General features: G+C 35.3%; 1 protein-coding gene and 1 long non-coding RNA gene across 7 annotated transcripts; both read right to left on the bottom strand.

Annotated features, from left to right (window-relative positions):
• Positions 1 to 8,807: 8,807 nt before the first annotated feature.
• Positions 8,808 to 76,155, bottom strand: Tfpi (tissue factor pathway inhibitor). 6 transcript variants are annotated; one of them, XM_004872312.4, is made up of 8 exons: positions 75,875 to 76,151; positions 47,001 to 47,123; positions 35,101 to 35,301; positions 31,990 to 32,025; positions 28,275 to 28,451; positions 27,666 to 27,770; positions 11,426 to 11,605; positions 8,808 to 10,760 (listed from the first exon to the last, which is right to left on the bottom strand). In XM_004872312.4, the coding sequence occupies exons 2-8, from the start codon at positions 47,107 to 47,109 to the stop codon at positions 10,657 to 10,659; spliced, it is 912 nt and encodes a 303-aa protein (XP_004872369.1). In that variant the 5' UTR covers positions 47,110 to 47,123; positions 75,875 to 76,151; the 3' UTR covers positions 8,808 to 10,656. The 6 variants fall into 6 exon arrangements, with proteins under 6 accessions (XP_004872369.1, XP_087065755.1, XP_087065758.1 ...); XM_087209629.1 differs by lacking the exon at positions 27,666 to 27,770; XM_087209632.1 differs by lacking the exons at positions 8,808 to 10,760; positions 11,426 to 11,605 and adding an exon at positions 15,119 to 15,162 and having other exon boundaries at positions 75,875 to 76,153.
• A 17,094-nt stretch (positions 76,156 to 93,249) lies between these two features.
• On the bottom strand, positions 93,250 to 101,369 carry LOC110347178 (uncharacterized). Its single transcript, XR_002391618.2, has 4 exons — positions 101,126 to 101,369; positions 100,856 to 100,972; positions 99,275 to 99,365; positions 93,250 to 94,839 (listed from the first exon to the last, which is right to left on the bottom strand). It is a non-coding gene; the product is annotated as an uncharacterized LOC110347178 (long non-coding RNA).
• Positions 101,370 to 130,246: the final 28,877 nt, after the last annotated feature.

Raw genomic sequence — 130,246 nt, 5'->3', positions numbered from 1 at the left:
ATTCTTATAGGGGTTGGAGCCTAACAGAACATTCTTGAAGGGGTGGGGCCTAACAAAACATTCTTGGAGGGGTGGAGCCTAACAACATTCTTGTAAGGGGGTGGAGCTTAACAGAACATTCTTGTAAGGGGGTGGAGCTTAACAGAACATTCTTGTGAGGGGGTGGAGCCTAACAGAACATTCTTGTAAAGGGGTGGAGCCTAACAGAACATTCTTATGAGGGGGTGAAGCCTAACAGAACATTCTTGTGAGGGGGTGGAGCCTAACAGAACATTACTGAAAGGTCACACAGTTCAAACAGTCACAAAATATTTTGATGCATTGGGCAGGAGCGCTGCCCTGCAGCACAAACTGTTACATTTCTGGAACAAAACATTCTGTGGGGAAAAATATACCATGGAGGCAAGGCAAGAGTCTGTCTTTCTGTCTTACTGTATAGTATCGCTCTATCAGTACCTCTGGATTGCCCTGTCCTGGTGGTGTCTCCAGTGGCCCCTTGCCTTGCCTGGTATAGTAGGAGGCTGCACCTTGGATGGGAAGTTAAAGCAGACTCTTGGGATTAGTTACATAAACGGATGGGAGGGATTTTCATCTGCTGTTGTCTCTGATGTAGCTTATGGGAAGTAATCGCAGTTTTGTTAACTGAATGCTACTCTGGAACTGCAAAGGGAAGTTTCAGCCATTTTGTTGATAGTCTGAATGTTTCTAAGTACATATAATTTTTGTTAATAAAAATGTCATAACAGAGCGATAAATGTCTCTCACATCTGATAAACAAGATCTCCATTATGTCCAGGAATGAAAAATATTTGTTCTACTATAGTCTATTAGAAATTCAATCATTAATTTTCTCTAATCTTGTGCTGACTTAACACAGCTGACATTTTAGACAAACAGTATTTTGTGCATAGCAGCTATCTCCAAGATTTATCTCTATAAACTTTTTCATCACCAGAATGCAAACTTTCTGAAGCATAGTCATTCTTAAATACAAACTATTTCATCATCTACCATGTGCTATGCATTTGGATAGAAACTGAGATTATAAAATTTAGTAATAGGGATACATTCCTTGCACTCAAAGAATTTACTTTTTTAACTCAGGTAGAAAACTGTACTCACTTTTGTTCACATGGCTTCATACTCATACTGTAATATGTTTACTAACTGAAGCAGATTAGTACTGAGTAGAAAGGAAAGTAGGACCTAGGGAGAACTAATTTCCTGCAGAAAAGCCCTGTCTTTAAAGGTACACAAAGGGCAAGAAATAGATAAGGAATTTAAATCTGTTCTTGGAAGCTTTCTCAGAAGCAGAGCTTGATGGAAGGGCTTTATATGGCTGTGTTCTTCAAATTTTAGAAAAATTCAGACAAGGAAGGAATGAAACAGGATTGGGAGGAAGAATAAAGTGAGCAAGCACGGGGTTGCAGATAACATGTAGACTGACATAATCCACTTTGACTCTGCAGCATAAGCTGCAGTCCCTTCATGCAATGGACTCTATTAGTCATGCCACAGATGGGGAAAATACCTGCCAGGGGAAATGGACGATTGTGGGCAGGAAGAGGCAGTTGGAAGCTCTTAGCAGCTAATTCTCCCAGAATACTGGTTCGTGTGTGTGTGTGTGTGTGTGTGTGTGTGTGTGTGTGTGTATGTATGTATGCGTGTGTGTGAGTGTACATAAGTGAGAGGGCACCAAGCATCTCCCACAGAGACTGTTCAAGTGCCGTTCCTGGACTTTTCCTGGATCTTGGATGGAAGGAGCAAGGTGAGAATTCAAGCAAATACAAGAGGATGTGGAAAATTGGGCCATGGATGTTGTGGTAAAGAATTTATATTTTCCTCTGTGTCCAGTGGATCATGTAATGTTAAGAGTATGCTTTAACAGTATGCTTGGTTCTGGCTGGGCTAGGTGGGACTGGGGTAAAGAAACAAGTACAAACGCTTTTCTTGGGGAATATTTTTATATCTTTCTTACAAAATATTAGATAGGATTTAATATCTACAGCATTAACTGTAATCCCTTAGAAGTAAGACCCTTAAAAATTCATTTCTCATGGTATTCCTGAGTATTCAGAAAATAAAAGTACCACACTTTTTTTCATTTGGATTCAATTTTTTGTTTTACCAATTAGTGCATTTTAAGGCCCTGATAATGTCTAGTGGTGCTGCTGGGACTCTTATTTTAGAAGAAGTTGAGACAGAAAAGTAACTTTGTTTACTGGCATTTGTTTATGGAAATGTGCTATATGAGGTAGACACTGGCTTTATTTAACTCTGTGTAAGTTTTATTTCCACTTTTCAAATCAGGGAACAGATTCTTGGTAAGTTTATAAAACTGGAAATTGATATAACTGGAACTTGAAACTGAAATTATTGAATTACAATGCTTGCCCCCTCTTTTGTTTCTGGTATCAGGATTGAACTCTGGTCCTTGCGCTTGCGAGGTAGGCAGTGGAACCACTGAGCTAAATCCCCGTCCCCACCCTCCCCCCTCTTTTACAATATGCTGTCACCCATGTCCCATTTTTTATAAAATACTTAACCTGACAAACCATTTCAGATATTTTTGGAAGAAAACTGTATAAATGATTAACTGGATAATAAGGATTATTGGGGATTTGGTTAGCTGAGTCCATGTGGAGAAAAAAAGTAGAAAAGATTAGCAAATAAGGCAACAGAACACAATGTCTTAGGAAGGTTATGTTAGCATCATCACTTTGTTTGTATGTTTCTATGTTATATTCTGGTTTCTGGGCAAATCACACATTTCCAGTGCATATTTTTCATACATGCATGGTAATTTAAGTTTCTGAACATCTAGGATGATAACAGAAGAAATAATGGTTATTTCTGAAAATTTTTAAATTTCTTACAAACATAAGAATTTAAATACTTTAAAATAGACAGAATATTTTAAAATAGACAAAAAGAACAGTTCACTGACTTTTTATTCTTTTTTATAGAAGCTTCAGAAATTATAGAAGTTTCCATATTAGAAATCTTCTTAATACTTATTTGGCAATTACCACAAATACATATTAACAGTTTTAAATTCTCCTATGTACATATTTACATTTTCTTCAGTTAATCTTATTAACAGCAAAATAACTTCACATATATAATCATTTCTCACTTTATAAAACTATCGTAGGAAACAAAATTTGCCTTAAATTCCTACTTTAACTTTTAATTGCTTCACTTATTTAGTAATGTTTATAGTTTGGAGAGACTCTATTCTAAAACTCTGAACAAAGAAATAACAATAGCTACCATTTCAGTGAATGTTTAAAATGTAGCAAACAGTATGTGAAATCCTTCTATATGGGCTCCCATTTTCCCTCATAATCGTTTCCGTCAGAATTGTTTTAATAGAGAATTAAAGACTATGAACGAAACACAAGAAATCTGAATCCAAACCCTATGGGCTTGGTTATTATACTAGATATAGTTTTTTTTCTTTCTCAATCTTTCAAATATTTTTCGTTGTATTTGATAGTTTACTGTCAGCTAGTAAAGACAGGGTAGCTCTGGGGTGTGTGTGTGTGTGTGTGTGTGTGTGTGTGTGTGTGCGCGCGCGTGTGTGCAGGTTGTGAAAAAAATAAAGGAGATATGTAAACAGTTAAATAAAAAGTTTCCCAACATGTATTAAGCTTTATAATTTTAAAGACTTTCTTACTGAACACTGGCAGATATTTTGAGTAAAAGATGTCAATTGTTTAATTCTTCATCTCTGGAGGAGCAACTTCTTGGCAAGATGAATCATTTAGGTGTTCTCATTTTGAGTCTCTCAACATTTCCCTGAAGTGATCTGCAAATTTTGCAAAACATTCTGTTAAGGGTTGGGCTATGTTGAAAATAAAGACTATGGGAATGTCTAAGTTCTTGCTTTCTGAATTTAAAAACTAACTAAGAAGAAAGTAGCAGTTTCCTTTGTCTTCAGATTTGGAAGGAGAGTTCAGTAAATTAGAATTCTGCCCTTTGTGAAAACACAGATCAAAAATGAATAATAACCTCAAGGACATTATTTTGGCTGATGTTGTCTAGCAATGATGAACAGCAAATTATCAGAAATGCTGACAAGAGCTCATCAATTTTGGCTGCAGGTAAAACTTAAAACTGACCAGGATAAATTGTAGATGGAAATAAAATATTTTGCTACTAGCAAACTCTAGTTTTAGTCAATGTATCCTTAACTAAATTTGATTAGCCCCTTTAAGAATGAATTAAAAAGAGAATGAATACTTTCAAAATCCTTTCAATATTTGATGTTTTCATATTTCTCTTTTTGGGTATATGTTTACAGAATACCTACATGTATCTTGGAGAAGTGATACATAAACATATCAGATCTTAATCACTTCACTGCTCCTCCCTCATCCTCCCAACTTCAGATCCCCATCTGATCACAATAAAGGCTCCCTACTGTTTCCCATCATCTTATATTTTGTTCTTGAAATTATAGTTCAAGTTTCTTACATAAGAAATCATGCAACAGTCAACCTTCTGTGTCTGATTTGTTTCACTTAGCATGATGGTTTCAGAATCACCCATTTTCCTACAGATGACTGCAGTGTATCCTTCCTTCTGTTATTTGCAAACCAAAGCATTTGGCAAAATTTTGTTTTTGTTTGCAAACTGTGTTGCATGACAAACATGACCATAACATCTTTCTCACATGAACATAAACGTGGCCATATTTTCCAAAATAGTGGAAAGAATGAAGTTTCTGAACCAAGGTACTACTATATATATTATATATATTATATATTATATATGTATTATATATATCACAGTTTATCTATTCGTCTGGGTGGATTCAGCTTGGTGGTCATATAGGCTGTTTTCTAAATTTAGCTAATATTAATTGTACTGCTATAAACATGGATGTGCATGTATCAGTGAATATATCTTTTTTTCAAAAATCATGATTTATTGAATTTATGGTTAGGTACATTCATTTCATTTATTTCTATTGTAGCTAGTTCATATTTTTCAGTTTTTTCATACTAATGTATAGAAATACTATTGATTTTCTATGTTTAACTCACATATAACAATCTCACTGAACTCTAGGCTTATTTTTAGTTATTTTCCTAAAAGAGTCAACAATATCCTATTACATGTGGCAGACTATCTTGTATTTTTAATTATGAGAAGTGCATTATAAATATGACACAATAATATTTGTACCTGATTTATGTATCTTTTCTTTACCTTGGCTGTAGAATGGAGACTGTTGGGATATGTTGACCAGAAAAGACAATGGAAAGCATCTTAGTTCTGTTCTTCCCTTTAGTAGAAATTTTTTTTTTTTTTGCTTTAATTCTTTTGTTGGTACATTTTAGGTATACAGTATGTTTACATTTATCATTGGGTGCTTGTACCTGTACATGATGTATCTTGGTTCTTATTTTTTTTCCCATTACCTGTGTGCCCTCCACCCCCTCCACCCTTCCCTATTTACATAGACTTCGTTTCCATTTTTTCCTTCTCTCATAATCTTTCCTTCCCCTTCTTTCCTTTCCCCTTCCCCTCCCATTACCTCTATACTTTTGGACCTTTTCTTCCTATTTCAAATTATCAATTATTCATTTTAATCCTTTTAATCCTCATTTACACTTTCAGTTTCTCACACTAGGGAAACTATTCGGTATTTACACATGTGTGTCCTATTTATTTCACTTAAGAGGATGCCCTCGATGTGCATCCATTTAGCTATAAATGTCTCTAGTTTCTCATTCTTTATGGCTGAGTAATACTCCATTTTATTAAAAAACCCACATCTTCTTTATGCAGTTTCCAGTTGATGGGCACTTGGGCTGTTTCCAGGCTTTAGCTATTAAGAACTGTACTGCTATATACATGGGTGCACATATATCACTGTGGTATAATTCTTTTGATTCTTTTGGGAAGATACCCAGCAGGGGAATAGCTGGGTCAAATGGGACCTCCAGCCCTAGTTGTTTGAGGTATCTCCATACTGATTTCCATAGTGGTTGCACCAGTCTTCACTCCCACCAACAATGGAGAAGGGTTCCTGTCTCCCCACACCCCTGCCAGCATTTGTTATTGGTTGATTTCTTGATAGCAGCCATTCTGGGGTGAGGTGGAATCGAATCACTCAGTTGTTTTCATCTGCATCTCTCGAATGACCAGTGATGTTGAACATTTTTTCAAATATTTATTTGCTGCTTTTACTTCTTTGTCTGAGAAATGTCTGTTCATTTCAGATGCCCATTTTTGAATTGGATCCTTGAATTTGGGGAGCCTGATTTTCTTCAATTCTTTGTATATTCTAGATAGTAAACCTTTGTCTGAGGTACAGCTGCTAAAAGTTTTTTCCCACATTGTAGGTTGTCTCTTAGCTCTGTTGCTGGTTTCTGTTGCAGTGCAGAAGCTTTTTAATAAGATGAGATCCCAGTTGTTGATTCTTTGTGCTAGTTCCTGTGCCACTGAGGTTTTGTTCATAAAGTCTTTTCCTATCCCAATGTCTTCAAGAGTTCTACCTAACTTATCTTCCAGCAAGTTTAGTGTTTCTGTCTTAATATTTAGATCTTTAATCCACTTTGATCTTAGTTTAGTGCATGGTGATAAGTATGGCTCTAGTTTTAATCTTTGGCAGGTTGAAATCCAGTTTTTCTATCACCATTTATTAAATAGACTATCTTTCCTCCAATGATGGTGGTTGGCTCCTTTGTCAAAGATGAGGTGGCTGAGTATGTCTGCAGTTGTTTCTACATCTTTTAATCTATTGCACTGATCCTCGGGTCTGTTTCTTTGCCAGTACCATGCTGTTTTTTATCACAGTAGCTTTGTAGTATAGTTTCAAGTTGGGGATTGTGATACCCCCAGCTATGTCTCTGTTGCCTAGAATTGCTTTTGCTATTCTAGGTCTCTTCTAGTTCCAATGAATTTTTGGATTGTTTTCTCTAGTTCTGTGAAGTATATTGTTGGAATTTCAGTCGGCATTGCATTAAATCTATATAGTAGTTTTGGAAGTATGGCCATTTTCACTTTATCGGTTCTTCAGTAGTAGAAATATTTTAAACATCTAACCACCCAGTATCATTGTGGTTTCAGTAGATACCTTATCATCAGACTCACAGGTATCTTCTCTAGTTTGCTGAAGAGTTACTCATGAAACAAATGTTTAAGAAATAATTTCTCTTCACCTATTGGAATGGTGATTTATCCTTTAATTTTTATATTAGCATTTTTCTTATATTGAGCAATGATCATATTTGAAATACCTTTGCATTTCTTAATATACCATTTGTATTACTAGTTTTTCCTTTTGCCTCAGATTCCAGATGCATTTACTTATCCTGTCTCTCTACAAATTTTCATATTTTCTTCATGGACTGTTGCTCTAATTTTTGGTTTTAAATTTAATTTTGTTTTTTTAAAAAATAGCACATTGAAGTATTATTTATTATTTATTTATTTATTTCAGTTACTGACTTGTTTTAGAGTTTCTTTAAATATTTCTGAGCTGATCACCTCACTTGCCTCATTCTAGTCCTAGGATTTCCAGTCAGATCACAAAAGAGGTTATCAGATAACCAAACAGGTTATCTGGGAGTGGGTCTGCCCATCAAACTGGGCCAGGGAGAAAGTCTTATTTCTCTCAGGGTGGTGTCTGTGTCAGTGCTGGCAGTAAGACCCGAGGGTCGAGGGTCGATGAGCATGATAACAAGACTTTAATACAGTTTTTTAAAGTGAGAGAATTCAAAGTGTTTTACAGGACAACCTTGAAAGCATATGGGCTTTAAATTTTGGAAGTCATCTTGAAACACTATGAAATTAGGAAATAAAGGTTAAAAAATGTTGGTAGCAGAATCAAGAGGTAAGATAAGAGTGAGTTTGGATAAAGGCAGCAAATCTATCCATCGGAAGTCAGCTACCTCTAGTCCTTTCTTTCTGTGATTCAAAGTTATCATCCATGAGCAATTGATGAGGGAATTATATTCATTATCAAATTGTCTGCTTTACTTATTGCACATCATATGTTTAAAATGTATCACTTTCTCTCCCAAGCCATTCTTTCCTTCCTCCCTCTCTGTCCTCTCCTCAGCTCCTTTCCCTGTTCCTCCTCTTGTAAAAAAAAATTATTCTGCAGCACTATTACCAAAATCCTCCATTTAAAAAGGCTCTGAGTAATTCTAGCTCTGACACTAGCTCTGTGATTGGAACAGCTCAAAGGCTGAGCCCTAGGAACTGCCCGATTGGAATGCAGAAAATCCAACCCTGAGGTGCCCAAGATAAAGTCCCTAGGAAAGAAAGGACCAAAAGTCAACAGTTGGTAAAACCAAACTCGAATGCTGGTTTCCTAAAAACAGGAGAAGAGCAGGAACAGCTGATGAAAGAATTAACCCTTCTAAGTGTCTGGCTACTTGTGTGTCATTTTCTCCCTTCTTGTTATGGAGATGAGCTTGAGTGACCACAATAGTCAGGACTGGAAGCCAATTATACACTGTACGGTTATTTATATGACAGATGTTTAAATAATCTGTTTATATTCATGTAATTAGATAAATACAATTATCTAAAATGACTGCTGTAAATATAACTGTACCAAAGTAAACATAGAAGGTATGGATTGTTAAGGCCTAGCGTCTTGTTTCTTTGACAAATAAGAAGTCACAGCATATGAATGTGCTCTTGCAATTAAAAGGAGATAATTAGCAAATTCCAGTTCAGTAAGTAAAAGAAGAGTCAAAGTGGGAGAACAATTTATGTTTTGTTTTCAGACTCTGTATCTGTATGATGAAGAACATCAAATTCTTTATTAAATACTAAAAATGTCAAGAGAACAAATCAAGTTTATTACTCATGATAAAGAAATTTTACTGGCTACAATATAAAAAATAAAATCATTGAGCAATTTTCAGCACAACCTGTCAATTTTTAATACAGATAACAAAATACATAAATACATGTGTATGCTGTATAATGAAATTCTGTATAAAATTCACAGTTAGATGCATCTGATTATGCAAAATACAGGAAGACCACATCATCAAAGAATTCTTATTTAAAACAAGGTAAAATAATATTCTCCTGTAAGGGAAAGGAAAGAACGGAAAAGAAAAAATATGAGAAAAGGGAAAAATGGAAACAAAGTCTTTGTAAATAGGGAAGGGTGGAAGGGGTGAAGGGAGGACAAGGGAATGGGGAAAAACAAGATATATCATGTAAAGGTACAAGATCCCAATGATGAATGTAATTCTATTGTATACCTAAAATGTACCAATAAACTTAGTAGAAAAAAATAATATTCACCTGCAGGAAACACTGCAAACCATCTCTGTGTATCTGTTTATTGACTATGAGTCAGCAGATATTTATTTTTGGTGGGCTGAGATGCAGTACAGAGTGAAAAACATGGGTGGTGGACAAATCTCATGGAAAAGAAAGAGAATTCGGAGACTGATTTGATGAGCATGGTATTTGAACAACAACAAAATATCAAAAGTGAGTTCAAAGAAATCATGATACTAAACCAAAAGATGAGGTGGTCATTTTTTCTAGATGTCAAATTCAGATTATGTATAAACTGAACATTAAGTAAACTCAATGTCCAGGAGGCTGCTGAGTTGAGAGACTGCATGTGGTCATTGGAGAAGGAAAGATAAACACCAGAGAAATGCTAATGAAAACCCCAAGTGAACCAAACACAGACTTTCTAGTAGAATCTTCCACCTGGGTAATAGCCCTTCTACAGGAATAAGAGTGTTTTTTGAGCATTAATTACTGGTTATGTTTTGTGAAAAATGTAAGGATAAATGTAGATTCAGAAGGTTTTTAATATTCTTATTATCTTTGGTCAGAGGAAATTTTCTCAAAAAGTAAAATTAGGAAAGACATACAATAAATTTCCTTTTAACATGTTTCCATGTTTCTTCCTATCATGAGCTGGATTTAACACAGCTGTTCACCATCTTGACTAACATACTGGGTCATAATCAGCCCCCTCCAAAGTAAAGCCAATCAAAATCAGGCAGACACATAATGCAAAGTTCACTACTCTTTGTTTGAGGAGAGTTTGGCTCAATATTCATGGAGGTATTGGTTGGTACAAAGAGAGAAAACAAAACGTAACTAGGGAGGGAAGCACTGAAGTGCATTGTATTGTTGCCTGTTTTCTCTAAATGCAAAATTGAGTGATAGTCATCAGAAGCAGGTGTTTGTCACCATTTTAGATGTGAAATCCAAAATCGCTTGTTTGTAGAGTTACATTTCTTAACCTGGTCATGGGCTATAAAAGATGTTATTACAGGCATGATGGTTGGCCAGTAAGTGACAACATATTCCCAAATACATGGTCACCAAATGGAGAAAAAATGACTCCATATGGCTAGGAGTATGACAATTTATATTAAAATGGCAAATAGTTAGAAAGGATCAAGAAAAAAATGAATTCACAGCAGACAGTTAATAAACTATACCTAGAACAAGCAATTAGGCCAGGTTAGAAAAGGATTTCTGATGTATATGTATTACTAGCTAGTACTTGAGAAATAGCAGAACCGTAGAGACTTACATCGTGAACATGGGCATTCAAAGTATTTTAGCAAAGGAAAAATACAAGTTATATTGAAATACTTCATGTAAAATGTTTAATAGAGTTAATATTCTAATAGTATAACAGATTTATATTTTTCTAACATAATAGTCATATACTATGTTCACTCTCGGCCTCTTTCTCTTCTTTTTGGTTTTAATTAGCCCTTCTTTTGATTTTCTTTTGATGAAACCTACAACAGGAAAAGCAAAAAAATTATAAATGATGAGGAAACACACTATACCTAAAATTTCCTCCAATTATCTTCTGCTAAAGTTTAGTGTTACAATTGGTTTAAAAGCCTCTAATTTGTCTTTTCGTAGAAAAACTTGTGTCTATAAAGTCACTTTGCATATATGATTTAGCAAAAATACAATATGATTGTTGTTTTTCAGTTAGAAATCCATGCTTATTTTATTTCAAAAAGCAGAAGTATGGTTATGTATGGTTGCTGGAATTACAGATGATTTTTATTTACATTTTCATGATCTTTCCATTTGATTATAACCATTTTTATATTCAGAAGAAAATACATATGTTAAAATTTGCTAATTTGGAAGAAAGTTTAAGAAAAATTTTGGTGTATTCCTTTAAAACAATTCTTCATATTTAAATGTTTAATAAAATGTTGAACGTGCCTTGATTTTTGTCTATGATAACATGAAAGGAACAATTACAGTTGGTATGTTCTGCAATATATATTCTCTAAATCCAGTTGAACAGATATTTATTAACCAAATCATTATACTTTGTTTATATAATAAAGGAAATTAATATTTTACAGATTAAAATCATTTACATTTTAAGGCAATTATTATCCTAAACAGTATTAAATTAATAGGAAGATTGTCTTCATACCTTTTTTACATGCCCTAACACATGCTCTTTTAGAGGCAAAATTGTTTTCGTTTCCCCCACATCCAGTGTACTTAAACGGACGGCACTTTGCAGTGACTGCATCGTAGAAGAATCTGGTTTCATTCGCTCGACACAATCCTTTGTCTGCTGAGGTGAGACACCATGAAGGGCCATGAAATTCTGAAACATATATGATAATGTGATATGTGATAATCCATATATGATAATGGATACTGTGTTACTGTGTTAGTCCCATGGTATGTCTTTATAAAGTATAATCTTAATGCATATTAAAAATTAGTACATATTAAAAATTATGTATTTCATTTCCCAGAAATGCTTAAATATACTCCAACCTCCACTGTACTGAGATCTTTCTCTAATGAATAAAAATAAACACATTTGTTAAAGGGAAGTATTAGGATCACTCTTCATAGGAACAAACTATGTACATAATCAAAATAGTCACTATTCAACAATTCAACTTCTGAATGATATAGTACAATCACAATTTAATGTATAGGAACTCAGGAACTGGAAGTTTTAAATTTCAGGGAAGGAGCCCAGGAGCTGTTTGACTTAGTAGTAACATTTTTCTTGTGAGTTGACCCATCAGTTAAATAATTCAATGCTTTGGCAAAGGAAGAAACACTACCAAGCTAGTAAAATAAAACAATGGTTTGGACCAAACTGGCAGGAGGTCTGTTCATAGGACCAATGACTTTCAAGATAAGAAGAGAAAATGCAACAACCAGTAAAAGAAACACTCATTACTTGAAGGGAAGAGAGAGAATCAGTTTCAGCTTAATGGCACTTTGTGAGAGGCAGCTGGTATTCTTCAGTAGCCCAGGTAAACTCCTTGATGTTAGAAAGCAATTCTGCAGGTAAATTGTTGTGTGGCACAGAATCTACATAAGAAAACTTTAGCAGCTTTTCCAGACAGTCAGATGTGTTACTGCACATGCAGATGAAGATTTCTTAAATAGTCAACATTGGCAAAAAATAAAACCTTGAGGAATCTAGTAGACAACAAAGGCAGATAAGAGGGGAAGCAAGAAGCTGTTTTGGCAAATTAGCCCCAGATGAAGACACTGTAAAAGAGAAGAAATAAAATGAGGGGGGAAATCTTACTTTGATAAACACATTCTTACTATCTCCTCTTTCTAAATGTTTAAGTAGAGATTAGTGTATTAAGAAAATAATGATGTAATAGAGAAAAACAATTGGAAAACATTAGAGGGAGTGACTATTATAGGAACAATGTATGAAATTTCATTCACAAGTGAGAAGGGGACCAATCGAAAAAGGGCAGGAGAAGGGGCGGTATGGAAGGGAACGTAAAAAGATTTAAGATGCTTCCGGTACATGTACCAACTACTCAAGATGAATGCAGTCGTTATACGTCCCAAACATGAACTATAAAAAAAACAGTGATAATAAAAATGAGACAAAAGAATCTGGACACAGGGAGGGAAGTGGGTAGGGAGGGGAAAGGGAATAAAAAGAAAGAAGGTATATTAAGTGCATGTACCCACTCCCTAAGATTAATGTAAACGTCAGGTATTGCAAACATATAGTAATAAAATCAAATAAAATAATGTCAGTAAAGCAAAAAAAATTTAGAAAGGTGATATTTTGTGGTCCAAATTCAAGAACCAAAATCACATAAAGAATTTGAGGCTTTATGTAGGTCTTTGACAAGGTCTAGAAAATCTGCTCTTAAAGAAACTCCTAGGAGTTTCTGCAAAATTAAAACTTTCAAAATCATATAATTTAGATTTATTCATCTCGCTTTGTATCCTTGGACACAATTATATGCCATAATAATTCAAAATTAAGATGCATTTAGGCAGAATGTGTCTTAAAGGTTCTGTAAAATATTGATGTTTCCTTTCTCTAAGAACAGTTTATGGGACAGAATACTAAGGGTCCAGGAGAGGTATGGGGAACTGTGTCCCAGTATTCTACAAAGCATTGTAGTGAGAATCCTGTGCGTGGATTCTCATCATTCCACAGCTTGGAGTATGAAATGGTCACAGCTGCTCCCACCTTTATCTCATGAGCCTTTAAAGTCATCACCTGTGTTCAAAAACAAAGCAGACTAGAAGCAACTGCCCTAATTCAAGAAACAAAGGAAACTGATTTTCTCTTTATTTTGTTTTCAGCAAGCATTCGCAAACACTTCATAATAGATGTGAATGATGAAATAGGACTCATGCATCAGTTTCACTCTAGGATTTTGTACATGAGCTGGAATGGCCCACAGTAAGCTACAGATAATATATGTGAGTGTACTTGTGAATTATACTTTTCTTAAGAAATGTTATTGTGTATGTCTCAATAGCAGACCCCTCCCTACAGCACCTTATTCCAGGACACAGATAATTTTCAGTTAATGGAGCAAATACCTTCTTTTTCCCTCAATACACAGCCTGTAGTAAACCTGGCCTCATAATAAAAATTAAACAATTTCCAAGTGAGGACAAATTAGCCCGGTCCACATGGATTGACAGTTCCTAGACCGGAAGTGGAAGGAAGGAAACTGTCACCAGAGACCAAGAGCCTGGATGCAGGTGAAATGGGACCATCACACCTCCAGTGGAGCTGAAACCACTAAGGGCGTGTGTCAGGTGTCCCAGGGACAGGCACACTCACTCATCCTTTCCCATCCTGCCGTCCAGCAAGGTCTGCTGCTGACCAGCCTACTCAGAGACCACACTTCCCATGGCGCCTCCCAGGGCAGCGGGGAGGCAGGGCTGCGGTGTGAGAGCAGATGCAGAGGTGACTTAGCAGGAAGCTGCATGATCCCTTACATTCCTGAGAAATCCCACTGCCTCTGTCTGCTACTCAGTGACTTCAGAGTCAGAGCGCCTGGCCCGTTCCTTCTGACAGCGGGAGCTGGTGTGCCCAGGGGCGGTGGCCTGGTGGCAGTTTCTCAGGGAGCTCTCCAGGACTGACCCACTGGATGGCACCTGACTGTTCATCTCTCTGCTTACATAGCCATCAAACACAACACAGCTGTGACACAGGCTCCTCACATCAGAAACAATATTTCCATAGTGTGCTAAAAGTTGAAATTAATCACTAAGGATATTGTATGATACATAGTTCATTTTTACAGTTATTTATGAATGCAATAAATTTACAGTTTGGGAATCTATTGAGGAAAACTACTCTTCAGAATGTGGATTGCACCTAAATTGTCAACTACTTCAGTTCTTTAACTATCATTTTTTAACATTTTTTTTTGTTTTGTGTTGTTTGTTGCTATGGACTGAACCTAGGGCCTTTGCCCTGAGCTGAATCTTCATCTTGTTTTTATTTTGTGAGACAGGGTATTGCTAACTTGTTACGGTCCCCAGAGTGGCCTTAAATTTGTGATTTTCCTGCCTCAGCCTTCGAGAATGCTAGCATTGCAGATGTGCCCCACTATGCCTAAATTATTGGATGACTGTGGCATAGATCACAGTAGATTACAATAGTAAGGGTAGTAGTTTCCTAAAGACATATTGGAATGAGGACTTTTTGAGTCTTCCATTAGCATCCTCTTTTTTTTTGTATTAAATTCTTTTATTTGTACATTAAGAACCATTAGCAACATCTTAAATCTCCAAAACTCTAAGAAAGTTCAACTTTTTTTGGCACCCTGTGGGGAAACAAGCTTGACCCTTTTCAATTAACATATTTATTCTATTCAGAGATAGGAACTCACCTATTCAAAATCCAGACTTTAATATCTAAAAGGAAAGGAAATATAAAGGTTTTGAAGTAATTACATAATGTGATTTGTTTGGTCTAGATTGTAAGTATTCACAGAAATTTAAAATGAAATAAAAAGACACTAACCTGACTTTTGTTCATTTTCCAGAGGGAATAAGGAATGTATTCTCTCTTCATCCTACCATTAACAAGTTGAGAGGCTTCCATCTAGGAGGCTTTGAGAGGTTTCCGAACTCAAGAGCTCCTTGGTTTTTCTTTCAGGAACTACCACAACCTAGTGAGACTGCTGTAATGGCAGGGAGAGCTCGGAGCGTTTCACAGGTAGAGTGGTTTACGTGAAATTGCTTTGAAATTTTTCCTGTAAACTTTGAATCTTGTCCTCACTCTGAACAAAGTGCTATCTTTCTTTCTATTCACCTGTACATGCCTTTTAGGCTTTCATGTTACTGAACAAATCAGGATTTATGAACCAACTCACGATTTGTTGATTAATTTACTCTGCTTCTGAAACGTTTAAGAAATTGAATAGCAAGTTGTTCTTTTTTTGTTTCTTTCCCTCTAGAATTTTGTAGTAAAGAGAAGTATTTTTAAATGTATTACAAATCAACTGTGTAAAATTTTTTAAAATTTAGAAGTATGATAAATATAAAACAAAAGTTTTTCATTTTTGGATTTTGGGCCTTAAATCACTCTTAATGGTTTGGTAAATATCTTTCCCCAAATTGTTTTCATTTGCAGTTATGTTCTACTTTACTTATTGTGATACTTGATAATAATTTATGGTTATATTGCATGTTTTATGTGGTTATAACTCATTTTTAATATATGCACAATAACTCATTTTATGAATTAATTGCAGTATAGTCTATGATGTAGATACATAAATCATTTCAATTAATCTTTTAATTCCACAAGACTTATGAATGTCTTTGGTTCAGAGGGTTCTGGAGATATTTCTTTTTTTTTTTTTTGGTACTGGGGATCAAACTTGGGTCCTTGCGCTTGCGAGGCAGGCGGTGGCACCACTGAGCTAAATCTCCGGCCCATGGAGATATTTCTAAAATTAGTATAGGATCAAAACTATATTCAATTTATAATATGGTAGATGTCACTGAATTTTCTGCAAAATTTAATGTGTTTATGTGCATACAATGATGTTTTAAAAGAACATAAACATTAGTCTACAAATCAAAGACCTTACTGCATTGTGTTTATTTACTGCTGATCACTTTTTCTTCCTTGCCACACCAATGAGCAGTAGAAAGGTATTATATAGGACAAGTAACTGGCTATAGTTTCTCCAATATTTTGTAAAATTATTTACATAAAATCTAAGGTGCCATTAATTGTAAGGCGCATTATTTTATGTAGCATTTATAAAGAAAGAAAAACATAATTACACTAGTATACACTATGTTACAAGCTTCATTATGCTTATAACCATGTTAAAGTGTTGAGAAATATACATCTTAGAATCAGTAAAAGATACTACTATTTTTCTATAAACATGGAAAATTCACACACACACACAGAACCACACATACATAAGACTGGAAAACGATCTGGATATTATTCATTGCTCAAAAAGCTAAGAAGATGAGCAATGAGTGGAAAAATGGATTATTACAGTGATAGTTTTATCAGGTAATAAGACTAGAAGTTTTCTAGGTTACAATTCTACATAAACAGATTGATTTATATTGAGCTCATTATATATTGTTGGAGCTTCTCCAGCAGCTACTTCCAGTTTTTTACTTTAAGCGCTATACAATGAGTTTTCAAAAGCAAAAAATTGAAATAGTAAAATAAAGCATATTAGAATACTGACAATGACTGCTTCTGTGCACTATGAATAGTGTACTATGAATACTGCTGAGTTTTCTTCTTTTCTGTTTTTTTTTTGTTTCTGTTTTTTGTGGGGTTTTTTGGTACCAGGGATCGAACTCAGGACCTTGTGCTTGTGAGGCAATGTTTTGTTTTGTTTTTGATACAGAGTCTCACTATGTAGTTCAGGCTGGCCTTGAACTCAAGGCGATCCTCCTGCCTCAGCCTCCCAAGTGCTGGGATTACAGGTGTATGCTACCATGCCCAGCTTCTTTTTTTCCTCTTTGTTTATTTTTGAGTTGAAATTACAATGCTCAAGTTATATAATAAAAACCATTTCCTAGAGTCAGTCTGTGTCTGAAGTTATCAATATAAGGCTAGAGACTAAAATCTTTTTTGATTAGGAACCAACTCCTGTCATCCTCTGTACTACAGAAAAGTATGTATCAGCATTCATTAGAAGAGAAATGGTATTAAACTGGCAGAAACTGACATTCCACACAGTGTTTTTAAAAAAAGGGAAGGATTGAGAAAACAACCACTTTAGGGATTTTTTTCTGCATATAATGGGCCACCTAACTGAGACCCAATTGTAGAAAGTGGGCTGCCAGGATATTTGACACTGGAGATCATAGGGAATAAACTATAAAAAAATCTAGCTAGGACAGGAAAGCCTCCACAGAATAAAAAGGAAGAAGATAAGTGAGGAGATATTTGCTGAGTTGGCTTCCTTCACCTAAACATTGCCTACCCCAGGGACAGAGTTCACAGACTCAACATCATTCAGGAAGTTTTCTAAACAGAAAGGAAAAAAAGCCACAATAAATGACAAATTATGAAACTGTTAAGAATCTAAGTTTTTAAAGATAATTACATCTTAAAATACATTAGAAAAAAACTTTTCTTTATGACATATGTTCAAAGTAGAATCTCTACAAGATGTCAGTGAAAGGTAAAAATTAATGTTTTTTTGGTTCATTAGCTTCCAAGGGAGAATGGGAGTATAATAAGCAGAGGCGACGAGTGCACAGCTGAAGGAGAAGAAGAGATGGAAGTTTAGAATATTTCTATTTATTTGGTGCTGCGAAAACCCCAGGCTACCTTCAAAACAGAATGCATAGAAGAGCACAGTGGGTTAAAAGACTGGAAACACAGATTGAGAGCATTCTCGAATGTTGAAATATTTGGACTCCGTAATGTAGATTAACGAACCCCTGGGAGTCCTGAAGGATGGAAAGGTCCAGTTCTGATCTTGCTCAATACACGAAGGGAGCTGAGCCAGGTACGTGAGGGTTGAATCCCGAGGTTTTCACAGAGGAGACCATGGACTGGCCCTTCTTAAGGCAGCTTCAGTGAGAATGGCTGAATAAGCACCAGATCGGGTGTGAGTTGAGAGCTAGAGAGATACCTAATGTTTCTGGACTGGCTGAGAGAGAAGACGAAATATTTTTCTTTTTGAATTACTACTATGGAACAAACTAGAGTAGTTTCATAATTTATCATTTTATTGTAGCCTTTTAAAATGTGTCTTTACTTAGAAAACTCTGAATAAAAATGGAATTAACTAGGACCTCCTCAGATTAGCCAGCATCCAGGCAAACAAATCCGGGGCTGGGGGCAGACAGAAGACAGAGCTCAGGTTTTGAGGAAACAGAAAGTTCTGCCTTAGGCGTGGAGGCGCAGGCGTCTGTGACTGTTGGCTCTTGCGTGACATCACTTAGAGGTCCAAGTCCTCCCCTTTGCAGACGGGCCTGCGACGCACAAAACCTCCCTCACGTTTACTGCGCTTCTGCTTCCAGCGCTCCCTACAAACCCCACCCTGCGGAGAAGCCAGTCACTTCTCGAGGAACTGAATCTCTACCTCAAGTCATAAAGTTGGCGAGGTAGGTTTACAAATCCCCTAACTAGAGGTACAACCCAAAGACAGAAGTATACTTGTACTTCATAGTTACGTCTGGACTTTACAAGTTCTATGTTATTTCAGATAATTATCATATAAAATAAAATACTTCAAAGTTGCAGATTTTAGTTGTATTAAATTTGTAGTGAAATGTATACACAAAACACTCCTGATTATGTTATTTCTTTTTCTTGTTATAAACCCGATGAAACTGGGTTATTGCCATCAATGTCATTAAAAAACCCATAAATATTAATATTTTTGAGCTAAAATGCTAAGCACTGGATTAAAAAGTTATTGATTAGCAATTTTGTGCTATTATGATATTCACCAATATTTTATGCTATGTTACTCTCCACTTGTAACAAATGAAGCAATTGAGATGAAGAGGACCTGTGTGATTTTTTGCCAAGGCCACAGACCAAGCCAGGAAATAGTATAACTAGAATTTAAATTCTTATCTTTCTTGCCATAAAGCCAATGTTCTTAACTACTGTGCTATATTATTCTGTAAACTAACTGAAAGTTTTAAAAAATAACCGGGCAAAGATATTGTGATAATTTTTTTCAGATAACACTGTCAAAAAGTCTCCATTTTATCTCACCTCGAAATGCCCTGTTCCCTAAAGCTCAAGTTCAGAATGTGCCAGATGTGTCTCATCCACCACAGCTACAGGCATGGGACTGGCATTCCCCAAGTTTGCACAGGAGAAAGATATCTCCTCGAAATACTCCCCAAACAAGGAGGCTGGAACTGAGTGTTGGGGGGCATCGGGCTGAGCCAGAGAGTGGGGACATTGGATGGTGAGAATCCTTAGGTTGATGTGTTCAGCCCGGACTGATTCTAGACAAGAGACCACAGTTCTAGGCTTTGTGTAGTCTGCAATCAAAGCTGTGGCAGTCAGTGGTATTAGGATTGAAAACCAGAAGTAGCACTCTACCATGCCCCTCTGAAAAGTACAATTGGGACCTCTCTAAACAACACACTTTGTGTCAGTATTTCTCAAATATATTCCTGCAAAGACTGGCCAGCATTCAAACAGAAAATGAGGTTCCAAGAATGACACACAGTGTAGCCAGGACAGTCTTTTTTTTTTGGTACCGGGGATCGAACTTGGAGCCTTGCACTTTTGAGGCAGGCACCAGAACCACTGAGCTAAATCCCTGCCCCAGGACAGTCTTTCTAAACTGCTGCCACCTCATGCCTACCCTGCTCTACTACTGTCAAGGCCAAGTTTATATTGGAATAGAGATTTTGCTCTTTTTTTAAAAAAACAAAAAGTGTTTTCAAATTAGTAGTATTAGTGTATTGGTAGTTTGATTGGATTGTTCTGATTGTAAGTTTTTATAGTTTTATAATGGTCACAAACAAAATAATGATTCCTATTTTATCTGTTAATAAAAATGGATGTCATTTAAAATAATTTGGTTCATGCTTTGAGAGTCTGTGAATTTTTCCATTTTAAAGGTCTGTGCATGGTAAAGTTTTAGAAAATTTTCTTTGGAGGACTCCTGTGACTGGGGCAGAAGCTTCCCTCGGTTTGCTTCGAGATATACCAGGAAGAGAGGGATTAGGAGACAGGCAGTGGTCACCTCGGGTGACTGCTTTTGGATGCCTGCGACTTTGGCAGAGATGAAGTGCCACATTTTTGTCTCTCACTAGCTCCCTGCCAGGAAGTGGAAGTCCACATGGATGCTCTCCAAAAGTTATCTATTTTTGGAAAGCTAGCTTGTCAGAAAATCAGCATAAGGGGTCAGATTTACTATGCTGGCATGTGTTGATTATGGAGGGGTGTTCCTGAGCTTCATGATATGAGAAGACAGATTACTTCCTTGGAATTGTGGGTTGGTTGTGAATGAAAGGAGGCTTTTCAGAGCTACCCACAGTGCTCGTGACTTGTGAGGGAATGGATGTGAGGTCTCTATTTGACGCAGGATATTTTCTCCTCAGAGGTGACCATGTCTTTATCGAGAGGCAAAAGCCCTGATAGTGTTCTGTGGCAGATCTGTAAACTGATTATCTCAGGATGGTATTGGGCAGATTTAATCCTTTGTCAGCATAACGCCTCTTTCAGAAGGCCAAGATAGCCAATGTTTACATATCAGTGTTTTTATTTTCTTTCCCCTTTTTTCCATACACATATGGAATCTGGCCCCTTGGTCATACATTGAGTGCAATTGAGAGGGAGAGAGAGACGGGAAGGGGGGATAGTGACAGAGAGAGAGAGAGAGAGAGAGACAGAGAGAAAGGAGAGAGATAGAGACAGAGACACAGAGAGAGAGACAGAGAGACACAGAAACAGAAACAGAGAGAATGAGAGAGAGAGAGGGAGGGAGAGAGAGAGGGAGAGAGAGGGAGGGAGGGAGGGAGGGTGGAAGGGGGAGAGAGAGAGAGAGAGAGACAGATTCAAGTAGCCAAACAGTCTTCAACATGACATCCAATGAGTTTCCCAGGCCCTGGAGCCGGAGGTAGTAATGATGAACCAGATCAAATACGAAGGTGTCCTTTGCTCAGTATGACAGCAAGTGCTGGAGACTGGAGAAGCAGTAGGCTTTTGAAGTTTACCCAAAGATGATTTTTTTCAAATTACCATAAAGCAATTCCAGGGTAGCTGTTAGGAGTTCATGTGTAGGAAGCAAAAAGGTCTATGAGAATGAAGAACATAAGTCATTTTTTTCTTTGAATGGTCACATCTACCCACAAGACCTAGAAGCAGTATGAATACTTGAGAACATTAGTTTTTCTTTGCTAGTTAGAAATTTTCCAGCAAGACATATTGAGAGGACTATATGATTATGCATGTAAATATGAAAATTTATTAATGGTATACTGTCATAGGTATCACATATACTATATAAATATTAAGGAAATTCCAAAAGCAAAGATAATAACATATATATAAAATGCTATCAAATCCTTAAAAGTAATATGAATACATGAATGCAGAAGGTACTTAGAAAGACTGGGTAAGTATGATCAGCTTTCTTGCAACCATCATTTGTTCTTTCTTTTGTAACTGTGGATCACAAAATTAGTGAATTAAAAAGTGTAAGTCATTGGTACTGTGCTTAATACTAGGCTAAATGCTGGAGGAGGATGCTAATATATTTTATATATCTATAAAATAGGTATCATCTCTTCCTTAAAAACTTATACTATAGTCAGAGCATCAAAGAAAACACACTCTCAAATATCACAAGCATTCAATGAATCATATTCAGAAGCCAGTAGAAAAATGAAGAAGGTTTCTTTATGGTAGTGAAAAAGCAGCTGAGATATGTATGATGAAGAGGGGCAGAGAATGTTAGGCTGTAGAAACCACATAAAATATCATGTGGAAGGAGAGTGAATAATTTGTGTTTAATTATAATGAAGAGAAGAACTTTAATGAACTGAGCATTTTTACATTAAAGGCAGAGTAAGAAAATCTGGAATAGGTAAAGAGCTAACAGATAATGCAGGCAAATTTAAACGAAGAGGATGAAGTTAAAATAACACAGAAAAAGAAGGGATCCATTAAGGGTTCTTTTGGAAAATTTTCCCATAAACCTAGTTTGATTAAAAATTACTTTATAACATAATGGCTGCATATAAATAGAACTGTGATGTCAAAAGGTCACATATAATTCATGTTATATATTTCCTCCATATGTGTAGATGTGAGTAATTTAGTTGATGTGTATCAGGTTTCTGATCACACATGTGGTATATATACTTACAGTGTGTCTGAGGTGTATGAACTTTGTAATAGCTGTCTGTCTGTCTCATGTCTACATTGCCAGCTTTGCCTAAGCCAGTATTAACTTAGGCTTGGGTTTTAGAGATAGCATCCTCAACATATATACAATTTAAGAAAATTTAACTACCTTTAAGTATAAAATTATTTCACTGATATATCAAAATGACAATTCTAATTTTCTTCCAATATCTATATATTTAAAATAAATATGTGACTAAATGTTTCTAGCATCCCATTTTTGCCCTCATTAATGACCTTTGAATGATCGATGATAGTTTTAATAATCTAAACAGGAGAAGCTGATGATCTGAACAAAACAGACAGGACCACAAATTTGAGAGATGGAAACATATCTCTTCAGAAAATCCAACAGAATTTAATGAATGACTAGAAGAGAAGCAATTAATAGAAATTTCTCTGTGTTCTGACTGGAATACTGAAAAAATAATGGTGAACTCTAGATGTTTCGCAAGTGGGAAGTGTTGAAAAAATAAGTTATACAAATCTACTTTTTTTGGCTTCAAAGCCCCATGACATTTGTTCATAGCAATACGGCCAACTTGTTTTTAAGAAACACATGTAAACTATTTGAGTTTGCTTATGTAGATAAATTTAGTTCAGGTGTGAATTCGTTTTTAAAATTAGTTGTGATTTTGATACCGTATATTTATTTTTTTCTTATCCAAAAATAGATACTATTTTTTTCTTTTCATTATTATTTTTTATCAATACATGGCTGCAGCACCTAATGATCACAAGTGCTGTGGCGAGCTTGTACGTGCATCTTACATAATGCATCTGAATTCTTTTTTCGTCTCCTTTCCCTGCCATCCTTCCCGGCTACTTCCAATTTTTGTGCCCCTAATTTTAATAATTAGAAAATTTGTAAATGCTGAAATATTTATTTCTTCCAAAAGTGGGGACTTACAGAGCTGTTTTACAGATGAGAAGCTAATGGCTGAGCAGTTAGCGTGTTGTTGTGAATCTTGCAGAGGACAGGAAGTAACACCACACAGCGCCCAGCAGGTGCCAGGCCTGTCCTCCAGACACTGTCCGGCTGACTGTCTCTCCTCCCCAGCAAAGCTGGTCATAGTAGCACTACAGCACTGCCATACCCATTTTGCAGAAGAACAGTAAGACTCAGAGAGGTGAAGAAGTATCTTAAGTCCAAGAGCTGGGATTTGAACCCATGTCTTTGTGCTCAAGGGTCTTTTATTTATTATAGCATATTGTCAGTCACAGGGGAGAGGTCAGGAGACAAGTGTTTTCATTCTGAAGATTATGCATAAAACTGACTAGCTGGAGAAATTGCTTTGGAATTAGTTCTCTCACACATGTAAGGCGAACATGTTCACTGTAGGTAATGTGAGATCCTCTTAATTCAGCAGATCAATAAGAAATGATAATCTCATTTAAGGATATGCTTAAAATGATTTTTTCAAAATTTCTTTAGGGAAGAATAAAGCTCAGTCTTTGAAATTACACAAATAGACTTAAAATTGAAACATAAAAATAAAAAGAATTAAACCTCCATTGGATTTAATAAGTATTCAAGCATCTTGAGTCTAGAAACATCACTGGGAAAATATATTCTTAAATCCATTTATAATGTGAGCACTTGAGAATAAATAAAAACTAAAAAAAATTTATAAGATATTTTCTAGCAGCTGGTAAACATTAAGCAAAATTTCTAAGTTACTTTTCTAATATCATCATGCAGAGAACATTAAAATTATGTCTTCCATTTAGTGAACAATAATTAAATTTTAGACCACACAAATACTCTACTTAAGGATTTTTATTTAAGAGCAAGAGTTTTAAAGAAATGCTATTTCATTTATGTGGTGATTCATGCACACTGAATGAAACCTTAAAGGATTTGCATGTTTTTAAGTAGAAATTGATTGCCACAGAGAGCCTTGCACTTTTGATGAAACCCTTGAATAACAAGGTTCTACGTAAACTAGGAACCAAATATAATGTATTACTGTAATTGCATGCAGTGATAGATATCATCTTTTGAACTGGGAAATGAGGCACTTTTTCTAGATTTTAGCACACCCCTTGGACAAAGCAGGGCAAAGAGTTAGATGGGACAGAGGGACATGTGCCTCCAACCTCTGTGTCCCAGACAAGGCAGCTCCAGGGTTGTGTCAGGACAAATCGGCAGGGATTCAATGCCCACCTCTATGTGGTAAGTAGTATTGAACTCCTTGTAGCCATTTTACAATATTTTTTCATGTCTTAGTTTAGGAAGCTTACAAAAGAAAAAAGAAAGAATGCATTATGTTCCTAGGAAATGATTGGCCATACAAATGTAGGTTTTGAGGCAAATACATATAATAAAAATGAAAATGCTTTTTGAACAAAAATAAATGTTTTTTTAAAATTTTAAATGCATTTACTGTGAAAACTTTCAAATGCTTACTCTTTTACATAAAAATGCTTATTAATGCTTTCTTTTAAATTCATATGGTCAGAGTTTTACCTCTTTCTTAGTATTTTGGTTTTGTGGGTTTTTTGTTTGGTTTTTTTTGAGTCAGGGTCTCACTATGTAGCTCAGGCTGGCCTGGAACTCATAGCCATCTTCCTACATCAACCTCCTGAGTTCTGAGATTACAGGCATGCACCACCACACCCGCCAGTATTTTGTTTTATAACTTTATTTAGCACACTTTTCCATTGGTATCTTTCATAAAAACCTAGAATGGACATAAACCAAGGACTATTTAAAACGTATGCATATTACTTTCTCACACTTATTTTCCTCATTTCCTCTTTCTTATCTCAGAGTATGTCTGCAGAACAATAATGCATTTTTTTCATTAAATTTATTGGTACATGTTAGGTATATGATATGACGACATTCATCATTGGGAATTTGTACCTTTACATGATATATATTGGTTCTTTTTTGGTTCTATATCTTTTTTCCCCTTCCCCTGCTCTCCCTTCAACCCCTGCATCCCTCCCTATTTACAAAGACGTTGTTTCTGTTTTTTCCTTTTCTCATATTTATTCCTTTCCCCTACCCCTCCCACTTTCCCTTCCGCTTTGGACCCTTTCTTCCTATTTCACATTATCTATTATACCTTTTAATCAAAAGGTATAATAATGAATTTTATACTTCTTAAAACTTCAAGGTAAAAGTATCCCCAAACTAATCTACTCTACTCATTTTAAAGATAAATGACTGAAAATCTCTGCTTGAATTGGTACTGAATTCAAACAAAAATCCTGAAACATATTGAAATGCAGTTTTATACATTTATTTGTAGATGTGTGTCATTAAATTCTGTCCTAAACTCTCATGTCTTTTTTTTTTTTTTGGTACTGGGGATCAAACTCGGGTCCTTGTGCTTGCGAGGCAGGTGGTGGAACCACTGAGCTAAATCTCCAGCCACTCTCACATCTTTTACAGCAATAATACTTAACATGCTTTTGAACATGTGCTATTTAATAAAACAAAAGTTATACAGCTGAAAGTTATAAAGCTGGAAAGAAAGAAAAGCGCAATTCAATGAAACCATTTTCTATATAAATCCCCCAACAGGGACACTTATTCCAAACAAAGCAATGTTAAGACTTAAATTCACCTGCCACAGAATTAGGTGCTCTAATTATAGAACCCAAGGACCCGAAGGGATTTTTGAGGACATATTGTTCATATTGTTCCACCCCCATTGCAAATCTGCATTCCTTTGATGCTATCTTATGCTATTAGGACACTGCTTGAGTATCTGCAATTTAAGTTATTTACTAATTTGTGAAATGAGATGGTCATCATTTTCGGAGATCTCAAATCAAAAAATATTATATAGAAAGATGTTCATACTTTAGACCTCACGCTTCATCCTGGGGCCGAGGCTGGGTCGGGGGAGCTGTGGGGTGGGCATGGGGCCGAAGTGGGATGGGCGGACTGAAGGGTGATGCGGTTATACCCAGGACTTAGTCCTCCTCCCTCTTGGATTTCAGGGCTCCTCACACTTTCCAGCCCTTCTACAAGCGTGTTGTGAATTCTCTGGGGGCTAGGGGCTGAAGCAAGTCCCACGAGTGACCCGTTCCCTGTACGACAAAGCTCAGCCCCATTCTAGGCCTGTTCCTGTCAGCATTCGCGGTAGTTCAATCCATCCGGGCAGACGTTCTCTTTGTTTCCTGTTGCTCGCTGCTAGTTTCTTTCATTGCGCTTCTGAATCTCATCTGATTCTGATATATGGCCAGGGTGAACACCTCCTGCGCCAAACTAGTGTTTCTTACTACTATGTTTTTAATTTTAATAGTTACAAGAACTCCTTAATCTCATGCCAAGTTTGTATTTGACGTATTTCCACAGACTGCTTCTAAGCGAAAGCTCCAATTTCCGAATGAATACATGTGATTTTTGCAATTGAGGTCAACCTTTCTATTTTTTCTGTTTAATTTTCAGCATTTTAAATTCTTTCTAATCTTCCAGATATTAATGTTTTCTGGTTATGTTTTCCAGTATTTGCACTATTTCCTCAGGTTTGCACTTTTCAGGGAGTATTTCTGTATCCTTGCCTAAATCTGATAAATATGCCAACAAGGTAGAATCCAGAAAGGAATTCTGCAGAAGCCCAAGAGAAAATTCTCTCTGCAGTGACAGGCCTTTTGGGGACGGACGCTCAAGTACTTTGAAATCTGCCCTTTAACACCGGAGACCCGGCCCAGCTCCTGGCTCAATTTAAAAGCACTTTAGACTGCTTTGGCATGTGGCTTCCAGGAAAATGATTTATCACCATCCACTGAGGCTGGTAATTCCTAGTATTATTTTATAAGATAAATTTAGCATTGAGTTAAATGCCATATGAAAGTTTTTCATGTGATTCATAAACAAAATTCTGTTTCAAAGCATACTTTAAAACGATTAGAAAAAGTATTTCTTTTATGAGATCATATGTCTTCAACATGTGTATCAACACATGTATTATTAAATAGCAAATTGACTGTTTTAAAGGGACACTTCCAATATGTAATATGCTTCATTTGCAATCATGATAATAGTTTTCAGGAATGAATTAAAACATGAGATTCTTACCCCAAATGCTGGATGCTTTGGTAGGTTGGGGAGTCAAAGACTTAGTATTTTTGGTAACAAGTGGAACAGGTGTGGTTTTATAACCATCTGCCTGGAGATCATTCACTGAAAAAAACAAAATGTGGCCAACTGAAACAGGAGACCATTGTCACCATTTTGTATTTGTATACATGAAACGAAGCAAAATAGGTGGTTGAAGAAGAGTAGAGTTCTAGAAATTTCAGTCACATTGCTACATTAAATTTGCCGGTAGTGAATTTTAAATATATATGTATATTATAAAATAATAATTTCAGGAGGAACTTTGGAGTTCATGGTCAATAATGTCCAGCTGTTAATATTTAAAGGGCCCTGTTACATTATATGTGCAGGTAAACCAGGTGGATTTCAAGCGGTTGTTTCCACATAACTATTTGCCCTCAAATTTTCATAAGAATAGGGATTTCAGAAATCCAACCACTAGGCCAGAATTATACTACAGTATTCTGAGGAGGTCAGATGAAATATGTAAAAGTAATTACATGGCTGAAACAAAACCTGCATCATTCTGATCATCCTCTAAGATGCCTGATTTGTAAAAGGAGGCTTATGACATGGACAATGAATTACCTGGGCTGTCACAGGTGTTCTTGCATTCTTCCAGTGATTCAAAGTTGTTTAGGTTGCCTAGGCATCCACCATATGCGAAAGGCTCACATTGTCTTGTCTGATTGTTATAAAAATATCTGGTAATATAAGCTCGACAGATTCCAACATCATTTTCCAAAAAGCATAAATCTGGTTTTCCTAAAAGTGATCACAGTGTCAGAAGGCAATATTCTCTTTTTTTGGTAAATACTTTAGTTATTTAATTAGATATATAGTTATTTAATGGGTAAATATGACAAATTAAGAAGTAAAAGCATGACTTTACTGGAAATTATACAATGTTACAATCATCTATCATTTGATTTTGGTGTTTACAAAATGAAGACATTATTGTCACACAAATTTTTGTAATTGACATTTCAAGTTCTACATTGCTCATAGTGAATAGAGAATTAGCTATCAGGTTTTTTTTCATGAACTGAATAAATAAAATATATTATTTTGTCATGTGCTACCCATGCTTTGGAAGTACAAAATAATATGGCAAATTTTGGTTTAATTAGTAATATTGAGCTTATGTGCTCAATATTAAAGCAAGATTTATGAATAATTTGTTATTGAAGTATGAGGATTATTGGAGAAATCAGTGCTGTATGTTCCTCATTAAGAATGGTTTAAACTTTAAAATTTGGAAAAGATTGGAGAAGTACGGAAGCTTTTGTGGCTATTCTTGGAAGTTCCTGGATTCTTTTTTTATGCTAGAATTAATATCTGTACTAGCTATGACATCCTCCCCTACTGTGACTTTTTTTTCCTTCCAAGTATTGGAATGATTCCAGCAGCACAGAGGCAGAAAGGAAATACATGTTCAGGGACTGAAGAGGCTTTTGCAAAAGTCCAATAGCCCTTCTAGATAATGTTCCAAAGCACGCTAAACGCAGCTGTCACCAAAGTTGTGATATTCTGATCTACATTTAAGCTTGGTGTGCACGCATATTATCTAAGGAGAAGTGACCTAATTATCACATGTGCTGTACTCACAAGACTTATTGGAGTTGAATATTTTGGACAAAGCTCCAATTTCTGTATTTTTCCCTCCATGTATATACACCACATCTTCTTGTCCATTTATCTGTTGGTGAACACCTAAGTCTCATTCCATATCTTGGCTATTGTATAATGCTTCTGTAAATGTGGGAATGAAGATACCTTCTCAGGGTATTAAGTTCACTTCCCTTTGACATATATCAAGTATATATCAGGTTACAGGATCATATAGTAGTTCTCTCCTTAATTTAAGTGTTTGAAAAACCTCCTTACTGTTTTCCATAAGGAAAGAAAAAAATTTAGATTCCTACCAACAGTGCTATCTTTTGTTTTTTGATAATAGCCATTCTAACAGGAGTGAAATGTGATCTCATTTTAGGTTTGTTTTGAACTTCCTTAATTAGTGCTATTGGGCATTCTTCATGTCATATAGCTGTTTTTCAAAGTGAATGACACTCTTATTTGTGGTAACTTGTAACAAGCAGGAAATGATAAAAAAAATTCTTTAAATTTTCATAATCCCTTTTCATAAAAGAAACAAAAATATATTGAATTAGTCATTTCTATTTGTTTTAGTTACCACGCATTTTTAATTAAAATTTAAATAATTTTAACACAGGAATTTTATGTTTAACAAAAGTGAGAGAATAAAAACATTGCACAAAAAGAGCAAAAGAAATGATAAAATTTATGCTGATTTGTATAATTAATAAATTGGAAGTTGTTATTATTTAAATAAGGCCCCGGTAAAGGACGTAATTTATTTTAGGAAAAAGCAACACATCAAATAATTCTTCCTAGGACCACAATTAAAAATATTGTTAAGAAACAAGAAATTAATTTTCTCTATCTTTAGATAAATAAAAGTGCCATACTTCTGAATTTGCATACACACTGTTTCTCTAAATTGATGTTTAAAGTTGAGTAACACCAAATGAAGACTGTATATACCAGATACCAACTTTCACAGGCCATGAAATTTTTAATGTTAGTTTTTATGTGGGCCTGAGTACTTGGAATTTGCCTGTGAGTAAATTTTCTTTCCGAAGGACTACAATGAATGTCCACCGTCCTTACCACCATTGTATCATATCACTAAAAGTAACTTCAAGTTGACAGAAGGGTTTTTATGGATTTGTTTGAGCATATAAATTTCTAACAAGTGTGACTAAAGCTTTATTTTCTAACTTTCATGTGTAATAGCAATTAAGAATGATTTTTGAATTATTATAACCATCTATTGCTCTTTCTCTATCATTTCTACCTCTGTCATTTGTATATCCATCTCTATCACCTGTTTTTTCTATCATCCATCTGTCTATCTGTCTATCCCTCCATCCATCTATCTTCTGTGTTTGGTATTGAACACTTTGCTCGGAGCTACATCTCCAGCCTTTTCCTTATTTTGTATTTTGAAACCAGGTCTCGCTGAGTTGCTCAGGCTGGCCTCAAACTTGAGACCCACTGATCTTCCAATTCAGCCTCCCGGAGTGCTGGGATTATAGGTGGGCACCACCACACCTGGCTTAGATATATACTTTATAACATAATTTACAGCAAAATTTTAGTTTACAAATTTTTCTAATTCTATGTTTTTGGAAAAAGACCTTAATACCTATACCTTAATACCTAATACCTAGTCTTAATGCCTATATTGGTATTTCCTTTCCTGAAAATATCTTCTTTTACTTAGTGGACAGAACCTCCTTTATAAAAATGCTATATTCTTTGATAATATTTCATTTAATTCATATAATGAACATTTTTGTCAAGATTAATTCAATACCTACAAAAAGCTACTTTTAAAATAGTATGTAATTATGTATATTTGTGTGCATTGTCTGTAAAAACTTAGACACTGGATTTGCTTTTTACATTTTGACTCACATTCTGATAATTAAATTAAGCCTCAAAATTAAACTGAGTAAAGAAAATTTTGAACTTCTTCCCACATGATTAAATCAAAATAAGTGAAACCATTCTGAATTCTGTAATCTCTCATGTCTTGAGTTAAATAACTTGATGTCTCTGTTTAGTATTTTCTCATTTAAATTTAAATGCCATAGATGATAATGGAATTAAGACCTTTATTGAAACATGATTAGTTTACTTGGTCTGTTGTTAGCCTTTGGGCTGATATATTCACTAAAACATAATTATTTCTTGTTATAAATAATAAATAAAGCAATTTAAATCACAAAATCAAAGATGTACCCACCCAGTAAGTGATGTCAACAAAGGCAATTATTTGTCACTATTTCCAGTGATGTTCGAATATAGAACTGTTGATAAGTCAAAGACATACCTCCATTTGGGGAAATGTTGGATATAATTTCCTAAGCCACACAGTGCTCACATTAACACAGGGTTAGAGAACAGAGAATGGAAACAAGACTAGCAACATCTCCATAACTACCTGGAAGCTGTTAAATAGCAAGTGTACCTTTGGACAGAACGTCTAACACTGAATATTGTGCTGTGTTAAGATGCGAGGAAAAATAGTGTGTGGAAGGTCCTCTGGCTAATCTCATGTATATGGTTTCTTATTGCTCACTATACCCACGGAAACAAAACATCATTTCAGATATCATATGGCTTGTGAGCAACCCTATAACAGAAAAGCCTAAAAATTTTGATAATATCTAGGTGCTTTTAAGTTCTACTAACATGCACATAAATGAATATTTACCATTTTCCAATGTTGACTTCTTCAGTGGTGAAAATTCTGCAAGAAAAACAAACTATGTGTATCAATTGCCAGAATTTATAATATAATATCAGTATCATTGAAAACTCATTAGCATTGAAAATTATTTGTATAATATCTTAAAAGCAATTAAAGTTCTTATCTTCTCCAAAGATTGTTTAGTTCTTATAACTAAAACACTACTTTACCTATAGCAATACATTTATTTTTTAACTTACACAAAAAACAAGGTGTGCATATTAATGGGGTATGATACCATGTTTTGACACATTGTATGATGTTAAATGAGGTTAAGCGTATCCACCTCTCCGGATGTGTATCATGGCTCTCTGTATCACTGTGCAGTGCCTAACAAACTGCGTTTCACTGATCTGCCACTTCCTCTCCTAGCTGCTTCCTCAGCCTCACCACTGCGCCCAGCCTCTCAGACCCACCATTGTCCTCTCAGCTTCTAGAAGATCAGCGTTTCCCGATTTCACGTGTGACTGAGTCCGCACTGTCTTTGGCGTACTGTGCCTAGCTTATTTCACATAATATAATTATCTCTAGTTTTATCCATGTTGCTACAAATGATAGAATTTCATCTTTTACATTTTTGAGGGGAATCGCTGGTGTGCTTCATTTTAAACACTATGTTGTGTTGTCTTTAAGTTTATTGATCTTTTCTTCTGCAGTTTCTAACCTACTCTTCATACATCTGCTAAATTTCTTATTTCATATGTTTTATGTCTCCAGTTTAGAATTTTCATTTAGTTCTCCTTTATAGATTGCATTTTCTCCATATTCACAATTTCTTTAAATTCTTTAGTACAGTAGTAATAGTTCTTTTAAAGTTCTAGTCTGCTAATTTTATCACCTTTATTAGTTTTGCCTGTTTGAATTGAGTTGCTTTTCTCCTAGTTGAGAATCACAATTTGCATTTTCTTTAAATGTTTCATATTTTAGAGGTGGACAGATTATAGATGTTTTTAATATAGTTTTAGTCAATAGATTTTGTTGTCTTCCTTTGAAGTATGCTGAAGTGCCTTTTGGCAGGTAGTTATCTGTGGATCACTGGGTCATTTAAAGTTTGTTTTTAAGCACTCTTAGGGGGAGTCCAAGGTAGCCTTTACTCTAGGGCCAATGTCATCCTAGCATTAAGTCAAATATTAAATTCTTCTCAAAAATGTTTCACTTAAAGTTATTTGATTATTATCATCAAAATTCATGTAATTTTACCAAGTAAATGCAGATTTTTTTATTCAGTGAAAAATCAAAGATGCTATCTAGATTTCTGAGGGTTTTTTCTCTGCATGAGTTCATTTTCTCTCACACATTGTTCTAAAAACACCAGCTATGTTCCTTTACTCATCCTGTAGCAGTGCTATTCAGGGAATCCCCTTCCTTCACCGGTCCAGAGTGCTTTCATGCAGAATGCAGTGACGGGAGGACTCATCTTTTGTATTTCTCTTCTTTCAGATATTACAATCCTGCGCTAACTTTTAACTAATGTCTGAAAATAGTTGATTGATATATTTTGTTCAGATTCTCTTTAGATACTTATGTTAGGAGAGACAGTCCAGTTCTATTTACTCCATCATGGCTAAAAAGTGAATTTTTCCTTTCAGTGATTTTTTCAAAGGTCTAGCAGTTTTTTTCTATATGCCTACTGTATCCTTACCAGTACCTTATTAAAAACCGCAGATGTTCACACAATAATATTAAATAGAATTTGAAAAGATAATGAGGAGAGGGAGATGAGGGCCAGGGATTTACATTTATTTGTATGCTTCCAGTAAAGATGTTTAAAAGATAAAAGTGGGCTGGGCTGCCAGTAATGGACCAAATGATTATATATTGCTAGATTTTAAGGAAAATAATTTTTTTGCACACTGTTGAAATAGGAGTTGTTGAGGTATTAAAGAAAGAAGAAGGAACAGGTATAAATTTCAGAGAAGTAACGAGTTGATGAAAAAAAGTAGACTGCTAAGTAACAGAGCAAGGATTACAAAGACTGAGCCAACCAGGACTCAGCCAAGGCACTGAAGACTAAGAGCGGTCTTTCATTCTACACTAAAGGACAGTTGTCCCAATATGCATGGAAGGAAGCAGGGTACAGAAATCATGTTGAGTGGACAATGACCAGCCAATCACAAGCGACAATGGCTCCACCAGTGGCCACCGAGCTGCCTGATGAGTGTCGGTAATTTTCCTAGAGCATCTACTACAGAGAGCGAAGAGAAGGAAGTGCTCTGAAGTTCAATATATTCCTTCAGTTCTCCTCTGTCAGCTCAGGAGTACACAACAAAGCATCTCACAGAGTCACAGAGCCCAGAGGGTCCCTGTTTTCACTACATTGAGACTTTCCTTGTAGGCCAAGAGCACCACAACGCCAAGTCTGTTTAGAAAACCTAAACAGTTTTGGAAAGACTGAGAAAGGACAGCTGCTTGCTTTGCAAAAGCAGAAATAACAATAAAAAATAACAAAGAAGCCAAGATATCTAGTGTTGCACATTAAAGATGTCATCTCTAGTGTACTACAATTGGATTTGACCAGCATTGAGAACATACTGTGGGGGGATATCTGGTTAGAAACTGGGGAGTTAAAGTGACTCAGAGTTTTCTCTCTTAACTCACAATTCAGAAAAATAAAGTGAGATAAGAACATTTAAAATTTTGACCAATATTTTCCAATTAGTAGCTAGAGAGCCTCAAAGTGAATTCTCAGTTTCTTTGTCTGTAGAGCAGGCAGCCCTGAGGTCACTGTGTTGACCAAGGTGGGACTAAGTCATCCTGACAGTCCTTTCCCTGCCAGCTAACAGCTTCCGGGGGGCTGACTCACACTTGGTCATTGCAAGTGCAAAACTGTCTTGGGGACTTGAGAGCTTTTCTTTCTTCTTTGTTATGAAAGGTGGAGGACAATAAACAAGGCTTAAAAATTGTATAACAACTTACATGAAACAGAGAAAAATAGTATATAAGCATGATAGCTAAAATTGTGGAGCAAAAAGATTCCTTGGTAACATTAAATTAGTATTTCATTACTATTTTCTAAAAGCATCAAACTTGTGATTAGACCCAATACACGCAAAGGCTGTTGGGTTGGAAACCCACCTTCTATACATGTTGTTTTGCACTCCTCCATACTGTCAAATCGATTCTCATTTCCATGACATCCTCCATATATAAATTCTTCACACTCATGAGTTAAAATATTGAAATAAAATCTCTTCATCAGTGCTTTGCATGGCCCGTCATCTGCCCTCATGGCACAAAATGTGAACACTGGTTTCCGTCCTGCCACTTTAGGATCCACTGGAGGGAAAAACCAAGAAGATAATCTTCCAACAATGCTACAATAATGTTCTCTCCCTTTCATTTCTTTTTGTTTAAATTAACTTTATTGGTACATTTTAGGTATACGTTATGATCACATTCATCATTGAGAATTTGTACCTGCACATGATATATCTTAGCTCTTGTTTTTTCCCATTCTGCTGCCCTCCCTTCTACCCCTTCACCCCTCCCTATTTACAAAAGTTTTGGTTCCATTTTTTCCTTCTTGTCTCATATTTTTTTCTTTCCTTTATCTCCCCTCCCCCATTTCTCCTTTCCCTATGAATGTTTGCTTCCTGTTTCAAACTAACTGTTACAAATTTTGGTCCTCATTTATACTTTTGGTTTCTCACACCAGAGAGACAATTCAGTATTTATACATGTGTGTCCTATTAATTTCACTTAGGAATATGGCCTCAATATGCACCCATATAGCTATAAATGTCTCTAATTTATCATTGTTTATGGCTCAGTAGTACTCCATTTCTTTCCTATATGTCCTGATTTTAAGAAAAGTATAACAACAACAAAATGGCTCATAAGAAACCATGGAAAGCTATTTGGTTATCAAAAAAGATCTGTTTAATAAATTCACAAGTTAAACATATCACTATTTTTTTATCAACTATTAAAGGTTAGTATCAGTCAATTATGAGAGAAAAATAATTTTTCTAGACTCTTTAATAGTTATTACTTAAATCTGATCAACTGTTAGAGCTGGAATCAAATTTTTGTTGCAAGGCATCCCCACTCAAATGGCTATATCGATATTACAATTAAATAGAGAACTAATCTTTTAATCCAGCAGTTTTAGAGGTATATGCTGATGAACAATTTTTGGACCTTCTCCCTGATCCAAAGTTGTTTTTTTACACATGAGCATCTTTAAAAGCAATAATATATTTGCAATCACACACATACACATAGGGAGCTCACATACATAAACACAAGAGCTGGCTGTGCTGTCGCGGAGCTGTAACCCCAGACACTTGGGAGGCTGAGGGAGGCAAACTGCGAGTTAGAGACCAGCCTGGGCTGCTTGGTGATGCCCTGTCTCAAAATAAAAATTAAAAGGGGCTGAAAATATAGCTCAGTGATAGAGTGCTTGCCTAGCACATGAAAGTCCTGGGTTCATCTCCCACAACAAAAAAATTTCTAATATTTAAAAATGAACATAATTAGCCTGCTGCAGACAGGCAGGTCTGTGCATGCCCTACCGAGGTCCTGAGTCACGTGGAAGACATTGAATCACCCCGCTGCAGACAGGCAGCCACCTGGTTCCACACTACAAAGACGCAAAGGACACCAGACCACCAGACCAAGGTACTGAGTCCTGCTGCTCCAGGCCCAGAGGTAGGGGCTTCTGAGCCACAGTCCCACTGCTCCTGCTCCAGAGGAAGGGGCTTCCCAGCCACCATCCCTCTGGCTGCTCCCAGCCCACAGGAAAGGGCTTTTGGGTCACCATCCCTACCACTGCTCCCAGCCCCTGTCCCACCTTTCCCAGCTCAGAGAAGGTAATCTGTGCAGGCAGTAACAGCCTCCCACCCCAGTCAAAATGAGAAAACACATAAATAAGTCTCAAAACCAGACTTCCAGATCACCTACAGCAACCCCAAAGGGAAATGAGATGGAACACTCTGATACTCAACCACCTGGACCCACTGAACTGGCAACAAAAGGGGATCTGGAAAAAATGAAATCAGAAATAATTTCTCAAATAACAGGAGAAATTGTGCTCCTAGTGCAAGACATGATTAATAAATCTAGAGAGGAGCTCAGGAACATGATGGAATCCCAACATAAGAAACAAATGGAATCCATAAAACAGATACAAATAGATTTCCAGGACATGAAAAACTCCACTGAAAGTGTACACAGCAGAATGAGCCAATGTGAGGTCAGAATTTCAGATACAGAAGATAAGATTGCAATTAGTGACCAGGAAAAGAAAAATTGCTTCAAAAATATAAGGGAACATGAGAAATCAACCCAGCAGCTGCTAGATGATGCAAAGAAGAATAACATAAGACTGATTGGAGTCAATGAAGAAACAGGACAGAGTGCAGATGACATAAAAAATCTCTTCACAGAAATAATGGCAGAAAACTTCCCAAGCAGGGGGAAAGAGCTTGACATACGGATAAGTGAGGCATATAGGACTCCAAATAGCCTTGATCAAAAAAAATCTACACATAGGCATATAATTGTTAAGATTCCAGAAACACAACTGAAGAAGAAAGTTCTACAACCAGTCAGAGAAAAGAAACAAATCACATACAAAGGAAAGCCCATCAGAATCACAGCAGACTTCTCAACACAAACCCTCAAGGCAAGAAGAGCTTGGAGTGACATATTCCAAGCCCTAAAAGAAAACAGCCTCCAACCCAGATTGATGTACCCTGCAAAACTATCTTTCAAAATGGATGGAGAAATAAGATACTTTCATGACAAAGAGCACCTTAGGAACTTCGTGAATACCAAACCAGCACTCCAAAGAATTTTACACAATAGCCTAGGAACAGACATTGAGGATCACAACCCCAAGAAGCAAAGCAGAATGAACCCATCTGGCATGACAAGAAATTAAATGTAAAGGGGGAGAACCCAACAAAAAGAAAAAGTCATGGCAAGGACAAGTCAATATGTTTCAGTTATAACCATCAATGTTAATGGTCTCAATTCACCAATCAAAAGAAATAGACTGGCAGAATGGGTCAAGAAGCAAAATCCAACAATATGCTGCATACAAGAAACACACTTCATTCAAAAGGAAACTTATAGACTGAAAGTTAAAGGGTGGAAAACAATACTGCATGCAACAGGAACCTGAAAAAAAGCAGCAGTAGCTATCTTCTTTGCAGATCAAGTAGATCTCAAACCAACACTGATTAAGAGAGATGAAGAAGGACACTACATCCTTGTAAAGGGAAGAATCCAAGAGGAAGAGATGACAATCATAAATATCTATGCACTAAACACTAGTGCACCCAACTATATAAAACAAATACTAACAGACATGAAAAGTCATATATGCACTAATACAGTTGTAGTGGGGGACCTCAACACCCCACTGTCACAAATAGATAGATCAACTAGACTAAAAATAAGTAATGAAATACTAGAACTCAATCGAACTCTTGAACAAATGAACTTAACATATGTTTACAGAGTATTCCACCCCACAAAATCAGAATACACATTCTTCTCAGCTGCACATGGGTCATTCTCCAAGATAGACCACATACTCACACACAGAACATGTTTAAGTAAGTGCAAAGGAATTGAACTTATCCTCTGTATATTATCAGACCATAGTGCAATGAAATTGGAGATCCAAAGCAAAAGAAACTCAAAAAATTTCATAAACATGTGGAAATTGAACAACACACTTCTGAATAACCAATGGGTCACAGAGGAAATTAAAGAAGAAATCAGACAATTCCTTCAATTAAATGACAATGACAATACAACATATCAGAATCTATGGAACACAATGAAAGCAGTCTTATGAGGGAAATTCATAGCAGTGAATATGCATATTAGGAAAACAGAACGAGCCCAATCAAACAACCTGATGCTGAACCTCAAGCTTCTAGAAAAAGAAGAACAGGACAACCTCAAAGCTCATACAAGGGAGGAAATTATAAAGATTAGAGGAGAAATCAATGCAATGGAGACTAAGAGAATGATACAAAAAAATCAATGAAGCCAAGAGTTGGTTCTTTGAAAGAATCAACAAAATTGACAAACCTTTAACCAAACTTGTCAGAAAAAAGAAAGAAAAGGCCCAAATCCATGCAATTAGGAAAGAAAAGGGTGAAATTACAACAGACCCAGCAGAAATCCAGAGGATCATCAATACCTACTTCCAGAACCTATACACCAATAAGATGGACAACACAGAAGAAATGGACAGATTCCTAGATACATATGAATTACCAAAGTTGAACGAAGAAGACCTAAAAATTCTGAACAACCCAATATCAACCAATGAAATTGAAAACATAATTAAAAACTTATCAACTAAGAAAAGCCCAGGCCCTGATGGCTTCACTGCTGAATTCTACAAGACATTTAGAGAGGAACTGCTGCCACTACTGTTTAAACTCTTCAATGAAATTGAAAGGGAAGCAATACTCCCAAATTCATTCCTGGAAGCAGGCATCACCTTGATCCCCAAAGCAGAGAAAGACCCAACTGAAAAAGAGAACTATAGGCCAATCTCACTAATGAACATAGATGCAAAAATCCTTAATAAGATCACGGCAAACAGAATGCAGAAGATCATCAAGAAGATCATACACCCCGATCAAGTGGGATTCATCCCAGGGGTGCAGGGATGGTTCAATATACGAAAATCAATCAATGTAATACACTATATCAATAGAGCCAAGGACAAAAACCATATGATTATCCCCATAGATGCAGAAAAAGCATTTGACAAAATCCAACATGCATTTATGATAAAAACCTTGCAAAAAATTGGAATAGATGGTCTCTACCTCAAACTGATAGAAGCCATCCGTGAAAAACCAACATCCAATATCAAACTAAATGGTGAAAAACTGAAACCCTTCACACTAAAATCAGGAACAAGGCAAGGATGTCCACTATCACCACTCTTGTTCAATATAGTTCTGGAAACATTAGCCATGGCAATTAGACAAGAGAAAGAAATAAAAGGAATAAAGATAGAGAATGAAGAAGTCAAATTGTCACTATTTGCAGATGACATGATACTCTATTTAGAAGACCCCAAGAACTCCACCAAAAGTCTTCTAGACTTAATAACCAAATTCAGTCAAGTAGCTGGTTACAAGGTCAACTCACTGAGAGAGAAATAGGGCAAATAATTCCTTTCACAATAGCATCCAAAAAACTGAAATACCTAGGAATCATCCTAACGAAAGAAATAAAAGACCTCTTCTCTGAAAACTATGGCACTCTGAAAAGAGAGATTGAAGATGATATCAGAAAATGGACAGACATCCCTTGCTCCTGGGTAAGAAGGATTAATATAGTGAAAATGGCCACACTTCCAAAACTGCTATATAGATTTAATGCAATTCCAATTGAGATTCCAGCAGCATACTTCATAGACCTTGAGAAAACAATCCAAAAATTCATTTGGAACAAGAAGAGACCCAGAATAGCAAAAGCAATTCTAGGTAACAGAGACATGGCAGGGGGTATCACAATCTTCAACCTGCAACTCTACTACAAAGCTACTGTGATAAAAACAGCATGGTACTGGCAAAGAAACAGACTTGAGGACCAGTGGAACAGATTAGAAGATGCACAAACAATGCCAGACACACTAAGCCATCTCATCTTTGATAAAGGAGCCAAACACCCTCACTGCAGGAAAGATAGCCTCTTTAATAAATGGTGCTGGAAAAATTGGGCTTCAACTTGCCAAAGATTAGAACTAGACCTGTATCTCTCACCATGCACTAAACTAAAATCAAAATGGATTAAAGATCTAAATATTAAAATAGAAACTCTGAACCAGTTGGAACAGAGGTTAGGTAGAACCCTTGAAGACATCGGTGTAGGAAAAGATTTTATGAACAAAACCTCAGTTGCCCATGAGCTAGCACAAACAATCAACAAATGGGATCTCTTCCTATTAAAAAGCTTCTGCACAGCAAGAGAAACCACCAGCAGTGTGAAGAGACAACCCACAATGTGGGAAAAAATCTTCACCTGCTCTTCCTCAGACCAAGGTCTACTATCTCGAATCTATAAAGAACTTAAAAAGATCAGACCTCCCAAATTTAAAGACCCAATCCAAAAATGGGCATCTGAAATGAACAGACATTTCTCACACAAAGAAGTAGAAATAGCAAATAAATACATGAAAAAATGTACAACATCACTGGTCATTCAAGAGATGCAAATGAAAACAACGCTGAGATTCCACTTCACTCCAGAGAGAATGGCTGCTATCATGAAATCAACCAATAACAAATGCTGGCGGGGCTGTGGGAAAAGAGGAACACAGCTCTGCAGCTGGTGGGAGTGTAGACTGGTGCAAGCACTGTGGAAATCAGTATGGAGATACCTCAAAGAACTAGGACTGGAAGTCCCATTTGACCCCAGTATTCCACTGCTGGGGATCTTCCCCAAAGAATTTAAAGAATCATACCACAGTGATATACGTGTGCCCATGTTCATAGCAGCACAGTTTGTAATAGCTAAAACTTGGAAACAGCCCAAATGCCCATCAACTGGAGACTGGATAAAGAAAATGTGGTTTTTTTAAATAAAATGGAGTACTACTCAGCCATAAAAAATGAGAAATTAGAGACATTTATAGCTAAGTGGATGCACATTGAGGCGATACTCTTAAGTGAAATAAATAGGACACACATGTATAAATACCAAATAGTTTCTCTGGTGTGAGAAAATGAAAGTGTAAACAAGGACTAAAACATATAATAAGTAATGTGAAATAGGAAGAAAAGGGGCAAAGGGAAAGGAAGTGGGAGGGGCAGGGGAAAGGAAAGAAGGGAATGGAATTAATATGAGAAAATGGAAAAATAGGACCAAAATCTTTGTAAATAGGGAGGAATGGAGGGTTGAAGGGAGGGCTGGGCAAGGGTGAAAAATAAGAACCAAGAGAGATTATGTAAAGGTGCAAATTTCCACTGATGAATGTCATTATATTTTATACCTAAAATGTATCAATGATTAGAATGAATAATTGAAAATGCAAAATAAGAAGAAAATGTCCAAAGGGTAGTGGTAGTGGGAGGGGCAGGGGAAAGGAAAGAAGGGAAAGGAAAAATGCTGAGAAATGGAAAAAATGGAAATAAAGTCTTTGTATATAGGGAAGGGTGGAGGCAGTGAAGGGAGGGCTAGGAATGGAGAAAAAAAAAAGAACCAAGATGCATCACGAAAAGGTACAAGTTCCCAAAGAGAAATGTAAATGTGTTGTATACCTAAAATGTACCAATAAAGAATTTTTAAAAAAGAACATAATTTTAAGTGTTTATGTTACAGAATGAATATGTTGTATTCTTTTACTTATAATTTGTTTAATAGTACCAAAAAACCTTAATGCTGTTTTCAATAGAATGAGACAAGTCTTTTCACTTTATGTTATACATTTTTAATCTAAATATTCAGTGACCTTTTTTATTTGCAGAATTATGTCCTTACATGGGAAGGGATATGCACATTGAGGAACTGTAATCATACTTTTAATGTCAATTTTAGTAAGTCTAGTGATAGTAATAAAGGCCTAATTTTTAAAATGTTGCATTTATTTACAGAAAGTACCACTAAGATGGATTGAAAATTATACTTGTTGATGGGGAGGGTGGAAGGAGATTGTGGTTAAACCATATAAAATTTCATTTGGATATTAGGAATTGATGAAGGAGCTCTGTGTACAACTTGGTGACTACAGCTAATAATATATCTTATCCATGAAAAATGCTAAGACTGGATATAAAGTGTTCTCATAAAAAAGTGATAGGGCCGGGGATTTAGCTCAGTGGTTCTGGCATCTGCCTCGAAAGCGCAAGGTTCTGAGTTCGATCTCCGGTACCAAAAAGAAAAAGTGATAACTGTGTGATATAATACATGTGTTAATGAACTAGATTTAGTCACTCCACATTACATATATATTTAAAAACCTATCACATGTGGTAAGCACACAGAATCTTCTCTGTCAGTTAAAAAAGAACTAAAAATAAAAAAGAAAGAAAAAATGTGATCGATGTAGCCAAAATAATAACTAAAGAGTGCCGCGATAATTCTTTACCTGTGGCATAGCTCGCAAGCATTCGATAGATGTAATTATTGAATTAGATTATTGAATTAATGTACATAATACATGTAAATAATTTTTACACAGAGTTAATAGTTATTAATATGAACACATTTAAATGTCACTTATTTCTCTAACATTTTGTGCTATGAGCTTGTCTGAAGCACAGCTTTAATAGCTCTCTCAAACACATCAGGATTTTTTGTAACCCACAAATATGGATACAAATATAATTCAGGATATAGTTTTAAAAAATGGTTTTAGACTTGATTTTTTATACTTTTCTCAAATTATGTACTGATGTGATTTTAATATATACCTAACATTAATATCATTATGTCTTAGTAGGCTGCTGAAAGTACTTTCCACAGATAAGGATCTGTATGTAAATAAAAGTAACGTGATTTTTCCCTTCATCATTGACATTATAATTGTCAATTTGAATTCAAAGTCATTGAAAACTTTTTCTGAAATGGCACACTTATATAAATAATTACAAATATTGTTCACATTCTTGGCCTTAAGAATTTCAGAATGTTCTGAGTGATATTTTGAGTGGTTCAGTTATGAGAACCTAGTGCTTTGCATAGAGATCTTAGGTGCTACATCTGATATGGAGAAGACTGGCAGTTGCTACTGTAGATTCACCACTGTAAGTGTCTATGCTCTGGACATTCTTGGGGGAAGTGATAAAAATTTGACCTATAGATTTGATAAATATCTGATCCTAGACCTCAGAATTTACTTAAATAATTTCACGAAATGAATCAGAAATAAAAATATTCTGGCACTTTGAATATTAAGCTGTACAGCTTTAGCTAAGAAATTTATACAGCTCTTCTCATATATTATGATGCTCTTCATTTCCCTGGTAATGTTACTTTAGACTTTAAAAACAAGTAACCAAACCAGTGTTCCAGCAGACAGCTTTAGTATAGCTCTTTAGACTTGTAGAACACAGGAAACTACCTAATACCTGAGCTGCCAAATATATTCAGGAAAACTTCATCTTATAAATCAATAATTATCGTAAGATTCTCTCTCACTGATGATTCCCCTATTGTTTTATTCAATATATTTGTTAGTCTTTATCATTAGGCTAAATCTTACATTTTTTTCTATTCACGAGCTGCTCCAAGTTCAGCATGCTTTTTAACAATGTTGCCACAAGGTGGTGGGAGTGTACCACAAAAGCAAAAGGTTGAAAAGCAAAGCTGTGTATTTACAATAATAATGACAGTTAATTTTACTAAGTAATGACTGGGCTCCAGAACTTTTGCCATTATATCATTTAGTGATCACAATGTTTTGAGACAGACATTATCTCCATTGTACAAATTATAAAGTGACACTGCAGAAATTAAGTAAATTGCTCGGCCATGGTAGGCTTGCAATCGGACACAAAGCTCTGTAATGGTTGTAAGCAAATTCCTCACACACGTTCTTAATAACTGAGTGTCCTGTCACAGGCTGCATGGCCCAGATTCCCAAAGTGACGTTTGGATTAAGCGTATATATTTACTTCTAAAATTTATACTCAGTGACATTTTTCCTAAAATGTATAAAACTAAAAGTAACTTCATGATGAAAGATAAGTTTCCAGCAGTTGTTATCAAATTTAACTATATTTTATTAATGATTAGCGGATTCTTCTTTGCCCTCCACAGCTTAGTGCATTTCTCTCGGAAACCTGTGTTGGAGCATTCAGGTACGCAGTGAGCCTGCGCCTCACACCTGAGCACGGAAGCCTGGGGAGGGGCGTGTCCAGGTGCACTGCCTGACACAGGGCGACAGCCTCTCCACTGGCGGCGGGTGAGCTCACGTTCTCAATGCTAGTAACCAGGTGCTGACCGGAGGATGCTGGGTACAAGGCTCAGTCAGTCTATGGGGTGTAAGGACCTGTCAGGCCTTGATGGCATCGAACTCGTTTGTGAACTCATGACCCTCAAGGAACCTAGGAAGGATGAGTCCACAAGCTACCAGACTAAGGATTTGCTTACTTTGGAACAAAAGAATACAGATGTGTACTTTGTGCATTGTGCTGGAAAAATGTGCCAGGTGCTTTTATGTAACTACAGGTCTGGTTCTAAACCTCCAAAAAAGGTATCTACCTTTACCTAAATGCTTCCTGCTAATCTCATCTGTCCTACTCCAGAGGAGGCTTTGAAAAATGGGGCTTTCTGTTTTTATTATCATGCGTTTTATTCTGTATCATCCTCCTTGCTAGTTGGACTAGTTTTTGGTTTTTTGTTTTTGTTTTTAAAGATGTCTACCAATGACACAAGAGAAGCTGTAAAATTCTGTAATTTTTCTATAAAAGATAGTGCCATATTTCAGTGCACTGATGTATTTCTATGAAATGATGGCTTGATCTTGGATCGTGTGACAAGTTGATTCAGATGTGGGATTATGACAGTGAAAGATTAATCATAGAAAAAGCAGTGGCAAAAGAAAAACTAGGTATGGCTGTGTAGCTGGTTAGCTAAGAGGCCTTCAAGTCTACATTAAGATCAAAGTTCTCATCCATCTCAGTCTCAAGCAGCCTTATAGTGACTGTAAGCTTTGGCTTAATCACTGTTGAGTTTGTCCTGGTTCCCGGCTGCTGATAGTGCAGCAGCAATAGTTCAGAAGCCTCTGGATTAAGGGCAGGGACTTTCCCAGTCAGTGGAGGGAGACACAACTGGCAGAACACTGGGAGCACTTGGCTCATTCTGCTCACTCATCCTGAGAAGAGAATGTCTGCTTTTATCCAGATGGGACATCCTCCTCCACGCCCCCTTTCTTCCCTGGAACTGGGGATTGAACTCAAGACCTCACACACGTAAGTCAAGTGTGAACTTGCATGGAAACCACATGTCCATTCCATCCCATCCCATCCCATCCTATCCCATCCTATCCCACTCTTTTGATTTTGAGACAAAATCTCACTAAGTTGCTCAGGCTGGCCTGGTTTCTGCAGCCCTCCTGCTTCAGCCTCTAGAGTAACTAGGATTCAGGCATGCACCATCATGTGTCTTCCTTTCCTGCATTATGCTGAAATAGTCTGTCTACCCTTCAGCTTTCTCCACGAAACTGTGAGATTCTTAGAAACCCAGTCTCGCCTAGGCTACCACTGTTCCCTGGCACCAAACATGCAGTTGCAGGCACAACACAAGCATTTATTTAATCTTTATGAAAGGGAAAAACCCTGAACACAATCACTTTAAAGAGCTTCTAGACACGTGAAATAAAAGTGTACTTGTGGAAACCAATTGCACACTGTTTTATATAAATACCAGAAGCTATCACAACATTAGTGCTCTCTCACAATTACTAACATTTTGACATTTCTATCAGCGATCTACTAACTCGCTACACAATTTTACTTTAACAAAAGTTTATTCTTTTTGCCAAAATAACAATGTAAGTCTTCTCCTTGTCCTATTTTCACTGTAAGTGTTTTCACTTTTAGACTCAGAGTTTTATGGGCTGGAATTGATTACTCACTCCTCTGTTATCCTGCTTGACTTGATAGAATAGACTCATCTGAGAAATCCTCACTGAGGAATATGGGCAAGAAGGAGAGAATGGCTGCCAGCTTGGCTGTCTCCAGTCCCTTTCCCTTCTCATGGCTGGAGACAGGGACTGGTCTCTTCAGCATGTTGCTTCTTGCTAGCGTTCAGAACTACTCCAGTGTTTAACAGTGCCAAGAAAGCCTTCTCACTAAAGTAACCTGATTTGGAACTGAGTGTAAAAATAGACATAGAAGCCAGGCATGCCTATAATTCCAGTGCATGGGAAACTAAGGCAGGAGGATCACTGAGAGTTCCAGGCCAGCCTGGGGTACAAAGTGAGTTCAAGGCCAGCCTGAACTTCATGGTGAGAGCCTGTCACACAAAAAACAAACACACAAACACTTTACCTGTCGGATCTATGTAATCTTCATCTTCCTCAGAGTCAGAAGTTACAGCAGCAGGGATCAGAGTAAGCAGCAGACATACAGAAGCCAGAAAAATGTGTCCTTTCTTCATTTTATAAATCACCTCTGAAATACAGAACATGTGTAATGTAAGTGTTAGTGGGCACTTATCGCTAGATTCTTATGGGCACTTCCAAATGCAAATTTCTATGACATTCGTTATGTGCTCCCATAGATCTCTCTTCACAGTTCCATGAGTCATATTTAAAATATATTTACAGAGCATTCAAACTTACAGACAAATTCTCAGTTCATACACTTAACAATATTCAAGTATACAGATCATATTTCAAAAATCAAATTAAAAGGGCAACATGACTAAAGTATGTTTTAAGGTTCATTTCATGTACAATTGTACTTTCCACATCAGTCTCAGCTATTCTTCATTTTCAGTTAGTTACATTTTAATTTTTGTACATTCTTAATACAACTTTCTCTTTCTGATTTCTCTGTTGCTCTACTCTCATCCCATTTTTAACAAGAAATAACATTTTGAGAAACTCCAACCTTGTTTCTTTTCAGATGTGTATGTTTTATAACTAATTTCCTAAACAGGTTTTCAGTGGGATAGCATGCAGATCTGAAGATAAGAGAAATGTCTAATATGGCTGCCAGTCCTTTTCCCACTACATCCTCCTCTAACTTCTGGAGTTACTTGTTTCAAGAGTTCCACAAGAAAAGGAGTTTAAGCGAGAAGCCAACACACACTCTAAGGGAAGCAGACCAGTAGGAGAGGGAGAATTTTCTTGTTTCAAAATGATTTAAAAATTCATAGCAAAGTTAATAATAATAATAATGGAAAAACACAAACAACTCTTTTAAAAAAAGGATTTCTCCTTTGGTTCCAAAGATAAAAGGAAGTGTACGATGTTCATGCAGCAGGGGAAGAAGGAGGGGAAGAAACACATGCTTCTGCCCAGCCACTGCTGCAAGCTGAGTTAGCAAAGAAGGAAGATCTCAGCAGTCAACACTGCAGATGCAGGAGAGATACTGCATCAGGCACAGCTCCGAGAAGTCTTTGGTTCTGTCTGTCTGTAGTCACAGATGCAACATGGACCATTATACAGACGCAAGCTACACCATTGACGTAGGTAGCCTTTAAACTAAATAATCACCAAAAAAGCCACATTTTACTTTAAACATCATTAACAGTACTTGTGCAATGTCTAATATATTCCTTGTGACATATTGGAACTGTTAACATGTTTGTTTTTAGTCAGTAGCAGTGATAGAAACTTTGTAAAGCAAACCATATACTATGTGAATTCATAAATATTTATGTTGCATATATATATATATATGCAGGCATATACATATACACAAATGATTTTAAATAATCTTTCCACCAAACTTCTAGTCTTTATCCTAATTTTGAAATCATTTTTGGTAGACTTCTATTTCCACTTGAGTCTGTGATATGCACAATCCCTTTATAGTTTGAGGAGAATATATAGCATATTTTTTTAGATCACCTGGGTTAGGAAGCAGGTTAGGGTGCTCACTAAAGAACTTGAGAACTGGGACTCTGAATCCATCAAATTTCTTTCTTAGAAAGTGGCATCCTAAACATTGCCTAACTTAGTCATTCAGTCTTTTCTTTGGTCTGGTTGTAAGATTCAATGCCAGTTTGGGCAAATTTAGTTTGAAAGGTTATTAACCATTCATTCTAGAAAATGTGAAACTATCTAGAATTAGAACAGGTTTATGTTGGATCTCAGAAACCCTAGGGCCAAGGTGTCTATTACTTCTTTCTGTCCCTTCCTTTACAAAAGTTTTATTTCATTCGCTGCAACCCAACTTTCTCAACACAGTGTGAAACAGCCACTTTCCATTCCTGGATTTTAAATCATAAAGCTCCTTCCATCCACATGGAATGACTGCTCTCTTATCCAACAGGTTCAAACAGCTTAAGAGTAACACTGAACAGTTTGATTCTGCAGCGTGCCATCCTTCCTGACAGTAGCTTTGAAGTGGAGAACTGTGGGAGACTTGTATAGATTCAATGGACCCTAAACCAGATTTAGTGGACCCAAAACCAGGCAGAGGTCTGGAATAAGAAAATGGAATAACGCTGAAAGTCTTAATGGAATTACATGGTTCTGGAGGTGATGTGAATAAGTGTGGCTTCTAGAAGGAGGGGGTTGTTGCTTCCAGAGTAGGGGAAGGAGTGTTGGACTACATACATCAGCTAGCCACAGGTAACATGATTTTTGAATATAATGCTACAGGTAATTTTTTCTGATCCCAGCATCCATTTACATAGGGAGTTAAGAAAACTACTTTGGGTTTATTGTTGCAAAGACCATGTACTTGGGGAATTATTTTGAAAAGTGTGCATCTCCAGTTATAAAGAGACAATTTGTCCAAATTTCAATTGCGGGATAGTTTTTTGAAAAATAGACTTTTCTACATTTACAGAAAAATTGAGCAGAGCTGGACGAGAAGCTGGAAGGCAGGGGGTTGCTTTTCCACAACACTGGTTCTAGGTTCTCTGGGTCCAACTGCGACATGCCAGGGAAGCATATGTAAAAGGAGTCTAACAGACCAACAGTTTCACAGCTTCTGGCTAAATTTAAGAACTAAATAAATGAAAAAATCACCCCATGTTCATGGATTGGAATATTTAATAGTAAGATGGCAGTATTCCCCAGTTTGATCTACAGATTTAGCACAATCTATATCAAATCCTCAAGTTATTTTTGCTGCTGTTACTGTTATCCTTGTTGCAAAATAATGAGATTGGACCCCTTTCTTGTTTCGTGTACAAAAATTAACTCTACATAGAACAATGAGCCAAATTTGAGAAATAAACCTTCCAACATGCTTATAAAACAGGAATACATTCTTGTTATTTTGTGATCAGAAAAGCCTCTTAGACGTGATACCAAAAGTACAAGCAACTTAAGAGTATGGCCTCAATGCAACTTAAAAAAGTAATAAATTAGACTCAATAAGATTGTAAAATTGTCCTACAAAGTGGTGCATGAAGAAAATGAATGGAGAGCCTATAAAATGAGAGAAGACATTTCCAAAGAAAATATCTGATGAGGGGCTTACAACTACAACAGACCCTCTGCATCCTTGAATCCAACTAACTACAAATGGAAAATATTCCAGAAAAAGTGTTCACACACAGATTTTATTTCTTGCCATTATTTCTTAAGCAATACAGTATAAGAGTGGTTTACATAATATTTACATTGAATCAGGTATTGTAAATTATCTGGAAATTGAAGTATGTGAGAGGACGTGTGTAAGCAGTATTTTGTCATTGTATATAGGGAATTGCAGAATTTGCAAATTTTGGCATCCTTAAAAGTCATTGAACCTATCTCCCCAATATAGAGTGATGACTATGCATTAGAAACTCTTACAAATCAATGAGAAAATAATAAATATCCCAGTTACATACTGGGTAAAATGCTGGGCATGGTGGTACAGCCCTATACTTGCAGGTACTTGGGAGTTGAATTAGGAGGCTTGCAAGTTTGAAGACATCTGGGGAAGACACAGATCCTGTCTCAAAATTTAAAAATTGGCATACTGTCAGTAGTCACTGGGTTCAAAGCCTGGTAGCAGAAAAAAGTAAAGGATATGAATAATTTCCCTAAATAATATATTCAAATGAACAATAAGAATATGAAAAGATGCTTGGCATGGTTAATCATTATGGCAATGAAAAATAAAAAACTCAGGATGTTGCTTCACACACATGAGGATGGTTATAATCAAAAAGTCAGATAACAAGCTATGCAAGGAGTCTATTACAAAGTACATACCGATGGGAAGTGCAAACGTGTCCACACAAAAACATATACGCAGATTTCATGGCAATATTATTCATTAAAGTCAAAAACTGGAAACAATCCGAATGTCTGATGATGGATTAGTAAAAGTGGTAGATCCATACAATGGAATGCAAAAAGGGTAAATACTGATAACTCTAACACATGGACAAATCTTGCAAGTACTGTAAAAGAAGTCCATTATAAAAGTCCAACTCTTGTGTGGTCCCATTTGTATGAAATACCTGGAATGGGCAAATCTATGGAGGCAAACAATAGACTTATAATTGCCTAGGGCTGTTGGAGTTGTAGGAGGAATGGGGAAAATGTTAATTTATCTGGAGTTTCTATTGGAGGTCATAAAAATACTCTCAAATTGGGTAGTGGTAATAGTTGCATAAATGTGATTAGAGTACTAAAATTCATTAATTGTACACTTTTAATAGTGAATTGTATAGTATGTACATTGTACCTCAATAAGGCTGTTTAAAAATCAAAAAAGGAAAATTTAGAGAGAAAGCAATTCGCTCATTTCACAGCTTCTCTTTCTGCTGATGTTTTCCTTTGCTACACAGAAATTTTTCAGTTTTATGTAGTTCCACTTATCTATTTTTGCTTTTGTTTCACATGTTTTTGGTCTCATATCCAACAAATCGTTGCCAAGATCAATGTCAAATGATTTTTCCTTTAGTTTTTCTTCCAAAAGTTTTATGGTTCCAGGTATTATCTATTTCATCAAACTTGTAAAGGCACAGAGTACAATAGTGGTTTTCAGGGCCCAAGGGGTGAGAAAAACAGGAAGTTGTTCAGTGGCTATTGAGCTTTAGTTGCAACAGATAACTTTTAGAGATCTGCTGTGAAACACAGTGCTTATTGTTAATGCTGTTCAGTGCGGCAACACCTAAGAGAGTAAGGCTCATGCTAAGTGTTCTTACAATGACAAGAAAAACATAAAAACAAAACCAAAGAGACAGAAGAAAGCTTTGAGAAGTGTGGGACATGTCTGTTACCTGGATTGTAGCAATGATGTCACAAGTGTTTGCATGCATCCAAACTCATCAACTTGCATACATTAATACGTACACATATTAGTCTGTTAGTTATATATCAATAAGGTTGTTTGAAACACAATAAAATGTATAAATAAGTCAATAAATCTGAATGGAAACACCTGTATCTATATTAAACCAAACACGAGTTCTTATGCGTGTGTTCAACTCTGTAGCCACAGAAATCACTCTAGCTTTCTGTTCACTGTCTAAACTCCGACAATGAGAAGCCCGACTCCAAACGTTACCAACCATTTGATTAATTGTTCCATCCCAATGTGCATGTTCAGTACTATTAACATTGTGAATCCGTAACTTCATGGATGCAGCTTTATCATCTAAGCTGCAGTGGACCCATGCAGTTCCTTTTCCCTGTAGACTTGGAGCCTCCCTCATTTCTAACGTCACTTAGCTCAGCATCCCTCCCACCAGCTCCCTCTAAGTGACTGTTTCATACATTCACAATACACTGAGGTTCTCTTGTCACAGTCTGTCTCATTCCTGGCATTCCTTACCCAGGAATGCATAACGCCTGTCACATGTTCAGCAGTGTAATATTATAAAATCATTGTAGTTTCTTTACTCATTCACCGCCCCCATCCCTCTGCTTTCCTGATCATTACTGTTCTTTTTATTTTTCTGTACCTTTGCCTTTTTCAAAATGTCATGCACTTGCAATCCGACACAATGAAATCTGTTTAGCTTGTCTTCCTGCACTTAGTAATATGTATTTAAGATTTCTCCATGTCTTTTCATGGCTTGATAGTACCTTCTTACTTTTTCATGTCATTAAATAATATTCTATTGTTTGGGCCGACCATGGATTGTTTATTCACATATTGAAGGACGTCTTGGTTGCTTCCAATTTTTGCTGACTGTGAATAGTCGTAGGGTGTATAGAAGTCTTCAAATCAATTTGAAAAATATTTAACAGAACGATTTCTAGATCATATGTTAAAATTATGCTTACTTTTTAAAAAATGGACAACTGTCTTAAAAATAGATACATTATTTTGTACTTCCACCTGCACAAAGGAAGCTTCTGTTACCTACTTCCTGCCTGCCAGCATTTGGACTGTCGATTTCTTTGGTGTTAGCTGTTCTAGTTAATACAAAATTTAAATTCTCAAGTCCCTGATAACAATGGAACACATCTTTCCAATAACTTCTTTGGACAGGTGTCTTTTTAAATTTGATTATTTCTTTTCTTATTGTTCAGTTTGAAGAACTTTTTGTATATTTGGATATACATTTATTAAATGAGTTTTATTAAATATGAGTTTTGTGAATATTTTTAGTGTGTAGTCCTATTTTTTATTTTGTTTTCAATGACTGTCAGGGTGCTACTGTAGTTAGTATTTGATTTTTTTTTTTTTGGTCTTGTATCACATTGCATTGATCTGCTTGGAAATATTCTGCTTTTGAAAAGCACTATTTAGGTGTCACAAATAGTTTAATATATCAGAGTTTATCAGTTTAAAAGTAAAATTGGAATATTTCCTTTGATATTTTTCTAGTACTCTGTTTTAAAATTTATTTACCATGTTTTTTTCTGACAATTCATAGTAGTTATTTTATTTTCATTTGGTTGATATATCATTGTTAAGACAACAGTAGCATCATTTTAAAGGTATGGTCTGTCACTGTGCATTGCTTTTACTAAACCGGCATCTGTTAAATAATCCAATATTTACTATTTATTTGAATTTGCACAGTATAGAAGTCAGTTTCATGGTGTCTATGAATAAGACAAAGACAGATAATGACTTAGTGGCAGGCTATATTCACAACAACAGGCCTCTAATACAGATAAACCTATCATAGATTCAATCTTGCTCCTAGTTTATTTTGAACAACTTTAAATAGCATTCCTTATGTGTGATTTATCAAGATATATTGTGACAGTTTAATCATGAATGCTTTAGGCATTCAAATTTATTCATTGTAGAGAACTAATTGGTTTCAAAGAAAATTTAACCAATGAAAGTTCATTTAATATATTTTAAAAATTGAATCAAATACATATTTTTTTCATAACTTATAAAAATCAAATATATTTTTAACACCATCATATTTAGTCAGTAAACTGATTCTGAGGCTGAGTACCTCTTTCTGATCAATTGGCTTCAGAGACTGTTACTAAATCTCCTTTGAATTCTGATTTGATCTCAGAAGTTTTTTGGTTTTTTTAACAAGGTTAGACCTTGTGTGTCTATAATTAGATTTGTCTAGTAAATATAGGCAAAGCCTGGATCCTTATGGAACTTATATTCAACATTCCATGTGGGATAATTTTACAAATGAGAAAATGTTACTAGATTTTATAAACCAGAAAAATACAATGTCACATGTGTAAAAAATAATGTCATATGTACTCTGATAAAATCCAGGATATATGGAAAGACATTGAAAAAACAGTATTATAAATAGGAATAATAGCTCGAATACTACAAAGCATCAGATTAAAATGACAAACAGAGGGTTATCAGTGGAACTACACAAAAATGATGGAGAAATTTTTTCAGTTACACATTGATAAAATTGAAAAATCAAGAAGATAAAGCATATAAAGGGCAGAGGAGTCAAGAATACTCTGCATTGTTGTGTTAGAAATCCAACTACTGAAGTAAATAAGTATTGATTCATGTGCACCTCAGGGACACATGTGGCTCTGGACAGACAGCACAGTGACCGCTTCTCAGGTGGACCCGTGTGAGAGCCGCGAGCACCTGAGGCGGGAGCTGGGAGATCAGCAGCACCAGCAGAGGCAGAACCACTGCACCAGGGATGGGTGTGCGGTAGTCATTCCCAGCATCCCTTCATCTTATGCTTTCAGCTCTGCTTGCAATCACATGGCTTTCTGAACACTGCAAATCACTTCTCTGGCTCCACTTAAACTTCTGATTTCTAAATAAGCCACACACATTCTAGGTTTAGTACTTTGCAATTGTTATTTCCTGTTCAGAACACACTCTTCTACAATATTCTGTAATGTCAAACTCCCTTCTTTTGTTTAGGGCCCTGGTCAGATATCCTCTTCCCCAAAAGATCTCCAAGGACCATATTTAAAATGTATGCTAACCTGTATGGTACCCCTGGCAAAGGAATGCAAACCAATTCTGTAAAGTTCAAATATTAGCTCTGTGATTTATAAATTATGTGAATTTGTCAATGTATTTATTCTGTCCCCATTAACTAATTTATAAAATGGATGTTTTGCTAGAAATTTGCTCCTAGTATTCTGTGAAGGCTAAGTGGAATTAATTAAATTAGCTGTTATAATTGTTGTTTGCTTGTATTTTATTGTTTGGTTTCAGTTTGGGGGACATTGTGCTGGGGATTGAACCCAGGGCTTTACATGTGCTATACACACACTCAGACATGACTTGCATTTCCAGTTGTCCTGTAATATCTGATACCATTTGAGTACACTGCTTTGAGTATGCAGCTTATTCAGTGATGAGAATATCATCTCAGATTGTTCAAGGTCTAAAAACAATTGAAAAATAGCACTGAGTTGGAAAGTTTTTATGGCTGTACTAGAATTTTTCTTCTTAGTTGCTTTACCTGGGAACCAAGAATTGCTAGACGATAAGGTGAAGCTGTATATGCCTTAGCATAAAATGTAGTCTTCTATGGATCTAACTCTATTGAAGTTAAAATATTTTGGCTATTTGGCATTAATAGCCAGAAGAGAAAAGCTGAAAGGTAATGGCAATAAATACTGATATAGATGATAATTTATGGGATGATAAATTCTATGTATGAAGCTCACAGAATGAAGCTGTTTAACAGTAGATTGGGATTATAGCATTAGATTTCTCACACATTATTTTGGGAAAGAGGATACAACCAGTAGGCAATTATTAACCTATCATTAGTTCTAGGGATTATTTCTCATCTTCAATCTAGAAAATCACATATTATCTTTACACAGAATTATAAATATGACATTAATATAATCTTTTTAGTTCAAAATTTCTTTATCAAATATTACTGAACACTAAAGTTTTGTGATTAACCTAGAAATTGAGTAAATATTTTGGTATGTCTGATAGATGTTATTTTGGTTGCTCTGCTTTTTATAGTCTACCAATGAAAGACATGACAGACAAAACCTGACAACTGAAAAAGGAGAAAAAAGTACCTTGGAATAAATGAGGAGTCATTCAATTTTCTCAGCAGCAGGAATGCTGTCATGTTCTTTGTGTTTATTGCTTCCATCCACTCACTCTAGGTGAGCCCAGGGTGCAAAGCCTTCTGCCCACTTGAACCTGGCACTCACTTTTTATCTTTAACCTATGTGTCTTTTTCTCCCAATCCCTCCCTTCCTTCCTTCCTTCCTTCCTTCCTTCCTTCCTTCCTTCCTTCCTTCCTTCCTTTCTGTTTCTCATTTGGGGTGACAATACATTAATCCCAAAGAAAATGAATGAAGAAAGGAAACAAAATACAACTACACTATGGAGAGGGAAACAGCAAGTATATAGCATTTCAAATAGTTTTTCATTTTACTTTTATGGTTTGAAGTTTGCCTTTTATAAGTAGTACTCTCAGATGAAAATTCCAACATATCCGTGATAACTAGGGTCTGGAAATGAACTTTTGTTAAAAATATTTCTTACAAGGCTTCCATGGCACTCGGATAATCTCAGCAGGCCCGAGAGTCAAATTTTTCTCAGAAAAAGAGTATTTTCTGAAAAACATACATTGTGGAAATATAAATGTTTGGGCAGCTTCCCAAGGGAACTCAATGTCTTGAGACTACATGGACCACATACCAAAATCTCCCAAGTCCCCGTGGAGCCTTATTTATCTTCTCCCTAGGCCCACATTCCTGGGGAAATTAGCCATCACTGTCACCATTATTTTGTCTTTTAGTTTATTTATCTATGAATAAAAACATTAGAATAAATTATTATGAGGTTCTGGCTATAAGATATATGTATACATATATCACATTTCTTTTTGGAAAATTTTATTAAGGATATAATTATGCATCATTATAAACAATATGTAATGTAATTACAGTAATTATTTACTATTTTTTTAAAGTGGCTTTTTATCTACTATTTTACTGTTTTTTTAAAAATGATAATTCTGCGCAACCAACTGGATAGGTGTACTAAATTTATGTTACAGATGCATAATTTACTTTCAGCATCATTTGCCTCAATGACTAGTAAGATTCTGGATTATATTATCACACAGCATCCCTAAAATAAAAAAAAAAAGATTTCTGGAATAGAGACCAAAGTCTAATTCAGGGAAATATAATTCACAAATATATTACTTATTTCTTACTACTTACTTCTCTTGAAGTAGTATTTTAACTGTGGTTTTAAATAAAGATGTTGGGCAATATCACCAAGAGAAATACAGGATAAAAATTAATTTATCTCATTTTCTATCCTACAGATGTGATTGACAACTAATATGTTTTTACTGTGATTATTATTAAGTTTTAATTCAGTGAGTTGCTTAGCTTTGTTTCTTAATTTAAACTCTATTTCATTAGTGATGATAATATTGATAGAAGTGATGATACTATTGTAAAATATTTTCACATCACTCCATACACATATTATATATATATATATATATAAAAAATATATGTATGGCTCAAATCTGAACTAACCACATTTGTGAAGAGTATAGGTCACAAACCTTAGAAAACCCGGGGATTTTCCACTTACCCTTGGGAAAAGGGCACAAAAGTTCACTGAACAGTCAAAACCTAGCATGAGCCTAAACAAAGGACTGTCTAAATGACAGACTTGAAAATCTGTCAGGTATTATTTTTTCTTTTTTCCCCCTCAATCTTTAGATGAAATCAAAACCACATATAGAGATATTTAAAAAATCTTGGCTAAAACAACATTGGAAAAGAATAAATCCTACTTCATTTGAAGCCCTTTTTGAGCATGTAATTATAGTAAACTCTTAAATTATCCAGAATTGATTTTCATGTTGTATAATAAAACTATGTTTAGATTTCATATTTAGATGTCATTTTGTTATCACTCCACAGTTTCAAATTAACTTTAACAGTCCTAATAGAATAACATTTTCTATTGTTGAATATTTATTATTGTTTTTTTATCCTCATTTTATAAAGGCCAACATTGTGGTTCAAAATGATAAAATAAATTGCCCCAAACAAGGAAAAGACAAACTTGTAAATGACAGTGCAGTTATATCTAATTTTGAAAAAATATCTTTAATTTTTTCTTTATACTATCAGATATTTGAAGAATGTTGATAAAATTAAATATTATTAAAATTATATTTACAAAATGTGATTAAAATAAAACTGTCAAGTAATAATTTGAAAAAGACAGTAAAGATTTGATAAAAGCAATCATTATTTTACAGTGGAATCATATTTAAAAGTGTTTTTAGGAACTCTGAACATACCATGTTGTAGTTGCAATTTGAGTTGATAGGTAAGCTTGTAAGAAATGAATAAAAAATCCTTAATACTTCAGGGAGGCAGCCCTTAATGAACTATTCCGGGGCAGAGGCCTGACGAAAATGCTGAAGACACAGTCTAAGATGGCTTTCCTGTCCTATCATTTCTATACCAGCTAAGAAGGCTTGAAACGGATCTTCACTTGGTACTGACATGAACAGTTTTGTGGCTAAAGCTCACAGAAGCTGTCTTAGTTTACCAGAAACAACATAACAAAATATTATAGACTGGATACCTTAAACAACAGAATTTTATTTCTCACAGTCTGAAGACTAGCAAGTCCTAGAGCAAGGTGTGGACTAACATGATTCCTTGAGGGATCTCTTCCTGAATTGCAAATGATGGCTGCTTTCTCTGGAAGTCCTGGCATGACCTCTCCTCTCAATGTGCACAGAAAGCACAAGAGAAATACATCTCTCCCCTTTCCTTCTTAAAGGGACCATCAATCTCACTGGATTAGAACGAAAACCTTATGATCTCTTTTAATGTTAATTACTTTCAAAAAGCCTTATTTCCAAATACAGGCACAATGAGGATTAGGGCTCCAACATACAGAATTTTATCGAACACAATTCAGTTCAGAGCAAGACTCTGCCTAGTCTTTCTGATATGGAAGCCAGTACTTCCCTTTCTGCAAGGGTACAGGCTGCCATGTTCTATTCCTTGCTGCATTATGAAGCTCGAGGCAAGATTGGCCATGACCTAGCACATTCCTATACAAATGTAGAAGCCACCAATGGAAAAAGTATACCTTCTAACTAGTTTGCCCAAATTGTATTTATTTGTTTTGTGGTTGTTTCATAACAAGGAAGAACTGTCCTGAGAAAATAACTTGTTTAATATCTTCTAATAAGAAAGTATCTTTTAAAAAAATTCACCACAAGAAGAAAAGATGTAGTAGGAAAATCAGAACCTCGATGGTTAAGTCTTTCTCTGCCTTCATTCTTAAATTCTAATTGCAAATCATGTGGTAAAGAGCAGTAAGTGCTGCTCTCAAAGTCAATATTTATAAGCTAAAATTGAGATTTTTTTCCTCAATCAGTTAGTTGGGTGAGCTAATTATGTAATTATAGAAAATTTTATTTTGAAGTTAGAGATTTTTCATAATAAAGGTTGTATAATAAATATTCTGAGTCCAGAAGACATTTTCAGCTGCAGCCAAGAGAAATTTTGTGATAAATCCCTTCCCGTGGGCTTCTCCTCATCTCTCGACTTCATCACGAGTGCAAGGGAAATTCTGCTGCTGCGTCAACTCTCTGCTCAGATAGCTCCATGGTTATGTTCTAGTTTCTCTTTTGCTTTTTAATTCACTGCATCTGTCCCTATGATTCACAGTCCAAACTTACTTACACATTGTCTTTTCTCTCAAATACATACTCATTACCTGCCTAAATTATGTCTGTTCTTCTGGTACCTAACAAGCTCCATGAATATGAAACAAATCAATGCATTGAAAGTTCTGTAAAAGGCTGGGAATTTAGCTCAGTGGCGCCACGCCTGCCTCTCAAGCTCAAAGTCCTGCATTAGATTCCCGGTACAAAAACAAACAAACAAATAAGTAAATAAATGAAAGAAAAGAAAAAAATGTTCAGTAAAAAGTTTTTCTCATGACACATAATTAAATAGTGATGAATTTTATCAGCACCTTAAGGGACACAGTAATCAGTTTCTTTTTGTACTTATTATAAAATCCCTTGATAATAGAGTAATAAATATATTCAGGATTTTTCTATGTGTATTTTACAATCTTTTGATTAAAAGCAGTATCCAAAATGCCAGCCTATTTTTTTTTTAGCAAAAAACCCTACATTACATTCCTCTTTTGATACAGTAATTTTGTGATTTTAATAAGCTCGTAAGTGCTAGGGACAATCAGAAACTTAATATTTTTCCATCTCTGGTAATGGTAAATAATTAAAAATTCTTCTGAATGGAGATATCTGAAATTGTCTATTTCATTTTTGTTTGATGCCATTTAGAAAAATGTGGTTTTTAGTATAATTTATGTAGCTATAAACATCCAAATCAAATGTTCTACTTGCTATTGTCAAGAGTATTTATTCTAATTTAGTAAAATTCTACTATTACCATCTATTTATAATTTTAATATACTAAAATACATACTTTCATGCAGCAGTAGAAAGATTGAGGATAAAGATTTTCTTATTGCTTTTCTAAAAACTTGGCTTTCAAAGAGGCTTTATTTCATTTATTTCTTAGCTATATATTTAACTGCTCTATTCTTTTTTTTAACTGCTCTGTTATTTTCATATTTAAAAGTTAAATGTGTTTTTAAATTGGAAAAATATTATGTTCCTATTCAAAAAATATAAAATAGAATCTATAAAATACTGAGTAGCGATGAACATAGGCATTCAGAGGCAATCAGGGTTGCATATGACTGCATATGTATAGAATATGAATACGTATAATTGAGCATATTGTGTACTTACATATATGTGCATACATGAATGATCACTACATATGTGTTCTTATAACTTCCTTTGTCACTGAACATGATGACATTAATATCTCTCTAAACTGATTGGCATAATGTCATTTATGACTACATAGTATCTTTGTTGGATAATTAGAAATTTATTTTGTCATTCCCATGTTTTGGGGCAATTAAATAATTTCTATTTTGGCAATTGCAAACATCAACATAATAAGTATATTTGTAGTTCAATATTTCAAAATGCCCTTAATTGTTTCTTTATGGCAAATTCACAATAAAGGACTTATTGGACCTAAAGATTGTTTTGTTTTGTTTTTGGTACTGGAGAATCAAACTCAGGACCTTGTGCTTGTGAGGCAGGCATGGTGCCACTGAACTAAATCCCTGGCCCTAGTTTGTGTATTTTTAAGTATATTAATTTTTATAAAATTAATACTCAGAGTATAATGCCAATACTTTGTTCAGGAGTGTATCAAAATGTTTATTTCTTTGTATTTGCCTAATGGTGAGAAAGTGTGTGTTGCTTTAAGATTTTATCAATTATTGATTTGGATTTCAGCAAATATCTTTACGGGCAACACAATGTAAGCAAATTGGAGAAACGTTTTACAGAGTATGGGGATGCAAAGTAAAAACTGGGAATGCTAAAGTTCTGTTTGCTCTTGCATGCTCTTTTTTCTTTTAAAGTAACTTAAGGATTAAAAAGAGGTGAAACAGAGCAAATATAAGTGTTGTTGTTATTTCATGTATAGAGCAAGCCCATATGACAAAATGATGTGAAAAGAATCGGCTTAAGAAATAAATAAGAGCCAGGCTTGTAATCCCAGCACTCGGGAGGCTGAGGCAGGAGGATCACAATGAGTTTGAGGCCAGCCTGGGATACATAGTGAGACTTTTTCAACACCCCCCGAAGAAATAAATAAGATCCAAATTCGATTATTATCTGTTTTTTTTAAAGAAGAGCTTTAAACATTTATGAGATTCAAGTTTTTCATCTGTTAAAGAAGCCTATGATGACTTATTTGTTCTCATGATGAGTAAATCACATAGCAGAGTGAGTAACTGCTGGATTTTCCTCTGCAAAATTTAATGCAGGCCTACAAGCTTCATGATCTATGATTTTCTACAGCAGCAGTCAGAGCTTCCAAATGCCACGTGAAGTTTGATAAAAGCAGTTAGAAAAAAAATTTAAAATTAGCACATTTGTTTTCAGAGTAGTTATCCCAAATAAAGCCACAGGATAAAAGACTCAGAAGTAGGCAAGGGTGGGTAAGGAAGGGACAAGTATAAAAATGAAGTGTAGTTTAACCTCAAATTTTAAAATCCTGCTTTATATCATTAGCTGCGTTCAGAGTATTCCTGACATCTCAGTCATCAATACCACCATCCATTATGATTGTCCTCTTTTATAATAATTTCAGTTCAGATTGACAGTAAATACAAAGTGTTAGGTAGAGGCTCTTCTCTGTAGAACACTACAAAATAAAAATTAAAAAACAGCATGTAAGTAAATTGTATCATACTATCATCAACCTCAAAGAGGTTTAACTGTGTAGGTAGTCTAAGGGAATTAGAACTCTTAATGAACATTGCAAACTGAAAGGGTTAATGTCAGGATGATAGACACTAAATAAAGTGAATACCAAAAACTTTTGAAATTCTGGGGGGAAAACTTGACAGACTGGGAAAGTGTGAGAAATTTGTGTGTGTGTAAGTTGAATGGAGACAGAATTGCTTTTATATGATAAGTTTTCTAAGAAAGAATAAACCATAATGAAAGAAGTAAGAGAATTTAAGGAATAAGATTAATGATGACAGATTGTTCAAGATTCTTCAGATTTCTGAAACACAAAGTAATCCAATCAAACAATGTACTATATAAAATCTTCACACATTATCATATGTGCCATCCATTTTATATTATGGCATCACAAAAGCTATCAGACAGAAAAAAATCACATAGAATTACAAAGTCTGCTTAACATGTATACTTGAAAGTTTTAATGGAGTGATTTGTGGTGTACTCTGGAACATTAGAACATCAAAAGCTTCACATTTTGGGATGAGAAATGCTTATAATGTAATAAAATTTTAAAAATTGATTTGCAGGAAGGTGGCCAGATTTGTGGGGAAAATAAAAAATAAATTCATGTGAATTTCATGATTAAAATGATAGCACAGTTGTGAGAAAGAGAGGAATCAAGGGCAGCTACATCTTCTGACCTAAAAAGGTGAATGGATGCTTCTGTGTAGGTGGAGAAACAATATGACGCCTTAACAAAGGTGCTGAATTCAAGATGAAGTAATTTGAAGTTGCTTGAAATAGTTGTGAGGCTTCCCATGGAACCACACAGGAAGGCTAGGATTAGTATACAGACCTGAAGCTTGGGCTACCGGTCTCTGTCCCATCAGTACATAAATGGTCATTATTTCTGTAAAGTGGATGAAATGTATTTCACAATGATTTATATAGCCCTTGACATGGAGTACACTCTCCTAAGTGCTTTAAGAAATAGTAACTTGTAAAACCTTCCTGATGACCTATTAGGTGAGTGTGAACTAGGAAAGAATATTCGAGAAGCAAACTCTGAGGAACAAGGAAGAGAAAAAGAGATCTGAGAAGAAGACTTAGAAGAAATGGCCACAGAAGTTGGAGAGAACCTGAAGGGTTACAGTGACAAAAATGCTAAGGGAGTGAGTCCATTTAGGATTCATTGCAAGTCAGCAATGTCTAAAGCACAGAAGTTTCTACAAGGCAAGGGTAAAATAGAAACATTGGCTTTAGCGACAATGGCATCTTCAACCCCCTGCAAAAGATGTATGAGGGTGCTGGGCTGGCAGCTGCTGGGTTGGAAAGAGAGCAGTAACAAAGGCTATGAAGACAGCAATTTAGGATATTATTATATATATAATATAATATATAATAATTTAAAGTGTTTCTGTATAACAATAATAGCATTTACAATAAGAAATAACATTTGAAGGGAACACATTTCGGGGATATAGAATTGATTTTGTTCAAGGACCCGAGTTCGATCCCCGGTACTCCCCCACACAAGAAAAAGAATTGATTTTGTTTTTATTTCATGGTACTGGGGATCAAACTTAGGACCTCCTGAGCCAGAGGAGTGGTGTACCACAGCTACATCCCCAGACTAGGGGGTACAGTTTAATTCTCTTCAAAAATGACCAGAACAAGATATCCTGAGCACAGACAGGTGAAGGAGGTTTAACCTTGGTCTGGAATAAAAATATGTTTCTCCTCTCCCATGGAATGAGACTGAGAAGTATTCTTGATGAGCAGCAGGGAATACAAGTAAATTTGATATGATTTTGTTATGATTTAAATTTTGTTATGATTTAAATTTTTATGTGAAAAAGGATTGAGTTGTCTTTCTGAAATGATAAAAAGTAGGGGACTTTTAAAAGTATGAAGGTATGATGTTTTCTCTTGGTAAGATGAAATTGGATATTAGTAACTTCTCATTAAAAGTTTTCTGAGCTGTTGGGATCCCAAAACATCACTCTCTGATAATTGCTGTCTTTGAAGTTCAAAAATTCTCCCCAAATATAGTAATTAAACATCTGAATGGCTCATAGTTAGATATGAATGGAACAAGATAAAGACTAAAAGAAGCAGCACTTTGAAAGGCATTGGAAGGGAAGATACAAGTGGCTTATAACTTGACTACTGAGTGATAATTTTTCCTTTATGCATATTTTCTATGTTCAGAAGTGTGATGATTCTTTAAGTTAGTAAAATCACACTTCTGAACCAAAACTATGAAAATATATTAATATATTTTTTGTTGTGAAAGGGTGGAATTTTCTGGTTACATTTTTAAAATTCATCAAGACAAAAGATAAAATATGGGAAATAATAAAGCAAAACACTAAGTAGGAGAAGTAAATTAATATTAGAACATATAGCGTTTTTTCCTAAAACAAGAACAAAAATAAAAACAAAAGATTTCCCAATGTACTTGCAGACTCTATTCCTGTTTGTTAACAGATTGGCTAATCTAGGAGAGAAACTCTTTTGGGATTTGACTGTTGTTGCAGGAAGCCGTAATATTCTGGAGAATTACTCATTGTAAAATTCCCTAATTATTCTGTCTTTTTGATACAGAAGGGCTTGTCACATGTGGTTTTGTAGAGCAGGGGAGTTTCCTCGAGGAATAAAGATATTACAAACCTCCCAGTGTGTTATTCTTAGTATAACAGAGGAAAGTGAATATAACCTCATGGTAAAGAAACAATACCTGCCAGTGAATATCTTGATATTAAACAAAGAGAGCATACAGCCAACTATTGATTATTTTAAAAACTTTTTAAAAATCCTAAAATGTACACAAGGCCATACAAGTAGAAAGTACTAGATCTAAAAACGATGAAGAAAAGTATCTGAAATATTCTGGTATTTTAGTGAGGAAACTGAAACTGAGAAACCAGTTTTCTTTTCAAAGTCTTGCATTTACCTTTCAACAGGGCTTCGACTCAAACTCAGAAGTCCTGATCACCTAGGCAAAGGTAACTGCAAGGCTCAGAAAGGCCCACTCTTCTCATAGACATTTGTCATTTCCCCCCTGTGAATATCAGATTTCTTAGAATCTCTATAAATTACAATTTAGTCAAATTATAATAAGGAAAATTTTACATTCTGCTTTGGGCCAAAGTTCTCTACGTAAAATCGAAGTTGAAAAATTCAAATAATTATTTTTCTTACTTTTGATGTTTATGTTATTAAAGAAGAAAAAGTATTTTTCCTAAATGACAGTGGAGAGCGTTCATTCGCATTACCAGTTTTGGAAAATGAGTGCTGATCCTGGACAGGGCAAAGGAAAACTGCGAAGCAGTAACGGAATGCGAGGTGCTATAAATCTTTAAGTACTAAAAATACGATGAACAAAGTCAGAAACATAGTAAAAGAAATAATGCAAAATTTTCTTTCTTGTGATAATAATACATTAGTTCTCCATAACTACTAAGACTGAATTAAGGAAAAACGTGGAAAAATTGTGCCTGTATTTTACCATTAAATTTGGACAAAGAATTTTCAGAAGAAAGTCACACTCACTTTTTGAATGAGTTCACCTTTCTCTTCATGACATCTCAGATTCTGATGCTAACTCAAAATGGTTAAAAGCAAACTTCCTTATATCGTATTATTTTCATCTACTCATGGAGAAAGAATAAATAAAAATTGATATTTTATACCCAAACCAAAATGCAGGTTTCTGAGAATATAATTCTGCTAAGGTTCTCATGCCAGGAGCTTCAAAAAGAAGGAAATGGAAAAAATGCAAATGTACAAAAGGAATCTTGGCTTGAAAAGAAAAGGAAAAGAAGTGAGCATGTTAAATGCGTTTCCCTGCTGTAGATATGCGAAATAATGATACGGGAGACTTGTTACTACTTGTGGCATTGTTGCCTGCAGCATTTACTCTTCCAAGTACCCATTATGCAGTAAGATAAGCAAATAATATTTCAGGGCCATATCATCTCTTTATCTTTCGGTTATTTAATTAATGTTCAATTCTCTTAATCTAATAATTTATACTGAGTGTGCCATCGGTGTGCAGGAGTTACGTGCGTTTGCAAAGAAATGAAAAACAAGTGAGACCTTTCTTTACAGAGTTCATGTGAGAACCTTGGTTCACAGCTTCTGTAAGTCAGGTAAATATTATTTTTTAATTTCAAGGATCAATAGCTAAATTCAGGCCATGTTCTTCATTTTCCTTCAAAGTGTCATTCCTTCCCAGATTTTGTCTCTTCTTAAACACATACATTGTAGACTTCTCAACTTTTCTACAGCTGATTTTCTTAGCTTAGTATGAGGAAAGAACAACAAAATGTTAACTCACTTATGGAAATTTCCTACCAAATGTTACCGTACTATGTCCCTTAGGGAAAAAAGAGAAAAGTTTAGACTCAATATACTCGTTTACATTTTTAGAGTAATTTGTTTTCAGATATGATAGCTCAAGTAACTTTCTCACTAGAAAAACTTTAAAATATTGGCTAAAATGTCAAACCAGCAGTGAGCCATTTTTTCAGTGCTGTCAGTGAGAGTACTTCCAGTCATAAAAAGCAATGATAATGTGGAAAACCTCCAGAACTCCAACTTTGCTGTTAAAGAAAGTATGTGGAAGCAGTCTGAGTTGGTTCAAGATTGGAACTACAGCTGTTAGTGTCTATATTCATCTGTTCAGATAGCCTGAATTCAGCGGCTCTGAATCACCAGTTTAGAGGAACAGGGACCTGAAGCAACTGAGTAATGTCCCTCCAGAAGTTGGGAGTAAGCTGATCCTCAGCTACTTCCATTCAGATTGTAAAATGTCAGACCCTTGAAAAAGGAGGACCCTGGGCTGCCCAAAGAATGACAATTAATCCCTCTTCCTTTTAAATTATCAGCATCCAATAAATAGTTCATTCTTCCTCTTCTTTCCTCATTTTCTAAATGCTTTTTATTTTATCTTTTGTTTAAATTTCCATTTTTTTCCTGTTCAAATGCTACCTACCACATAATCATATAATCAGGAATGAGATAATGTTTTCATGTTAAATTCATTAAATCCTTTGATTGTAATTTTCAGGGGAAGTAGACCAGGGATTTGATATTTATTAGCTATTTCAATAATTAGGTTAATTGGTAAATGATTAAAATGTATCACATTGTTTACTTTTCGTGTCTTATAAATTATCTACTATACTAAATGCATATAATAGTGCTCACCTTTGAAGATATTAAAATTGAATTTGCTTATTGAAATACAATCATAGAACTGAGAGATCTTGAAATGATTTTATCACTTCCTTGGCTTTAGAAAGGACAGTCTTGTCTTTTATTGAGCTTTTTTTCTATAGTATCTCTTATCCAACCTCACCCCTCTTCCATGCCAAATTTATCTGGCAGGGAATTATTTATCTTGCCCTTTTCAGGATATGTTATTGCTTGATGATCTCTTTGATCTTAACCATATATACTATTTTTTTAGTTATTTAACCACATGCCACATACATCTTTTATGCTGGTTTACAAGCTCCTTAGCAATCTTAAGAAAGCTATGGACTCTCTTGTAGCATGCAAATAAACACAGGCACAGGTATTTTTTCACATGCATTCTTGAAGACTGCCTAAGGATGATTACCCATGTCTTCTACAGGTGAAGCTTCTAGTATCCATTGGGATGAATAAGTGGTCACTTGTGTTTCTGTGCCCTCCCCTCCCATAAGGATGTGGTGATACACGAGGCATGTAACTGCTCATGGGGACATGTTGGTGGTTCGGGAAATGTTGATGCCTCACACACTGTTCTTACTTTTTTTGAGAGTGTTAATTAATGATTGAAAACTTGAAAGGTCTTGCAAACAGGTTCATGTAGAGCTAACTGCATTTAAAAAAAAAAGATCTTCCGTGGTATGTGACTTAATGCTAATCTCAATCATGTCTTTCCTCAGTCGGCACATTCTTCAGCAATTTCTTAAGTTAAAAGCATGCAAAAGTCAGTTAATTCTAGGAAGTCTTGAACTAGAATACATTTCTTGCTTGGTACTAAAAGGAAGGCCTGGATATTTCTAAGATACAGCGAGCATCGCAAAAGGTTTTAGTACCACATTTAGCATTAGAATGTGGACTCTATAATTTCTATATCGTGTACTGTTTTCTTTCTTCAGTTTCTAATTAGTTTTGTTAAATGAACTTAAAACAATGGAACTTAAATAAGATGCACAAAAACTTGAAAAAGGTACACATTCCTACATAAATGTAAAACTAATTTCCAGTACTAGTATAAATTTGGTGTACATTTGTCATTCAGACTTATCTGCCTGCCTCAATTAGTATGCCTCCTTTCACAAGAGAAAGTTCTCATTTGTATTTACTTTCCACTGGTTTCTATATGTGGAAGTATCCAGGAAGCAGATGAGGGAAAGCAATTAGGAGAAACTTGGATGGGAAACTATCAAGAACAACAATCTATAATTCCTGATAAAACTCTAGGGGCCCCAGGACATGGACCGCTCATGGTTTGGGAAGGGCCTATGAACAAGTAAAAGTCTGACTTATTTCCAGCATGTGGAACTCATTTGTTGTTGAAAAGAGAAGAGAGTGAGATATTAGTTTCCCAAAAAGCTATTGACAAAAAACATATATTGAACAAATAAACTGCTTATCAGAGATGAAATAACTACTTTGTAGAAACAGTAAATTTAAAAGTTTCAAGTATAACATAGTTCTTGGGACATAACAGACAATAACGTGTTTACCTTATTCAGACAAAATAATACACTACAGAATTTGTGTCCTTAAAATTTCTCTGTTTGCATTTTTTTTATTTTTAAGATACTATTAAATACAATGTTAAGAAGGTAGTCCTACTTGTAGCAAAATTGGGTAAATATGGGCTGGATGTATATTGGCACTTGACTAAAGAGGAAATATATGAGATAACGTTGGTCATTGGAAGTGGAGCCAAACAGATAAGAAACAAGAGCCCAGCCTTGTGTTTCTGCATTTGCTCCAATACACTGCCTGAAGTGAATTTCCAAATTGAAGTTCAGAGAGGGTGGACAATGCGAGAAACCAGTTCTCTCTGAGTATAGGAGACAAACCCAGGAGCCCGGAGAGGCCCACAGCACAGCTAAAATATGGAGGGCAGAATTCCTGAGAGTAGAGATAGAGTATTTAGAAAAACAGATCTAAAGATCTTCAGAGAGACTTAAAGTGTTCAGCCGAATCAATGCATGCATGAGAGTACTCAAAGGTGTGTGAGAACCAGTGGAAGTGAAAGGAGCAATGCTTGCAGCACAGATAAAGCTGAGATAATTTCCTGCCCCAAGCAGCAGAAACAAGATTCCTGGAGCATGGAGTCCCCCACTAAGAAAGGTTGTTTGCCTCTGTAGCGGGGAAAACATTAACCATAGAATACACACTGCTTTGACCTTGCCTAACAAAGTTTAATGGACGGACAATGAAATACTAAACTGTTCCCAAGTAATTTAACTGCAACCCACAGTGGAGTTTGAGAAAATTTATAGAAATACAACATGTCTAGCAACCAACAAAGTAAAATTCACAGTATCAGTTATCCACATCCAAATTACTAGGCATACAAAGAACAATAAGATATGATCCATAATGAGAAAAGTCAAAATGATGAAAAGTACAGTTAGTAGAAAAGGATATTAAAACTGTAGTTTTAATTGTATTCCATATTATCAAGAAGCTAGAGAAAATACTGAGTGTATCAAGTAGAGGCTTAAAAAAATGGAGACTCAAACCAACTTTCTAGAGATGGAAACAATAATACGTAAGATAAAAAGTACATTATACCAATTAAGCCAGGCAGAAGAAAGGATTAGTAAACTTGAAAAATAATGATAAAAATGGTGCAAACTGAACACAGAGACAAAAAAAAAAGGTGACCCAAAAATTATAAGTGGAGCATTTGTGGGCTATGAGGTAACTTTAAGAATCTTAACTAGTTAACATATAAGTGTAGTCTTGGAAAAGAAGATATCTAAAGAAGGAAAAGAGGCACCAATGGCAAAAAGTTTATTTTTTAAAAATTCCTAAGTGTTTGACATCAATATAATAACATATTAGTGCATTGGTTACAACATCCCTAGAAACAAAAATCTGACAACAAACAATAGCCCAGAGTCGGCGGGGGGGGGGGGGGGGGGGGATAGATTTGTTGAAGATTCTTCTACCATAAGAGAAGAAGGGGATTAAAATCACTTCAGGTAGACTAAAATAAATCAAAGATGTGGACTCTAATCCCCCCAAGATCCCCCAAAACCACTAAAATGAAGCAAAGATTTATAACAAACCAACAAAGAAGATAAAACATTATATATAATAATCTAAAAAACTAAAAGTCATTAAAAAGGAAATGAGAATACAACCAACAGTGCAATGAGAGCAATGAGAAAGACAAACTCAAACAGGTCACTATGGCATCAAATGGAAATATTGCAAACTCCCTCATTTACAGGCAGATACTGTCTGATGGAATGAAATAGCAAGTACCTACTGTATGCTGCCTAACTAAACCCACTTTCTATGTGAAACACAAGTCAGAAGTACAAAATAATGTTCCATGATCATGCCAATCAAGAGAATCCTGGGGTGTCTATATTGATATGAAATTACACTTTGGAAGAAATGATTTTATCAGTGATCAACAGAGTTGTTTTATAGTAATAAAAGGGAAAAGTCAAGAGAAAAAATAAATACTTAGTTTTCAAACAACAGGGCTTCAAATTACGTGAAGCAAAAACTAACAGAATTGAAAGTCAAAATACAGAATTATAGTCAGATATTACAATAACTATGTTCCAGTCTTCAGAAGGCAAACTGGACAAAAATATTTCATGAGGATGTAAAAGCTTTGGTCAGCATTATGAAATAACTTGATCTGATTGACCTTTATATTCCATTTCACAATAGCATAATACCTATACTTTTCAAGAACACACAGAACATTTACCAAATTACATCATGTTCAGAGTCATGAACTATGTCTCAATAAGTTAGAAATTATTCAGACCATATAAAATATGAACTCCTATGTTAATATAATTAAACTGGAAATAAGTAAAAAAAAGACATTTTACATCTTTTGGAAAATACCCCCAAATCTGGAAATAAAATAATAGTTCTAAATAGTCTATGGATCAACATTGAAATTTCAGGGAAATTAAAAAATATTTTGAATTGAATAAAAACACAGCATATCACAACATAATATAAAGAAACAAAGGTAAAGCAACATTTATCGAGAAATACACAGCAAGAAAAGAATAAATATCAGAGTGGGAATCAATGAAATAAAAATAGCAACTCAATAGAGTCAGTGAATCCAAAGACTGACTCTTGGGCAAAATAGATAAATTTAAACACGTACTATTAACACTATATCAACATTTGACAACATAGGTGAAAGATACCAATTCCTTGAAATGCACAAAGTACTAAAGACCACTCAAAAAGAAATCGATAACCTGAATAGTCCTACTGCTAGTTTAAAAATTAAATTATGTACTTTCAAAACTTCAAAGACTAGCCAGATAGCTTTATTAGAGAATGCCACCCATCACTTAATGAAGACATAATATCAATTTTACATATATCATTTAGAATATTTAAGCAAATGGAAAGAATACTTTCCAACTCATCATAGGAGGTTGGAATTACCCTAAGACTATAACCAGAAAGAAATTGTTATGAAAAAGCAATTAGCCCCCAAATAGCAACATCTTACAAAAATGTTGAAAATTTCATTGTAAAGATCCTCTTATTTTAAAAAATTCAGGCAACTATCATTTAAACATTTATCATTTTAATATGTTAATTTAGAAAATATAAAGAGATATGCTTCAAGAATCTGGAATTCCTCTTATAGAATTATTAATGCAATTTTGAATAATTTTATCATGGTAAAATATACTATGACATTTGATATTTGAACAATTTTTAAGTGCACAACTCATGGTCATTAATTACAGTTACAGTGCTAGGCAACCAATATCTATCTGTAAAACTTTCCATCACCTCAAACAGAAACTCTGCACGAACCATGCAGTACTCCCCATTTACAGAGTCCCTGGTGAGCAGCAACTCTCTCCCTATGAGTTTCCCTACTTCAGATATTCGTGTAAACACGACCACACACTCCGTCCCTCTGGCTCAGGCTTATTACTCTCAGCCTAATGTTTTTAAGGTTGATGTGTTATGCATCAGAACTTCATTCCTTTTGCACTTAGGTACATTTGAAGTCAGTAGACCAAGAAAAGAAAAGTAGACACATGACATCTTAATACACACATTTTGACTCATTTGAAAAACAACCTTAGATTTTGAAGCTTCCTAAATAAACTTTAAAATTATTATCAAAATGCCCACAACAAACACCATTATTTCGGAGAGTGGTGGCATTTTGAGACTTACTCTACTTTTAAACCTTGGAAAATAAGAAAGGAGGTGAGGGAATTACTATAGAACTCAAGGTTTTGATAGAAATGGACAAGATCAAGAATAGGAGGAAATACTGTCCCAGGTTGCCTGAGTGGTGGAGGCATTGAAGGTGCAATAATACAATTCAAGCGTGCCTCTGGCACATGAGGTGGGAATCAAAACATGTTTTACATTTTATTAGGGTCCTGTTAATGGATATGTTCACAATCCTGATCTTCAAGTTGCTTTACTAGACTAACTGAAAACATACAATATTTCTTCATTCACATTTTGATTGAGAAATTTTTCAACAACTCCAAGTCTCCCCAGAAGGGTCCAAATACCAGATGAAGCTACTGGGGTAGTATTATTGCAGCACTGGGACTTCCAGGGTGGGCCACAGTGTCCTTTCAAACTTTTATTTTAAAAACTAATTTTAAAATGTAGATGTTCCAGCTAAGCAAGAACATAGAGGCCCAAGAGAGCTGAAAGCAGTGACTTTGACATAGAGTACTTGTTACTGTTGGGTGGGAAAAGTGGAAAAGACTACTTTGTCCTCGGCTTTTGGATACCCTAGGGTCTGGCTCTTCATGGCTCTCATCACTGGGAGAAGTGAACACAGGAGAGTAAGGAGTTTCCGGCGCTGACGCATAAAGCTGTTCTAAGAAAGCAGTGGCTGAGAACCTTAGAGCGCCAAAGGAGGTGGTCTAGCTTGCTGGAAAAAAATGTGCCCTTTACTCATTTTAGTGCAATTAGATCTCCAAAAACAAGGACTCCAATAGGCTCTGGATGTTAACTAAACTCAGTTTCTCTAACACACACAGCAATAATCGAAAAGAATTACACTGTACCTGTATTTCTATAAAAGGTAGCAGAAGCTACCTTGAATATTGATACCTTCAAAAAAATTTTTCATTTAAAAAGACAATCTGCCAAGTTAAATTACCCAAATGAATTAAGTGGCAGATAGTAAACAAAACAGGGCAGCGTGTAGGGAAATCCTTTATTGATACTACATGAGGTATACCGATTGTAGTACCATTCTTAGAACCGGTCTACATAGTAAAAGTAAACTGGTGATACAATTTTATCTTTTTAATCTGTATTATCCTTCAATTTACTTAATTTATACTAATAAACTTGTATTGAAAATCCTAATCTATTCATTTTTCATATCATCTCTTTTGTTTTCTTTTCAAGTATGTTTACTTTGGAATCAGATTGTGTCACTGAATTTAATCAGTTCATTGTTCCTAAATAATCGATAGCACATGTACTATTTAGATAGATTCCTCACTTCCAGCAAATAAATGAAGTCTTTTGAACTTGGCTTTTTTCATCCAGTAGCTTGTCATCTTACCATCTGAATTTGACTAATGCTTAGGAACAGAGTGAATGTTCTGAAAACTGTACTTTCACACAAAGATATTCTTAGATTTTTTTGTATTATTCTTTTAAAACTGAGTAATAGAAGATGCTGGTCAAATTACTTGTCCAACCAACAACACATAAACACAGGATAAGAGACAGTCATCAGAGCATCAAAAATCAAGTGACGAAAAAATTCATTTGCTCAGGAGTCACAGTTCCAAAAGGAAAGCACTTGATTTAGTCACTGGAGTCACAACAAACGTTTACAGGTAACAAAGTATAAGGCGAAGAAGAAGCAAAACAAATGCATGTCCAGTTCAGCATATCCAATAGTGAGAGCGACTGACCAGTAGTGAATATGTCATTAAGGTTTCTAAAAAGATCCTCCGCTCACCTGAAGAAGACAAATTTGATTTCCTAAAAGAACTACTCCCACTGTTAAAAGTACTTCAAAATTTTCCTTTAAGGTTTTATGTTTTATATCTTTATGTACATAAAGATCCATAAATTTTTATTAATCCTGTTAATATTTATGCCATTTTATTAACCCATAGTTTTCAAATGAACATTCCATCTTCACCTAAGCATCAAAGAGCATATTCATTCTTTTATATAAGAATTAGTTGAGATATAAATCATCTGCTCTGAAGTAATTGTGCACTAGAATGAAGAATTTTAAAAGAGTACTTAAAACATTTTGTAAAATGATTTTGTCCGGCTCAAGGAGTTTGCAGTATCTCAGCGTTGTCATAACTTTCCCTCTCTGACGTAATTATTTTGACTTTTTCGTGAAATACAGCTCTCTCAGCTATGTTTCCTGCGTGGGTTCTGCCCTGGATGTTTTTGCTATCTCATGTTATACAGAGTCACTCTGTGACTAATTTCCAGAGCACTGAGTCACAGTGAGCCTGTCACTTATCTTTTCATTTTTCCCACATGGCATTTTTCTTGGGCTTCAGTTTTTCATAATTCTTTTTAAAAGAGAAATGAGCTTTTTCCACAATTAAATAATTCCAGTTCTATGGGAGTATATCTCTTTATTATATGCTTTTCTTTACTACTAGAAGCATAATTTAATATCATTTGTTAACCAACAAGAATATAACAGTACATCATGTATGTATGTAATCTATTGCTTTAACTTACACATGTGCATAATACATTGACTTGATCATAAGTATCTTTATTAAATATCTCAGAATATGATCTTTCATCTTTGGAAACATGTAAAACTTTTTTTAGAGACATTACTGCTGGCATAAATTATTTAATTTAGATTACAAAAGTTCTAACATTTGTACTTCATTTTAGACTGACGGGCACTCTTTATTGTAATTCTTTATACTTTACTGAATGAAACTTAAAGGTAAACCAAACCTTCAAAAAACTCCAATTAAGCAGAAACAATTACTAAAGAATCTGCAATCTTAAAGTAGTACAATTTTAAAGTGATGAAAAAGCTACATCTAACCAATTACATAGAATAACGTTCACGATCTGAAACACAGAAACACTGCTAATACATTTACTGAAGAACTTATCACAAAATGCTGAGAACTGAATTTGATGTTGCAATATCAGTCTACTTTGTTTATGAAGAAGAGCTGATTTTCATTTTAGAAGAAAAGGTGATCTTCCACTGCCCTTCTTTGCCGTCTTTTTCCCCCAAGAAAAGGAAAGAAAAGTAATTTCTCATGGGCTGGATGGTAGATTCCCCAGTACTCACGAGTAAAATCTCTGAAGAAATTTCTTGCAAAGATTTTTTTCTCAGCGGGCTTGAGGTTATTTTGCTTTCCCCTTGCAGACTTGAAAATGAGGATTTCTCTTCTCCAGTTCTTCTTTTAAACAGATGAGGAAAATGAGGATTGGACAGTCCAGAAGGAAGTGGAATCTGATCCCGCGGGCAGTGACAGGGGAGGTTACAGGGGAGGTAAGAAGCCCAAAATGCCTCTGCTGCGGGTGTCTGTGTCTGGGAGGGCCGGAGGGCTGCGGGCTGGGCTGGAAGAGCCTGCTTCCTGTGAGGTCACCCCTCTGCTCAGTCTCCGGCCAAACTCCCAAAGCCTGCCTTTCCCCCTCAGTGGAGGAAACACGTGAAAGATACCGTTCACACTGAAAGTTTAGACCCTATTGTTACTGGCATCTCAAAAGGGAATCTTAAAAGTTAGATTTTTTTCTTCTAATGTTAGAGACAAGCAGCTTCTCTGAAGTTCCCCATCCTGGGTCACAGGGAGAGAGGTCTGGGTCCCGAAGGGCTGAAAGCCCAGCCATGTCTATTGTTCCTTGTAGTCCCTCCCCAAGGAGCACGTCCCTGCTGTAAAAGACCCTAGTACACCTGAACCAGGTGAGATGCTGATTTGATGCAAATGAGCCCCTCTGTCTCCTGAGCTAACTTTGAATAAATCCATTTTCCTTTTTACCAAAATAAATGGCCTTTGATTGGGCAGTGGCCTGCAAACCAACCTAAATGGCTGCCAACATTATCATGTTTGAATAACTTCTTTTTTCATGTTTTAAAATTTTTTATAGACAGCTTTAAAAAACTTCCCCCCAGGTTTTTTTTTTTAAATTACATATTTATCATATTTATTATTATTCATGTTTATCTTAATTGCTTGTTAATATTATATGTTTACTAACACATTGTTAATAAATAAGCACTTCCTTTGCAGCTTGTTTCCTATCTTCTTCAAATTATTTCATCCATATTGTCAGTTTACTTACGATAAAAACTCTAAGGGCTCCTGCATATCCCTCCTATTAGAAATAATGTATCATCTAGTGCAAAAAATCAGGCTGTGGATCCTTGCCTTGGCTACTTCGCCTTTACAACTCTGGCTAATTAAAAAAAAATACCTCTGCCTCAGTTTCTCCCCAAAATGGTCATAATAAAGGTTCCTAGGCTTGATAAAAATACTAATGAGGATTAATATCTGGAAAAGACCTAAGGCAGGTCCCACCATGTAACAGACCCTATAGCTATTGGCTGTTGCTCGTACTGTTATTATTTTACAGAATACGTAAATATTTGGAGCTATCACTCAGCCTCGCTGTGCTCTAGGACCCTACCATTGGTGTTACCACTTAGCATTTCCGTAATGGACTTCTAGTCACTTCAGACCAAGACCACTGGAGATTTGTAAGGTTGCACAATCCACTGCACTTTGAAGGCTGAAGTCACCTGGGCACAAAATCCCCCAATTCCTTGTTTTCTTTATCTCAGATTCTTCTAGTGCTTCACCTTTCTTGCTTCTTTATTTCAACGCCTGTGTAAGTGGTAATATTTTCTTTCATGTGTTTTTAATATTCAACATGCTTGTTTAGTTCTCACACTAGGTTGGGAGAAGGTCCCTCTGTGTGTCACCCCAGATATTCCTGAAGGCGCTGCCCAAGTGAGGATTCAGATCTCACATCTGACCTCGGGACACAGGTGCTTCTGCCCGCTCCCCAGGCTGCTCCCCAGCCCTGTCTCGGTTTCATTCTGCGTTACCTCTTGCTTACCCTGGGCTCAGGCGCAATCTGCGCTCCCCTCCCTCATGCTGCTGAGTGAAATGGCCTGCTCCTTGCACTACAGTGGGCATTGCTCAAACTTTGGGCCAGTTTAGTGGCTCTGCTCAGGTAGAGACCAGCTCATCCAACCCTGAGTCCTTTATTGGAAATTTGAAATAAGATGGAAAACAGACAGCGCATGCCAGGCTTTACTAAAAAGTTGCACAATACGGGGCTGACAGCGTAATGATTGTATCCAAGAAAGTCATGTGAAATCAGCTAGCTGAGAGTGAATAATGAAGACAGTGAAGAAGGCTTGTAACCTCTGAGAGAGAAGCGGGGAGATGGAGAGGACAGGAGTAGGTAGGGTGGGAAGTGAATGATGAAAGATTGATTTTCCCAGGGACCCAAGAATATGTGTCCTGGCTTTAAACCTCCTTTCAGTGAAAAGCCATTTAAAAAACCTCTCTCTTATTATGTCAAGAACCCTATGTGCAAGAGCTTCAGCTGAGCTGAAATTATTTTCCGAAGATCATAAATCTCATCCTTAAGCTGCCTTTTGCATCAATGAAATTTTTATCGCTTTTTTTCCCTGTAAATCACACAAACTTGTCTATTCCTGTTCCCAAGAGGAACGAGGATGAGGCCATTTGATATTAAGATACTGTGAAGGCTGCCTCATACTTTAACTTACAGGCTCTGTGAGCTCCGCCCTTTCCTCCCTGAACCTTGTGAAAGATATTTTTTTGTGTGGTTTTATTGTTAGTTTGGTATTCTGTTGTTTATAACTCTAAGTCTGAATTATTAGGGTAAAGTAAATTTTCTCAACAGTAATGACATCACACCGGTACTATCTCTATATCCAACCAGTGTCTGCATATTCCACGGTCCAACTTAGTGCTCAGTTTTCTCCTTTTCATTCCTCACTGCATTTCATTATTTTTCCGTCTCATACAATATGAACAGCAGTTTAAGCTCTAAATGTGAACTTGTATCTTTCCTAACTTGGTCTGTATAGCAGGAGACATTTCCTAATCTTCTCCTTTAAGAGTACTGTTTATTAAAATCTATCTAAATTTTCAAAATGGTCAGGAAACTATATAATTATAAGACATAATGCGAAAGGAAATTGGTTCCCTATTGTGAAAAAAAGACACAGGATACCAGGAAACTTAGAAAGAATGTAAAAACTTCAAGTTAGAAGTTTTAGTAAGCATAACAAACAAAATTTAAGTTCATCATATCAAACATTCACGTCACGCACCTTTATCTATCTTAAAGTGTATTCAAGGTTGGATATTTCATTATTTTGTATATCAAACAATTATTTTTCACACTAAGTGTGATTGCAAAGACATTTGCCTGGATTAGGGGAGGGAAGGAGTGCTGAGTTTCACTCTTAATTTTCAGCCTTATATTCAAAATCTAACCACAGTATTTGTGGTTCACTTTTCCTGCCATGTTTCATGAAATTAACACATAAAGCCTTGTTTTTGTTTATGCTTATGATGCAATCTTGCTTTTTTTCATCTACTACCTACTCTGTGGCCAGTCACATGTTTACTCTGGGGTAAATCCAGGCGATTCATGTTTTGCTGCTCTCACTTCCTCCCTTCTCCCCAAGGCAGTGAGACCTTTGTGATTGTTTGTTGAGGATCCCTGGGGCATTTCCTGCTCTTTCTCCTGACCACCATTTTTGCAAAATGAAAATTCATCCAGTCTGATTGTATATGTTACAGTCTAGCCAAGATATGGAATTACAAATACATTTTCGATTCAGATCATCAATCTTACAATGTGAAGCCCTGCCTATTAAGAATATCTTCTCTCCTGTCCTTTGAAATATCCACTCAGCAGGTCACCCTAAACCTCATATCTTCACTCTTAGATTCTTCTGGCTAGGTTAAAGGGTAAAGACAAACAAGAAATGGAAAAACAAGTCAGGGAGTTGTCAATCTCAGTGCTTCCAGCTGTTGTCCAGTTGGTTCATTTTTACCCAAAATTTCATGTCATGCTCATTTTAACAAGAATTGAAATGCCTACTATTTAGTGTGAGTTTAAAATCAGAGTATCTGAATGAATAATTTATTACCACAGCATTTTAAAACCACTAGTACCTCAACTTTCTTAATTTTTAAAAGATAACTTTTTAAAAAATCCATCTTATGCAAATAAGAACAATTAGATATATACCAGGAAGGAAGCACATCCCTAACTTCCCTCTGTGTTTCTGTCTGTGGTAGATTATATTATTTATTCAGCCACATTTGTTGTCCCTCTCTGTGGGTTCCCCTTGGTGACCAGTGAGAAGAATATGTTTCCCTCCCTATTAATGTCAGGTTCTTACATTACTAACTTGAGCAAATAGAATTATCAGAAAAACATATGTAAGTGACAGCTGAGCAGAACTTTTATGAGTTGTACGGGCAGTTTCTGAGTTTGATGTTCTATAACTTTTGTCCATTTTTCTCTGCCAGATAGTTGTTAGGTTTGAGATAAGGGCTATTCTTTCAAGCTGGATTGCAAAAAAGAGGAAATGGAGAACCATGAAGGGGTTGAAAATGTACACTTTTCATAAAAGTTCTACAGATTTAGGGGTTGTTTTCTACCAAAGCATGGGGTGGGCTGAAGTGAGTAACATACTCCTTCGGGTCCTCTTTCCCTTGGAGATAAGGTATCTTGACACTGGAGGACTGGAGTCACTGGACTACCACACTGCACGCCTGCATCTCCTGGGGCCCCGCCTTCTTTCTTGTTCCTAAGTACTTAATTGTAGGATATGAAGTAATTTGGGAGAAATACTTTCTAGAACTTCACTTGCAATACCATCCAGTCTTCAAGTTATCTAGTCTTAAAGTTAACTAGATAACAACATTAAACAACATCTAAATTGAAATAGGTTCCACATCAAAGTCAATTCTTCTTAAGCAATGTAGTAACAACAAACATTTTTTTAGGAATTTTATAATCCCAAGTAAGCTGACCCCATCTGTAAGCAAATCCTATCTTTTTAAACTAGATCAAATTTGCACAGATGTAAAAATAAATACACTCTTTCAACCTTGAGTACGAGAATTGTTATGTTACTTTTGTTTTATCTCCTTCATATTTCTTATTAGTAAGATATTCTTTGCTAATTTTAAATTGAGAACAATTTTGAGAACTGGTCATAACCTGTGGGGGCAAAAATCTCTTACCATGCATTGAAGATTGTTCACCCCTCGCAGGAAGCTTTCCCAAGACGTCATCATCATAAGTTACATGATTTAAAGCTCAGCATCTTGAGCAAGTGACTTGTTTCGTCAGACAAAACACATTAACTGGAAAATAGAGAAAGCTAATCTTTATGTGTTCTGTGTCTAAGCATTACATTTTACAGTAAAATTTTACTACATGTTGATTTTTTAAAAAACGGTTATGTCTCACACAGGAGAATAAAACAAGTTTAATTTTTCCTGGTTTTTGTAGAGTCAGATACTCCATTTCATGTGGTATGTACAATTTGACTTTTATAGCATCATCGTATTCTCTTCTATAATGCAGTTTTCAAAGTCAGTGTCCATTAAAGGTTAAAGAAAAATGTCTTTCCTGGTAAGCTTCATGGGAAGTGATAACCAAAGAACTGCTAATATATTATGTAAGATGAAAAGCCCTCCTCTTCTAAATATACATATTTTTCTTTTCAACAGCCTTTCCCACAGGTGGGTGACCATACATGGCCTGATGTGTGAATATTAAGACAGAGCTCTCTTCAGCTGCCCGCACTAACAAACACTTTCAGAATTCTCTCACAGGAGGTTTCTTTTTGCCTCGATTTTCCTTTTTCTTGAGGAAAGCAAACAGAGAAACTTCATTTGTGGTGGGTCTCTCTTGCCTTTTACACACAGAAACACCAACGTGGCCTTGTGATCACATGAATTACATGCTGTGGTCACTTTCTCAGGATGTAATTTTGACATCAGTGTAAGTCTTGCAACATTAAGTATAAATAAATCTTGGAACAAAGATTTGGTGGGAAAGGAGAAAATACACAGAAGCAATTCCTGTTCAGTGAAGAATTCATGTGGGTTAGGGATATCTAGCAGAAAGAAAATAAAACAAAAACCAACAAACTGTTTCTTCCTTTCTCCAGCACCATATGGAAGATGGAAAATACCAGGACACAATCTACTGCCCAGCTTGGGAACTTTTTCATCTTTCCTGGGAACGTTTTCATCTTTCCCGGGAACTTTGCTGAGAAAGAAAAAGTCCATATGGAAAATGACACTTCCTGTGAGAATTCGATAAGCAATGTATAAAGTACTCCGATATTTCCCAATTTCCTACCCCAGCTTCTGCCATGTGTGATGAAAGCATTAGTCTGCTCACCATATTCTCGTAAAGTTCAACATTTATTAGAAGAAATAGCATTTTATTTAACACAAAATCACAGTGCCAGTAAGTATCAAGAGCTATTCTGACTTATTAAAATTTAACCACCTGAACTCATTTGATTTTTTAAACTACTCCATTAGATAACACAGAGAATACTTAAATAGCTTGCAAAGAATTAAGTCCAAGTTGGGAATCTTCCAGCTTAACCATGATGCCATGTAGCTTCACTGTACAGTGCTTCCAAGTTAAATAGCCCCTTTGCTTTCAATTATGGAGGGATTCTATATATAAATACCCATACCGTGGGTTAAAGGACACAAAAAGAAAAGACCATGAAACAGAAATTCAAAAATGTCCCAAATAAATTCATCACCCTGTTTTTGAAGATTAATACTGTTGCTTTTATCTAAGTTTCAGTATTTGCTCGCTTTAGTTAAGGTATCTGCAGACTCCCTTCAAAGAAAGTCAAATCTTAGCAGACAGTAGACAGGGTAATCTTTACTTTTATGATTTCCAGATCTCTTACATCCTTCTTCCTTCTATTTTGCAACGTGAAGACTTGGAGTTTATACTTTTAACACTTTTCTATCTTCCTCTTTAATTTTCTACATTTCAACAGTTCTGCATCTATTCATTTCTTGTCTTTTAAAGTGGTCTCAGGTGTTTTGTTTTCTGATCCTTTTAATTATGTTTTCATTTATTTTATTTATATTACATTTAAAAACTTTACTATCTCTATTAACTAGTTTTATTACTTTATTTTTAATTAGCTGTCATTTTTACAGCATCTTTATTTAGCATTGCTATTGATAAAATGTGTAGTGCCCATCCTTGTGAATATAACATGGTATAAACCAGGAAAGTTGGGTCTGTATTTTCTTCTAATTGAAGTAGCAGCAAACCTTCTATCTTTGTAAATAGACTAAACTTACATTGGCAAAAAAAATGGTACTCAGTGGCTCTAGAATCACCACATTGTATTATTTGATAGAGTTATAGACAAAAATGATTTCCACCCATGACCTCACCTGTCTGGTGAGGACAGACTTTGAGAAATTGCAAGAAAAGTCTATCTTCTTGCACCACAAGCTACTTCATTCTAAATCTCTCAGGAAAATGGTTTGTACAGATAGGTAAATCATCCTCCAGTCTCCCCACCAGTTACAGTTAAACATCGACTCTTCCTTAGGTGGATGTGCTGGATAATTACTTATGCTATAGATTATCTCTTATACTGATTAGAATGTTAAGGAGAAGTTTAGCTTTAGAGAGAATTATCCTATATCTCTGTTTCTGTTGCTTATGATTATAGTCAAGGAGCTAGTACCTGGATGGATACTGATCTCAAAGATTGGCTGATTAGATAATGTGATCCTGCCCAGAACAGCAGAGCTCACAAGACCAGCCAAGCATTCTTATTGTTTCTTTGATTATAACCTCAGTGAATCACAAGATGGTGAACTAAATTGAATGAGATTCAGTTTTTAGACTCTGCTGGTTTCCTTAATTGAGAACAGACTTTCCTTTTAGGAAGGTTTCAATTTCTGCAAAGCAGGTACAAGAATAACTGACTCAAACCCATTACATCTTCCACCAATTTATTGACCTTCTCAGCAGTTAAATTTTTATATTTGACTCAGATTTATCTATAAAGACATTTTGGAGACACAATTTGTCGCAGTGAGCTGTCCTGGGCATTGTTGGTTATTTCGCTATATCTAGTGTCTGTGTAGTAGATGCCAGTAACAACTGTCCTCCAGCGTTGAAAGAAAACGCGTCTCTGGTCATTGTGTTTTTGATCAGTGGAGGACAAAGTACTCCCCTACTGAGAACCACAGATTTACTCTGAGTTCAACTCTTACAAATCTAATTGCATCTGGGCGGTTCTACATAACCACCTAATCTCTCACCCTGGACTGAATGAACATGCCCCTGATTCTCAGAGCCTTGAACTTTCCTCCTGAAATCCCCTTCTGTGAACTTTGGAATTCTCAGAGTTTTTTTTTTTGGTTGCTGTTGTTTTGTTTTAGCAAAATTTATCTGAGTATAGATTGTGACTGTTCTCTCAGGTGTTTTTCATTTCAAACAAAATACCAGTTTAAAAAAATACTTGCTTAACTAAAATATCTGTTAATTACAGGAAATAAGGAAAGTATGAAAAGACAATAGTCAAATAATGCATATTACTCCTATGTTTTTCCTAAATATAGGCTTTATAAAGATTGTTCTACATATTCTCAGTCATCATAGCTCTACATTTAGATGTGTTTCTATTTTCAAAAATGGAATTACATTGTGTCTATCAGTGTGCTCTATTTTCGATCACTTAACTTTTTAATGTTACATACATATCTTCCAACACTATTTTAATAGTTTTGTGTAATGTAATTTCATAAATGCCTTATTATTTTTAAAATCAATATCCTGTGAATGGAAAGCTCCATCTTTTAAATGACTAAAAAGGATATAAATCCTATTGACAATGTATTCTAGGAAACCTATTGCCCCTGCTATCACGTGGATATTCATGATGAATTTACTCGAAGGATCTAGGCCAGCCCTGCTTCCTTGACATTCACAGGCTGTTGCCACACGCCCGTGGATTTCCACATTTTCTTATGCAAGTGGCCTCATCTTTCAAAGCAGTATGACACTCATGCAAAGGTTTTCTCTGAGCACCAAGATTCTTCTCTTGGAATATCGCAGGATGGACTTTGAGAGACTGGAGATGCTTGTCTGATAATATTTCTTCTAGGTTACTACATTATCAGAAACAAAGTTTTAAAGGCACAGTAGGGTAAGTTAAACACTGAGTAGAAGAGAAATGTGCTAGAATTTTGATAGATTATTAAAAAATAAGACTTAGACTAGAATACAGGTTCATCTGAATGAGGGTTATACCAAGTTATATCTAATGTGTACAGAGGTACATTAATATGTATGTGTACTTTTTTAAGTGAAAAGTTTATATTCACAATCATATCTCTTGAAAATGTTTGAAATGCCATACTGTATGTCAAAAAATTGGTTACATTTTCCGTTTTTATTCTGTCTCTGTAAATTGAGTTTCTAAGTTTTTGCTATGTATCAAATAAATTTGTTTTTATATTCAAAGCATTATTCTATTTCTCTTTCCCTTTACTAAGTATATCTTTGTATTTTCTCTCATCCTTTTAAGAGGTACTGAAAAAATGACATTGGCCCCTGTCACTTGGAAATTTGAAGAGAAATAGTTTACCAATATGGTGATTACAGTGGGCCCATGACTTATGAACTCAATTGGTTCCTGAGGGCTGGTTGTAACTCAAATTGGTTGTAAGTCAATACAGTGGAGATCTGGATGTTTACCTGGCTACATGCTAAAATAATAAGAGGCAGATAAATCTTCCATCAACCTAATAAATCCAACTTGTTCATATGTCAGGCTGGTCATGACTTGAGGGGCCACTGTACTTATTTCTCTTCCTCTAATGATATAAGACACAATCTGTGAAAGCAGAAATTGCTGATTGGCAGAGAATTTGGGGTTTTTTTTGGTAAGAATCATAAATATAGATTCCTAATAGATAGTTTTTGTTTTATAAATTTAATTTCTATAAGTTTACAAATTTTATTAGAGTATTTTAGTTAAATTTTTATTTAAAATGTATGAAATAATAGTATATATCATATAGGGACACATTTATTGATCAACAACTATATGGCAATCATTCTTCTAGAATATTTAAAAACCAGCAAATAACATGTCATATAAATCTACTTTCTTATTGCAACTTTCATTTTACTGCAATAAAATTAATTCACTAATGATTATGATTTATAATAAATGAAGATTCCAGCAAATTAAAGAATGTCTCATCTTTTACTATGAGTTTCTCTTTGTAAAGCTACTTAGAAAGGAGTTATTCTGAAGCTTCATGGACATATATGAATGTTGAAGGATAAAATAAAATTATTCCTTAATTATTAGATTCAATTGCCCTAAAACAAATAAATCTGTATGATAGCAAGAATAACAAACATAACAGTACACGTTACTGAGCATCTAGTATATGTAGTACTCTTATACAATTATTTTAACCCTTAAGCTTCTAAACAGGCTCTTGTCATTATCTTAAATTTAAAGAAGTCTGACAATTTGAAAGCTTAACTCAATTAGCCAAAGGATTTGCACTTACATCTAGCTGAGCACAGGTTGAACATACATCTCTTGTAGCCCCTCATCTATAACCTTTGCTGTGGGCACCACTGCATTAATATCCACCATGCAACTGAGTAGAAAGCAGAGAGTGAATGACATCCTCGTTTCTCCTGATAAGGCCTATTATATTATCATGAAATCATTTTTATAATTTTCCTTCTTTTATCATGTTTTCCTCACCCAAAGAATTGAAGATTTTGAGAAAAATAAGATACTTGTTTGAGTGAAGACTTTGTTTGGATGGGAGAAAATCGGAATATAATGAAAACGTTTTAGAGAGGAAAATGGTGATGGTTGAATTCTATTTACTTTAAACTCCATGAAAATGATTCATTTTTGCTGAGAACTTTTGTAGGTAATTACTGCCCTCTGCTGGCAATAAATTACATAAATCTTTATTTCTATTTTAGGAGTTTTAAGGTTAGAGTTACCAGAAAATTCATGTGTGAGGATGAGTAATAAAACTCGGAAAACTGTCCCTGTCCAGGGAGTGACAGGGACAGGCTCGAGGTGTCTGCCATCAATCTTGTGTTGACTAAAGACAATGTCTGGCAACATTTTTCCATTTCCTGAAATAACACAAAGTTTACTCTAATCAAAGAAATTAAAGAAATTCTTTTATTTTAAATTTTTAAACAAAATAAATACACTGGTATCTCTGTTCATGAACTTAATTTATTCCACAATGCTGGGGAAGATGGCCGCATTTGTGTTCGTGTGGAGAAAATGGCCACAGTTGTGTTTATCAAACGATGCAGTTATGAATAGAAGCATTTGTGAACCGAGGCATTATTGTATGAATGTCAAAAGTAAATCATACAGTACAAAAAAAGGAGAAAGTAGATGTCCACTTGACCCCAAATGTGAAACCAGTTATCTCCTTTAGTAATCTAGAAATTATTTTTTCTGCCTATAATTGTTTTCAAAATTGATTGACATTTTCTATTTTGAATTTAAAACATGTCTTTGTGTGACTTTATTCCATAATCCCACAGTCATATAGCTTTTATTTTAATATGACTGCCTTCTATTGGTGTTTTTGAGAATCACAGGAAAGTTTTAAGAGACTTTAATTAGGGTTCACTTAATATTTCTACATAATTAAAATCAGATTGTACACATTTTTCAGGATTATTACAGAGATGAGATTGTTTCATTATCTTACTTCATAAGGAGGTGATTGCTTTTGGTTTGTCTCCTTGATTATCCATGTTCATCTTGATAATTTAGTTAAGGTGTTATCCACAGGCTTTTTCACTGAAGGCTACCCCATTTTTCTACTTCTGTGTACAAGAAGGATTTGAGCATCAGAATTACTTAGCTAAGATAAAAAATCAGGGTAAAGACCTCTTTCAGATAGTAGGAATTGAATCCATCTTGGTGTGCTAAGTACAAAATTTGATTCAATTCTTTTTCACAGCAGAACACATACACTAGGGAAGGGTGTGCAGCAGATGCACAGAATAGCTAAGGAAGCTTTTGCTGTCTTAACTCATATAGCTCTGAAATTTATTAATATAACATTAGAAGTGAAATGAGCATTCTTTTCATTGGCAACTCGATGAATACTGAGTGCAAGAATTGCTGACAATTTTCTTTTTCTTAAAACATCCAGTAAGACTTAGCCAAGATTTAAAAATTTACATTAAAATTTTAGTTTTATAAAAGTTTTAAGTGTTCATATTTCTTAAAAGCTTATACTTTGTATTTACAGCTTATCAAATAATCATCAGTTTTAGAAGAAAAATCTTTTTGAAAAATGAAATGCTAAATTGTGTAGATTTAATTTAATTTATAATTTTGACAAACTATTTCAGGTTGCATATATTTGACCATAGACTCAAGTATGTGATAGTCTTGATTATGACAGAATATTAAGTGGATAGAAATGAACGAAAGAGAGATCAATACTATGGAATAAATATATAAATACTTATGGATTGTGTATACATGTAGTTTATTATTCATCTAAGTATCATTAGCCAGTTAACCAGATATTCCAGTATGCACACAAATGTAATAATGTCTCGATATTTTTTCAGCTTTCTATCATATAGAAATACAGATTTACAATGTATCTTTCAATTTTCTTTATGACATATATTTGTCTATATAGAAAATATTTTATATGACAGTTTGCTAGCTGGATTGATAATCTTTAACATTTAATATATAGTTACCATAATGCTTTACTTCCTCTCATCTCACTATAAAAAGAGCAGACAATTTCACTGAATCCTCTATTCACCAATGAATTAATTGATTATCAGCTACATGTACATACATACAGATAAATATTTCTGGCTTTTTGGAACTGATATTTCATGACAGTATTCATGAAAGGGATCAGGAGACACTGTATATGTCATTGCATATAAAAGTTGCATATCACATATTTTTGCCCACTAAATGTAATACATTAACTTTGTGAAATTTTCTCCATGAGGATTGACTAACATCTGGCTTCAGTATGATGTAGTCATAACTACAGATGGATTCATCAGAAGACTGGAGAAAAAGTCTGACCTTTGTGAAATGTTTAGTGTGTAAATGAAAGCAGAAGAAAAATAGGAAAAAGTCAGTGCAGCTGCTAATACACCCAATATTTGATGATTAGCATTGAAGGTGGAAAGAAGTGAAGAAATATGAATTTAAATGCAAGTTTCATATCAGGTTAGAGATATTAGAGAAGTAAGCAGACTAGGCTTGATTAATTGATACCATAATATGTAGTAAGAAGCACAGAAGTGCATCCTCTATGTCCCCATGGAAATGCTGCTGGTAAACAGCTGCCCTGAGGTCTCAGCAAAGCAAGGTCAATTGGAAGTTCTGTACTTGCAAATTCAGCTTCTAAGACAGTAAAGCCAGTGCAGAAAGAGGACGTGGAAGGCATGATCTTTTCTGAGTTTGGTTGGCATTGTTCATATGTTACTGATTCACTAGACAGTTTGCGAATAGGAGTGGCTGCCAAAAGCCACTTGGACTGGGAAGAATTTCATTTCTACTGCCTTGACAACAGTCATAATTCTGTTTCTTCCAGTGAGGAACTCTTTCTGAATCCAGGTGAGCTTTCCTTTAACAAAAAGGCAGATTAAAGAATGGGAAAATACAGACACTAGCACATGGTTTTCATTCATTCCCTCACATACAAAAATTAAGTAATGCAGCCTAACATTGGATTGCCATTTTCTGTGAAAAGATTAATTGGACCAGTATATCATTGAATTAATAAATTAATCTGAGGCAAATAATCCTGAGTAGTGAAGAAGATGTGGAATTCAGTGACCAGGAGAGGGATTTACATTAGTCAGCTGACATCTCATCTCTAAAAATAGAAGTGGACCATTGAGCTAGACAGAAACCTCATGGATGTGACAGGCACAGTCACCCAGGATGCTGAGATCAGAAGAGTGTGACAAGTGGCTGAAGGGTCTGCTCTTGCTGTATTGAAATTTGGTTAAGGGGCCCACATTTTCATTTTGCCCTGGGCCTCAAAATTATGTAGCCAATCCTGGAGGTTCTATGCATACAGATGCAAAACATGGGCAGATAGTTGTACATATTGAACTTCTATTCCCTAGGCTTTTGTTTTGTAAATATAATAAGAAGTACAGGTGATTTGTCTCCCTGAGCTACATGCAGGCTATTTCACTGGGACTCACATTCCATTCATTAATTCTTTCAGTGCCTCATCTGCTATTTGGGTGAAGTAATAGGATTTTTAATTGAAGGTCCTATATTTTAACTTTAGAAGTTCTATGTGATTCTCAGTTTGGACTTTTCTCATACTTTTGTAGCATTGGCTTCATGCTTTTAACCTCTTGCTCTTGTCTTTATTAACTTTATACCTATTTATTTTCTATTTTTTCTTTTGTATAGCTTTTCTATTTTTGAAGTTATTAGGACTCCAATAATCCTGTTGGCTATGTCTACACATTTTCCGTTGTGGATCCAATAATAGTGGAAATGTACTGACTTGCTTAGTGAGATTATTAGTGAGAGCTGAATTAGATTGTGTATCTTTTCAGAAAGATTGTGTATTTGTATATGCCAGATATCACAAATGAGTGCTTTTAGCCCACATGGGAATGTTTCCATTACCATTTCTGCATAAAATTGTTGTAACGCATGCAGTTTATTAGAATAACACAACTTTATTCCATTTATAGAAAGTGTTAATAAAATATATACAACCTATGAAATCAAAGGACATTTTCCTCTTGACTGTAACAACACTGACAGAGTCCAAAACCTGCACACAATTTCATAAAGATGCTTATTTTACCTATGCAGATTTTTTTCTCACTGGTATTTCTACGCCATTAAAGCTGTGCAAATGTGACCTCAAAATGAACGATATGTGTATTGCTTTAAATTATTCAGGAAAACTTGTTTCCTAGCTTGAGGCAACCTGGGATTTCTTCAAACTTTCATGTTTTTGCAGTATAGAAAGGCAGCTAGAATAAATTTTGAATAAACATGTCTTTAATATATTCACAGAAAATTTTATTTCCCTTTACATCCTTGATCACCCCTCATTAATTATTCCTATCACTTTCTATCCACATCCTCTATGTTCATCAATACCATAATCAAGTTTCATCCATTTGACCATTAAGCTTGATTATTTGGTTGGTTTGAGAGCCACTTAGGGCTACTAAGCACACATCTGGGTGTTCCCGGATGGGTCACAGAAGCCTGACCTTGGGTACAAACATGGTCTCTGGATCCTTCCTGACTGGCACTGCTCCTCTCCTCTGCTCCTCTGCATGAACTGTGCAGCTTTGCTCTGCCATGTCCTTCTGCCATGATGTTTCTCCCCTGGAGACAGCTGATCATGGACTTGACCCTCCGAAACCATGATCCAAACTAAATCTCTTGTTCCTTAAATTGTGACTGTTGGGTATTGTGCCATAATAGATGGAGAAAATGAATACAATCTGCCTTTAAAAATAAAGCAAACTCTTTCTTAGATGGTCATCCAATCCAGTATTTTACTGTTAGAGAGTCAAAACTCTTGAAATCATCAGTAGCAGCTATGTGTATTTCTCCATCCCCAAGTACAGGTCTGGTTAGCACACACACCCACAGGCACACTGTGCTAGCGAAGACCCTCCTTTCAAGAGTTGCAACGACTCCCTACTTAGTAAGCCAAATAGGCACTTTCAAATGACCACCTTGATCTGTAGACCTGGACCTGTTTACATAACTTGAGATGACTCATGCTGTCTTTCTAGTAATTCTCAACCAATTTGCTATCTCTGCCTCAGTCTTATTTTCCAGTTCCTTTTCCTCTGCTCATTCACTACTTGCTGATTTTCCCTGAGTTTTTGTAAATTTTTTTGGGGGGGGAGGTCATTGGGGTTTTAACTAATGAGTGCTGAGAAACATATCCAGCAATTTTTATTTTGAGACAGGGTCTTACACAGCTGCCAAGCTGATATTGAACCTCTGCCTCCCAAGAAATTGGGATTACAGCTGTGTGTCTTCACATCTGGCTACTTCTGTAAAAAAATTAAAGTAAATTAATTGCATTGCTGTGAATTACATCCCAGATTTTCCTCTCTGAAGTGCATCCTCAGCCCCTTTATTACTTTTGATTTTGAGACAGGTTATGCTAAATTACTAAATTGCTCAGGCTGGGCTTGAACTTGCAACACTCCTTCCTCAGGCTCCCAGGGTGCTGGGACTATGGACTTGCTCCACCATGCCTAGTTTATACTTCTTTCTTTTATTCTAAGCTTTACAACTAATTTATACTCTTTACATCCTTGGTATCAAGTATACAATGTCTGTAGTGCACCTCAAATATTTTATTTTTCTAATATTTCCCTTCTAAATACATATATATGTCTCTCTCTATATATATATACATATATATATACATATATATATCTTTATATGTTATACAGCAGAACTACATAATTGATTTCCTAGATCTATCCTCTTCTTAATACTCTGGTAGTTTTTTCTAGTTCTTCCTTCTCCATTCTGTTCAGTGGATTGCAACTCCTGTGTATTTCTCCATTCTTTTTTATCTTTCATCCCTACAGCTGCCTCTTTCCTCAACAGTGACCTTGCTGAAATAGCTGACTGTATTTTAAGCTTCTAACTTTTTCAGTTTAGTTGCCACATTGTTATCAACAATGACCTTTAAAAAATCTCCTACCACGTTATTCTGCAAATGGATATTTGATGCATCCACGTTACAAGTATTGATTGGCCACTCACTGTGTTACAGGCACAATGCAGAACAGGATCATTGTATCCGTCATTGCAGCAGTCGTCACCGTCACCTAAAATACTCATTCCAGTGCCCCACGTATAATGACACTGAAAGTGAATAATTTATTTAATAACTTCTTCCCTATAGGACACAATTATTTTCACTACTAACCATGATGCTACAATATATAAAATACCAGGGACTTTAGACATTCCAAATAAATCTTCCATACAAGTTTTTCTACAGTGTCTAGTTATCAGTGAGTGAATTTCAGTACAACTGGAATGTGTGTAAAATAGTTTACCCTCTAAATCATAATTTGCTGTAATGTTTTATTTTCTTGATTTGTTGTTTAATTTTCTAACAATCAATTAATACTTTAAAAGAGGAATGCATTTTGGTTTGAAAGATGTTATTTAAATTTGGTAAAAAATTTCACGCATGGAATAAATTTGCACTCACCTCTTCCAAGTTAAAATCCTGTGTCGTATTTTAAAATTGTAAATGAGCATGTATAAATTCCAAGGAGTAACATGGATAACAAAATTGAAACCACACAGTTATACTTCTTCCTTTCTATAAGCCCTGCATTATCACTGTTCATTTTGAATCTACTCTTTAATGCAAGAAAATTTGGCTTCCCAAGGTCTGAGAAGCAAAGAACCCAGAAAATGAACTGGAATGATTCCAAAAGGCTGTGAACTGAGTGTCCCGCATTCTAGGGAGTCCTCAGGATTAACTTCTATGCAGAAAACAATGTTTATTAAAGGGTAATTAGCAAAATTGTGCTAATTTGCAGCTTCTTATTCTGGTTCTTTGATGATATATAAGGAATCCTCTTTAGTGGCTTAAAACAATGACAATTGTCTATTTAACTTACAGTTCTGTAATATGGTAAACTCAGTGAAAACAGTTTGTGTCTTTTCCAGGGGATATCAGTTGAGTGATTGAATCTGATTGTATTCACTCAACTGTCAGTTGATTCGTATTCTCATCTGGTCCTCAACTGAGAATGAATCCAAGACAAATTGTACTGGAGTTAACCAGGCACAGAGGACTATATTCAAGACTATTGGGAGAGACATTAAACTCCACTTCACTAAAATAGAGGAAAGGAGCCTTTTTAATGTGATGAAAGGAGCTGGTGGAAATGTGATGGAGGACATTAGAAAGACTGGTAAATGTGGTCGGCCATCTATGCCTGCTAATTGGCAACTATCAAAGTTAGGCTGCCACCCTCTCCCCTGGAGACAGGGATAATGATGCTTTCTTAAGGATGATGTTTCAATGTGTGGCTCCTAGGTCCTTGAGAATGAAGGCCCTGGATTTCAAAACCGGCAAGTGGTTGGGAGAAGACCTATATCTCAGAGAGGCAGAAAAACAATTTACAATTTCAAGTTTTCTAAAGTAAATGTTCTAAGAAGAGGGAAGACAGAGCCTATTGTGAGGAAGGAACTTCTAAAACTTTGTCAAGCTGAGGGGAACATGAAGACCTTCTTGGTGAAATACCATCAGGAACATCGACAGAAACCTTTTTGAGTGTCTGCTTGATTTCCACATAGTAAGGCTGGGTTCCAAATGCCAGCATGGCATGGAAGAGCTGCTTATGATGTAAACTTAGAAGTCAAAGCATCACTTCTAGTACAAAAGTCAATCAGATGGCAAGCACAGGGAGAATTTGCTGAACTCTGGAAGAGCGTAGCAATTATAAATGTAATGGTGTCTGTTCTTGGAACATACAATTGCTACATTAGCATGGACATAATTAACATTGCACAATAGGTACAGAAATGTTTTAGTAACAGATCAACAAAACATAATCTTCTGGGAGGAGAATTTTATCACTGACATTATTTAGAATTGCTGGGGCATAGTTTAAAAAGACCAAGTATGTTGATTCTATCCTTGTTTTTGTTTATTTATTTATTTTAGAAAAAATGCATTCAATTATTGTCTGTACCTGGGCAGTTCCCTTGTATTGCCTTGACCTTGTGAAGACATGAGCTCAATTTACTTCATGAGGAAATACAAGCTCCAAAGTTACTTCATAAAGTACTTATAACATAAGCATGGCTTTTCTTCTCGCAATCCCACACTGTACCTTATATTTTAGGCACTATAAATGTATTGCAACTCCAAGAAACAAAGCAAAACAGAAAGCAGACTCCTGTCTTGGTTTTGCATATATTTCCTCTGAGTAAATAAAAGCTGCCTCCCCTCTACCAGTCAACTCAGGTGTCACTTCTCAGGAAGCCTTTTGGGACTGCTTTCTGCAACATGGGATGGCCGATCTCAGGCACTGGTGCTCCTCACCTGTTCAGGAGCTGAGTTAGGGCTCAGTTCTCTCTCTCCAATCTCTGACTCTAGTTCCTGTGCACTCTTCAGGCTTGTGATACTTCTACGCCTTCGGGAAGTCCAAGATAAAAATTCAGAAGTAGGTTAATGCTCTCTAGAATTCATAAGAGGACCATAGCATTCTTGACTAATATAGTAGCTGTCATGTGTATTCGCTATAGAGATACACATGAGACAGTGCTTGTGTAATTCACATCACTTTGCCTAATGCTGGGCCACCTGTATTAATTTATTTTGTATATACAGACATTTCCCTTTTTTTTCAGAATGACCATGGATAAGTGCAAATCTAAAGTTCCTTTCGTTTTGTGTTCTTATGTTTATCATTGTTGCCAGCAAAGCATTCTTTAAATAGCATATAAATCCTTCAGCCCTTTTTTCCTCTCTTTGCCTTAGAAAGAAAGCAGTCACCATTTTATTGGGAGAAAACTTTCATGTACTTCAAATCATTAACTAATCTCTTAGAGGGTCTTCTAGAGAGAGAATATATCCAGATCAGTTAATCTGCCAATGTCAGCCTAATTTGCAAGGGTTTGACATTCTATTAAATCACTTTTTTCATGCAACCTTCAAATGATTATTTTCATTTTCATCCTTTTTTACACTGTGGCATTATTAATGCACCTAGAACATGTTTTAGTGTAATAAAATGATTATTTTATGGTTCCTATAGGTGAATATCCTGAATACACATGAGAATGTGCGCATTTAAAAAATTCCTATGACACATGCTTGAATCAGGCCTTGCTTTTTATCCACTCTCACCTGGAAATATTTCAGTTTCCCTTGCATATAATAGACGTTTTCCATGCATGCTTTGTGCAGTTTGTTTTTCATGCTATTATTAATTTCCTTTTTGCTTCCTATTTCTAAATCAGAGAACCAGAGAAACTTGCTTTCCAACATAGAAGACCCTAGGTTCCAGCAATCTTAATCAACTGCTCTTTAGGTTACTACTAAAGATATTTGAAAGACAGCAGGTATTGGTAACCAATAACACACAAAGAAGTTGTAATGCAGAAGTCTCACATAAGCAACATGTAAAAAAAAAATCCTGAAATAACAATTTGAAATCTATATTAAGCAGGGTTATTCACAAGAAGAGAACCATTAGGAAATTCTCTATCTATCTATCTATCTATCTATCTATCTATCTATCTATTTGGCATCTATCTGAGAGATTGGAGGGGAGAAAGAGAGTGAGGCTTGGCTCACACAATGATGTAGTCTGAGAAGTCTGCTCTCTGGAGATCCCGGAAAGCTAGTGATATAATTTAGTCCAGTCCGAAGGCTTGAGAAGCAGGGGATTTGAGGGTACTCCTCCCACTGCATGGCAGAAGACTGGAGTATTATGAGGCTGCCCTGTAAATCTTGGAGCTTGACAGCTCTAGAACCAGGAGCCTGAGTGCAGGTGAAGAGGAAGAGAGAAAAAGCATTCTGCATTCATCCAGCTTTTTGTTCGGGTTTGCCCTCCATAGATTGGATAATGCCTACCTACACACAGTGGTGAAGGCTCTTCACTTGCCAGCTGATTCAAAAACTAAAACCTTCCTGAAACCCTCCCTTAGGTATACCCAGACATCATGGTTTACCAGCTATCTGGCCCCATCAAGTTATGACATAAAACTATTACTGTAGGCATAAGTTAGTCCACAGAACAGCAGAACTGAAAAAGAAAGACATGCAAAGGATTCGCTAGGGAAAACTTCAGTGAAAGTGGAAGGGAGAAGAAAGAGGCAAGGGAAGCATCCAAATGCAGATGCAGTTCTCATGTTCACACACAGAGAGAAGGCAGGAAGACTGGGTAGGCAGAGCTTCAGATTGCAGCACATTTCTCGGAAAATTACCCACCGGGCCAATCTGGGAGTGACTGAGTGAAGGTTTCTTGTTTGAAGAACCTTACACAGGGCTGAAGTGTTTCATTTCTAGGTGTGGTTGTCGGGGCAGAGTGTTAACTTGCTTGGCTTTGACAACTTTCCTGGCAACTGGTGGAGCACACTTCAGGATATGTCATGAGGGCCATGGAGGTATAGCCACAGGGTCTATGTCTGATCCCTGGCTCCTTCCTCTCTGCATAGTTAGTTCTGCTCTGCTTTGCAGCTGCCATGAACTAAGCAGCTTTGCTCCTCCAGTCTGTCTTCCAGAAAAGTGGAAAGGCTGTGGAGTCACCTCCACCTCCTAAGCCACAAAAAACCAACAAATTTACCTCAATTTTGCAATTGAAAATCACATAGCTATACATTCATCATTTTACCCAATATATATTACTCCATATAATCAGTAAGCATTATGAAAAATGCCATGCAATGCCTTGGTGATGATTCATTATTCATTAATTCAATGGACATCATATCAGCCTTATAAAAGATAATGTCATTAGATTATTTTTCTTAAATTTAGAGGTTACTTATTAGAATAGTTTAGATTTATAGAAAAAGATGGGCAGATAGTTCAGAGTTCACAAATTACATTCCACAGATACACAGTTTCTGCTCTTAATATCATTCATTTGTGTGGTACATTTGTTAAAATTGGTGAAGGAGTACTGATACATTGTTACTAACTAAAGTCAGTGTTTTACATTAACTTTCACAATTATGTGTTACAGTTATATGGGTTTTGACAATCGTGCAAAAGCACACATCAAATATTAGAGTATCATACAGAACTTTCACTTCCTGCCTTAAAGATTTCCTGAGCTTCAACTGTTCCTCTCTCCTCCCCCCATCAGCCCTTGGTAAACACTGGTCCTTTAAATGTCTTAGTAGTTTTTCGGTTACCAGAATGCTATTTTATTAACATTATGCAGTACAACGTCTTTCCATACTTAACCCCTTCTCATATGTATATATGTCCCTCCTTACTTTTCTAAAAGCAAATGATAACTCATTTGTTTTTATGGACAGGTACCATTCTGTTGTTATAGTTGTACTACATTTGTTTAGCTATTGACCTCCACAAGGGCATTTTAGTTGTTTCAATTTTGTGTACATACAAAAAATATTGCTATAAACAGGTATTTTGTGGACCTGGTTTTACCTTATTTGGATAAATACATAGGAGAATTATTGCCTAATAATATTATGTTTTATATGAAGCTGCTGAACTGTTTGTAAAGTGTCTATAGTACTTTAGCTTCCCACTAGCAATTACTGAGATTTTGTTACTCTGGATCCTTGCCCATAGTAGGTATCATAAGTTTTTGGATTTTCACCATTATAATACATGTGGAGTGGCATTTTGTTTTTGCATTAATTTGTAATTCTATTATTGCATATAATAAGAGGTAGGTAGTGAGATTCATGATTACTTTGTATATTTTTATACACGTCCTTTATTAGACATACATGTAGAAAATACTTTCTCAAGTGTAATGACTTATCTTTGCTTTCTGGTTATGATTTACTGTCTGTATTTCCAGTCAGTGATGTTGTTTAATGGAAACAGTGTTACTACATTTAAAATAAAGAGGAAAGTGCATTATTCATGACTTCATTTTCCTTTGCTTCCATGTCAAATGTAAATAATATTCCTTGAATTAATCTGAGTAGTCACTGGATGTCACTGTTGCTTCACTAAACATAATTTTTTTAACAGGGATAATGATTTAGAATATTTTCTAAATAAGCATTTTAGTAAAAGAAGCAAATATACATTTTAAGTACTTGCCAATAAAGTTTAGATCAAATTAGTATGGGACATCAATAATTATAGAAAGATTTAATTTACATGCTAGTATTTTATCATAGGATTATGGACATGCTTCACATAGCATCCACTGACAAAACTACAGAACTATAAAAAGTTACTAGAGCAATGAAATAGAGGGGAAATTTTTTGAATACATATGTTGCTTAATATTTAAATTTTAAAAATATTTTATTTTATTTACACAATATATAAATCATGTATGCATGTTATATATATTTATATAATTTAAATACCAAAAATTTAAAAGCTTAACATAAAATTAGGAAAAGTTCATCCTATATACACTTTAAATTACAATCCTGAAACCTCCTGATCATCGTTAGGACAAGAGATTTCTAGACAATTAAAATTTACTTGATAATATAAAAATGGAAGTAAAAGGAGGATTCAAAAAACACCACAAGATAACATAACCAAGACTCAGTACACCCTCATGCCTTTGTGCTTGCCTATGTACCATCCTTTTTTTCATGCAATAAGTAATTGCCAAGTTTATAGACTCGGTCTGTTAAGGTAGAGACTGAACTCTTCGTGGTCTGCAGTACTTACCAGGGCCACTCACTGTTCATCTCCAAAGGATGATTTTTAGCAATAGTTTTCTAAAACACAAAATGACAAAGATCACATCATGCATCATAGTAATATGAAATCATGTTTTTATGCACAGTGAGTGATCAGAGACCTTGTGACCCATACTTTTGTACCTCCAAATATCTGTGCTAGCAAACATTTGCATCTTTACTAACTAATATTATCGCTTCAGGTTTGCTTACCTACATGTGACTGTGAAATCCAACTCATGGTTCAAGTCAAAGTTTATATGATAGAAGAATAGGGAAATTTGAAGTTTGCTTCAAAGAATATCTGAAGAGGAACAAAAAGGAAAATAAAAGTGATGTGAATCACAATATTTCAAATTTCTGAATACATATTCAAAACAATATGAGGTTTCAATTTTCATTTTGCAATAAAAGACATATAGATGACCCATTTCTATACTATTTGTGGGTTTTTTGTAAGAAGAGGTAGTGTTTAATACAGATTATATAGAGTGACTCTGCCATCATAGCATGTGGATTAGAACAGGCTGTATGTAACCACTTTAATTATCATAGCCAAAGGGTAAATACATTTGAATGATGAAAACAAGAGAAATAATGAGTTTTTTTGTCTTACAAGTATCTGTATTTAATTTATTGTTAGGAAGACTATTTCCATTGGTGTGAATTAATGTGACAGTTGACATAACAGTATATAAAGAAAAGTTGATTACATAGCAGAGAAATAAGAAAAACATAAATATAGGTAATAGAAAAAAGGCTAATGGGAACTGATGTCATTCACCTTGTAGAATAAGGAACAAATGCAAGACTTCCTGATACTGGAATTAAGGAAAGCACATTGTAATATAATAGTATTTGTGGGTGAGTCTGCTAGCTTAATACTCTTTAATGAACTATTAAATACTACACTATTAACTTTATTAAGTTGTTATACATTCATTTCTTTATATCCTGCATGACTTAACAATCGACTTTTATTTTTTACTTTTCTTGAATCCTTCTCTCTGAGTAGGGATTGGAACACCAATACAACTGCATAAACAGTCACCTATTTATTTATCTCCCCTTCAATTATTTGCACTGTTTCTTTAAACTATAATTCCTCATTGGATGCATAGGAATAACCAAACAAATAATTACAACATTGATTAGTAGAACAACATTGATTAATTACAAAAATAAACCACTTTTCAATTTATCTTTTGACAGGGTAAATCGATTGCAGACACTTACAGCAATGACCCATATATACTATTTCTTCAGTATCTTAATTGGTTTGGCTGTGTTTGCATTTGGTTTTTGTGCATCCTAATGAAATTTTTTAAAAAGTAGAATTATGCAAGTAAAAATAAAAATGTCATTGACATCAGAAATTTTTTAAAAACTCTGGCCAAACATAAAAACTGTCATTGATTTTAATTAATAAACACACTTTCATAGAAATAATACCCTATGTATTTACTAAGGGGTTTCTCTAATACCTTTTGTAACATCTCTAATGTTCCAACCTATGACTCTGAATCGCTTTATATTCATTGCTGTAGTTTAAGTCTTATAGTTGATCAGTGACTTAATGTTTTACATGAGCTCAGTTGAGAACTAACAAGTAGAGAGACTCAATACAGGAAATGAATTCTTGAGTGCTTACTAACTATGGAAAGTGCTGGAGGATCAGTCATCAGTTTAGATAACTAAGAAAAACAAAAGAACGGAAAACTACCTTACAGGAGTTCCGTCTGTGACATACCACAATTCCGGGCAATTTGGTCACTCATTCTAGAATCACACTACCTTAGTCACGAAATTGGAGCAAGATAACAACCGGCGGAAATGACAGATCCAGGAACGCATTTCCTTGGCCAGAGAGTGGACATCAGAAAGTTGCTGATTGACTGCTAGTTGTACTTCCTGTTAGAAAACAAGCACCTTAGGCTTAGCCTCTCCAGTAATTCACTGTTTGACTCTAAGTCTCAAGCAAATGAATCTCTTTAGAAAAAGCTAAACCATCCCCAGAGCCACAGCTGCAAAGAATCTGGGAACCGTACCTTCTTCGTTTCTTACCTAGCGCATTAAACAGGAGCTGGAATTCGTGCTGAGCAAGCCAAGGCTTGGCGACTGACCGGAGGACATCTGGGAGTTGTCAAGACCACGCATGTAGTTGCTGCCTGCAACCCAAACGCACGTGGTTCTTACAGCGTTATCACAAGAACATTTTCAAAGACAGGACACTTGAACGAAAAGCACAGGCTTCTTAGGAAATGAAGAGACTTTAAAATAAATAGCAAAGCTATAAAAACTGGCAAAAAAAAATTCTTCGCGTACGTATAGATGATTAATATGAAAATGTTAATTCATATAACCTTCTAGTTTTATAATTAGGCAGCACCGGAAACACCCTAAGTTCCCTAAATACTGCAATGAGTAGCAGTACGTACCTAAAAACGTGTGATTACTTAGCATTTAAAAACATACCGTGAGAACATAGAAAATAATTTCGAGTATTAGCTGTTTCACCATTGGCTGATTGTCAAAATCAGCGAGGCAGACGATGCTGGAAATCTGCTCCCTCCTCTGCTGCTGCCTCAGAGTCTTCTGAACTTTTGAGCCTTGACCATGTTCTCCACTCCTCTCTTGGATTCTAAGTAATTTCAGTTTGAATACCAAGGGGCAATAGAATTTCAGCTTGATAATTTGAATCTTATATTCCATTTAAAAGTGTATTTATTAAGGCATGTGTAATTTTTAACTTTTTAATTAACCTATCAAATTGATATTTGTTTTCTTTGTGTTTGAAAGTCATTATTCCATTTATTTCTAGAATTTTAGAAGTAAAAATTACCTAAATTTGTACCTTTATTTTCATAGGAGATTCCATCTACTACATTTAGTAGTAGTTGATTTAAGTATTATGCCTACATCTAATCTATGGCCATAATCAATCTCTCTCTCTCTTTCTCTCTCTCTCTCTCTCTCCCTCCTCTCTCTCCTTCCCTCCCTCTTCAAGGGCATATTTTCTTAACACAGCCAAAGTCCTGGGGATTAGGATGGAAAATTATGGTGGATCATTTTCAGAATTCTATCTACCCTATTTCTGGATAACAACAGAAAATGTAGTACTCACTAAGGGTTATAGTTTTAAAAAATTGAAGTCTTCTAGTTACTAGACTAGAAAACCTTAAAGTCCCTTCTGATCTTAAAATACTAAAAATGTATATTTAAACATGCTATTTTAAAAATTGGATAGAACACAGGTTTACAAATTTAAAAGGGTACTGACATTTTACTAGTTTCAGAAAAGGACATGTTTTTACAATTATTTTATTATGAGTGAGTCAATTTTCTAGTCACAAGTGGTTAGGGAAGAATGAAACATAAAAGCAGAAATAAAGGTTAATACCACCTTAGTGTCAAATCATAATGCCTGGGAAGCCAGAAGCAAAAAATCTGCCATTCAGCAACAATTTCCACAGTAGAAATTCTGCTTCTAGATATAGAGATTAGAAGTAAAAGAGCCAAATTAAAGCCAGCTTATGTGTAAGCTCTTTCTTCCAAATATCATTAAGGAAAATTTGGGCTAAGGATACAAGAACCCATGGGTTAGGCTACCAAGTCCCATTAAATATGAGGATTCAGCTGACTGGCTTCAGGCTAAGACAATCCCAGAAGGCGAGAAGGGAGGGAGGGAATGTGGCTTCTTACCTTTTTATTTAGTATTTTAACCAATATCTTTGGTTCATACTCGGGTATTTTCAGTGCTATAATTATTTTACTTTTGTCCTATTTGTGAGATTTATGTAGAACATAGTGTAAAAAAGACTTATTGTATGTGGAGTTTAATTATTTTAAAGTTATGCCCAATTATAAGGGAGAGCACACACTTTTATTATTTCTTTCCTGGCTTATTTTACTCAGAAAAATGATCTCCAGTTCTATCTATGTTGCTGCAAATAATAGAGTTTTGTTCTATTTCTGGTGGAATGGTATTCCATTGTGTCTGTGTACCACGTTATTTTACGGAGTCAATGGTTGTTGGAGACAAAGGTTGTTTCCAAGTCATGGCTATTGTGAATAGTGCTGCAATAAACAGGGAAGTGTAGATGCCTCTTTCATACAGCAATATAATGAAGAAAGTTCATTTCTTTTGAATATATATCCAATAGTGAGATTGCTGGATCATATAGTAGCTCTATTTTTAATTTTTTGTTCCCCTTCCAGGCAACAGTAAACAAGGGTTTCCCTTTATCCACATCCTCAGCAAAATTTTTTTTTATCTTAAGGATAACCACTCCTACTAAAGTGAGATGATATCTCATGGTGGCTTTGAAGTGCATTTCTCTGATGATAATTAATGATAACAATTTTGCATATATTTGGAAAATTGTATGGCTTCTTTTGAGAAATGTCTCTTCAAATTATTTTTGTATTTTTAAATCATATCATGTGTTTTTCGCTCTTCAATTGAATCTTTATTTTAAATATTAATCCCTTGTCAGGGATATTGTTTGCAAAAATTTCTCAAATTCTCTAGCTGTCTCTTAACTCATGACTATTTCCTTTGGTGTAAAGATGCTTTTTAGTTTGATGTAGTCCTATTTGTCTATTATTGGTCTTGTTTCCTGTGCTTTTGGGGGCATATCCAAAATTCCTTGCTCCAATGAATATTGTGAATTGTTTTTCTTATATTTCCTTCTAGTAGTTTCTGAATTTCAAGTCTCACATTTCTCTTTGTTGTCTATGGCATTATATAGATCATACATACCACCATATATGATTAGAGGTAGGGGTCATATATTCTGCTGTATGTGGACTTCCAATTTCTCAGCACTGTTTGTTGAAGAGGTTGTTGGTTTCCAGTAAATATTCTTGGTGATTTTATTGAGAATTAGTTGGCTTAAAATATAAAGACTGTTTTCTAGGTTCTCTATTCTGTTCCATGGGATTATGTGTGAGTTTTTATGTCAAAACAATGCTCTTTTTATTACTTAACTTTGTATTTCATTTTTGTATCAGGTATTGTGATAGATTCAGCTTTATTGTTTTCACTTATGATGGCTTTGACTATTTGAAGTCTTTTTTGTTTCTGTGTAAATTTTGGGAGTGTTTTTTCTATTTCTAAAATGAATAACATTGGTATTTTTATAGCTATCTCACTGAAGCTTTAGATTGCTTTGAGTAGTGCGAACATTTTAAGAATGTTAACTCTCCCCATCCATGCTCATGGGATGACTTCATTTTATTCTCTTCAATACTTCTCTCGTTGTAGGCATCTTTCACTTCCTTAGTTAAATTTATTTCTAGATACCCACTGTAGCAGCTGAGATTGGGTTTTAAAATATTTTTTCTACTAGTTTCTTATTGTTGTATAGAAGCACTACTGACTGTACTAATATAATTTACATTACAGCTTACTGAATTTAGTTTTAGTATTATTATTTTCATGATTAATATCATCTTGCAGAGTTACATTCCATTATGTATTATTTCTGGATCAAAGTTGATGCTCAGTTAATGCTAACATAATATTTACATTTATCATTGCTGTTGTTGTTCTATAAAGAGTCATCTCGTTGATCCTGACTGTATAGTTTTTGAGTACACAATTTATGATAGTAATGTAAACAAAGTTCTTATGCATATGAATTATCATTTGGAAAAATATTCTTTTGATATTGAGACAAAATGGATAGAATGTTTTATATGTTAATAGAAATCATAATAATTTTTCAGTAATACAGCTAGCATTTTTTGAATCTTTATTCAGTGTAAATAACATAGTAATGTCTGCTTATAAAAATATAATAATAATATAATAATAGTAATAGTATTTATATGTACATATACAGTAACATTCATGATGACCTCTGAAATTTAATTAGAATGAAATTGGGAACACAAATAAATTATGAAATATTCTCTGAGTCCTACAACTTAAAAAGCACAGCTAGGAAGTAAATGTATGTCTGTCTTACTCTAGAGTCTATAACATTTTTTAAATTATGTATTTTTTATTAGTACATGTTTGCAGTACATAATGCTTTAGTAACTCTTCATTTTTATGGAGAACCTAAAATTATAATGACATCAGACAGAAACAGTAATATTATTTGCTTCCAAAGTATCCATTTAAAAAGAAGTCTTCTCAGCATTAATTTCCCCCTGCGGAAACTGTAATTTCCTTTTCAGATGTTATTTCATTTCATTTTGGTTGATTTTAGTTAAATTGTCAATCAAGATGTCCTATCTTCCTCCATAAATCTTGTGAGAACCTTGTAAGATAATGGAAAATTTCTCACAGGAAAGATTTTTTGTGTAATTAAGACTGAACTATGGCCTTTCAGCTTGCATGGAACTGTTTTGCAATAGAGATTGGATTTGCAAGCCCAGAACTGGTTGGACATTCTGATAATCAGAAAGAAAGTCTTGACAGACTTCAAAGAGTTCATGAAGAATAATAGTAGTTGTAAAAAATACTGTGAGCATAAATCATGTTATATAAAAGCTTATAGAAAAATGAAGTTTTTATGACAGTTATTTTTGTTAAAATAATATTGCTTTAAAAGGTTCAGGGTAGGGGGTGTAGCTTAGTGGTAGAGCTTACCTAACTCACTCTCCTAATAGGTATGAAGTCTTGGATTTGATGCCCTGCAATGCAAAAGAAAACAAAATTAAAAACTTATAATCTGTTCTGAGTGAAAGAAAAATGTCATGAGTTTTTAAGTGAAAAAAGTATGAAACTAAGACTTTAACATAAGTTCTAATCAGAAAATAAAACAACTCATATTGAAACAATAGCACATAATACACTGAATCAGTGTCATGTTTAGTTGAATCAGTGCCATATTGGTTCCTATAGGTTTCCACCTTTTAAAGGTAGTTTACAGCACCAAATCTGTATAATAATCCTTGAAAAGCAATCTACTGGAAGCATTTAGAAAAATGAGAAAATTCCTCTAAGTAGTCATAAAGAATTCTATGTCATATCAGGCTGATATTAATGAGCAGTGAAAAGGTCTTTAATGAAACTGTGTGATGTGTGAGCTGGGTAATTGCTGTGGTCAAACTCCTTAAATTACCACAAGTCTTCGAAAGGAAGATCCAAATTTCCTTGATGAAAGGAGGCATGCTTCAGCAGGTCTGCAAGGAGCATCCACCTCTGTGACACTCCATGACTTTCATGGATTAACCTCTTATCATGTGTAACATTTTAGTTTAAAGTGGGAATTTTATTTGGTAGCAAACAATGTTGAATTCTGGAGAGGATTGTTTACCTTCCACAACACAAATGTCTGCAAAAATTCTATCTGCAATATATCAATAGAGAAAGGCATTTTTTCTTTCATGTACAGCAACCAGATTTCTCCTCTACACCATACCTTACTGGTCTTTAATAGCCTGCAGAATGCTCTGAAGTGACTGCTAATCATGCTCCTCTTGGTATCCAAGTCAGTGATGGACATGCCCTATGCCTACTGGAAAAGACCTAATAGGCATGTAGAAATACCCTGAAAACAGCTCTCAAGGGGAAAGAGAAAATCCATATATATTGAATAAAGAGTACACAGAAATTATTCAAAACACAGATCCTTGAATTTATTAAATTCTTAGCATCTCCAGTTGCTCTGACATATAACAAAGTACTTGAACTTATGGATGAACATTACATCTCTCTTTGTCAAGAGGTCTTTGAAGAATCCTCCACTTCATAGATATAATGTCAGTGTTAAGCCTTTTCACACAGTAAATGTTCTGAAAAGAAAAACCAGAGACTCTCATAACTCTTCTGAGAGGATAAATATAGCTTGTGCCCATCACTATGAAAGAGAAGAGATTAAGTTCCTCCCTGCAAGTCACAGGTGTGAGCCGAGAGGTCTAAGTTAGAGGGCAGTGCTAGAGATTTATGTTTTATTTAGTGAGTTAATTCCCATCAAACAGTCCCTGCAAGTTACTTGATTCAGCTTTTAATTCTTTAATAGTATTGACACCTCCAGGGCTGCAAAAGAGGTTAAATAAAACAACTGTTCTCTACACAGCTAGGTAGACAACCAATTTATCTTTTTAATGCTAACTTGTCTAAAAGAAACTTTCACACGTTTCCATTCTCTAGCAAGCAAACTATCACAAAAATAATAAAGACTAGACATATTAAGTGAATTAATATACAGAAATGAGATCTAAAGTTTCTGAATATTATCAGGGACAACAATGAGAAGCTGTAGGGCTTCAACTTTATTTTATTTGCACACAAAAATCATAAGACTTAATCTAAGAATAATTCATCAGTAAAAGCTCTGTAGCTTCCTAATGAAACTTAGAGTCCATAAATTATCTCCTGGGTTTGAATTGAGCAATCACCAATGCAGTGTTGTGTCAGTAAATCTAATGACTGTTGGAGGATTAATAAGTAAGGCGATGAGATATTTATAGGAATAAGAGTCGAGTAGCCCTTCTGTTACCAATGAATTATTATTTGCGTATTTCTTTTTTGTTAGATAGCCCTAATTTAGTGCCTCTATTTTTATTTTCCAAACTCACCAAAGTGGAATTTAAAAAACTAAATTTTTATGTGTGTTTGGTAACTATTCTTCAGTTGTAATGGAAATGTTTCTGGTTTTCAAAATTTTAGAAGACGTTTTTACAATAGCAAAACCAAATTTTATTTTGTGAATAAATTATGTAGAAAAATTGAAAAATTATTTAGTTGCTACATGAATCTTTACTTCTGAGATCATGTGAAGAGAGTACTTTTGAGATTTAGAAAGTTAGCATGCCATTCAGTCCAAAGGCTGCTTTTCCTCATAAACAATACTTTCTTAGTGGCTGGCACTTCCTGTCCCAGGGTGAGCACTTGATAAACGTTACCTGTTGTTGTTGTTGTTGCTGGTTTTTTTGTTTTTCTTATTGTCATCCTCACTCCCCACAAGTATTAAAAGATAGAAAGTTTTTTATCACTTCAAAGATACTTTTCTATAGCAATGTGCCACCTCCAACCTTTAGAACTTCCTAACAATCTTGGAGACACCAGTCAGAGAATATGACATTCATCTTATGTTTTTATATAATTTGTTATTTCCTTGAACTGCTGTGCAAATTCAAGAAAGAATATGAGTAAATTGCTCTCTGCAGAAAATCTCTGAAATGACTAAAATCACCCTAATTTGAAATAAAGCCACATAACTCTGAAGTTTATGCAACAGAAGACAAAAATATGTATTTTTGAGGGAACAAGTCTTTTTCTTTAAACTGAAATTTTGGAAGTTCAGTTGAAAACATACAACATGGAGCAATGTATTTCTATGGTGAGAGCCTCTGAGAGTGCCATATTTTACTAAATTTACTGAGGCAAACCTTAAAACTCTATATTGTAACCTTTGTAGTAAAGATTTATCATGTGTGGTGGGAATATAACAGCTAATTTAATCAGAAACAAAGAAGTTAATCAACTACAGTTTTTCTACTTTCTGTTTTTAGTTTAGATACCTATTGATTATTGCTTAATCAATAATCAATATTCCATTACTATCTTCTAATGAAGAATGTTCTTTGCTGTTCACAGTGTTTGAGGAGGTCTCCATTCTTCTATGCTCAAGTTCATACTCACTAACTCTAAGGACTAGAATTTGATGTGTACTGTCCTTTCTTTCTGGGTCCCACTATTGCTCTTCACTGGATTAATAAATGAAGCAAAATGTATAGAGTGATTTAGAAAGGAAAGCTACTTGCAGCAACAACTCTCTTGACAAAGTAAATAGCTGTTAACCAAGCATAACAAAGATAACTAGATAGTCCAAGTGATGAGAACAGCAAAAAAATAAAGGCAATAAAGTGGGAAATTAAAAGTTAGACTTAGTAGCTAAGATGGACAAAAATGGACTTTCTAAAATCAAAGAGTAAAATCAATTAAGTCCATCAATTTGTTAACAATAAACACATTTTATGTATCTTTGGCAATGGATTTCAGACTATCCGAAATTGAAAGATGTACCTATCATTTTTTTAATCTGTTTTGGAACAAACATGCAAAGAAGAGGGTTTTAGAGCACAAAGAAAGTCATGTATTTTCCTCTTTTTCAGGGAAAATAGTCACAAAATCATGAACCATGAGAAGAGTAGGGGACACCCACCTCTCTGCTGCGCGCACTGGGGCCCCGCAACCATGGTGCCAGGTGCCCGGGAAAGAAAATGTGGGGGGAGCAGAGCTGCACTGATCCGGGGCCCAGTGAGCTGGGAGTAGCCACTGCCTGTCCTCCCATGAGACTTCTGCCCGACAGCTGTGACCTGTGAGAGTCCTGACACTCACGTCCATAGTGCTTCCGAGTACAGAATGATAGTGACTGCACTAAACCATCAGGAGCTGAAGAATGCAGTAGAGTGCAGAACAGTAATTACCCGGGTTCTCTGACTCATTACTTTCAGTGTCTCATCTTCCCTCTTTTGAGAGAGAGCTCCATTACCCTTCCTGTTGTAAGGGATGTCAGGCACTTAGGTCTTTGCCAAAAGACACATGTGCTTGGGACATACACAGTCTGTTTCCCTTCAAGGCGAAGCCTTTTGGTGGGTATCGGGAGAAGTTCTTGTGGGATCTCGCTAGCGTAGGCCTCAAAAAGCATAAAGGTGCAAGGGTCACAGCGGTAGTACTCTTCACTCTGGTGTCCTTCACACAGAACATCGGTAGAACTTTCACATGCTACAGGCAAACACTGATTTTGATCACTGAGCCCCGGTCTCTGAGGCTGGCTCCCTTCCCTGCGTGCCACTGCTGGAACGGCAGCCTTTCTCACTTTGCAGCGCTGCTCTGCATTACTCCATATTAACCGCCATTTGTCCATGTGATGGTTATTGTTTACGAGTACTGGCCATTTCACCACTCCCTGGTTCCAGCCTTGACTAATTCTTTTGTGTCCTCCAGCATTCACCTAATAGAGACATGAATTTTTCAACATCTTACCGCATATTGCTGATTTACGTGACAACAAATTCATTAATACCAATTCCCTGATCACCAAAAAATTTATGCATAAAGAATAAGTAAAATAATCATTCGTGATTAGATCTCAACATTTTAAAAGAGAATGGAATTACTGAATTTTATTAGTGGTATTGCAAACAATGAAAATATATGAAAATATACCTCTACATAGCCTGAGAATAGATGAAATTTTAAGAAGTGGGTTTTAAGAAGATTATATAGTATGATTTCATTTTATGATTCCAGTTTTACTTATTAAAACAGGCTCATCTGCCACTAATAATATTCCATAACTATGAATATTATTCTCTCAAAATGTTTCTTTTAAGTAATAGTGAAAAATATGAAATATAGAGGGTGATATAGTATGTAATAGCAGCAGAAGATAGGGTACTCAGTGAGGGGTGTGTTATATACTTGCTCAAGAACAAATCTGACAAGAGGAAAACCTCTGACTAAAAGTACAAAACAATACTGAAATTAAAAATATCTAAAGAAATGAGGAAAGTCTCAATATTGTTAAAGATATCAATTCTTTCCAAATTGATCTATTGATTAAATGCAACCCAATGAAAATTCATACAGGCATTTTATAGACATGGACAGGCTAACTATAAAATGTTGAGGGAATGCTAAGGACCTAAAATAGCCAAAAGGACTTTGGAAATGAACAAAGTTGGAGAACTTACAGCATCACATGTAAGACTTAATAAAAGCTACAGTAATCCTAACCTCTAGATGTTGGCAAAAACAGCCCAATGGAGCAGAGCAGATATAAAGCCCTGTAAATTAGTCATTGGTATGGCACGAAGTCAGCAAACAATCAACTACAAAAAGAATATTCCTTTCCACACTGATGGTAAGATATAAGAACTACCTCTCCTAGCTGTGGGTATATTACATATCATCACTGTACAACCAAGTACTCAAAAATTTAGCAGCTTAAAAACAACAACATCTGAGGCACTGACTGCGGGCTGGGCATCCCAGGGGATGTCTTGGGCTGTGTGGCCTGGACTGGCTCACAAAGTTGTCAGCCTGGGCTGCGATCCTGTTATGGTTCAACCAAGGCAGGAGAACCTAGTTTGGACCTAAACACTGTGAGGCCCCTGCACTGGAGGGTTTGGCTCTTTTCCTTGTCAGATTTCCAACAGCGGTGTCTACACAATACAACCTGCTCACCCCATAGTGAATGTGAGGAAGAGGTAGTTACCGAATACAGGGAGAAGAGAAACCACAAAATAGACCCAAATAAATGCCTTAACAGTTTCTCTTTATTTTTTAATATAACTATCAGAATATAAAAACAATGTTTGTGGCTTACTTCAGGTCATATTTCTGTTGAGTAGCATGAATTAGAGATTGTGATTTAAAAATTCATTGTTTTTATATTTTATTTATTAGTAGTATTATCATTACTAGTTTGAGATACATAATTCCATTCATCTTGGGGAGTCGGTACATATAGATATCACATCTTGATCATTTTTTCTCCCCTTCTCTCCCAAGCTCCTGCTCCATCCTTCCCCAGAGCTCCTTCCCATCGCTACATAATATCACCATGGAAATGACATCACTTCTTCTGTATGCTATTGGTCAAAGAACAAAGCCCTACAATATGGGAGAGTACTGAAAAGTGTGAATACTAGGAGGTATTCACCAGCTAAAATATTGGCCAGCACACAGAAGGTAAGGAAATTAAATGTATAAAGTGCTCAGAACAGTTCTGATACAGCAGTCTATTCCTATTATAACTATCACTTATTTTGTTATTTGATGATGATAAGAATGCTTTTGAGATAGTATTATCATGTATAGCTATATCTGTAATCAGGGTCTTTTTTCTTCTTGTATCCATTGAGGCATGATTAGTAGTTAGTTCTGTAAAACTGAAGGTTTTAAAGGAAAGAAATCACTTTAGTGTTTATTCTAATGTTCTTAGGGTGCGATAGTTGAATGAATACAGACAGTCATTTTGCTGTCTGTGTCAATTCAAAGAACTGACCTCATAATTGCAGGATGACCCTGATTGCATTATATCTGGGGTTGGAAATTTACCCTTCTAGATTTTGATAAATAATACCACGTGTCAGCTTCAGTTCCAGTGTCAGCAAGCAGATCCAATGTGCCAGGTGCAAGCTGAGATGATTCAAGGCACAATTTGGATGCCAACATTAATGCTTTGCTTCCTGTTGGCCAGCTCATCTTTCTGACACTGAGTTGTTACTGGCTCAGTCCTTTGGTGATATGAAGTTAAAATAAATGAATTCACTGCAACTGAACCTTACAGGGCACATATCTTTGCACAAAAAGTTGTTAATTTTATTGCAGTTTAATATCTTCCCTTTCAAAGTCAGAATCATAACCTCTTGGAATTTTCATAGGTTCAGTGAGTGGATTTATAACATCTCTGATTTTAATAGGTGTATTTATAAAGTAAGGAACCGTAAAACTTTAGGTTAGAAGAAGACAACATGTCCAAAGTGAAGTGAAGTGTGTTTGCCAAACTCGTAGTTCTACAGGATATTAATGGCTGCTATGTGATGGGTAGGGGACAGGGGAAGGGGACGTTACCAGAATCTCTGCAGCGAGTCCTGGTCTCCTGCGAGCCACGGCAGCACACGGCGAATTACAGGAAAGGTAGAAAAATGAGACCGAGAAGAAGCTGAGCTCAGGGTCTGATCAGTGCTGCTCTGGGCAGCAAAGACAAAGCCCCCAGCTTACCACACCTTTTATTCTGTACATCGGGAGAAACAAATGTAACAAATGACTTGCAGAGAGTTCAGTAGTTCACATTGGGATAAACAAGGTGTAACGGAAGGCTTGCAGAGAGTTCAGTACATCTCCGGCAAACAAGATGTTAATCAGTCCAAGAACAATGAGGAACTGAGCAGATGTTTGTTCTCCCAGGATGTGTCTTGTCCTGGAGAATCACAGCGTCACTGGATCACTGAAGTCTCAGTTGTGACCGGAGGCCAAACGGGAGTTATTCTGTAGCTGGGCTGTAGGCAAGAGAACTAGGCTAACCAAATGATTTATCCCTAGAATTATGTAGCATTGCTCCCAACAGTGATGTCTTTGGCATTTGTAGTTTCTTGACCATTCATGACCCATTTTCCTTTCAGAATGAGCTATCATGTTGGTTTTGATGAATTACTTTTCTTTCAGGGTGTATTATCCTGAGCTCATTAGAAAACAGATTGAGGCAAACTCTCATGCTAATGTTTCACTGGTGAATGTCATTCAAATGAAAACATAAGGAGACAGAGACATCTTCCAGTGTTAAATCATCCACACTTCGGAGTTGTGATGACCAATCAGCCCTCCTCATCTGGGGGAAGATAATAGCTTTTGTTCTGTTTCTCCACCACCCCACAATGATCGGTTATAGAGACACAGCATTTGAGTAATAATCTTGGTTTAAGATTGGGCATCCCTAGGTTAACCTTGTAAAAAAAGGTCTAAAATCATTCATCCTAGTAAATCTAATAGACAGTTCATATTTAGTGTTTAAAGTTAGCTCAAATCTGGTAAATTTAACTTTATGCTAGTATCTGATTTATAATTCTAATACGTCCATTCAAACTTATCCATTGCCACTTTATGTGAAGCTGTTCTAATTCTTTTCTCATATCCTCTAGTTATATTGAATTTAATCTCCTCGCAATGAATGTATTTTCAAGCCATAACATTTAAAAAGAGTTGGGGAGTACATTAATGCAACGTTACTCGAAACAAAGGAAAGATGTTGAAATATTGCAAACATTCTTAAAGAGAGTACAATGACATAAATAAGGTAGGCAGTAAGTAATCTTGAAATTCATTCATAAAAGGTCTAATTCTTTGATATTATTTTCTCTCTTTATTACTTTAATTTTTAGTGATTTGTTCAAGGAAACGAAGCAGACTAACCAAATTCTTTTGTTACATAATTTAAAATACATTTTCTTTAATCAAACCTAGAAACTCATAATAAACAGAAGACTCTTGTTGAAGTTTTCAAAGGCAACTAACATAGACAATGTGTATTACAAAATGGATTACATTTTTTCCTCTCATTTTTAATGACTAAAGTATCTTTTTAAAATTTACACATTTTCTTACATTCCTTAAGGTATTCCGATGGCTGAATCCTTTTCAGAGCAACCATTTTAACTACAAACACCTTTCTACTTCTGTTAGCTCTTCATGGACGCTTACTTCAAGCCACATAAAGATATATTCTGGATTCCTAATTGATATTTAAAACTATTTATTGCCCATCCATAGCAAATGAGGTACTTACTTGTGGAGTTGACCCAACAGAAAGAGAAAACATATAAGTAAGATAGATTTTCACAAAGGAATGCTTAAAATTACATTTGATAATAAAAAAAATTCCATCTTAAAATAATAGAAGCCTGCTAGGATTGAAAGTATATTTACTTCTTGAACAACTCTGCAAATTAATACTACAAGGCCAGGTGGTTTGAACCGCTGCTGGCACAAAATTCAAGAAACCTGTGACACAAAAGCAAGCTTTTTCCTTTGCATATCCTAAACTGAAGTGGACGGATTGGACTTCTGATTTTTTCTTGGGACTAGTTGTTGTCAAATAACACTTGTGCACAGGCGAGATCCATCCGCACTTCACAGTGAGCAGAATCCCAAGTGCCGGGGAACACAGGCCGCTTATTCTTGTCTAAGGTGATAAAATGTTTGGTGAAGAATTTACTTCTCTTTTGCTCCTCTCCTCTCTTCTTTCTCTTCCTCTTCCTTTTTGTTGTTATTATTATTGTTAGGTATAAATAGACATAATGGGGCATTATCTTTATTGGCTATTACTGTATTCTGACCAAAAAACTATATTATTCATAATTTAACAATTGTCATCACCTTCATTTATCTTATAATAAATTATAGTGAATCCAAAAAAGAATAAAGTAACTCAAATTTACAGTAAAATATTACAGTGAGTGGATGATCAGCTGTTAAAGAAGACTTGAGTCCACCATATGTATGGTAAAGAGTAGCAGTTCGCTCTCCTCTGGGATCTGTAATAACCTATTGTGGTTTTTTTCCTTTCAAACCTTTTTAAATGTTTACCTGAAGCCACCGATACAGACTCTTTGATGTGTGACAAGACTCCCTGAACGGGGACAGAGGACTCTCCTGATGGACTTTAATCCTGTCTGGCCGTCATATAATTCTAAATGATTTTCGTAAAATTTTACTCCTAGGTTAAAAATAAAAGAAAACCCTCAAAATTAAAACTAATTGATAGAATCATCAAGATGTTTCAAATAGAATTGCACATTAATAATAGGTAAGCACAAAGTCAAATGTTTTGGATGACCAAATTTCAATATGCAAGATAATGGTTTTGAAAGGAAAAATAAAATGTACAAGGGGATTGGATATTATTTATCCATACATTGTTTTTTTTACTAAATGCAATGTTCTCTCATTAAAAGGCTTTTAAAAATTTAGTATGAGTTTTTTGTAGTGTAAATAAATTTAGCATAAGCAAAATGAATTATTCAGCTAATATTAAGTAAACACTGATATTCTCTCCACCACCAATCTCTGTAAGATCTTACTTCAGCCATGTCATTTTCTTACAGGAAAAATTCATATTATTTTTATAGTACTAGACTGAGCATTCACTGAAATCAAAGCCATTTAAAGTCAGTGATTATGAATATAGACTATTTTAGGTGAAATCATTTTTATAATTAGTTGCATAAAGACAACCTTTTATTTTGCATTTATAAAAATGCAAAATTTCTGTGATGAACTGTATTCATCATCTATATTAATGTAAAGCTGAGAGCCTATTATTGCAAATAACCCAGAATATTCAGAACATCTTTTCTTGATTTGGAAAAAGACCATAATTGAATTTCTCTTGAAATGTAATTGTGATACAGGGCAATTTTCTATATGCATAAGAAATCGACTCAGAATCCAATCACTTCTACTTAGCCATATGGTCAGGAGTAGCTTGCAGCTGACTATGGATTTCACATTACAATCAGTGAGGACATATTTTCAAAACCCTCAAGAGGAAATTTTATTCATCATACACCACATTTAAAATTGGTGATATATTCAAATGCATATTTAAGAAAACACCAAGCTTCTATCACACTTCCAAGCCCGTATTTAAGAGGAAGCTTTCATCACATCAATATTACATGTAGTCTCTTTCAACATGCGTAATCTACTAGAAAAATAAGATGGTACCGTAAAAGGAATGACTGAGGAGGTGTTAAAACAAGTACATTTTAATGTGATTTTAATATTATAATTTATGGAGGCTAAATTAGAAACTCATTAAATACATTTGTATTTTTCTTTGCAAACCTTTTTGCATTATGCGTTGTTTCTTATCTTCCTAAATGTAGCACTTTTCCCAACTATGTTTGAAGTGTTTTATTGAGTTAAAAATTTCAGAGTTTGGACAAAAAAATGCAACTATTTTCCTTTTGAAAGAACAGTTTTTAAATAAATGTGGTATGGTATTCATTTTCCACATACTTTTCTACATCAATTATGATTTAATGAAATGCTAAAACTGGATTTTGGTTAGAATGGTTGGAGGTAGGAAGATTTGATGTACATTGGCAGTAAAGATTTTCTAGAAAAAACATGGACAACAGTAATTTCTAAACTATTTTATCAATTGGTTTTGTATTTGATGTTACTCAAAATCTTGTAATTTCTAAAATCATAGGCAATATTCATGGAAATCTACTAAAATAAATAAATGAATAATTTATTAATGATTAAAATATATGGAGTAGTTAAGTTGGAAATAATATTGATTTAAAGAAAACTTCCAGGTTATTGGTACCAGATACCATTGGTTTTATTATTCTGGAATTATAGTGCATGCTAGATCATATAAAAAATGACTATTTTGTGACACTTAGAACAAGACTTAAAACAACTTAACATTAGCCAGGCATGGTGGCACTCCTGTAATCTCAGCACTCAGGAAGCAGAGGCAAGAGGATCACTGAATTTGAGCCCAGCCTGGTCTACATAATGAGTTAAAGACCAACCTGAACTACAAAGCAAGACCCTGTCAAAAAAAAAAAAAGAAAGAAAAGAAAAAGAAAAAGAAAACACTGAAAGGGAGGTAAGATCAGTTAAATTAAATAAGAATAAATTTGATATAAAATTCTAAGTGTTAATATATTTATCTTAAAACTAAGCTCCATTTTCTAGTTCTGTTTGCTAAAAAGTTCCAAGAAATGATGGGAAAACCAGTAATAAGGAACCCCCTTAGCGTCAAAATTGTACTTACTGTCATTTGTCACTGAAGAGTGCTGAGCTCCTGGAGAAACAGATGGTTCCAGGCCTGCAACAGGAAAATGTCTCCCAGATCTCACTTCAGGAGATTCCCTGTGAGAGTCCAGTGGTGATTATCAGAGAATGGTGAAAACTGAAGGGAAAGGAGGGCAGGGAAATATTGATCAAAATATATAAAATAACAAGGAAAATAAATTCAAAAGATGTCATCCAGCAAGGTGACTATAGTTGATGATATGGGATGTTCATGAAAAATTCAGAGAGATTGATAACTGTGCCCTTTTAATTAGATAGATTTAAACACACACATATATATGGCTTCAAAATATCATGTTCACATGCCAAATACATACAATGTTACATGTCCATTTACAAAAATGGAAAGAGACTTTATGCTAAATTTGGGACAATTTCTTAAGAGTAATAGCTGCAATGGATTGACACACATTGAATACATTTCAATGCATTAATTTATAGTATTAATAAAAATCATTCTCAGTGGTCACAAATAAAACCTCAGGAAACCATTTTATTATTTTTAAATAATTGGCTGTTACACTGCTTTTCCTATAAAAGTGGTGGTTGAGGGTAAAGAAATTGACTAGGGAAAGTTTTTTTTAATAGTTTTATTAAGCCATCTCTTTAGAGCTTTTCCTAGTATACTAAAGTTAATATTAGCTTCATCTTAAAGCTAATAAAAGAAGGAATTAGTGGAAATTGGACAATTTTGAAATCCTAGTAAAGAAAAAGGAATCTAGGTAATAACCCTTAGTGAATGCTAATAAAAAAGAAGCAACAATTCATTTTATGTCTTCATAACACCAGCCTAAAAAATATTCTTGCCAAAATATCTACTCTGATTCAAGATTTAGCTATGAGTTTATGAGCTTCAAGAGAATTATAAAAACTTGCTAAACAAACAGCACAAGATTTTGACCACCAAAATCCAGAATGTGGGAAACTACAAAAATGACAACAAAAAAAGACCTGATTTATTCAATAAATGAATTGTGTGGGGAATAAAAGAGGGAACTTGCAGTTTAAGAATCCTGAGAATCATATTAACTGTCTCAGTTTATCTCAGGCAGTTAAAAAGGAATACTTGAGGCTGAGAAATTTTTAGATAAAATAACTATTTCCCACAGTTCTGGAAGATGAGAACTTACAGTGTGGCATTGAGACAGCTGGTGTGGGCATGTTGACTGCAATGCCCATGGCAGAAGGGAGAAGAGCCTGAGAATATCTACAAGAAAGGGCTTCCTTTAGAATAAAAGCACTTCCATGGCAAGGAAGCCACTCATCCATTTATGTGTGCAAAGCTCCCTGGCCCACCCACAGTCTTCAAGATCTACTTCCAGTACCATCACAGAGCCAGTCAAATGTCAGCAGGACTTTTGGAGAAAGCATTGGAGCCATGGTGTTAACTGACTCCACTGGGGAGATTTTATTGGGTCATGATTAGAACACAGTCTAAAATAAAAAACAATGTGATTATACAGCATTGCTGTCATTCTTGGATGTGATATTATCTTACAAAAACATATTTACAGACAAAAGGACTTATGTTTTGAATTAGTCTAAAAATGAGCAAGAGTGTATTAAGACTCTCCAGAGGGAAAAAAACAAAACATGCCTATATGGACATGCACAGAGAGAGGGAGAGGGAGGGGGAAGGAGAAGGAGAGAGACTTATGAGGAATTTGACTGAAGTCTTCCATCTCCTAGCTGGAGGTCCAAGAAGTCAGTGATAATTCAGCACAAAACTAAAGCCGGAGAACCAGGAGAGTCAGTGATGTAGATCTCAGTCCAAGAGCAGTAAAGGATGCAATGGAATGTCCCAGTTAGGGTAGTAAGGCATGAACTCCTCCTCTATCATTTTTTCTGTTTATCTCTCAGTGGTTTGGATGATGCCCACCCACATTAGGAACTGTGAGTCTCTCTACTGAGTCCACCAGTTCAAATGCTAATCTCATCCTGAAACCCACCGACAGGCTGAGAAATAAGGTTTAACATGAGCACCTCCACCCTGTAGCCCACTCAAATTGCTTAGAAAGCTAACCATCACTAAGGGCAAAAGAGGTGGAGATATGAAAAAATGTGAATTAATGCCTGTTGAAATTAGCACACGTTTGATAAAAGTTTATTTTGCTATTTTCTCTACTTGTTATGTATTTGAAATTTTCCATAAATGAGTTTTAGAATGTGACTAAAATAATCACAACATAACATTTCCATATCAATTAATAAGCTGACCATAAATATTATTTTCAAAAGTTCTGTTTTCCACATGAAGTTAAATACTATTTATATCAAATCTATGTCTTGAACATGAAGTAAAAACAACTGTGATCAAAGCCAACTAACTAGGGTTTAGCAAAAAATTTCTGTGACGAACAAGTTAGTAAGTATTTTAGTTCTTGCTGGCTATACAGTTTCTATTTTAACAACTCCGCTGTTGCAATGAGTGGCTGTCTACAACAATATGTAAATGAGTGAATTGTCTCTTTTACAATAAAATTTTCTTTACATAAGTGGGAAGGGGCAGATTTGCTTCTCCAATTCATTAACTTACCCTCTTTACCATCCCTAACCTAATGCAATCCAGTCCCTCCTAAATTCCAGCAATAAATATTTGTCTTCATCATGCAATGATGAAATATCTTTTGACACACATTAAGTTGATTTATTTTGCACTGTCTTTACATTTGGCTTCTGTTTGGGTAACTACTGCCTTACATATGTTACAAAGTAGAAATAGAGCACATTGCTAAAACTTTTCTATGGGAAATATGAAAAAAAAAGTCAATCTTTTTTATGACTGACAAAACACTTAATGAAAAACTTCCTAACAAAATACTAACTAAATTCCTAAATTTATTAACCTCTCAAAAACAAATCATAAGCCAGGACTCGTGTCCCCAAATATCTGTTTTATTATAGGCAAAGGCGGAAGGCTCAGAATATCATAGAAGGTAGAGTAGAGGTGGAGGGATTCTCTCCTCAGATGAAGACACAGATGGTGAAAAGAAATCATAATTCTGAAATGTGCTTGCTTCTGGGCCTCTCTGGAGGGAATTCTGGAGGGAAGGGTAAGTGCGTATTCTTTGGTTTCGGTGAGTAGGGTGGTACGGTATTTCTGTGGGTGTACTAGAAACTGCCAGAAAGATAAGAGAGGCATGCAAACATTGGCAATAGCAGCTCAGTTCCCTGTGTGAGATCCAAATGGAAGGCCCATCTGTCTTCCAGCCGGGCTCTGGAAGAGCTCCAATGAGTGGCTGGACGGCTGCACTCGCTTCAGTCACCGGTGGGCTCAGTGGCCTGGCGTGGGCTGCACGTATTCTGCGGAGGATGCTCGCTCTTTCTGATTGCTGAGAAGCAGTGATGGCTGAGAAGATGGGAAGGGTCTTCTAGAGGGCTGGCATGCAGAGTCGCTAAGCATGACCAGGGGTTCAGGGAGCCCTACAGTAAGAATAGGAGGCTTCAGTGTTGAGTTTCCTACCCAGAGCCGCATGGTCAACAGCACAGAGCCAGTTACACCTCAGTGGACATGAGCCAGGAATCCACGAGGGAAACCATGCTAGAGGCCTTCAGAGTGCCTGGGAGAACATTTTTAAACAGTGGATTTAGAGAGGAGCAGAAAGGGGAGAATGGAAAAAAGGAAACTGGGAGATAGGCGACATTAATTACTTAAATGTCACATTAAAGTCCTCTTTTGCCTTTTGCTCTTCAGCTCCATCCCTTATAAAATATACAAAAAGTGACATATTGTATGGCTTCAATGAGTGTCCCTTTTACTATATTCATTCTCATGTTTTTTCCAGTAGTTTTTAAGAGCAAGCATGCTTTTCAAGGTAAAAATTTACGCGTAACCTCTTAACTTAAAATGTTCTTCCCGTATTTAGGATAAATAGCATACATGGTTCCATAAAAATCCAACCTTTCCTCTTCAAGTCCTAATGCTCCCTCCGTACTTTCACTTCAACCACACACCCTTTCTTCTGTAAGCCCCTCTCCCCACGCCCGACACGAGGCCTGTACACTCACTGCTCTTCTGCTCCCTCTTTGACTGGTTACTCTACCAGCAAACCCTAACCAGTATAGCTCAGGTACTTACACATCGTTCATTCTGATGCCATGGACTCAGCATTTGATTTGACCACCTACTACTGTATAACTCTTTCTTGAGTTTACTTTTGCCATACCTGTTGAAAATCTGTACTCTTTTGTACTTAAAGATCACCCATTTAAATGAAATTAATTTATTAACACAGTTATCTCAAGAGGAACTGTTTAGTTATTATGCGAAAGGAAAATTGACCAAATGAATTCACTTCTCATGAAGAGAGGGTTTAAGTAGTTTTCAAAATAATACTTTGATATAAAATACTGTAGGGAGGTCCATGTGATGGATAAAGAAAATAGCATCAATTCACCTCTCATAGAATTAGAAATAAAAACTCTATGAAATCACTCAGGCTAGAAATTTATTCAAGATCATATAGCTGATTTATGATCTCTGCTTTTCTGAACTTGTACCAATTGGCTTGCTTATTCTTATGAAAACTGTCACATGCAAATTATGCTAACATTATACTAATTTTATGGTGCTGTATGAGCCTAGTGTTGTATTTGGTCTATTTTTAATATATTATGCAGTGGTAAAAATTGCAGATAATTAAAAGTATTAAACTATTTTAATTTAAATGAGAAGGGAATCATGAGCATTTGATAAGCACATCTTAATGAACTAATGACAATTCATTCTTTGTTTAAATGGGAAATTTATGACACGGTTATTAGAATAACCCTAACAATTTTGTGATACTCATAAGTCATGTCATTCACACAAAAGTGCCTATTACCAGGAGGAGTGATATTTTGTGGAAATAATTATAACCATGACAATTCTGATCTTTCTGATAATTTGAAGTCCCATTGTCTTAGGCTCTATATTTGAATACAATCATTATTCTAGTGAATAGTCAGCTTCTATTTCCCACACTATGTGTACACTTTCATCTATCAAGTGAGATTTTGTTTGTAATAGAAAAAGTACACAGGTAGAATATCATTTAGGAAAATATTCTCAGTATATTGCTATGTGAATTTTTAATGATCTGTTAAGCTCTGATAAACATCAATACCTCTCTCTTATCAGAAGAAAAAATATTTTAAGTTTTCCTCAATTTTAGCAATAAATATATAAAGCAACCTCCATCCTTTATGAAAGGATATGCCACCATATCAAATCATCTCCTTCAAGTGCACACAATTATAATTAAACACACGGCTTTATAGGCAGAATTTGTTAACTATAGACTTTTTTCAGGCTTTGTTTATGTTTTTCTAGTGCATTTTATCTATTTTGTCAATCCAGATTATGAACATTTATTAAGGATAATAAATTCCTAGTAAGTTTTCAGAATACACAAGAAAGGACTAAAATGTGTATTTAAAAAAAATCTAGTTTAGTTTTGAAAATAAAGGATGCAATTAAAAAAGCATGCAATTAAATACCTATTCTTTCATTAATGTCAAAAAAAGCAAGTTCTGAAACGTTCAGCTATAATCCTTTAACTCAGCTATAATCCTTGGAAGGAACATGGGTATAAACAGATTCCTTTTAAAGAAGCCAAATTTGAAATCAATAAACTATTTAATGATGTAAAAGGCAAACTCACTTTAGGAAGGAAGCTCTCCTATGTAAACTCTAGAGTTTTAAAAAATAATCTCAAAGTTATAGAAGATTTGCATATTCAATACCAAACACTTCCTTCACACTCAACCACTTGACATTAATTTGCTGAGTTGAAAGCCTCCCTGTCAGCCTAAAATACTTTCTTGTAAACAAAGACCTTTTCATAGAGAAACATATTACAACTATCAGAAGCAGGAAATGGATATTGATATATAACTATCATCTACAATTCAACACTTTCAGCTTTCACCCTCTTCTAGCGAAATTTCTTGTTTAGAATCACAAAGTTCTTATAGCTCCTTTAGTCATTGCAGATCTTGATAATTTATTCTTGATTCTTTGTCCTTGATGAGTTTGAAAGCTCTATAGCACCTCTATTGTAGAAGCTCCCTCCCTTGGTGTTTGCCTGGAATTTACTCTTATTAGATTAGGCCATCTCTCTTGGTAGGAATATGACAGACCTGGTGCTGGGCTTCCATTGCATCCTCTCACTTGACTTATGTTTCAGTTTTCCCCAACATGAATTATTCTGTTGAGATGAGAGCCAGTGCTCTTGTTTCCCTCCCAAACATAGAGGGAGTTTTCACCCTCTCATCATTATATAGTGTATTTACTCTAGGATTTTTGGACCTATGTAACTTGATACTTCTATAGAATTATAGAATTTTCACTAATAACATGCTAAGCATTTTTATCATGAAAAGATACTGCATTTTTAAGTTCAAATACCTTGATTGCATTTGTTGATTTCATGTCATTGTTCCTCTGGAGATATGGTGAATGACAGATTCTTCAAAGCCTTCACTAGCCACATTTATTTTGAATAATCCCAAATAGATTGTAATGCATTGTCCTCTTTATCGCTATATCCAATTTGCTAATTTCTTACTTAAGCTATTTTTGCATCTATGTTTTTCAAAGAGATTAGCTCAGCTTTATTTATTCTCCTTGTAAGGTTTAGGTCCAAAGCTATGTTTACCTTTTATAATGAACTTGAAAGTTTTCTATCTTTTCCTGTTTCTATCGTTTCCTATTTCTATCTTTTCCTATAGCATTCTGTTTAAAGCCATATGGTCTTGAGCTTTTTATGAGAGATTTAAATCTAATTTTCTTGAAACCTCAATGCGTAGGTGTCTTGGCTTAAATCCAGAAGAGAAAAGAAAAACCAGGTCCTAGGACAAAGAATTGGATGAAGGTAATTTAAGGTAGTAAGATATCCCATAAAACAGGAGTAAAGAAGAGGGGAAATTGAGAAAAACAAGAATGACAAATCAAATTTGCATAATCAGCTTGATAATCACCCTGGGTACCTGGGGTTTGATACCAAGGAGATGAGAATAACACACTGAGAGCTGTCTGTATTAGAATTAGGGAGAAATGTTCCTTCCTTTGCTCCTATGCATCCCTGGTCCTAAGTTGCCCAGAACAGGGCAGTTCCCTCACACTTTGCACTTGGGAATTTACATCCCTCTGTGCTAACCTGGGTTCCGCTGTGTGCTGAACTGCAGCTTTAGAGGGCTGCTGAGGCCCAAAGCAGAAGCTTAGCTGTGTGCTCCTGAGTGAGACAAGGGGCTGTTACCGCACACATGGGCACGGGTGGCTGCAGCGATGACGATCAAAGGTCGAACAAGTGGGGGCGAGGCAGAGCAGAGGTGTCTAAAACAAAAATTATTTAGATTTTATACTTCATTTAGTGTCACTTTTGGTAAAGTACAGCCAAAAGAACAAGCTTGGTATTGCCGATTTTCAGTGTTGTACTTTTGATAGATATTTTATAAACTTCTGCTTTTATTTTTGTTGCCATGTTTCTATTTCGGAGTGTTTAATTTTTGTTCTTCTTCTAAATTCTTGCCAGAGATGATTAGATCTGACTTGCAGTTTCTCTTCTTTCTTAGATAGGCATCAGGCTTGCTCAGCAGCCACAGCTCCCTGTAACGCTAGCTGCATCAGTTTCGACCCTTCGGCTTTAACATGCTCCATTTTCATCACCTCTGCCTCCAATACGTTTTCAATTTTTTGTTGTAACCGCCTTGTGCACACATGACTTTTTACTAGAATTAATTAACCACCTTCTGGGTATTTTCTAGTTAGCTTTCTATTTCTGATTTCAAGCTTAATATGACTTTGAAAAGATAACATGGTCCTCATGATTTCATTTATCGTGCCTTGAAGGCTTGTAGTACTCTAGGCCAGCATTCAGCCAATTTCATTAGAGATCCCCTTGCTCTTGAAAGGAATATGTACTCTACAGTTGTTTGCTATACTGTTCTATACATGTCAAACTCAGTTGGATTAACTTCATTCCTCAAAATTGTTATAACTTTAAAAAACTTTTGATTTGTTTGCTTTTTCATTTTCACAAATAAGTTTTGATTTTAATGATTGTGAAATACACCTTTCGTAACCTAAATGAATTTTGCACTATATATATATATATATATATATATATATATTTTTTTTTTTTTTTTTTTTTTTTTTTTTTTTTTGGTACCGGGGATCGAACTCGGGTCCTTGAGCTTGCGCAGCAGGCGGCGAAACCACTGAGCTAAATCCCAGACCCCTGCAGTATATTTTTAAAACTACGGAATTAGATATATAATATTTTAAGATCCTTCGGCTGTTATTAAATGTCCTCCTTTATTTTTGTGGTTTGAACTCTCTTTTTATATAATATTAATAGAACTATCATATTTCATTTGGTTGATATTTGTATAATTTTAAAAATGTTTAATTTCAGTGGTCTTGAATTTTGTGTTCAAGATGTTTCTCTTGTAAATAGAATATTATTTAAAGTATTTTAATCTGAAAATCTTTGTTTTTTGCTGAAATATTTAGTTTACTTTTATTTTCTACTGTTCCTAATGTCCTTATATTTAATCTCAGGTCTTATTGATTTTTCACTGACTCATCTTATTCATATTACTTATCTCATATTATTTTTTTAAATTCTTTTATTGGTACATTTTAGGTATACAACACATTTACATTTCTCATTGGGAACTTGTACCTTTACATGATGCATCTTGGCTCTTATTTTTTCCCCCATTCCTAGCCCTCCCTTCACCCCCTCCACCCTTCCCTATTTAAAAAGACTTTATTTCCATTTTGTCCATTTCTCATCATTTTTCCTTTCCCTTCTTTCCTTTCCCCTGCTCCTCCCACTACCCCTACCCTTTTGGACTTTTTCTTCCTATTTTGCATTATCAATTATTCATTCTAATCATTGGTACATTTTAGGTATACAATATAATGACATTCATCATTGGAAATTTGCACCTTTACATAGTCTCTCTTGGTTCTTATTATTCACCCTTGCCCAGACTTCCCTTCAACCCCTCCATTCCTCCCTATTTACAAAGATTTTATTCCTACTAATCTCATATTATTATCTTTTTGCATTAATTAACCTTAGATTTTTAAGAATTTCCTTGGGCCGGGGGGATTTAGCTCAGTGGTTTCGCCGCCTGCTGTGCAAACACAAGGACCCGAGTTCCATCCCCAGTACCACAAAAAGAAAAAATTTAAAAAAAGAATTTCCTTTATTACCTTACTTCCTTATCAGTTCATCAAAACCTGCTCAAAATCATCGATGTGATTCTCATTCAAACCTTTACATTTTTACTTTTCCTATAAATATTTGAGATTAAATAATGGCATATTTTATCAAACATGATGACGTATGTTATTGAAATAAATTCCCCTTTAAAATAACTCTTTCCATGTTTTATACTTTAGCCTTGTGAATTTTTAAAAAGAACCTAAAATTCCTCTCAGAGTCAGAAAATTGTTTTTAAATTTTCATTTTGTAAGGACAAAGTGAATACTTTTCGATTTTTGAAAATGAAAGTTCAGTCGAATTGATAAATATTTGCATAGACATTTTTTAAAGTACTGATTGGATTATAAAGATATATATATATACATTTAACTTTATTGTTAATGGATACATAAAAACAAAATATGCCCATATTAATGGGTTACCATATGATGTTTGATACATGTATACATTGAGAAATGTTTAAATCATGTTAGACACATTTATCTCCTCAAACATTTATCATCTATTTACACAGAATGTTCACACATTTTCCTTTAGCTTTTAAACTATACAGTTACTGTGTTATCTATAGCTACTTACGTGTGCACTAGCACACCAGAGCTTCTTGCCCCAGCGGACCTGCCACTTAGTAAGCAGCCAGCAGCTCCCCCCCCCCCCCCCGTCTTCTGGGGCCCTGGTAACTCTTAGTCTACTGTCAGCTTCTCTAAGACAAACTGGGTTGAACTCTGCACACAGAGACATCACCCACTATTTGTCTTTCTCTGCTCATTTTTTTCACTTAACATAGTGATCTCCAGTTCCATTCATTACAACAAATATCAAAATTTTATTCTTTTTTCATGATTGAATAGTTTTCTATTGTGTATGTTTCCTTTGTCTTTATTCATTCATCAGTTGATGGCGCTTAAGTAGTTTTCATTTTTTAACTGTTTTGAGTAGCATTGGACAGGGGATTGAGATATCTCTTTGCTAAACTGATTCTCTTTTCTTTGGACATATACTTGGTAGTGGGCTTGCTGGGTCATGTGGTAACTCTATTTTTAATTTTTTTGAGAAACTTCAGTGCTGTTTTCCACAGTAGTAATTTACATTCTCACCAATAGTACACTAGGATTCTATTTTCTCCTTATTCCCCAAAACCCTTGTTATCTTAGGTCTTGTTAGTTTTCATCATTCTTACTGGGTGAGGTGGTATCTCACTGTGGCTTTGATTTGTATCTCTCTAATAATTAGTGACACTGTATATTTTTCATGACCCTACAAGCTGTTTGCCTGCCTTCAGAGAACTGACCATTTATATCTACAGCCTTCGAGGGTATACATGGGTAACACAATAAAAATACAGGCAAGCTCTACAGTTTGTTCAATTAATAGTGCAAATGCTGTGTCTTGGCAGATATTATACAAACAAAATTATATATACTTAACCTTTTGTAAAGATGATGAAGAAAACAGTGTTTCTATGAAAGCTAAAAATTAACCTCAAAGCTTAAGTGGAGAGTCTATTAAACATTTTGATGGGAAGACGTATTGTCTGGAAAAGGAGTCAGGCTTTCAAAATTTAGCTGGCTTCCAATACCTAAGTAAATGTAATATTTGTGTTGAAAATTGTTTGATGAATACAATCTGTGACTTTTTCACTTTGAACTCTTCCCAAGCTTCTCTTACTTAGTGAAAGTTAAGCAGAAACTAATTAAACTATGAGAAGTCAGTTTCAGGTGATGAATTTTGTTTACCAAAAAACTAGTGAAGCTGCACAGGTCAAAAACAAGTCATCTATAAAAATATTTGAAAAGGATACATTTTTCTGTCAAGAATAGGCAAGACATCTATCAATAATTAAAATTTCCTCCATTTCAGCTGATTTTACAGTTTTTGCCATCTGCTCAACAGACGTAATGCTGATGTTTAATCAGCAAATGCATAGCATTTTTCTTTCTTTTTTCTTTTTTGGTACCAGGCATCGAACTCGGGACCTTGCACTTGCAAGGCAGGAGCTGGAACCACTGAGCTAAATCCCCGGTTGCATAGCATTTTTCACATGTAGTTTTTCCTTAGTCACAAAGTGTCTTTAGCCAACAGTATAATGGTTCACAGATGAGTAGCAGATATCAGGATTTAGGAGCAGTCCTCAGAAGACAATTGGGGTAGTTGTTGTGGTCATTGTGGCTGTTTACAAAATCGTCCCTGCCACCATCCCTCTACCCATAGGAGGCTCATGAGATGATTCCACTTCAGTCTCTTGTGTTCAGCAGTGGCTTGGTGCCCAGTTTTAGTCAGTGAGTTATAAGCATTTAATTGTTAAAGTCAGAACCTAGCATTTACTTGGTGAAACAAGAACTCACAGATCCTTTCCCTTTTCTGTGATATGAAAGCCAAAATGTTGTCCAATTGTGGCATTCCACCATCCCAAGTCCCTGAGTGACTGCAGTTACAAAGGCCCTGTGGTAGGTGTGGAGCATGAACAATAAATAAATCTTTGCTGTTTAAAGCCTCTGAGATGTTGAGGGTCACTTACTGTTACAGTAATCCTAGTTCAAACCCTTGTCACTTACGGTTTTCCATGCAGGTTTCTGCTCTTAAGAGTATAACACACTCATTTTTCAGAAACCCAATGAAATACTATTTTGGTAGAAATATATTTTATGCCATGGTCTCCCATTTTAGTCACATTTACTTTCTCAAAAAGAACGTATAGGTCTTTACTCATCTATTTCAACTTCTCACTCCCTAGCATCAATAACAAATTAAATTGTTGAATGAAATGACTTCACTAGTCTTACTTTTAGTGTGGTATACTTATCAATGACATCACAATTAAGGTCTTAGTTTATTAAAAATGCAGATTTCCCCTAACTCAATCCCAGACCAATTAAACTGATGTCCAGGAGAGTTGTGATTCTATGGAGAAATCACCACTTCAAAAGAGCTCTCCAGCTGTGTCTAATAAATAGGAATATAAGAGAACCACAGGTTATAGAATCTCTCATACAAGAAATTATCACTTTTATTTAGAGCATTAAAGTATCAACCAATGATTGTATTTCTAGTATTAAAAGATCTAGTGATTGACAAACTTATAAAACTGGGTCAATAAAAAGTGTTTTAGATGCCAAAGAAGCCATTAAATTTGATAATAGTTTTCAAAGCTTGGGCCAATTTGTAGAAATGATCTAACTTTACTTAAAAATGGAATTATTAATCTGTCCCTCTCTATTTTTTGGGTAACAAATGTTTCAAAAATAGTGACTGAGCAGAGTTTTCATAAAAACATTATCAAATCTATTCTAGAGTGACCTAATGCATTTTATTTGCTTGTGAGTTGTTCAATTCTGAGGAAAACCTATCATTTTGTTTGTTTGAGAAACATAAATTGTACCTTAACCTCTTCTCAGAAATATTGTAACCTCAATATGGCATCTTTTATATTTATATTTTTATCATGCATTGTTTAAATGTTATTTTATTTCTTTTATAAATCTGATTATATTTTTTTGCCAGAATTCTACAAGACATTTGGATGTTGTGTCCACATTCCCAGTATCCTTGATGTCGGTTCCTCTCTGAAGCATCACCATCTGCTAGCAGATGGACAAATGACCAGTGAAATTTTATAGGTATTGCAAAGAGACACATTTAGTTAATGCAGACACATTTTTGCAG

This window comes from Heterocephalus glaber, unplaced genomic scaffold (assembly GCF_053883595.1).
Source record: "Heterocephalus glaber isolate CG9 unplaced genomic scaffold, H.glaber_assembly_v1.0 deba00001058, whole genome shotgun sequence".
Lineage (NCBI taxonomy): Eukaryota > Metazoa > Chordata > Mammalia > Rodentia > Bathyergidae > Heterocephalus > Heterocephalus glaber.
Note: the sequence above shows the minus strand (reverse complement) of the source record. Positions and strands in the feature narration are given on the sequence as shown.

Bases quoted from the DNA above. Each gene is read 5' to 3' on its own strand.
- Tfpi (XM_004872312.4), bottom strand. From the start codon at position 47,109: ATGAAGAAAGGACACATTTTTCTGGCTTCTGTATGTCTGCTGCTTACT. The intron at 35,302-47,000 runs GTAAAGTGTTTG...TTTTCCCTCCAG, and splicing joins AGATTACATAGATCCGACAG to TGGATCCTAAAGTGGCAGGA. The intron at 27,771-28,274 runs GTAATTCATTGT...TGTTTTTTTCAG, and splicing joins GAACACCTGTGACAGCCCAG to TGAATGATCTCCAGGCAGAT.